This window comes from Garra rufa, chromosome 22 (genome assembly GCF_049309525.1).
Source record: "Garra rufa chromosome 22, GarRuf1.0, whole genome shotgun sequence".
In the NCBI taxonomy this organism is placed as follows: Eukaryota; Metazoa; Chordata; class Actinopteri; order Cypriniformes; family Cyprinidae; genus Garra; species Garra rufa.
The window spans coordinates 20,772,419-20,912,049 of record NC_133382.1 but is presented as its reverse complement, the minus strand read 5'-3'; the positions used below and the strand labels follow the sequence as shown (position 1 = coordinate 20,912,049).

The window sequence follows — 139,631 nt, the reverse complement described above, 5'->3', positions numbered from 1 at the left end:
CCAGCCATCACACGTGTTGTCGACTTTGCCAAAAAACTGCCCATGTTTTCGGAGGTGAGTGTGTTGCTATTAGGTTTTGTTTGCATTGTTTTACACCTTGTTTGAAGTGTTTGCGTTCTTGTCAAATTAAGCCTTGTAATTACAGTATGTTAGTGTACGTTGGCCTAATTAGCAGAAAATATGCTGCCGTCCTTCTCAAATTTGTGTTATTTTTAATAGTTTTCCAAATGATTCAGTTCAAAATGTTAGGAATATGTCAGTGTGGGTGGGTTTGTATGTATGTGCTATCTATCATGTTAGGATGAATTGTACAGTTGTGGCTTTGGTGAACGTGTGTGTGATATTGCCACATTACATCAGTCATAGCTATTGTGGCATTCTCTCCATATTCAGCATTCACCAACTCTCCTTTAACCGCAAGTGTAAACATTCTTGCATAGTAGACTACACAGCACCCTTATGGCAACGGATTTATTATTGTCTACACCATAAATTTACCCTGACATTCACAAGTATCTCAGTCTCTTTTCTGAGCTGAGCGCTATGCCTACTGTATTTTCCACATAAGCACCTAGACAGACTGTAAAACAAAACATAATGCTGAACATTATTGGATTTTTGTTTCTTTTGTAATTGATGTGAAATGTTTTATATCAGTGTAAATATTGCTTTAGTTCAGTATTCTGCCGTTTATTCTCCTTTTTTTTCACTCCTCACTTCCTTTCAGTGTTTGAATCATCATTCTTTGACAGTATATAATTAAAACTGTCACAGTTAACACATTAATGCATGCGTTTAAGTAAAACACTGACATTTTAAAAAAATGCATTTATTCAATTTGACATTATAAGTACTTCATTCTGTGCTGTGTGAATATTAAAGACTAGTCAGTTAAATAAATGAAAAAGCTTAGTCTTTGCAAGATTATATACACACAACAGTCTATATTTTTAATAGAAAATATATGTGTAATTTAATTCAAGGCAAAATTTATAATTAATTAAATTATTTTATATGACATTATTTGATATATTTGTGTTTTCCCAATTAAAAAGGAGAAGAATTCATGCAAAATATACACGTATGCACTACCAGTCAAAAGTTTTTGTTCTGCTCACCAAGCCTGCATTTATTTTTTCCAAAGTACAGCAAAAGCAGTAATATTGTGAAATAGGTTTACTATTTAAAATAACTCCTTTCTATTTTAATATATTTTAAAATGTAATTATTAATATTATTATCAATATTATATAATATTATAATATATAACAGTTGAGTACATTTTTTAGGAATATTCAAGAATAGAAAGATCCCAAGATTAGCATTATTCTGAAATAAAAAGCGTTTGTAGCATTTTATACTATACTATTCAAAAGCTTAAAGTCAGCATTTCTTTCATTGTAGAAATTAATACTTTTATTTAGCAAGGATGCTTTAAATTAATCAAAAGTGATGATAAAGACATTTCTAAGGGTACTATTTCAGATAAATACTGTTTTTCTGAACTTTCTATTCATGAAAGAAATCTGAAAAAATTCTACTCAGCTATTTTCAACATAATAATAATAATAATGTTTTTTGAGCAGCAAATCAGAATTTTAGAATGATTTCTAAAGGGTAACGTGAAGTAATGATGCTAAAAATTCAGCTTTAAAATCACACGAGTAAATGTCATTTTAAAATATATATTTAAATAAAAAACAGTTACTTTAAGTAGTAAAAATATTTAAAAACTTTACTGTTTTTGCTGTACTTTGGGTCAAATAAATGCAGGCTTGGTGAGCAGAGAAGTTTTATTTGAAAAACATTAAAAATCGTACTGTTCAAAAACTTTTGAAATGCTTATAATATGTGTTTTTCAAGGGTTTAGGATGATGCCACAGTAGAAAATGTGAAATAAATCTTCATTATCGTGTGATTTCTCATTTCTGTAGCTGCCTTGTGAGGATCAGATCATCTTGCTGAAGGGCTGCTGTATGGAGATTATGTCCTTACGTGCTGCAGTTCGGTATGACCCAGAAAGCGAGACCTTGACTCTAAGCGGAGAGATGGCTGTCAAACGAGAGCAGCTAAAGAATGGAGGGCTGGGCGTAGTGTCTGATGCCATCTTTGACTTAGGCAAGAGTCTGGCGCAGTTCAACCTGGATGACACAGAGGTGGCCCTGCTGCAGGCTGTACTGCTTATGAGCTCAGGTGAGAGAGGACACATTACAGTAATTTTGTTAATAAAATAAATCAAATTTAGCCTTGTAAGAGAAATCGTAAAACTGGAATAGCAGCAAGAAACAGCTGTAGGGATTTGAGAGGTCTGTTAGGTTCTCTTCCTAAAGCTAGTGAGCTGCCTCAATGTCTGCTGTCTACAAGGCAGCTGCCTTCTATGGTACCTTGCTAACTTGAAATAGAATGTATATATAGTTAGCAACTCTGTTTAACAATAACCGCATGACATAAGCAGCACTTCTCGGATGAAGCATGCAAGAAAATCCAATAAACAACATTTAAAAAAAAAAACTTCCAATTCATATCCTTTTGAAGAAAAGGTCAAGATTGGAAAGTTATTATTAAAGTTGATATTAAAGATATTACAAAAGTGATTTAGTCAAAAGCCGTGAGAGATTTTCTCTCTTTTTTTCTTGTATGATTAACATGAATGACAGCAGGAATATTTGACTGCTGTCACTTTAAGAGCTGCCCGAATTCAATATATTGTTACACATGTTTTTTCTTTCTCAGCTGTTTGCTTTCACTTAAGACCTAAATTACTGTTTATGAGGATACTTACAAAGACGGACATTTTGAAACATATAAGTGTGTGTTTTTAATAGGGCTGGGACACGATTAATCGCGATTAATCGTGTCCCAGCCCTAGTTTTTAACCATTCAAGGCCTATCAAGCGGCAAAAATAACTCAATATTTTTTTAAACCGCAATGCTTAAAAACGTGTGTAAATTATATGTTTTTTCGTAATCACGTACCACAGCGATGTCAAGCGAGCATGTAACCACAGTAGAGACGATAGTCATGTCTACCGGTATATCGTGCCCACCCCTAATTGGAACTATTTTCATTGGTGAAAAAGCAAAAAACTTCTGACACTGAAAATATGTCACATATACATCACTTACTATTAGCTTGAACAGCCTATTTTTAAATATATTTATTTATTTAAATATATTCATTAAGGAATCTTGATTATTAAGGCAGAATACTAGGTTTTGGAACATTGTGTTTAATAAATATTGTAGTTGTTTTGTTGTCGTTCTGTCTAAATCCTAATTAGATGGTTGCTGAAATGTGACCTTGGACCACAAAAAACAGTCATAAGAGTACATTTTTTGCAACTGAGATTTATACATCATCTGAAAGCTAAGTAAATAAGCTTTACATTGATGTATGGTAGGATAGTACAATATTTGGCTGAGATACAACTATTTGAAAATCTGGAATCTGAGGATGCAAAAAAATGAAATATAGAGAAAATCGCCTTTAAAGTATTAGTTCGACCAAAAATGAAAATTCTGTCATTACTCACCCTCATGTTGTTCCAAACCCGTAAGACCTTTCATCTTCAGAACACAATTTAAGATATTTTTGATGAAATCCAAGCGCTCTCTGACCCTCCCATAGACAGCAAGGGTACTACCAGGTTCACTTCTAAGAAAAGTACCAAGAGTGCTTGGATTTAATTAAAAATATCTTAAATTGTGTTCCGAAGATGAAAGAAGGTCTTACAGGTTTGGAACAACATGAGGGTGAGTAATTAATGACATAATTTTCATTTTTGGGTTAATTAGCCCTTTAAAGTTGTTCAAATTAATTTCTTAGCAATGCATATTACTAATCAAAAATTAAGTTTTGATATATTTATGGTAGAAAATTTACAAAATATCTTCATGGAACATGATATTTGCTTAATATCCTAATGATTTTTTTAGCATCATTTTGATCCATACCATGTATTTTTTGCTTATTGCTTTATTGCTTATTGCTTAAGACTAGTTTTGTGGTCCAAGGTCACAAATCATGTATTTTTCTACAATCCTGTAATGGTCATATAGTAAGTATTGTCCTGGTTCATCTCTTCAGATCGAACAGGCTTGACATGTGTGGAGAAGATCGAGAAGTGCCAGGAGATGTACCTCCTAGCGTTCGAACACTACATCAACTATCGCAAGCACAACATTCCCCATTTCTGGCCCAAGCTGCTGATGAAGGTGACGGACCTGCGCATGATTGGAGCCTGCCACGCCAGCCGCTTCCTGCACATGAAGGTGGAATGTCCCACTGAACTCTTCCCCCCACTTTTCCTGGAGGTCTTTGAGGATCAGGACGTGTGACGTCCCAGCGAGCCGCGGCAGAAGAATCAGCGACGTTTTGTAACCCGTGTTCCTCTACCCGCCTCACCCCCTCCACGCACCAAACTCACCAGCAGCAGCTGCTTTGGCAGGGGTCATCTTGAGAAAGGCTTTCATACAGGGGGGGTTTAAGTCGACGATGTTTTTTTCTCTTTGCTTTGAGAAGACTCAGCCCTCTCTCATCCACTAAATTCCCCACGCGTGGCCCTTCTGTCTCGGCATGATGTCTTATACTGGTTTACCAACACCTTAGACACAGAATATACATCTACACACACACACTCCTGTAAGTGTGCTTACAGATGCAGTACTCATGTGACTCAGATGAGCTTAAATGCATTTGTAAATGTACAAACTGCACTACTGTCACGCCACCACTGGAGGTGCCCTCTGCTAAGACTGGATGGCAGCTGGCGTATAGAATCCTCCGGCAGGTCGTGAAGTGGTCAGTTAATTTCATTGATTGAAATCTCAGCGCTCTTGTGAGATTAACCGCCGGTATCTCAAGCTTTGCGCTAACACGGATCTTCTTTAACAGACCTCATGATTCTCTTTGATATTGAGCCTGTGTGTGGAGCGGGAGGAATTTTTTGAACCAAATCAGGTGCTATATTTAAATAAAGCTACTCAAAATGATTTGGGACTTTTTGAGAACATACCCCCCTCCCTTCTCTGTAGGACACGGACCGTTGAAAGCTCTCGGTCACCATTTTAGTGCTCATTCAGGGGTGCCGCACGGCAACTTCGTGTGCGGTTCATTCTTGCTATTGTCTGGGCTTATTTGTGGGCTCCTCGAGCCCCTCTTTGTCCCAGGAAAGTCACGCAGAGAGATGGAAATCCAGGCACCCCTACACCTCCAATCTGCACTGATTTGTGTGTTTTACAGGTGTCGGGAGGGAGCCAGTATTACCGTACTCCCAGACCCAGCACACACACACACACAAATGTACTAAAACACACCTCAAAACTCGAATGCCTCATTTTTACTGTATGCACTGCAGTGCTGTAGTTCTGGACTCCCATGCAGGGCTTTGAGAGTTCAGTCCAGCCCATCTGTGTTCCGCTCAGATGCTACTGTTGCCCGGTCTGTGCGAACACGTGCACACTCCTGACGGGCCACGGCGGACTGGCTGTCGTTGATGTTTTTTCTTTGTGTTGTTTTTGTTTTACCTCAAATGTGGGCACACCTCTGGCTGGCTGTGGCTCCAAGACTGCCTCTGTGCTGATAGGTTCTACCTCACCTCTGGACACAGGGCAGCTACCCTCAGCCACACACACACACACACACATTTACACACACTTACACACACACTCATATTCTCAAACACTGACAGCCAGGATAGAAACACTCGCAGACACAGTTTCTTCTCAGTTACATTGAAATACCACTGTAGACAGGAGGGCCTGCCATTCCTCATTGTAGCCTGTCAGATTTCTCCGAGGTCTCTTCACTCTGGACTGAGAGAAAAAACAATTCTGGATGGGCTTTTTTTGTTTCATGTTTTTCTTTTTCGTGTGGGACCAAGTGTCACTTCGATTTCCGTCAAAACGGAACAAAGACGGCGAACTAAACCGTACATGCCACTGACTACGAAGAGGAGCCGTGAAAAGAACTACAGATGAAGGGCCCGAGGTGGCCAGGCCTGAACCGAATGGGTTTTTCAATACCAAGCAGTAATTTGCAAAACTAGGAGTCGGCTGGTTTCTTGAGGGTGGGGCAGGGGACATGGGGAAGCTAGCAGTTGAATGAGAGCACTTAGCTTTGAAAGAGCCAAATCTTCAGAGACGATTCAAACCCTGGCACCTTCTAAGGAGTTTTTGCACTAAGGCATGATGGGTCCCACCCTCCAACTCCTTAGCTCAGTCGCATGTTTTCCGAGGACACGCCCCCAACCTCTCTGTCAAACAGAGGCAACACCTTCATGTGCTCCTGAGCACACTCTCAGAGTCAGTATTAAGACAAGCAATGTCCCAGTCATGTTCTTTCTCAACAAACGACGAAACGCTTCAATTCATGAACAGACCTCTGTGTCCCCGCCCCCTCGAAGCCAGAAGTGGCTTGAGACGAACACCCAACAGAAACGGGCCTGTCCTTTGTAAGACAAAGGAGCGGCTGAGCCATGCAAAGAATGGCAGCACCAAATGAATGTGAACGAGTAGCAGCAGAATGAAAGAGCCAGAGCGAGGAGTTGCTCTATAATGAGATTGCGAAGGAAGGCAGCCAATCAGAACGAGAGGAACTGTCAGCATTCCGTAAACACCCGGCATGGAATTTCACTTTGGAATAGGAGCGGTGCATCAGCGGTTCCGAACGGCTGATCGAGTGAACGCAAGGATTTCGATGCTGCTTTACCTTCTAATTTTATTTGAGAGAGAAAAAGAGAAAAAATAAGATATAATAAAAGAATTACAAACCCAGAAAACAAATAAAAAAATGACTCCAGAACAAAGAGTTCAAATCTCGGAGCTTGAGCTGTTCGTTTTTTTCTTTTTGTTTTGAACTGAAATGTGTGTGTTCGTTTTCGATGCTTAACTGCTCTATGTAAGAGAGAAAAACAACAGCCGTAGTCACTTTTTGACCATGCGTGCAGTGTAAAACTAGAGAATTTCACCTCTTTTTCACCTCACTATAGTTTGTAATGATAAGTCGACTGCTCTGTTTGTCTGTGTATCTGTCCTTCGTCTTTTTATCAAGAGGAATTTACAACAAGAAACAGGAATATTTTCTTTTTTATATTTTGTTTTCTTTTTTTATGAAAGAAGACTTAGAAAAAAACATGAGAAATAATGCAACAGAAACTGAAAAAAAAAAAAACTGAAACACAATCTACTCATACCTCACACAACACAAAGCTTAAATGAACTTGGGAGGAGTGCTTATCTGCGTGGCACTTGTGTCAAAGTGCGTCCAGTGCATGTGTTGAACTGTACGATGGGGTGTATGTGCGCATGAGCGTTCGTGCGATCGCAGAAGCACGAGGCCCCCTCCTTCAGCCTCGAAAGCCCATCTGTTTCAAATTTGCACCAGTTGCATGCATTTGCGAACGGTGTCGCCTGCGCTGATGCGACGGGCCGTAATGGGAGCGGACGGGATGTGGTGGGGCTAGAAGGCTGGAAGGCTGGAAAGGGAGTCGCGTGCATCCGTGACAGCAAAGAGCGCTTTGTGGTATTGAATGTAGCTGACAGGACTGGGCTGGAACCGAGCCCGGGAACTAGAACCTCACTTCAGGTCACCAGCAAGAGTGGACAGTGCTGTCAAAATGATGTTACACAAAACAGCTTACTAAGCGTATATTGCCCGCCTTCAAGGTGCAATACTTGTGTTTTGTTTTGTTTCGTTCTTCTTTTTTGTACTTTACTTTTTTTGGCCATAACCAAGGATGTAAATACAAAACCAAAAGATATTGGAAGATTAAATCACTATGTGTTAACCATATGCAACCGTCACATACTGGATGTCAAGGCCAGATCACAGCCCGCGTGCCGGCTGATCCCACCGTTTTTGTAAAGTAAATCTGCTTGCTCTGTAAATGCTTCACACATCTGTGTGCTTTTGTGCACTCGCAAACGTGCATGTTCAATACAAATATGAAGAAGAAGTGCCCCATGAAATTAACAGTCCAACCCTGTGCCTCCACAACCCTCTGCCCCGCACTCAAACCGCTCTTATTCCGACAGGGTAGCTAGACGTACATTTGTCCGCTAGGTCAGATTGCTGGTAGAGACGTAGGTGGGTATGGCCTGGTACCCGGAAGCACTTAGCTGGCCTCGCTACTGCCAATCAGTTTCCTCAGAGGAGAACAGTAGATACTGGTTTTGTTGCTTTGGTGGTGGTTTAGTTTTGTTTCTCGCCCTTTTTTACCAAATTTTGTGTGTTATCCTTTTATTTTATCTTTAGAGAAAGACAGAAAACGCCTAGAAGCGTTTGTAGAGAATGTCTATGCAATGCTAAACCCTCTGATAGCATGATGACTGTGTCATTGAGCCCTGATTCACAGACATGTTTCTTTCTAAACACTCCCCCTCCTAAAACCCCACCCACTGCAACTGCATGAGCCTCGGTCAGTTTGTCTGTTCATCAGTCAGTGTCATAGTCAAGGCAAGGATGGCCCTCACTGCTGCCTGAGACCTGCTTTGTCAAACCTCACGAACATTTGAGGGCGCTAGTTCAACTTTCCACTGATCTCCGATGGTGTCATCCGCTGTTTGTGTTTCTATGTATGTGTTTACGTCGAATGCTCTCATGGTTCGGTGGATTGGTACTACCTGTTCAATACAAAACCCTTTTTTCATACATTCAGAATGGAAATATCATTAATATTCTTTCCCCTCTCAGCTGTGGTACTCAAAGTCAGTCAGTCTCAAAGCTGAAGTGTCATTTTTCAACTTTTTATGTTAAAATGCACAGAGATTATTATAAGTAAGCCATTTCTAGGCTGATTTCACCAAAAAGTGTAAACACTGTGTCTTTGAGACACTCTCAAAACATTTCAGAGACCCGGCAACAGCTCAGCCAATGGTGTGCGTTTAAGGCGGGGCTATCAGTTTTATCTAGCCAATAGCAGAAAAGAGGAGTGTTTTGGAAAGCTGCAGTTCCATTTAATGACACTAGTGGCACAGGAATCACACTTCAGCTTTAATACAGTGTGCGAATCCCCAGCTGAACGAATGAAATCAAGAAGCGCACTATTTTTGAACATTTGAGTTTGATTGGCCGCCCTCAGCACTGTGATGCCACCGCCCTCATTTCCACTGTCCTTTGAAGTTGAATGTGAGTATCTTCATTTGATTAGACTGTGTTTGTGAATATGTAGAAGTGCTCATGTGCGAAATGCACCCAGCCATGAGAGTGTGAGCAGAGAGCGGGGATGATGTCCATACCACAGCTGTTTTAAATGAGTCTGGAAAGGAAAGCTATTGAAGGATTCTCTCAGGTATCAACAAAATAAAAAAAGACAAAAAAAAAGGAAATATAACAAACTTTTTTTAAATAAATGTTGAAAAATTCCAGCCATGCCTTCTTGTTAGCTCATCATTCTTTGCTCTCTGAGTTGAAGATGTGCTTTCAGTGTTCTTGTCCTGTGGTCTTCTTTTCTTTCGTCTTCATCCGTCTCTCTCTTTCTCGTTCTGCCACATACACACACATTTCTCCTGCACTCTTGGGGCTGCTTCAAAGGGGCGATCATGAAACGCCTGGTGAGAACACATCTCTGCTTAACTAAACATTAAAGCAGCAAGCCTTCATATTTCTTCAAAACATAGTTTTGATACACAAGCATGCGGTGAAACCAGACCCAGTCAAACCTGCCCTACTTAAAGGTTGTATCAGCGATTTCTAGCCTGAAACATAAAGTGTAAAATTCAGCTGATCTTTCATCACGATCCGCTCGCTGCCTGCCCCATAAATTGTCTGTGAAAAAACCGCGTCTCTCTGGTCAGCCTAGGGTCCGAGATATGCCAAAAAAACAATCGGCACTACCAACCTTTCCACAGCAAAAACAAACATTGTTCCAACCAATCAGCGTCAGGGGTTTGGTGTTGTGGACTTTCGCTCCGCCTCCCTCACATCCCTGCACCAGTAGGAAAGTCCACAACACGAACCCCCTGACGCTGATTGGTTGGAACACGGTTTGTTTATCTGTGGAATAGTTGATAGCGCTGATTGTTTTTTTGGCATATCTCGGACCCTAGGCTGACCAGAGAGACGCGGTTTTTTCACAGACAATTTATGGGGCAGGCAGCGAGCGGATCGTGAAGAAAGCTCAGCTGAATTTGACACTTTATGTTTTAGGCTAGAAATCGCTGATACAACCTTTAAAGGTGCACTCAGTATTTATACTTTTATGTAGCACTTATGTAACAACTCATACTGACACCTAGTGGTCTGGATGAAATGTCGTGCTAATATTTTAACGACTGATGCTGTTGTAGAAATGCTCTATTTGCTATCAGACATTGATTTATTCTGTGAATGAAGGTTTTTTATTACAGGTGGGATAAAGGGATAGTTCACCCTTTAATTACTCACTCTCATGTCGTTTCAAATCTTCGGAACACAAATTAAGATATTTTCGATGAAATCAGAAAAGCTTTATAGACTGTTTTGTAGGACTATTTTAACAATGTTCTTACTACCTTTCTGGGCCTTGAACATGGTAGTTACATTGCTGCCTATGCAGGGTCAGAAAGTGCTCAGATTTCATCAAAAATATCCTAATGTGTGTTCCGAAGATGAACGAAGATCTTATGAGTTTGGAACAACATGAAGGTGAGTAATTAATAGACAGAATTTCATTAATTAGTTCAGTCTTTTAACGATTAGCATTCACTTGTTCATATCATCTCAAAGCTCCATTAAGTGACCCACTCTATGTAAAATAAAACCCATTTTATAAGGCTGTACATGTACATGGATTTAAACATATTTCATATACCTATGTATTTTCAAAATGAAAGTGCACCTTTAAAATATGTGAAACATGGCAACACTTCTAAAAAAAAAAACAAATTCTCATCACCTGTTTCCATAAAAGTAAAAACATGAAAAGGAGATGTTTAATCATATGTTGACCATCATTTTTTGATCACATTTGTGTTATTGGTTTGGACTTGTGCATTGTGTTTTTTGTGTGCATGCATTTGTCCTGCGAATATGTGTCTGTTGGTGGGTGCGAGTGAGTGTTTTGTGTCTTTTGTGCTTTTTGTAATGACCATGTGGCTGAATTTTCCGACTGCCATGCTTTGAGGCTCTAATGATGCAGTATAGAATCAAATATTCGAAATTAAAATTTCCTTGAGGAACAAAGCAGTTCATGCTCAGAATATGGTGTCAGGTGGGGAAGTGGAGAATAGCAGAAAGGGAAATGAGGTCAATAATTTGTTTTTAGGTCTATCTGAAAATAGAATCACTAATGATTTACTGTCACTGTTGCTAATGGAGAACTATTCCAGCTTTTTTTGCACTCTAACTCTTTGTTCTGAACAGATTCATTAGTTGTGTCTGCTTTTTCTACATTTTTGATCTTATTGCTCATGTTTGGCACAGTATTTGAGGTGTCCTAAGTTATTATCTACGGATGTAATTATACACTAACTGTCAATTTATTTGGAATGAAAATTTGGCAGTTTATAATAGAAAAGGGTTTCTGGTTAGTTTCAATGTGGCAAGTATAAATAAGTGCACATGTGGATATTTCAGTCAGTTCTTTCTTTGGGATTTGGTTATTGTTTCATGTAGCTATTCAAGGCTGACGTGGTCATGCATCCTGTAAATTAGCTATCATCCAGATTTCCTTTTGGCGGTTTAGTTCGAACATTTTGTGTTTAGTCAGATTAAACGGGCTGCTAGTATTGTGTACAGAGATGATTCTGCCAAGCCATGAGAGAAAACTATATGCAGAGACAGAAAGGAATGTTTGCACACTAGTTGCACACAAATGCATTTAACCAATCACAGGAAAACATTTGTGATGGTAATATTATGCAAAGAAAGCTATCTCGGGATTCTTATGCAACGCTTGTCAGGTTTCACAAATGGTTCAGTCTTTCTCAGGTTTGCTTTTATGTTGAAATACTGTACATAGCATAAAATGCATCCAACAGCCAAGGCCGTACGAAAGGTTGATGTATCAAGGCCATCTCTTTCTCGCAGTAATATCGACATTAACAGACCTACACATGCAAACATCTGTTTTGCTGTCATGTTAGTGCTGTTTCCTCTCAGCAGTGCATTGACCAACTGCCAAAGCTTCCACATGTTCATTTCATTCAGCTTCTCTTATAGGATGTGCCTGATGCTTCATTAAACAGCAATAGAACCTCACTTGCATCACTATTAGACTACACAGTACTGTTAAAATAATACTAGCAACATTACTAAAAATTCCCTGTCTACAAGTAGGCAGTTCAGTAGTTTCTGTGTTTTTTAAAGATTTATTTTTGGTGTTTTTGCATTTTCTTACGACAGTATTATAGACAGGAAGTAAATTGAAGGAGAAAGGCAGACAGGGTTGCCAGGTTTTCACAACAAAATCCATGAAAATTGCTACTCAAAACTAGCCCGATCGAGTTTCGCCGGGGGTTCTCCAGTAAAATAATAAGGCTGTCACAATATTAGATTTTTAATATACAGTTATGGTCAAAAGTTTGCATACACCTTGCAGAATCTGCAAAATGGTCATTGTTTTACCAAAATAGAAGGGATCATAGAAATTCCATGTTATTTTCTATTTAGATATTTCACATAAATGACATTTACATATAGTCCACAAGAGAAAACAATAGCTTAATTTTTAAAAGTGACCCTGTTAAGACGTTTACATGCATTTGATAGTTCATAGTTCATGAGATCCTTGTTTGTCCTGAGCAGTTAAACTGTCCGCTGTTCTTCAGAAAAATCCTTCAGGTCCCACAAATTCTTTGGTTTTTCAGCATTTTTGTGTATTTGAACCCTTTCCAAAAACGAATGGATGAGTTTGAGATCCATCTTTTCACACTGAGGACAACTGAGGGACTCATATGCAACTACTACAGAAGGTTCAAACGCTCTCTGATGCTCCAGAAAGAAAAAACGATGCATTAAGAGCCGGGGGTGAAAACTTTTGAAAAATAAAAAAATTCTTATTTTGCCTAAAAATGTCATATTTTGTCATTTAGTATCGCCCTTCAGAAGATACTTACGTGTTTCCCAGAGAACAAAATAAGTTACATTTACCCTAATCTTCAAATTCAAAAAGTTTTCACCCCCGTGAATGAGCGTATGAATCTTTTGTAATAGTTGCATGTGAGTTCCTCAGTGTGAAAAGATGGATCTCAAAATCATACATTCATTGTTGGAAAGGATTCAAACACACCGAAATGCTAAAAAACAAAGAATTTGTGGGACCTAAAGGATTTTTCGGAAGAATAGTGGGCAGTTTAACTGTTCAGGACTATCACTACACACACAAAAAAACAACAACACAGCTTTGGATCATTCAGGTAACAGCAAAGTATTAAGAATCAAGTGTATGTAAACTTTTGAACGGGGTCATTTTTATAAATTCTATTAACTATTATTTTCTCTTGTGGACTATATGTAAACATCTTTCATGTAAAATATATCTTATTCAGGTCAGTACTAAATAAAAAAAAATGCATTTTGTATAATCCAATTGAACATTTTGCAGATTCTGCAAGGTGTATGTAAACTTTTGACCTCAACTGTATGATCATCGTGGCCAAAATATATTATTTGTGCGGCAGACACTGCGTTTGATGCAGTTTTATCTTATTTCCATTTAATGACGAAGGACAACCAGTGCGATACTGCCACCTACTATGCTGCAGTGTCAACTAGTGCTATAGTAGGTTATTTACAGTATCATTGTTTTATGTCTGGTAAACTCTTAAAATTCAAAGTTCTTTTGCCAGTGTGGTAACAGTTAATTTTAAACCCTGTGAGTAAGTAACCACTAACTCTTTTCCTGTCAACCAGCAGGACTATTCCATTATAAACTTTGCTTTAATGAGTAAGGCTCTCCACTTTCAGCGGCCAGCCAGCACTTACCCTGCGTACTTAGCGGAAGTTACAATTAACTGCTGTACTGCAATCAATCTAAATGGGCTTTCAGTTCACCCTGTCCTTCTTATAAGCTTTAACACAGTGTGGAGAAACCTTAGCACTGCAATAAGCGAATCAGCAGCAGTAGCAGCAAGACTGAAGGAATTGGAAGCCAGTATAATATCTTTTAATAACAAGCTAGTCAGAATCACCACAGAGAAGTTTGATTGGCCCCCTGCAGAAGATTTTAAAGAATGAAGTGTTCGCTTTCGGCTGCACTGTGGTCAAAATTGGACCACTTTTAGTACAAAAGCATTTACTGTACTTTTTCTCTAAATTGTCTCTCTTGGAGACGATATATCCTGACTTTACCATAAGCCAGTGTAGATATTGATTGCAGTAGACAGAAGCTCAGACTGCATGCTCTGTATGTTGTTTTTGCAAGTACATGTTAGTGGCTTTTGTTGCTTGATTGCTCTTCTGCCTTTATGCACCTTTTGAGGCCTGATTCAAAATGTATGCAATATTACAAAATAGATCTATACTATTAGATGGACTATAGCCAATGATATTCAGCAGCATAAGGTGGACAGGTCTTTTCTGTTCTTTTCGAACTTACTCATATTGATTTGCAGCAGCTGCAACAGTTTCCTGATGTGGTGTTGCGTTTTTTTATTTATTTCTTTATTTTGCTTGCAACCGAGAGCCTCTTGGAGTGAATTTAGCGCACTCGAGGACTCCAGAGACAATATCAAGTGTCAAAATGGCAGTTTATTGAGTGCACACAGAGATCAAACCTGCAATCAGACCTGTCTCCAGGGCTCGGCTTATTGTTTAAAGTGGGTAGGGGAGACTGAAGTGATACGGTACTTGATTTCTCAGATTTAACTCTACCCACAAAACCAAATGTCGTTCCAAGTACATTTTGCACTAGAGTTTTGCAGTATGGTCGGGTTGAGATTAGATGTTCTGGTGGTATTAGGCTTTGAGAACATTGTGTTTCTTAGAGGAAAAGGTTATGCATGGACAGCAAGGAATGTATCCTGCCAAACATAAGGACATTTAAGAAATGACCTCACATAGATTATGCAATAAAATAGCTGCATGGATGCTTATGCAATGCTTGTCAAGGCAAGTGGTTTGAGTGTGGGCTTGCTCAGGTTTGCTTGTAAGGCCTCAAAGGGTGCTTCTTGTTTCCTCCTGAACTTTATGTGAAGCTTTCCAGCATCTATGCTGTTTCTTGCAAGACATCAACCCTGCTCGCACACTGGATGATTCCAAATCTGCATGCATGATTATTCAATTACAATAAATGAGATTTACAGGAAAAAAGCCTCTCTGCCAGGATATTTCCAGTACAGTGCTTCTGGACATTTGGACATTCTGCGAAATTCGTTTGTGATCCAGGTGCAAACAAAAGGGTCCATGTCTTTTCTTTCTCTCTATTCCAGCTAGCGCTCCCATTGGGCTCTAAATTACATGTGCATGTCTGTTTTTGCTGTCATGTTTGTACTGCTTTTGCTAGTTTTCCGTCTCAGTGGTCCGCTGGCCACGTGCCAAAGTTTCCATATGTTCAGCTGCTCTTGGATGATGTATCTGATACGTAGGCCCAGACAGAACCTGCACATTTTCTCAACTAATTGGGAGGGCAGATATGCAGAATGCATTAAATTATGTGTTAAATAGAGCTGAAATTGGCAGTTGGAAGCAAAACACCCAAAATATTGAATAAATTTGGAATTTGGATTTGTGTGGGCCTGCTGGCAAGGTACGAACCAGATGTCACGTCTAAAAACAATAATCCAAATTTAAATCTGTGTTTATGCAGATCTTTTGAATTGCTGTTAACAGACACATTTTGTGTTTGTGGTTCTACAAAAAATAACAATTAGCACTCATGAATTTTCTAGCTTCACTGTGATCACAAACACAACATTACAGTCTGCAGTCACTCGGGAGTCCTAACCAATCTAACACATTATTGGCTGAGAGAGCTGGGAGTTTGTTAACCTATGACAGGGCCTTGAGGAATCTAGTCACATCACTTGGATGCAGCTAAAGATGTACGGTGAGGCCGGAGTGCAGGAAATTGATAGAATGTGAAGCAGTAGTGTTCAATACGGAGTTGAGCGGCACAGCATGTTTCAACCTTCAGCTGAGTGGACCAGGTTCAGGAAGGCTTTAGGATCAATTCCCACCTAGCACGGAGGAGCAGGAAAGCTTATGCAAGTTCTGGGCCAAATGGACATGTGTAACTCAGAATATCTCAACAGAAATACACACAAAACCTCTAAATATCTACTGTGATCTCCTCTCACTCCATCACCACCCGTTCGCCACTCCTGTTTCCCCTATCTGCACCTATCAGTCCTAGTTTTTTGGGTGGTGTGATGTCAGGTTTTCTTGTGGTGGGCTGTTTTCGACAGGTCCAGACAATCAGCGTGTTTGTCAATGTCTATGTGTGATTTTCAAACTCTTTGTTTATGGTCAGGATTTTAAAGGAAGATATTTTTATGGTAATTGTCGCTGGTCTATTTTACTATATATTTATGTAATAAATATGTGACTCAATTTACATCCCGGACTCCCTGGTCTGTTTTTGCTATTATCCTGTACAGTAGCTCCTGCTTTTCCTGTTCTGGCCGTACTGGAGTTCATCCAAGGTCGCAGGTGCAGGACTCGAGAACGCTGCCTGACGTATCGGTTATTTTGCTATCACTCAGCATAAGCTGTAACACTCCTAAAGCACTTGATGACAAATCATCCCTCTGAGGACCCGGGTTGCGATGTTCACCGCATGCCAAGAGCGAAGGGAGCCTAGCTGCCCTTGGTTGAAGGGGAATTCTGATTATTTGTCCTCAGCACAAAGGCTTGGCAACTGTTGCGGTTTGTGACTGCTTGTCAGAGAGCCAGTAGCCAGAGAGACTCTCTGTGGATGTCAATTTTTACGTAGACTCATTTAAAGTCTGCTCACTTCTCATAAGCTCATAAGCTTACTGTATAGATGGATAGCAATGACAGATCACTTATAAGATATGAGAGCAGAATTATGAACATTGTGTAAGTGTATCTAAGTTTTGTTCTGTTAGACACTTTGAATTGAGTGCGCTTTTCTACAAGGTACAGCTTTCTATTGTCCTGTCTCTCTTTTGTACTGCGAGTACAGTCTCGTACGGAAATATGTTTCTCATTTAAGTATTTTCCTAACACTGTCTGTACTTTCCAGCTTTGATGTTGTGTATCAGCCATTGGCGAAACTTTTCTTTCTCATTCTCATGTGCTCTTAGGGTGTGTTCACACTTGTAGTTTGGTTCATTTAGTCCGGACCAAAAAGGAAAATTATACATTTGGTCCTGGCACGCTTAGCGTTCACACGGGCATTTTTACAGCGAACCTAAACATACCGAACCGAAAGACATAGTAATACATTCACAACCTGATTGGTCGGGTTAAATACACAGCTTATTAATGTCACATACCATCGCATCTTGTCATTACTTCCTGTTTTTGGTTCATTTAGAATTATTTAGTCCGTGTCGTGTTTATATTTAATTCGAACTGCACCAGAATTCATTTGGAAACAGACCGAGACCGCTAAAAAGATGGAAAATGAATGTAACTCTGGTGCGGTTCGAATTAAATTACTCTTTTGGTGCCCAACAGGGTTCGGATGGCAGTGTTCACACTTACTCAAACGAACCGCACTAAGGTTAGTTTTAATCGAATCAAACATAACAAGTGTGAACACACTAGGGCTGGGCGGTACACCGGTGTCATAGTCAGCACCGGTGTGATATTGCGCCACGACATGGATTTTCTAATACCGTCAATACCGTAATAAATCATGTGCTTCGAACGGCTGCATTTACATCAATAATAGCTAATTCTAAATAATAAGGCATTCAATTTTCTTCAAACGTTCAGTTGTGGTCTGAATACCTGTCCTTATACTAAATATCTTGTTGTAAATAAAAAAGTAAAACATTCGTATCAGCTTTGCACGTGTTAGGTAAAAGGGGAGTGGCCATTAAACGACTGGCGAAACATCGTGAAGAAAGGTCGGGCCTGTAGCCTATACCAGGGGCGGAATGGCAATCGGGACGACCGGGACTTTTCCCGGCGGCCGGCCGAAGGATTTATACAGCGGATCACAAATTGAGCGGGCGCGAGGCTAACTAATATTGTATATCATTTTCGCACTTTCAATATGCAGGGTATAGAAATCGCTTTTAACTGAGTGCTCGCGCTGTTTACTTTTACTTTCGATTTTGCGATAACGCACACTCTGTGTAAAGGGAGCAGTACATCTTATAATAGATATTTGTCAGTGAGTACAAGATTGCAGCAAATCCTCCAGTCTATTTTTGTCATCTCTCTTTACTTTCGACCCGTGATCATTGAAATCTAAAGATCATTGTACACTGAGTCCGATTTTCGTATGCGTTTTTTGGTTTTCTCATATTCGCCATCCTTATCAAAATGCTTATTATGGATGCGAAAATGCAGAAAATCAAACACGATCCGAATTTTTTTTATGACGGACGAAAGTTTCAGAGGCAGTGTGTAAACTCGATTAACATAACCTGTATTTTCAAAAATCTCGGACGAAAATTTCGTACTCATGTGTGCAATGACATTAACTCCAGCAGCTCGTGATGGATGCAGGGTTGCCAAGTCCGCGTTTTCCCCACAGAATTGGTCTACTTTTAAACTGTTGCCATGGGTTGATTTCCCCCAGTTATTTAAAGGTTTTAAAAATAGCAGAAATTACATTTCAATAAAAAATAATTTTTGTTCCCTTCCGGGAACTCGAGCCGCGTCTGGAAACGCTATGGGGAACGCCATTGGCGGGCCGCACTCTGAATCATGTCTAACAACCAATGAAATGACGGGAGTGACGTCACAGGCGCGGTGACGTCATCGACCGGGAAGTATAAAGCACGTGCGTTTGAAGCCCGCGGCAGCTTTTGTCATTCAGCGAGAGCGCTCTGTGTCTGTGTCTGTCCCGGTCATGCTGCTGTTTTTTCGTGCCAGTTTGCACGGCTTTTATTTGAGCCGTATGACCACTTAAAATGCAACCAAGGGGGAAAGAAAGAAAGTTTTAATTTAGGCGGTTCAAGCAGCTAAATAGATAGTGAAACACAGTCTGTTTAGTCTGCTTGTGTGTAGAGCACACACAGTCAGCCCTCGAAAAGGCTGACTGTCCACAGTGTGAGCATAAATTTCTCCACTGCGGGTGCTCCACGGAAGGCTCTCTTCGAGGAGGGAGCTTTCGCCAGCGTTTCCCGCGGGTCTGGCTCCGCTGCCGCGATGCGGAGCGGCTGCTGCACTCGCTGGGATCGCGGCTCGATCCATTAGAAGGATGGCAGACGGGTGTTGAAAAATACCCTATCTCCTCTCCTATCTCGTGGATCGGTAAACCTTATGCTGGATAGGAAGCCCGCAATGCGGTTACTTCCCTCCAGGAAAGGTTTTCAGCGCTTTCCATATCTTCCTCCGAGGAGGTCGATGTGAAGTGCGTTGTCAAAAGTATTCAACCGCCCCCCCTGATCGCCTCAGTATGATGAGCTGGTGGTTGTGCTGACTAATGCATTAGCTAATTAAGCAACTATGAGCCGCAGAAAAGCAAACGTTTTGCTTCCTGCGGACTAAGTCAGCACTTCCAAACGGAGCTTTCTGTCCTTCTCAAGCTAGAAAGCTAAGATGATACCACGGGTTGGACAGACGCTATCTGCTATCTGTCACCCAGTCTGGCATCATCCTTGAAGGCTCCGTCTTTGCTTTCCAAGCCGCCTAAAATAAAAAATTTCAGGCTTGATCAGCAAATATACACGTCCTGGGATTCTTGACGGGAAAAATAACCCCAGTCGTGTTCCAGCTCCTCACACAGAGGCTCATAATAGGAGCATTGCAGCCCGTTTTCCTCCGGTGACACCTAGAGGGCGGGGTTAGCAATACTTCTCGACCTAACGGCCCCGACTTTCATAAAAATACATGTGTACACACATATATAGGGCCGATGAGGGCAGCCCCTCTCAGGGAGATTTGTGGTGCACCATAGAAAAAATACGGTGACCACATCTTCTAGGGCCCTCAGGAGATATGTCGGTAAAACCCGCAAGTATTGTAGGGCGCGACAATCTCCCGCGAACATCATTCTCTAGCGGTCCTAGGGAGTTCGCAACCCCCACGGGGGTCTTCAGAGAAACTAGTTCAGGATTATCCTGCCAGCACGCTGTTACAGGTCCCTGATCTAGTCCCTCAAACAAATCCAGAAGCCAGTCTCGAGAGACTGGTTCCCTAAGTAGATTTTCTGGCAGCGTGGAAACTACTGCCGAATATCTCCACATGGGTCCTGCGCACTGTAGAGAAAGGTTACTGCATTCAGTACGGCGCAAAGCCGCCACCTTTCAGCGGGGTATTCCCAACTCTAATGAGCCCCGAGCAGGGTCTGGTAATGGAACGAGAAGTAGAAACTCTCTTAAGGAAGGAGGCCATCGAGGTGGTCCCTCCTCAAGGTAGAGAATCCGGGTTCTACAGCCGGTACTTCATAGTTCCCAAAAGGATGGCGGGCTCCGGCCCATATTAGATCTCAGGCAACTGAACCGCTCAGTAAAGAAACTGAAGTTCAGAATGCTCACTATCAAGCAGATAGTGTCACAAATCAGGTCCTAGGACTGGTTTGTCACGATAGATCTAAAAGACGCATACTTTCACGTCTCCATCCTTCCTTAACACTGGAAGTTCCTTAGGTTCGCTTTTAGGGGCAAAGCTTACCAATTCAGGGTACTTCCTTTCGGCCTAGCTCTCTCTCCCCGTACTTTCACAAAGTGTGTGGATGCTGCTCTGGCTCCTTTGTGACCCCAGGACATCCGCATACTCAACTACATAGACAACTGGCTTATCCTAAAAATAGCCAGCTCAGTGCAGTTAGCGTTTCAACACCGAGGTGTCGTTCTCGCTCACATGAAAGGATTAGGGTTGAGACTCAACGCAAATTGAGACTACTTAGGCGTGGTGTGGGATTCGACCACGAGGCAGGCACGAATGTCTCCTGCTCGGACCGAGTCGATCCCCACTGCAGCGAATGCGGTCAAGCTAGGCCAGTCACTCACTGTCAAACAGTTCCAAGTACTGTTAGGCCTTATGGCAGCTGCATCCAACGTGATACCCTTTGGACTGCTGCACATGAAGCCACTACAGTGGTGGCTCAAAACCAGGGGGTTCTCCCCGAGGGGAAACCCATTTCGCAAGATCAAGGTCACGCGGCGTTGCCTACGTGCCTTGGCCATGTGGAAAAATCCCTGGTTCCTCTCTCAGGGCCCAGTTCTGGGAGCTCCGTGTCGCCGTATCACACTAGCGACGGACGCTTCCCTCACTGGATGGGGAGCGGTCATGAGTGGCCGCTCAGCCACTGAGAGCAGTCCAGTATCTCTGGACATGGGAGCAGACGTCCTGCTGAGGCAGGGGCCGAGGCCCGGGGAATACATGCTTCACCTAGAAGGTACAAGAAGCAAATCTGGAGAGTGTTTGTCCAGGTTCAGTGGACCTCCTTGCGACTCAAAAGATATCGCAATGTCCCCTCTGGTACTCTCTAATGCCTCCAGTTCCTAAAACAGCACTGGACGCTATGGTACAGATGTGGCCGAGGCCTCGTCTGTACGCCCTTTCCCCGATCGCTCTGCTCCCGGGAGTTCTGGAACAGGTGTGACCCCCGAGGGGGCACACCTCATAGAGGCCGGTATCTCAATTAAGGTTGCCGAGACCATCCCTCACTCCAGAGCTCCCCGTATGAGGAAACCCTATGACCTTAAAGGAAGTGGTCGACTGCACGGTGTAACCCACACCAGTTTGACCCAGTTTACTGCCCGCTCGGTACAGTACTGGAGTCTCTGCAGTCTCACTGTCCGCAGGACTAACCCACTCCACCTGATAAAGCAGAACCGGTTAGTGGGCAAAATCCCCTGGTCACACGTTTCCTCCACGGTCGAGAATTCTAGCGTACGGACTGGACGCCATAAGCACAGACGTGGCCATAGCTGCGTCCATACGCATTCTCCCGATCGCTGTGCACCCTGGAGCCCTGGAAAGAGCATGCCGGCATCGACTCGGCTAGTCCGACCATGGTCTCGGACCTCCCCTCTCAGGCTGGGGGCGCGGTTCGCTACCCCCACATGGAGAGATGGAAAGTCATGGCCCCCGGGGGGGCGCTACTCATAGACTCAGGTCTCCCAACCGAGGTTGTTGAGACCCTGCTCCTTTCCAGAGCTCCCTCTACGAGGAAACCTTAAGTGGAACTTGTTTGCTTCATGGTGTCACGAACACCATCCAGACCCAGTTACTGCCCTTTTGTACAGTACTAGAGTCCCCGCAAACTTTCCTGTCCACAAAACCAGCTCACTCCACCCTGAGGGTGTTCGTGGCGGCTTTGGCCTACCACGCCCCTCGTGGAGGCTTGTCGACATGGTTTCCTTGGTGGTGCACTTAGGTTGAGACCCCGAGGGGTCTCAAGCCTCTATTAGCTCCATCCTATGGAGTACGACTCATGGGAAGTATATTTGTCCAGTGTGAGCACTGGACTCATACGGCCACAAAAGAAAGCATGTGGCACGATCAGAGCTGTCAGTAGATGAAGCACGGATGCTATTCCTACTACGTCCAAGCCCTCTGGTCTCCCAACTCCATGGGGAGCCAAGACTTACTCCTACTGAGGCTGTCTGCCTCGAGAAAGCTCTCACGGCAAAGTGTCCCCATTCAGGACATTTGCAACGCTGCGGGTTGGTCCTCGCCCCTGACGTCGTCAGGAATTGACCTCGAAGCCACCAAGCGTAAGAGCTGATGGATCGAGCGTTGCCAGGCCTCCTCTCATTGTAGAGACTCTTATATGAGGCCTCCGTTCTCCAGAGGCTCCGCTTCTGTACTTACAAGCGTGGGTTTGGTCAGGTCTCCCCTCACAAAAGGGTTCATGTTTGAGACCTTCACTCCTAAGAGCTTCTCATAGGGTTGAGCGTTAGCAAGCCTCCTCTCACTGTAGAGAGTCGTTTATGAAGCCTCCGCTCCCCAGAAGCTCCGCTTCCAGTACTTCTTAGCGTGAGTGTAGCTAGGTCTCCCCTCACGGAAGGGTTATCTGAGACCTCCACTCTTAAGAGCTGTCGGATCGAGCGTTGAGATTTCCTCTCATTTAGAGAATCCCCCGTTCTCCAGAAGCTCCGCGTCTAGTACTAGAATAAGCCAAAAGAAATCAGCCATCTCCCTAGCCAGGAGGAGACTTCTCAAGGCGCATTCTTTTAATTAAAAGAAGAGAAGTCGTTAATCGCCATTGGATCCTCGTGTGCCTGAGGGCCGAGGATCACAATACCATTTGTCCTAGTCCCTCGTGTGCTGGCAAACTCCAGACAAAGGACTACTATTCCCCGTGGGCCTGAGGGCCGGGGATCATGTCACCTCTTGTCAGTAGAAAGCTAGACAAAGGTTGTTTCTCTCAAGCCCTGGCAAGATTACCAGGCCGAATTCATCTAGTCCCTCTTGCTCTGGCGTATTCGCAGACAAAGGACTAAGACTCCTTGAGTGCCTGAGGGCCGAGGAGTACCTCTCTCTTGGCTTACGACTCAGCAAGGCTAAGGTAAGTATAGTTCGGTCCCTCTTGTTCTGGCCCTTCCCAGACAACGGACTAAGACTCCTCGTGTGCCCGAGGGCCGAGGAGTGCCCCTTGCACTAACTACGTAAGCCAAGTAGAAGGTCTGCTCTTACCCTCGTTACTAGCGTGAGTGTAGTCAAGGTCTCCCCTCACGGAAGGGTTATTTGAGACCTCCACTCTTAAGAGCTGTCGGATTGAGCGTTGAGATTTCCTCCCTTTTCGGAGAATACTCTACGGAACCTCCGCTCTCCAGAAGCTCCGCTTCGAGCATCTTACAACCCTCTTGTCCGCGGAATGCTAGACAATGGTCCATTTCCCTCGCGTTCTGGCAAATTCACCAGACCGAGTGTAATTCGGTCCCTCTGGTTTCTGGCTTTCTCCAGACCACGGACTAAGACTCCTCGTCTGCCTTCAATAAGGCCGAGGAGTGCCTCATGCTCTGGCTGGCTACCAGGCAGAGGCCCATACTGTCCTCCCCGTGTGCCCGAGGGCCGGGGAGCGCAGTGTCCTGTTGTCCGCTTAGGCTAGACAAAGGCTTATCTTCTCGCGTCCTGGCGGAGCACCAGGCCGAGCCTTGAGTCCCTCTTGCTCTGGCAGTACCCCAGACAATGGACTACCCTCTCCTCGTGAGCCCGAGGGCCGAGGAGTACCTCTCGCTCTGGCTGGCGACCAGACAGAGGCGGACCACCTGGCTGAGGTCCACTTCTCCCTCTGCACTTATCAATGTCAAGCAAAGGTCGAGAACCCTATCCTCGTGAGCCTGAGGGCCGAGGATCTTGTCACCCTCTTGTCCGTAGAATACTAGACAATGGTTTATCTTCCTCGTGTTCTGGCAAGACCACCAGACCGAGTGTAGTTCGGTCCCTCTGGTTTCTGGCTTTCTCCAGACCACGGACTAAGACTCCTCGTCTGCCTTCAATAAGGCCGAGGAGTGCCTCATGCTCTGGCTGGCTACCAGGCAGAGGCCCATACTGTCCTCCCCGTGTGCCCGAGGGCCGGGGAGCGCAGTGTCCTGTTGTCCGCTTAGGCTAGACAAAGGCTTATCTTCTCGCGTCCTGGCGGAGCACCAGGCCGAGCCTTGAGTCCCTCTTGCTCTGGCAGTACCCCAGACAATGGACTACCTTCTCCTCGTGAGCTCGAGAGCCGAGGAGGACCTCTCGCTCTGGCTGGCGACCAGACAGAGGTGGACCACCTGGCTGAGGTCCATTTCTCCCTCTGCACCTATCAATGTGTAGCGAAGGTTGAGAACTTCATCCTCGTGAGCCCGAGGGCCGAGGATCCTATCACCCTCCTGTCCGTAGAACACTAGACAAGGGTTTATCTTCCCCACGTTCTGGCAAGACTACCAGACTGGGCGTAATTCGATCCCTCTGGTTCTGGCTCTTCCCAGACCAAGGATTAAGACTCCTCGTCTGCCTGAGGGCCGAGGAGTGCCTCCCACACTGGCTGGCTACCAGGCGGAGGCCCATACTGCTCTTCCCGTGTGCCTGAGGGCCGGGATGCTGCAGTGCCCTCTTGTCCGCTTAGGCTTGACAAAGGCTTATCTTCTCGCGTCCTGGCAGAGCACCAGGCCGAGCCTTGGGTCCCTCTTGTTCTGGCAGAACCCCAGACAAAGGACTACCCTTTCCTCGTGAGCCCGAGGGCCGAGGAATACTCCTGAGGTCGATCTTACTATCCTCGTGGGTCCGAGGACCGAGGATCTCTCCCACTTGTCCGTACAGACAATGGTCATTTCAGTCCCTCTCGTGCTGGCTGTTCCCAGACAACGGACTAAGACTCTGCGTGTGCCTGAGGGCCGCCGAGTACCTCTCGCTCTGGCTGGCGACCAGACAGAGGAAGACTACCTATCCTCGTGTGCCCGAGGGCCGAGGACCACAGGGCCTTCTTGTCCGCGGAATGCTAGACAAGGGCTCCTTCTCTTTCCACCTTGTTTTTCCTGACACAGCGCAAGGTGTGGAAATTATGGGGGCGTTGGTAGTCTCGTTCCCCATAGCGTTTCCAGACGCGGCTCGAGTTCCCGGAAGGGAACGTCTCGGGTTACGTATGTAACCTTAGTTCCCTGAGGGAACGAGACGCCGCGTCTCGGACCATAATTCCCGCACCCTGCGGCGCTCGCTTCATTCCTTAAAGAGCTGCCGCGGGCTTCAAACGCACGTGCTTTATACTTCCCGGTCGATGACGTCACCGCGCCTGTGACGTCACTCCCGTCATTTCATTGGTTGTTAGACATGATTCAGAGTGCGGCCCGCCAATGGCGTTCCCCATAGCGTTTCCAGACGCGGCGTCTCGTTCCCTCAGGGAACTAAGGTTACATACGTAACCCGAGACGTTTTGTTGTACACTGTTAAGTAAGATCTTTAGGTTTTTTGCAAAATAAATATGTTGAGAATGCATAATACTCTCCCATGTCTCTTTTTGATAAGGATACCTACCATTTACTTATTAAATTATAAAAATATTAACTTTATTCACATACTAAAGGGACAGGACAGGCTACTCCTCCCAAAATGTACCAAAAAAAGTAATACCGTGATATTATACCGTCACTGTTCAATAGATGAAAAATACCATGATATTAATTTTAGGTCATATCGCCCACCCCTAGAACACACCCTTAAATTAGACCAAAAGGGCCTTTAAAGGGTTAGTTCAGCCAAAAATGACAATTCTGTCATCAGTTACTCAACCTTGTGTTGTTCCAAACCCGTAAGACCTTCATTAATCTTTGGAACACAAATTAAGATATTTTTGATGAAAACCAAGAGCTTTCTGACCCTGTATAGACAGCAACGGTACTACCATGTTCAAGTTAGTAAGGATATTGTTAAAATAGTCAATGTGACATCAGTGGTTCAGCCAGAATGTTATAAAGCTACGAGAATACTTTAATTTTTGGGTGAACTATCCCTTTCAGTAAATAAATACATAAACAGTCAGATTAATTTAGTTAAAAATTAAAATCGTCTTTATTTATTCCAAACCAGAATGACTTTCTTTTCTTTGTGAACACAGAAGAAGGCTGTGAAAAATGTTTGTGGCCAATTTATTGACTACTGAGTTCCCTTTTATGGCCAAAAACCACTGAGAGATTTCTAAGAATATATTTTTTATGTTCCACAGTAAAAGGAAATCATACAGGTGAGAACTATCCGTTTCTTTCTTCCTCATATCCCACCTGAAACCATGAGAACTTTTAAATAAAGGTCTTTGTAGGATGCTGCCACCTGAAACACTAGGTGTTACTCATTGAGAAAAGTGCTGGCTGACTGGACACACAGCTTGATTCCCATTGTGGGTGGAAGCTGTTGTGGAGGCAGTGACCTCACAAAGGCTGCTTTCTGCTCAGCCAATCACAATCTTGCTCTGTACACTGTGGCTCTGCCTCTCATCCCAGTTCTTTGCTGCTCTTAGATTTTTCTCTCATTCTTTCTTCCTCTCTAATTCTTTCTCATATTCCACTTCAGTGGGATTTTTCCACTCAGCAATAGGCAAGTGTCCCATAAAAAGAAAATATCTCAATTGTTTCTCCTAGAGAGGAATGGTACTAAATGGAGATTGAAATAAAACTTAAGCTTAAGTCTTCTTATCAGATTTTCCCAAGTGATCTCACATGCCTTGTGGGGATTCAGAAGAGGTGTTGACAGTGTGTCATTAGTTGGACATTAATTTTATAGCGCTGTACTTGCCATATGTCCTTGCCTGTCTTGTTTTATTTGTCATTTGTGTCTTTTAAGTTTAGAAGAAACATCTGAGACAAAGTTTATTACTAAACATATCTGAGATCTCTGTTAAGTCTTAAATCAATAAAACATCCCTCTGGTGCCACAGTCAGGTGCTGTCCAGGTAAACTGTCTTTTTTATTTATTTTTTTATTTTTTGTAAGAGAATTTAAGAGAGAGAATTTAAGAGAATTTATTTATATATATATAATATGATGAATTGATGCTCCATTATTATCAGTTATTATTGGTACTTGAGCACATTTCTTCAATACCACCATACTACCAACTTTAATTTATTTTAGTCTTTAAAGGGGTAGCTCTCCAAAAAATGAAAATTCTGTCATTATTTACTCACCTTCATGTTGTTCCAAACCTGTAAGACCTTCGTTTATTTTTGGAACACAAATTAAGGTATTTTCTCTGAAATCCGACAGCTTTCTGTCCCAGCATAGACAGCAACGCAATTACCACGTTCAAGGCCCAGAAAGGTAGTACAGGGTTTCCGCGGGGTCTTAAAAAGTCTTAAAAAGTCTAAAATTTAAAAATCAAAATTTTAGGCCTTAAAAAGTCTTAAATTCGCTGTTCTAGGTCTTAAATAATTTCACACAGGTCTTATTTTTCCGATGTCCATGTAACGCTACCTCTAAAGCTCATTTAAATTCTCTTTTTGTTGTTTCCGTGGTGTTGTAGTTCTTTATTTCACTATTCCAAATATAATTTGCTGTATTTAAACTACAAATGAGACCAGCATGCAATAGCCAATCAGCTTTCTGTTATTGGCGCGAGTCTCTCTCGGATTGTACCACAGAAGTAAAATTGATTTAACTTTTTAGCTTTGGGGAAGTGCAAGTTTAGCGATACTTAGCTTGAAAAAACTGAATATAGGGCTTGGCTAAGGCCAGTTGCTAACAACTGTAGATTTTTTTCTCCCCCTGCGGAAGTTACTGCGTCTTCAGACAGAATCGCAGTAGCAGAATACAGGTCAAACTACCTTTTTCTGTATATAATGTTCTCAATTACTTGCCCGACCGAACAAACCGCCTGATTAAAACTGAAGTGACAAAACAACTAGCGAAGCATCGAAAGGCAAGAAAGATTCATATTTTAATACATTCAACGTAAACAGAAATTGATAATGGATAGTGTATTTCTGGTCTATTTGTGACATACTTTAAAACAAATGAATGTAACAGCATTCTAAAGAAACACACTGAGGTAAAAATTTTAAATGTATAGTTTATTTATAACATGATATAGTTCAGTAATATACCAAGTGAGCTTTTTGCTGAATATTCTCACAATTACAAATGTTACATTAATTTTAGCTCAATAAACAAGTAGTTAGTCAAGTAGTTACTTACATATTAGACAAAATATTTTCACTGTTCTGTTCTGTTTCACCAACGAAAATAGTTCCAAACAAGGATCGCAGCAGAAGCATTCTCCTAGCAACATTTTGCTATGATTCAGCATTTTGCTCGAATCAGTTGAAATAACTCGCTCATGAAGTGACTTACCGCCACCTGCTGGTAGTTTAGTGTGTTTAAAAGTATGCCTCCACACCCAACATTTCTAATTTATATATTTATAAATCAATAAATGTATTTAAAACAATAATCTCACTTTAAATTTTGCAGTGTAAATTGTGTAATCTCACTGCTAACAGCCATTTAGAATTTGATAAATTCATAAAATAAATTTCAAAGGTAATGCATACATTTCAAAAGTAAAAAAAAAAAGGCCATTATAAAGGTAAATCAAATATGCAGATTTAAGATGTAAAAGCTAATAGAGCACTGATGAAAATATTGCTTCAGAATTTTTTTTTTTTACATCAGATATTTCTAGTAGTACTTTTATGGGGATATTTTGTGTGGAATAGTATCTGCTGATATGAAAAGTTCACTGTATATCGTAGTAATAAATGTAATTTATGACAGCCATGAAATTGTGTTTACTTTTTACATTAAACACATTAAATATTACATATATGCATGTAATATAATATCTATTTCCATTACAGGTTTCGGTCTTAAATTTCATATAAGGTGGTATTAAAAAGGTCTTAAAAAGTCTTAAATTTCACTTGTTCATATCTGCAGAAACCCTGTAGTAAGGACATCAATAAAATAGTCCATGTGACATCAGTGGTTCAACCATAATGTTATGAATTTACGAGAATACTTTAAGTGCACAAAGAAAACAAAAATTATTGTCGTATTGTTCTTTCTGGATAACAATCTGCCATCAAAATGATACATTTATTTATTCCAGCTGCTGTGAGAAAAGGCTATTAATGATCTGCGACTGCAGCATCCTCATGTGCGATATAGCCTACTAGCCAGTGGCCTGTTGCGTGAAGCTAGCTGAACAAACTCTGAGTTTTAGAGTAGGTTTAGAGTTGACAAAACCAAACAAATCCAACCTAGTTTAGATCAGGTTCAGCGTGCTCACAAAGCTCGATATAAATGTTCTCCGTCAGCTCGAGAGTTTAAACCAGAGTTTGTAATTAACTCCTGAAAAGTGTGACACATGCAGCAAACAGCCAATCACACGGAAAGTGGAGTGCGTCACCAAAGCGTCAGTTGGATTCATTTCTTGCGAGAGTCAGCGGAATTCAGTTTTCTGCTGAATTAAGAGATGACGCTATTAAAAATGTTAAAAATTAAAAAAGAAATTGAAATGCATTTACTAGACAGGAATAAACACTTTTGCTGCAGCAAAGGCAGCAGAAAGACTCTCTGGACTCTTTCTTTATATTTACAAACGTGCTTAATGACACAAAGTCGAACAGCGGCATGCTTGCATTTCCCCCGAAAGCCTACCAGTACGAAAACATCATTACAAGCTTAACGTTGTGAATCGGGCTAAGGTAAGGAGATAGCTTTGAACACTGGCTGGTTATGTACTTGCTCAAATATTGATTTCAATCAATAATACTCTTTTTATTGTATTTTTGATCAAATAAATGCAGTCTTGGTTAAGCATAGACATTTTTCAAAATGGTTTAAAAATTATTCCAGACTTTAAATTAATACGCAATAAATATTACGTATATATGTAGCCACCTTATTTTTCAACGCAGAAGTCGTTCTCTGTGACTGTGCGAGACATCCAGTTCATTAGACACTAGAGGGAAATAATGAGAAGAATAACAAAGTGCAGTAAAATGTAAAACTGCTAAAAATAGCTGGCAGCGAATGACACCGGAAGTCAGACACATTAAATTTACAAAGGGCCAAGTATATAAAAATAAGGTAAATATACAGTACATGACGTTTAAAAATGTTTAAAATTATTCCAAACTTTAAATTATGAAATAAATATTAGGTATATACAGTCAGGCCCAAAATTATTCATACCCCTGGCAAATTCTGACTTAAAGTTACTTTTATTCAACCAACAAGTTTTTTTTTTTTTTTTTTTTGACCGGAAAGGACACATGCTTCTCCCAAAAGATAATAAGACGATGTACAAGAGGCATCATTGTGGAAAAAAAAAAAATATTTCTCAGCTTTTATTTACATTTAAACAAAAAGTGGCATGTCCAAAATTATTCATACCCCTTGCAAACTGTCACAGTCTATGGGAAAATCCAAAGTTCTATACCATTCCAAATAGTCCAAGCTATTCTAAAGCATCTTAATTACCCTGATTCATTAGCAACAGCTGTTTTAATCAACTCAACAGGTGAAAAACAGAAGCTCTCTGCTGTTGGTTTGTGGACAGTCATGGCTAAGACAAAGGAGCTCACTGAAGACCTGCGGCTGTGCATTGTGGCTGCTCACAAGTCAGGAAAGGGCTATAAGACCATATCTAAATGTTTTGAAGTTCCAGTGGCTACAGTGCAAAGTATTATTAAAAAATACAAGACGTTCCGCACTGTGAAAAATCTCAGAGGACGTGGTCGGAAGCCAAAAGTGACACCTGTGCTGGCCAGGAGGATAGTGAGAGAGGTAAAAAAGAACCCAAGGATCACCACCAAGGCCATCCTGATGAATCTGGGCTCTGCTGGTGGCAACATCTCAAGGCAGACATCTCAATGGACACTGCACACGGCTGGGTTCCATGGACGCAGACCAAGGAGGACACCACTTCTCCAGATAAGGCACACAAAAGCCCACTTGGCCTTTGCAAATGCTCATCTGGACAAAAAAGACTTCTGGTCTTCTGTTTTATGGTCAGATGAAACAAAAATTTAATTGTTTGGCCACAATGATGTAGCCTTCATTTGGCATAAAAAAGGAGAAGCCTTCAACCCTAAGAACACCATCCCCCCACTGTCAAACATGGTGGTGGGAACCTAATGTTTTGGGGGTGATTTTCAGCCGATGGACCAGGGAACCTAATCACAGTAAATGGCACCATGAAAAAGGAGCAATGCATTAAAATTCTCAACAACAACATCAGGCAGTCTGCAGAGAAACTTGGCCTTGGGCAGCAGTGGACATTTCAGCATGACAACGACCCAAAACACACAGCAAAAGTGGTGAAGAAATGGTTAGCAGACAAAAACATTAATGTTTTGCAGTGGCCCAGCCAAAGTCCTGACTTAAATCCAATTGAGAATCTGTGGAGGGAGCTAAAAATCAGGGTGATGGCAAGGAGACCCTCCAACCTGAAAGAGTTGGAGCTCATCGCTAAAGATGAATGGGCAAAAATACCAGTGGAGACATGCAAAAAGCTGGTCAGCAATTAAAGGAAGCATTTGATTGCTGTAATAGCCAATAAAGGCTTTTCTATTGATTATTGAGAAGGGTATGAATAATTTTGGACATGCCACTTTTTGTTCAAATGTAAATAAAATATTAGATAATTTCCAGTCCAAATTAAAAAACTTGCTGGTTGAATAAAAGTAACTTTTAAGTCAGAATTTGCAAGGGGTATGAATAATTTTGGGCTTGACTGTATGTACGCACCTTATTTTTCAACGCGGATGTAAGCCGTTCTCTGTGAATGTGCGAGAGTTCATTAGCCGCTAAAGGAAAATAACAAGAATAATAACAAAGTGCAGTAAACTGTAAAACTGTTTGCACTACAAACCAGTGTGTTCATAATTAAGATAATACATTAAAATAATATGGTTTTGTACAGCTAAAAATAGCTGGAAGCGAATGACACCGAAAGCCAGACGTATTAAATTTACAAAGAGCCACATCCACTCTTACAGGAAAAATAAGGTGAATATACAGTACATTACTTATGACGTTTTTTTATATTAACATTTTTTTATATAGTGTACATAAATTCGAATACATTTTGAGTTTATAAAAAAGTAAAAAGCATCCCACAGATGATCACATTCTAGATGTCCTGTCCTTGCAATGAAAAACAGACAAGTATCTCTGCCATGACCTCTCAGCTTTCATGCTGCCTCGCTCGTAACACACAGAAACTGACTGTGACACATCCCCACTGTCTGTCTGTCTGTCTCTCTCCCTCCCACACACACACACACACACACACACACACACACACGTGTTTATAACTGAACACGTATAAACCCATTATGTAAGAACCTCCCTCTCTCTCCCCACATTTCCTCAGCTCCACTCACAAGGGTCAAGTAAGGACATGCACAGAGAGGGAGAGTGAAAGAAAGAGGGAAATGGGGCCTCCAGATCCTTCCATCTTCTACTTACCTCTACACCACAAAAATCTATAAGTAATTTTGCCTCGTTTCCAAGAACAATATTCAAACATCCTCTAAATCGCAATGCATGGCAAGAAGAATTGGCTATTAGTAATAATAGCTTTATTTTTAGAATATAAGGTACATTTCATAAGCAAAATCAAACTTAGTGAGGCTTATGCTTTTTTTAATTGAGTATTTTGTCATTTTTACTGGAAAACACGACATAGATACTCAAGACCAGATTTTTTTTCTTCATCCTAACAAGCAAAGGGAACATAATGTACCATATTTAGAGAGTAAAATGTTTTCCAGAGGTGGGCTTTCAGTTGGGGATTTCAAATGTGGATGAAAACAAGAGGCCAAGTAAAGTTTAGACTGTTGGAGAGGTAAAGCTTTTCTGTTCTCTCAATAGAAATACAAACCTAATTTGAACAAAATATGACTAAAACTGCCTGACCACACTGAAAAACCTATAAAACCAGCCCGTCTCCACTTTTAGAAGCACTAAGGCAGAGTGTTTATGAATGGCTGTATGGGAATATTGCGAACAATAAGTAGCTTAGGCGCAATAGGGGCCCGAGGCAAGGGGGGGGAAACATGTAAGGATGTTGAGGCAGACGGACTGCGGGAGGCAGGAGGTCTTGGGACTGGGTCAAGCCTTTGGGGATGCAAAGGCTGTTTACACGAGGAAGGGCAGACTGCGGACTGTGTCAGGTTACGTCATGCCTGCATGCGCTGGGTTATGCTTCTTATATAATATGAAGGGAAAGAGAGAACAGAGACTTTGTATAGAGTGTTCTCTTACTGATGCTCATTCTTAAATCTGCTTAGTGTGTTGCGTTTAATGTGCATTCACATTTACCCTAAAGCACTCGTGCTGATTTATTTTACAAGTAAACCAGATTCTATAGGCCGCATGCATTATTAAGAAGCATTAAAACAGAGAGCATCCACATGGCTTCCTGGACACTTGACCATGATACTTCTTTTGGGATAAACCAGTATTTGAGTTCAAAAATAGGTTTCAGGGAAGGCACACGACCAGGTCTTCTGATGCTTACTGTAATAGTCTGCTCTAAAAGTGGATGTGAGGACATACCAGCCTTATAAACCCCTTAAGCTGAGAAAACCCTTTCGTAATAATTGTACGGGTATTAGCTCTAAGGGTTTTCTTAGCTCAAGCGGGTTGTTGCAACTGGCTGATGATCTTAGGAAGAGTCTGAAATCGGGACTTGGAAGGTAAAGCCTGTTTGTGCATCCCAGAATATTAGTTTGATGCTAGGTCCATCTAGTGGTTGCATCAGAGATCTTCTGTGGTGAAAATATATAAACCTCAAGAAAAGGTTAGTATTTAATTGGTCTTTGACTTGTTTTCCATTCAAAATATCTCATATTTTTTTTCAAAACCAAGATTAATTTACATTGTCATTAATAGACACATTTACATGTCAAACAATATTGAAAGACATGTTTCACCCAAAAATGTATTCTTTCTTCTGTGGAACATGAAATAAGATATTCTGAGAAATGTCTCAGAGGCTTTGTCTATACAGTGAAAGTCAGTGGTAACCAAACCTGTTTGATTCAAACTATCTTCTGTTGTTTTTGGCAGAAGGACGAACTAGACTAGATTTTCAATTTTTGGATATCTCTTTGATAACTGTCTTAAGGATTTTGTTTCACTTAAAGGGTTAGTTCACCCAAAAATGAAAATTCTTTCATTAATTACTCACCCCCATGATGTTCCAGACCTGTTTGTTCATCTTTGGAACACAAATTACGATAGTTTGATGAAATCTAAGAACTTTCTGACCCTGCATAGACAGCAATGCAACTACCACATTCAAGACCCTGAAAGGTAGTAAGGACATTGTTAAAATGGTCCATTTGACATCAGTGGTTCAACTGTAATTTTATGAAGCTATGAGAATACTTTTTGTGTGCAAAGAAAACTTTATTCAACTATTTATTTTCTTCTGTGTCAGTCTTCAACACGCATTCACGAAAGTACCTGGAGGATCAGAAAGCTCTCGGATTTTATCAAAAATATCTTAATTTGTGTTCTGAAGATGAATAAAGGTCTTATAGGTTTGGAACAACATAAGGGTAAGTAATTAATGACAGAATTTTTAATTTTGGATGAACTTTCTTTTTAAATGTAGCCTACATATTCAGCAAGTTTCATTTGCTCAAATTCACAAAATGGATTAATCTTGCTAATTTCTACTAACCATTCTACTAATTTCTAAGATATTTTAAACGAAAAATACTAATATTCTGATGTTTAAGCCACAGTTTGGATGGCCGTGTCATTTTATTGGCAAAAAAAACAACAGATTCATTAATATACAACAAGATGACTGATTGTGGTAAAAATCAAAGGGAAACAAACATCTCTACATGGAAAGCGGCACCAAAGCACCAATCAAGAGGTAGAAATGCAATTTACAAAATCTAAAGCGGTTGTGACTAACACTGTGCATTCACTGTGTCAAAAAATAAAAACGAAGAGCAAAATTATTATTCATATTTAAAAGGATAGTTCAACCAAAAATGAAAACTCACAAGTACTCACCCTCATGTCATTCCAAACCCATAAGACCTCCGTTCATCTTTGTTCATCAACACAAATTAAGATTTTTTAATTAAATCCAAGAGCTTTCTGACCCAGCTAAGACAGCAACACAACTACCGCATTCAAGGCTCAGAAAGGTAGCAAGGACATCAATAAAATAGTCCATTTGACATCTGTGATTCAATCGTATTTGTATGAAGCTATAACAATACTTTTTGTGTGCAAAGAAAACAAAATAACAACTTTGTTCAACAATTTCTTCTTTACCGTGTCAGTCTTCGACACCCCTTGAAAGTTTCAGTTGCATTGCTGTATATGAAAGGTCAGAAAGTTCTCAGATTTCATCTAATATATCTTAATTTGTGTTCTGAAGATAAACGAAGGTCTTACAGGTTTGGATCGACATGAGGGTAAGTAATTAATGACAGAATTTTCATTTTTGTGTGAACTATCCCTTTTAATATATAATAATGCCGTATTTGAAACTCTTATTCAGTGTGCCATGCTTGTCTCTTAATCGGCATGCCGTCACATACATTTTCCCGGTCTCTGTCTTCACTCCGTGGTCTCGCTGGCAAGACCACAGTACTGTGAGATCCAGGTAACCTCTGAGCAGTGTCAGCAGAATGACAGGTGACTGAATTCCAGGCTCTGCGTCTTGAGACACCCCATTTTCTCAGATTTGGGCTGTTCATCCTTCCATCCAATGCAGAAAGTATTCTCTTACCTAACTGAGCGGCAGGCCCCATCAGGGAGGACTCTGAGCGTGTAGCATGGCGATGGGGAAGGGTATTAATGACACCTTGGACAAAGGCTGGAGTGGGGTTACAGTCAAAAACAGAGGTAGATGGATGTCGAGGGAGCGGTGGCGGCTTTGGTGTTGGATCACGTCCCTCGAAGGTCACCTGCTGAAGCTGACACTTTCTTCTCTGGGAAATTCGGCTCTGGATCTGCTGAAGTTGGAGCTCAAAGTTATAGACTTCTTCGGTCAGCTGGTTGACGCGGTCGAAACCAGCCAGGAGGCTGTCAACACAGGGCACCAGGCGGTCCACATAATGGTGGAAGTCAAAATTGCCTGAAATGACAGATGAATCAGAGGCCAAAGAAGAGGCGGATGATACCTGGCGAGGAGCAATGGGACTGAGCGGGACGGAGCAGTTAGAGGCTTCAGAGCCCTGGGAGGATCTGGAGGGTGGAAGAACCATTCCCTCAAACTTGACTCTGTGCCGAAACTACGAAGGGAATACAAAGGAATATGTATATATATGTGTATATACATACATACACATACATACAATGCCTTGCAAAGCTAAGAATTTCCAAAAGGACAATAAACTAATACGTTTGCCTTGCAAAAGTATTCATACCCCTTCATTTTTTTGTTGCAGCTTTGTTAAACTGCATTAAATTACTTTTTTCCACATCAATCTACACTCCATACACCATAATGACAAAGCACAAAATTGATTTGTGACAACTTAACAAATTAATTTAAAATAAAACACTGAAATAAGTACATTGCATAAGTATTCATACCCTTAACTCAGTACTTAGTTGAAGCACCTTTACATTCTTAAGTGTTTTTGGGTATGACGTAAAAAGCTTTGCACATCTGCATTTGCCAATTATCTGCTATTCTTCTTCTCACCTCTTCACCTCTCAAGCTCTGTCAGTTTAGATGGGGCTGGCAGATATTTTCAGGTTTCTCCAGAAATGTTTGATTGGGTTTAAGCCCAGGCTGTACCCTGCTGAAAAAAAAGCATATGATGGTTAGGTAGGTTTTGGTGCTGGGATGCTGGTTTTAGCTAGTTTATGCTGGTTAATGCTGGTCCTTTGCTGGTTTATGCTGGTCATTTGCTGGTTTATGCTGGTCCTTTGCTGGTTTATGCTGGTCCTTGACCAGCAACATGACCAGCAGAAACCAGCAAAGGACCAGCATTAACCAGCTAAGGACCAGCATAAACCAGCAAAGGACCAGCATAAACCAGCTAAAACCAGCATCCCAGCACCAAAACCTACCTAACCAGCATATGCTGTTTTTTTTCAGCAGGGTAGCTGGGCCACTCAGACATTCACAGAGTTGTATATAAGCCACTCTTGCTAAGGGTCATTGTTCTGTTAACCTTCTACCCAGTCTGAGGTTCTCAATGCTCTGGGCGAGTCCCCTAAGTCTCTGCCACTGAAAAATAGCCCCACAGCAAGAGGCTGCTACCAGCAGACTTTACTGTTGGGATGCTACTGTGCAGGTGATGAGCAGTACCTGGTTTCCTGCAGACATGATGCTTGGAATTGAGGTTTACCAGACCAGAGAAACTTGTTTTCTCACAATCTGAAAGTTCTTTAGTTCTTTCAAATTCCAAGTGGGTTTTTTTCATGTGTCTTCACTGAGGAGAGGATTGAGTTTGGCCACACCGCCATAAAGACCGGATTAGTGGAGTGTTGCAGTAATGTTTGTCCCTCTGTAAATTTCTCCCATCTGCATATATGATCATGGAGTACAACTAGAGTGACCAATAGCTTCTTGGTCACCAGTATAACCAAAGCTTTTCTCCATCAATTGCTCAGTTTGGCCAAGAGGCCAGTTCTAGGAAGAGTCCTAGCTGTTCCAAACTTCTTTCATTATGGATAATGGAGGTTCCATGCTTCTGTGAACCTTCAGTGCAGATTATTTTTCCTGAACTCTTCCCCAGATCTGTGCCTTGACGCAATGACACTTGACACTGTTTCTGAGCTCTACATGCAGTAATTTTGACCTCAGGGCTTGGTTTTTGGTCTGTTGGTTTTCTGTCATCTGTTAGACGTTTTATTGAGAGGTCTGTGCCTTTCCAAATCATATTCATTCAATTGAATTTGCACAGGTTAACTCCACTCAAAGTTTAGTAACATCTACAAGCAATAGGAATTCTCCTGAACTTAACTTCCAGCATCCCAGAAAAGGGTATGAATACTTATACAATGGAATCATTCCAGTTTTTTATTTCTAATAAATTTACAGTTGTTACAAACCTGTTGTGTGCTTTGACATTATGGTGTATGGAGTGTAGATTGATGTGAGAAAGAAGTAATTTAAATCAGTTTAACATAAACCTTCAACATAACAAAACATGAAAAAAATGAAGGGGTATGAATACTTTCGCAAGGCACTCTATTTAATACTGTATGGTATTTTTACCTCTTTGGTCTTGCTGAGCCCCATCCATAACTTGAGCCGTTTAATGAGGAACTGTACCATCTCATAGTCCTGCGGCTCCATGGATGGTCTGTAAATGTCTGCTTGTACCATTCGGTATGTTCGAATCAATACAGCAGCACACAGGCGCCCCAGTACCCAGAATCCAATCCCCACAACAGACAGGCAGTAGAGAGTTCCCACCACTGGATGATGCTCACAAAGTCGACGCAACCCCATGTGCCCCCTTAATAAACACAGTATAGAGGAACTCGCCTGCCCTAATGTCCTAAAGCCCTCCACTGAACCCGAGAAGAGCTGAAAAATACAGACAGTACAATGTGGGCCTGGTTTGAGGTGCAAAAATGATTTAGAGCAAAAATACAATGGAAAGAAAGGCATTGTACCATGATGCCTGTGTGAGAGAACAGAAGCAACAGAAGGAGCAGCAGGAATACCACGCCACAGATCTGAGGGAATACCTGTCGAATAACCCGTCCTATCACCAACCATCGCCTAACAAACTGCAGGATCCCCACCATCTGTAAAAAACATAACTCTCAATACCTGCATCACACTTTGACTGACAAAATTAAACAGATTGTTTGATAATAGAGCTTGACGATAAATTTCATTGCAGTGCTTGCAAAGCAATTTAAAGAGATAGTTCACCCAAAAATTAAAATTACCCCATGATTTACTCACCCTCAAGCATTACGCTATGCCTACGTTTACCATCATCTACTGGAACACCACTTTCTAAAGAACGCGTGAATGACAGTTAGCGCTAGCTAGCCGTTATGGTTTATAACATTTTAAAAGTTGATATTTTTTATACAAAAACGCATTGATTTGCGTCAGAAAGCCTTCATTAACCCTCTGGAGTAATTTTTATGATGGATGGACGTACTTTATTGGACTTCAAAATCTCAACAGCCATTTACTGCCATTATAAAGCTGGGAAGAGCCAAGACATTTTTAAATACAACTATGATTGTATTTATCTGAAAGAAGACCTAGGATGGCTTGAGGTTAAGTAAATCATGGGGTAATTTTAATTTTTTAGTGAACTGTCACTTTAAATCCCAAAGTATAAAAGTTCTGCAATTAACTCAAATTTAAAAATAGATAATTTCTAAAACAATAAATCATGTTCCTTTGCTTTAGAATCATTACCTTTAGAACCAATAGGGTTAATAAAATTGCTGAAAGCTGACTGGATTTTCTGGCCAGTGTGGCAGCACTATGGAAGTCTGCAAAGGAGGAGGGCTGGGAACGATGTCTGGAAAAGTAGGCTATAGTTGTGTAGAGGAAATACAAACGAAGAACAGCTGCTGCTAGCGTCAGGAGGGCTAGCGACAGCTGAAACCAGCACCAGGCTTGCCTTAGGTATTGACTTGGCTTCCTGATCAAGGCCCATACTTCAGCACCCACAAAGCACAGGGCAAAGAGCAGTAGCAGAACCTAGTGAGAAGACAGCTTTTAGCTTCATTTTAACTTTGTAAGATTCTGTTCAAACTGTGAAATTACTCTCTGTTGTAATTTAGTCTTGTAGTAGAGCCAGTACCGTCAGTGTGACGTGTAAGTCTGGACCAAATAATGGAGAGATGTGAAAAGGCTGGATGGAGATGAAAGACAGGATTCTGCCTGTCTGTGTTTGATCCAGGAGAATAGAGACCGGTGCCAAGATGCCCGTCTGTTTATGATAGTGAGTGAACTCAATCAGTAGTGCCTGTGTCCTGTCACAGAGAACATAAGAATCATTGAGATGATGAGCATGCTAGTTCTCTAGTACTAAAAAGCTCTATACTTACAGAGTGTGTAGATGCAGAGAACAAGGTATTTTATGCTATAGTGATATTTTGTGAATAGCGGTGTGATATCATACCCTGTTGTCATCCACTTTGCTCTCTGTAGGTCCGACAGGATCAGACGTGTGGATTCACTGTTGTTCCCAAGCACTACTTCCTCTGTCTGACTCAATGCACATGATGAACCCTTAGTCCTCGGCCTTGAGAGAGGACATTGTGATAATTTGCCAGAAGACAAACTAACTGGAAAATGTTATATTTAAGCTGCTCAGGCTGCATAACAACTTATTCACACACTGACAGTCTTTCTCTTTGTGTCCTGTTATATCTCACCATGTTGAAAGCGCTGCAGTGTTCTTGCTGTGTGTTGAGGAGCTCTGGTGTCCAGGCTTGGCATGTGATGAAACATGGGCCGTCAGCATCAAAGGAACTCGACCAGATTGAAATTTATCTCTGATGTTTTGACTGCAGACTTTGGGGGGACAAAATAGTTATATTACATTATTATATTTTTTTTAACAAAACATTTTTTGACCTAAAGAAGTAAGTCCTTACAGTCTTGAAAATGAACTTTCTGTAGTCTTGCAGGGCCAGTTAAAGAAACTGAAGGGTTTTCATATAGGTGTGATATTAATCTCTCATCGACCCACTTTTCAGCATTCATCCATCTATGATAGAAACATATGATAAATAAAATTACTTTCATGACAGTGTTAACAGAACTCCAACTGTTTCACCATTTGTATCAATCCACTTTTTTCACATACTTCTCACAGCTGACTTCTCATGGCTGATGCCCTAATCCACTGTATTTTTTAGAAATAATACTGTTTTTGTGTCACAGAATGTAGTTTTAAGAGCGTTTTATGTGAGAATGTACTTATGTTATAGTTCTAATATGCAGTTTTTTTAATAAAGATAATGTCTATTTGAAAATTTACTTCAACGTTTTCTCTCATGTCAGCTCCAGGGCATAAGCAGCCATTCAGCGCTCATGAACCACAGAGAGCAGCCTCACCTCTGCTAGTTCTTCTGGAATTTAGCGCTGGCTCTGATGTCTCTATAGTGGTTAAACATGACATATAATTTGTTTTGGGTAAATCTAATGGCCAGTCTTTGCTCTCATTAATCTATTATTTGTTCCAGAGCAAATAGTTTTGGCTGAGAGAAAAATCTCATAACATTATATCAACTTTTATGATGGCTGTTGTTGTTTATTAAATATTATTATTCAATAAATAATATTTATATAAATAATAGTAGTATTTAATAATAGTATTCAGTATTGAGAAATGGTATGTGTGTTCGTGATGGTGATTTTAATTACATTAGTCTGAAACTTTCTTTATGAGTGGGTCAGCAGTAAAGACTTTTATATTGAAAGAGACTGAAACAGGGTTGTAAACTAGGAAGTTGTTTTTACTTGTTGTTTTTAGACGCAGCCGACAAATGCAGTGAGAAGCGCTGTCACCGGAAATCACCCTTAACAGATTAAAGAATAGTTCGACAAAGATATCGCTTTCCTTAGCGGACATTCAAACTAATGTTTTATTGTGAATATGAGACTGAGTTGAAGAATGCTCAGTCCATCTCTCTCTCACAATACTCTTCTCTACATAATACAGTAAGCTTTAAATACAGTAATACAATTAGCTTTTAACTAAACAACTTAATGTTCCTTTGTTACTAGTTTTAAAGTAACGTTTTCGAATTACGGAGACTTGGGATCAGCTGTTAAAATGTCAACTTAAGAGTTGAATCCCTCTAGAAAGGAAGTAGTTTTTTTAAAGACACTCCGTTGTTGTTTCTTATATACTTACACATTTGTGCCATCGAACTGTTGTATAAATGCAATATCACATTCGTAGCCATGTGATATGACTATATATCGGCACGCTGTGATTACCTACGCCACTATATTTATTGTTGTTCCTTAATGGATGTTTTGTGCTGTATTTGTTTATCCTTTTTTGGAGTTATCTTGTATGTTTGTTGTGTTTAGAATGAACATCTCAAAACAGTGCATCTCTGTTTTAAATCAGTTTTCTATCCATTTATAAGGTCTCTCAGACCTCAAAATTAAACAGCACTACTATACTGAAGTCACATTTTATTATATGACGAAGGGTTAAAGTTTTGATTAGGTCAGAGGAACATATTAAAAAAAGGTTGACTTCAAATTCCTATTATTATTTTTATACAAATCACTGAGATCTCTGGGACCTCAAAAAGAAAACAAGTCAGTTTCAGCAGAACATGTATAATGCAGAGAGTCTGCCTTACCCTGATAATGCAGTGAGATTGGGCTGGCCTGGTGAAGCTGTGATCAGCATTTGTTTAAATGCTGAGTGAAGCTGTCTGCTGTTCACCTCATGCACATGTTCCTGGTAGTTCACCATCAGAACCACCAGCAGGAAGAGCATATAGACTAAGCAGCTCTGATTATTATGAAACAAAAGACCATTAAAATGAATATTAATATGCATTAGAGTCAGAATGCAGGAGGAATCCAGCTGTTATAGGTCTCTGAGGACTAAATGAGTGCTGAATGGATTCATCTGTGGGTCTGAGCTCACCCTCATTAAGGCTCTAAGCGCTCTCAGCTTCCGTGCTTCCTCTTTAGCCTGCAGCAGGCCATATCCACAGAGAGGATGCACCTTATCCCCAAGATCTTCTTCTGTCCTTCTGACTTCTGTCTCCTGAGCCAAACGGTCCTCCACCTCTGGGTCCACCGGTCTCACCACAGCAGCCAGATATAGTGCCTGAATACAGATCTACAGAAAAATACAGGTACATAAACCCTGTTGTAAAAACCAGCATATGCTGGTTAGGTATGTTTTGAAGCATGGTAGCTTGTTTAAGCTGGTTTAAGCTGGCCATGTGCTGGTCCCAGGCTGATCCTATGCAACTAGCTCCTGCTCAGGACCAGGTCATAGCCAGCTTAAGCCAGCTGCCATGCTTCCAAACATACCTAACCAGCACATGCTGCTTTCAAAAGGGAAATGCATATCTGTATGCATATCTGTTTCTTTTTATCTAACGAAGTGCAAAATAGGTTTATAACTTACCGCAAATGGTTCCAACAGCAAGGCAGAAGTGAGGAATGCTGACAGGGTGGACACAAGCCACATGAGAACCACAGAGCTGGAAAACCTGCTCCCATACAGTCCCACCAGAGATAGGCATGTTCCCAGCAAAACAGCCACCAGCAGGTGAATCACACGCAAAACCCATGATGGAAGAAACAAGCCAGGTAGACCGCGAACAACACCTAAACAGCAGCCCATATAGAGGTAAAAATAAATTATATTTCACCAAATTTTGACTGTATTTTATCAAATAAATACAGCATTGGTACATGTAAGAGACCTTAATAAACAATAATATATATATATATATATATATATATATATATATATATATATATATATATATATCTTACTGACCCCAAACTTTTGGTATTGTGATCAAGAAATGTTCACAAGAATTCACCCACACTTTTAAAAATAAAGGTTCCAAAGGGGTGTTTTTGCAGTATTGCCATAGATGAACTATTTTTGTTGCCTCAAACCTCTAAGTGAACATTTCTTAAAATAAGCATTTTGAATAACATTTTTAAAATCTAAAGAAACTTTTTCCACCATAAAGAACCTTTTCTGCATTTGAAAGGTTCCATGGATGTTCAAGGTTCTTTATGGAACCATTAGTGCCAATAAAGAACCTTTATTTTTTAGGAGTTAGGAGTTTAGGAGTTTATTTTTTAGGAGTCTACTCAGAGATCTCAATTTCTCAATTGAAAATATCAAATTTCTCCCTGTGGATAATGCGGGCTCACCAATGCGTGTGTTGGAAATGGTGCTTATAGAGTCGGGTGGGAGACTAGGGAGAAATGTGCTGGCATCACTGAGCACTGAGAGTGAGGAGGAGGACTTGTGAAAGCCAGGTTCAGATGTAGGCGTATCCATGCTCAGATCAGACCACTCACTACACAAGCTGTCCTGGCTGAAAAACAAAAGTATGTGACCATGTATCCTGGTAAACTGTGCGTGGGTCAGTGTGAAACGTTCAGTGCAGAACTCACATGTCAGACAGGAGGGTGTCGTTGGGTGTGAAATGGCCACTGTCAGATGCTTCGGGCTCAAGGGAAAGCGTGTTTGTGGGATCCAGGTCTGCAGATATAGTCCTAAGATCTTCCTCTAAAAAAGAGCAAATGATTCCATATTAGAAATACTCATCCACATGTAGCTCCAAATCTATATGATTTTCTTTCTGAAAACGTGAAAACAACTAGTTGTATCGATGACTTTTATGGTGTCCTTTTGGATTTGGAACAATGTGTGGGAAAATGATGACAGAATTTTTCATTTTGAATTCCAGAGAGTGCATGTGTTTCTTCAAACCTGAAGACTTCATTGGTTCTAAGGTGTCGTGGTCAGAGGTCGGAGTTGACAAATGTAATTGTAGAATGGCTTTTTTTCTCTTTAGAAGGTGACTGGTTCCTGTCAGCTCAGGCAGGCCAAATATACTGTCACATGATGGCCACTGATCAATTCTGTAAAATGTTTAAAACACCACTGTATTTTTATGTAAACTTTTTAAAGGCACGTAGTACTGCAATTCCACGTAGAATAGACTTGGTACCGTTCATTCCCAGGATCTGGAGTATTCCAAAACTCTGAGTCTAGTTTCTGCAGGGAATTCTTTGAGGGGAAAGATAAGAAACAGAGAGAATATACTGTAAATGTATTCAATTAGTAAATTATGCTTGATGACTCTATAAAATCAATTCATTAACCATGGGAATAGACTTTCTCTCACAGTGAAAGGAGACGGTCCATCATAGATGGAAGAGTCAGGGCCTGTCGGCAGTGACAGAAAAGATGAACAGGAGAGATCTGGGTGACTGAGGAAAACATCCATCTCCACGGTATGAGACACAGGAGAGGGAGGCAGCGATATCTCCAATGTCACCTACAACACAATCCATCAGCATTGTACTACAAGGGTGGAATTTTCACCAATGTACTCTACTGAGTTCGCGTCTCTCTCACATCCCTACAGCCCATTGAGAATAGTGGGGGGTAATTGAGAACGTCATGTAAGAGGAGGCAATGCCTCCATTGCAATATGATTGGATATGATTGGTTATGTTCAGCTGTGATTGGTTCATGCGATAAATCCTGCCTCTTGTGTTCGTGCGCATTCCGCGCTTGAATGAACATTATAATGGCGTTAATAGGAACACTAATCAAAGGACCAATTTAAAGTAAACAACTCACACACTTAGATATAACCACTTTTTTTTGTCAAAATAAGACTTAAAAAGGCATGAAAACACGTTTTAGTGAGTAATCGTCGAAGAAAATCTCTGTGTCTGTGACCAATATTTGATACTGATGATTTGAAAAATTCAAAACGTTGTTAATGAAATTAAGTGAAATAAAAAATAGATTTTTCCCCCTAGATATTGTAAGTAATGTTTATTTAACCAAGAAAATGTGACTGGGACATTAATTTACATTAGCGTATTTGGATGATTTCTGAAGGATCATGTAACACTGAAGACTGGAGTAATAATTAAAAAAATACATGTAAAAACATAAAAAGTTATTTTATATTCAATACAGTAATATTTCACAATATTAATGTTTTACTGTATTTTTTTATCAATATGAATGCCACCTTGGTGAACATATTGTAAGCATACAGATCTTTCATATCAGTCTTTCAAAATCATTTTAAAAATCTTACCAACCCCAAACTTCTGAAAGATTGTGCAGATGAGAAGTCAAAATATGATATCTACAGTACGGTTTCAGAAGGGATTATGTAGACTGACATGTATACCTTGCTCTTGGTTTTTTGAAAGAGAAATCTGAGAATGGTTTGGAGAGGGAACATCAAAGCTGCAACTGTTATTCCAACCAGAATGTTCTCTGCATTCATCACCATCTGGGTAGAGACCGGACCGCTGCAGTCAGAACAGTAACAAATGTGAAGAATAACCCATTTGTTTCCAGAGGAAATTCATTAATTTCATTAGTGATGAATATTATTCTTCTGTGCCATTAATCAATAACAAAGACTTCCGTAGCTCAGAGAAAAACAGAAATTGCTTTGTTTTACAAGATGTAATTACCTGCACCTACAGTGTCAACTATACAAGCTCAATCTGTTATCCATGCCCTTTGAAGGTCAAGCCCATTACCTGCTGCCCTTTCTGCCCACTGCTCCATACCATACTGCCCCAGCTGCCAGATAGAGATGTAATAAGAGGGCGCAGCAGGTAACCCTCTGGGCTCGGCTAAAGCGGCTGTGGGACGGCCGTTCCCATAATGAAATCCACAGATGGTGCTCTCGAAGGCCAAACAGTAACTGGGAATGTAAGATCCTCTTAAACTGCTGGAGCTCCTGAGGACCTACAAGGATCACAAGGTTAGGAAAAGCACATATGTGACCCTGGACCCTGGTCTTAAGTCGCTGGGGTATACTTGTAGCAATAGCCAAAAATACATTGTATGGGTCAAAATTATTGATTTTTCTTTTATGCCAAAAATCATTAGGAAATTAAGTAAAGATCATGTTCCATGAAGATTTTTTGTAAAATTCCTACTGTAAACCTATCAAAATGTAATTTTTGATTAGTAATATGCATTGTTAAGAACTTAATTTGGAGAACTTTAAAGGTGATTTTCTCAGTATTTTCATTTTTTTGCACCCTTAGATTCCAGATTTTCCAATAGATGTATCTCGGCCAAATATTGTCCTATCCTAACAAACCATATATCAATAGAAAGCTTATTTATTGAGCTTTCATGTGATGTATATATCTCAGTTTTGTAAAATTTTACCTTATGACTGGTTTTGTGGTCCAGGGTCACATATGATGTATGCTGTACTGCATGTGTTTACTTACAAGATGCTAAAATAACTTTCTCCACCCTTCCAGAGTTCTTCTCATTCTCCACAGATAGCCAGTCTTCAACCAAGAAGAAGAACATGTTTTCTGTCTGTATGTCCCAGACGATCACATGTTTTAGGTACCAGGATGGGTCTAGACCTGGAAAACACAGCAGTTGTTTGTGAGTATTTGTTATTTTAGTAAGAAAGAAAAAAAGAAAGAAGGAAGCTATTCACAGCCACTGACCTGTGTTGTCATGCCAGATGCGTATTTTCCAGATCTCTCCGAGATTGGCATCTGTTTCAACTTGAAAGTCATCCAGGCTATTCCTCTGGAAAGCTCCTTCTCTTTGAAGGTGACGTGAGCCACTTTTATTTAGGCCATACAGGCTAATGCCAACATGTGCAGTAGTACCTGGTGAAATCGTATGTCTTATAACTTGGTAAGATTTTGTTTGTTAAGTTTTATGAGGTTGATGAATAATTTGATCATACTACTCACCAGACCCTCTTTTCCAGCCTGTTTTGACAAGAACTCGGTACTGGTAACGACCTTTCTGACCACACAGAGGAACCCAACTCAGACGATAACTTTCGAGGTGATCCAGTTTGTGAGCGATAAGACCAACCAGCAGATGAATTAACAATAAGACTCCACAAACTATTCCCACCACCACATTTCTCACTGGCTCCTCTGACTGGTGACACAGATCATTTTAATCACTGATGTGTTATGTTACATTTCATTAAGATCTTAAAGGGATAGTTCACCCAAAACTTCAGTCTTAGAATAACATTTGTAAAATGTTCTTTTGATGTTATTTGTACACGATTGAGGTTTTCACAATGTAAGAGAAAATGTTCTTAGAATAACATTTGTGAAACGTTCTTTTGATGTTATTTGTACACGATTGAGGTTCTCATAATGGTAAGAGAAAATGCTCTTAGAACAACATTCTCTGTATGTTTTTTTGATGTTATTTGTAGACGACTGAGGTTTTCGCAATGGTAAGAGAAAACGTTCTTAGAATAACATTTGTGAAATGTTCTTTTGATGTTATTTGTACACGATTGAGGTTCTCATAATGGTAAGATAAAACGCTCTTAGAACAACATTCTTTTGATGTTATTTGTACACGATTGAGGTTCTCATAATGGTAAGATAAAACGCTCTTAGAAAAACATTCTCAGTATGGTTTTTGGATGTTATTTGTACACGACTGAAGTTTTCGCAATGGTAAGAGAAAATGCTCTTAGAACAACATTCTTTTGATGTTATTTGTACACGACTGAGGTTCTCCGAATGGTAAGAGAAACGGTCTTAGAACAACATTCTCTGTACGTTCTTTTGATGTTATTTGTACATGATTGAGGTTCTCATATGGTAAGAGAAAACGCTCTTAGAACAACATTCTCAGAATGTTCTTTTGATGTTATTTGTACATGACTGAGGTTTTCACAATGTAAGAGAAAATGTTCTTAGAATAACATTTGTGAAACGTTCTTTTGATGTTATTTGTACACGATTGAGGTTCTCATAATGGTAAGAGAAAATGCTCTTAGAACAACATTCTCTGTATGTTTTTTTGATGTTGTTTGTATACGACTGAAGTTCTCGTAATCGTAAGAGAAAACACTCTTAGAACAACATTCTCAGAATGTTCTTTTGATGTTATTTGTAGACGACTGAGGTTTTCGCAATGATAAGAGAAAACATTCTTAGAATTACATTTGTGAAATGTTCTTTTGATGTTATTTGTACACAATTGAGGTTCTCTTAATGGTAAGAGAAAACGCTCTTAGAACAACATTCTCGGTATGTTTTTTTGATGTTATTTGTACACGACTGAGGTTTTCGCAATGGTAAGAGAAAATGCTCTTAGAACAACATTCTTTTGATGTTACTTGTACACGACTGAGGTTTTCGCAATGGTAAGAGAAAATGCTCTTAGAACAACATTCTTTTGATGTTATTTGTACACGACTGAGGTTCTCCGAATGGTAAGAGAAAATGCTCTTAGAACAACATTCTTTTGATGTTATTTGTACACGACTGAGGTTCTCCGAATGGTAAGAGAAACGGTCTTAGAACTACATTCTCTGTACGTTCTTTTGATGTTATTTGTACATGATTGAGGTTCTCATATGGTAAGAGAAAACGCTCTTAGGACAACATTTTTGGAACGTTCTTTTGATGTTATTTGCACACGATTGAGGTTCTCCGAATGGTAAGAGAAACGGTCTTAGAACAACATTCTCTACGTTCTTTTGATGTTATTTGTACATGATTGAGGTTCTCATATGATAAGAGAAAACGCTCTTAGAACAACATTCTCGGAATGTTCTTTTGATGTTATTTGTACATGATTGAGGTTTTTGCAATGGTAAGTGAAACGGTCTTAGGACAACATTTTTGGAACGTTCTTTTCATGTTATTTGCACACGATTGAGGTTCTCATAATGGTAAGAGAAAGCAGTCTTAGAACAACATTATCAGAACATTCTTTTGATGTTATTTGTAGACGACTGAGGTTTTCGCAATGTAAGAGAAAATGTTCTTAGAATAACATTTGTGAAACGTTCTTTTGATGTTATTTGCACACGATTGAGGTTCTCATAATGGTAAGAGAAAATGCTCTTAGAACAACATTCTCAGAATGTTCTTTTGATGTTATTTGTAGACGACTGAGGTTTTCGCAATGTAAGAGAAAATGTTCTTAGAATAACATTTGTGAAACGTTCTTTTGATGTTGTTTGTACACGATTGAGGTTCTCGTAATCGTAAGAGAAAACACTCTTAGAACAACATTCTCAGAATGTTCTTTTGATGTTATTTGTAGACGACTGAGGTTTTCGCAATGGTAAGAGAAAACGTTCTTAGAATAACATTTGTGACATGTTCTTTTGATGTTATTTGCACACAATTGAGGTTCTCTTAATGGTAAGAGAAAACGCTCTTAGAACAACATTCTCGGTATGTTTTTTTGATGTTATTTGTACACGACTGAGGTTTTCGCAATGGTAAGAGAAAATGCTCATAGAACAACATTCTTTTGATGTTATTTGTACATGACTGAGGTTTTCGCAATGGTAAGAGAAAATGCTCATAGAACAACATTCTTTTGATGTTATTTGTACATGACTGAGGTTTTCGCAATGGTAAGAGAAAATGCTCTTAGAACAACATTCTTTTGATGTTATTTGTATACACGACTGAGGTTCTCCGAATGGTAAGAGAAACGGTCTTAGAACTACATTCTCTGTACATTCTTTTGATGTTATTTGTACATGATTTAGGTTCTCATATGGTAAGAGAAAACGCTCTTAGGACAACATTTTTGGAACGTTCTTTTGATGTTATTTGCACACGATTGAGGTTCTCATAATGGTAAGAGAAAACACTCTTAGAACAACATTATCAGAACATTCTTTTGATGTTATTTGTAGACGACTGAGGTTTTCACAATGTAAGAGAAAATGTTCTTAGAATAACATTTGTGAAACGTTCTTTTGATGTTATTTGTACACGATTCTCTTAATGTTAAAAGAAAGCGTTCTTAGAACAACATTCTCGGAACGTTCTTTTGATTCTTTTATTTGTACACAATTTAGGTTCTCGTAATACTAAGAGAAAACATTCTTAGAATAACTTTTTCGGAACATTCTATATGTTTTCATTACTTAGTAGGAATATTAACAAAAGGTTCTTGGAACACATTTTTTTTTTTTAGCTGGGTACCACGTTCAAAGCCCAGAAAGGTAGTTAGGACATCGTTAAAATAGTCAGAAAGCTCTCAGATTTCATCAAAAATAGATGAACATAGGTTATGGGTTTTGAACAACGTAAGGGTGAATTTAAATTTTTGGGTGAACTATCCCTTTAATTTCTTTTGAGCGGTAATGTATATTTCCTTTAATGGTGAAATTATGTTATATGTTTAAACAAAATGCCTTACAGGTGGCAGTAGAAGAAGTGCTTCAGGATGGATGAAGAGGCTGGCTCCAAACATGGTGAGGTGATGTGTGAGGCAGTGGGCAGTGTGGGGGCTGCTGCCACTCAGAGGACTCAAGCCGTCACTGCTCCAGCGCCTCTCATCTACACTGAAGAACTGGCACAGCATGCTGAACACACACACCGAGACGGACACGTCCACACCACTGATGCTACTGTTCAGCTTCACGAACAGGTCTTTGGCAGAGCCATTCAAACTGCCGAATTTACAGACACAATGAAAAACAGATAGTTTTGTTTAGACTAACACAATATTGATAATTATTGTTTTCAATTAAGGAACAGGAAGAACATACAGTGGTGTAAGGAAGATGGTGTGCTCGAGTGATGGAGTCCCAGCTGAGAGAGAGAGGGTAAACTCTTCAAAATGAGTGTGTTCAGACAGTGGATGAACTGGTTGGTCATCTACAGAGATCCATACTAGTCCAGAGGCTTCCTCACCTGCTCCTGCTCGACAATACAAAACACAGACATATTGTTAATACATTATGTATTTTTCTCTAAATACCTCTTTTAATAACACTGAGACCCACTGACCATTACAATAATTTCATATAATTTAATATGCACTTTCAAAAGATGTTTTAAAAGTCTTCTGAAGTATATGCTAACAAAGCCTGTATTTTATTTGATCCAAAATACAGTAAAACAGTAATAGTGTGTAATATTATTACAATTACAATACCTATTTTCTATTTGAATATATTTTAAAATGTAATTTATGCATGTGATGCCACAGCTGAATTTTTAACAGCCATTACAGTTTTCAGTGTCACATGATCTTTCAGAAATCATTCTAATATGCTGATTTGGTGCTCAGCATGTCTTATCTTATTATAAATTATATCATATATTATATTTATAATTATTATATATTTTTGTGTAAGCAAAATAATATTTTTCAGGATTTTTGATAAGTAAAGACAAAATATCTTTTGTAATATTACAGCTGTCTTTATTGTTACGTTTGGTGATTTTAATGCATATTTGCTAAATAAAAGTAATGGTAATACATCTAATCTAATCTAATTAATATAATGAACATTGCATTAAAGGTTTAAATATTATATTATATTATTGTTACTTTTGATGATTTTAATGCATCTTTGCTAAATAGAGTTTTTTTATTTTAATATTATATTATATTATATTATATTATATTATAAAACGGTTAGTTCCATTCCTCAATTCTGATTGGTCAGCAGCTGTGTCGTATTCATGATACGGCACTGCTATGACCGCTTCACTCAACGGTTTTGTGTATCATTGAACCCCCTTAGCAACCACCCTTAGCAACGTAAACACAGCTGCAGCAGTTAGGGACTACTTTTTACAGCGGAAGGCAGTTAATGATTTTACTTTATGAAAACGTACAACTTAATATATATAAATTAATATATATTTTTTAATATATTTTAATATATATTTTTGATTTTAATATTTTTATTGTGTGGTAACCGTTTTATAAAAGCAATAAGGTACTCCGCTTCGCGTCGTGCCTAACAACGCCCTTCAGCCGTGATTTATTCATGATACAGCACGGCCTCTCGTACCTTATTGCTTAATTATATTATATTATATTATATTATATTATATTATATTATATTATATTATATTATATTATATTATATTATATTATATTATATTATATTATTGTCTTTAGTTTAGTTGATTTTAATGCATCCTGGCTAAATAGAATGTTTTTTTTCTTCAAAATTATAATATAATATATTATAATATAATATATTATTATGAACATTGCATTAAGGTTTACATATATTACATTATATTTTATTATCTTGACTGTATTGTTACTTTTGATCATTTTAATGCATCCTTGCTAAACAGAAGTACTTTTTAAAATTAAATATAATATAATAAACATTGCATTAAGGTTTACATATTATTTGATATTATATTATATCATTTTCTTATCTGTTACTTTTGATGATTGTAATGCATCCTTGCTAAATAGAAGTTTTTTGTTTTTCAAAATTATAATATAATACATAATATAATAAAATACAGTAAAACAGTAATATGGTGTAATATTATTGCAATTACAATATCTAGTTTCTATTTTAATATATTTTCAAATGTAATTTATATTATATTATTGTCTTTTTTGTTACTTTTGATTATTTAAATGCATCCTTGCTAAATATAAGTGTTTTTTAATAATATAATTTAATTTAATAATAAACATTGCATTAATGGTTTACGTATTATATTATATTTAAATCTAATAAGATGCATTGGCTGGTGTACATTACCTGGAATGAGGCTGAAGTTTAGGGCAACATAGAGGCCAGTCTGATGATCCATATCCATTGCTTTGACTGTGAAATTTACACTTCCCTTGGGTGGTAAAGTAAAATGTTTCCACAGCAGCCTCTCATCTTCCATCTCTTGTAATTTTTTGTGTAAAGTAAATTGTATCGCAGTGTCTAGTGTCAGGTTAGCAATCGAAATAGGCTGCCCCTGTGGGGTAGCAAACTCCATAGCTGCGAGCGTGGTCGATATAGGAGGTTCTGCAGCTGGAATGAATGGGTTTTCTTCACCCTCCATTTGCAGAAGAATCTGCAGGACCTCTTGCTTTCCCTCCTTTAGTTGAGAGCTCAGTGCTGATGGGATGTGAAACTGGCAGTGGCTAAGGGGATCTGTGCACAAAAGGTCTTTAGTAGGGTCACCCCGCACGCCCACCGCAGTGATCTTTGGAACAGCGAGGGAAAGAGCTTCTTCCCCACTCATCCGCAACAGCATTAATGAACGCATGAGCTCGAAAATCTGGCCCAGTGCTGATACAGCTGTCTCTGATGTATCCACATGCTTGAGGCCTGAATTGTTCCTCTGCCTCTGATCAGCAGTCAGTGTGCTGCCTGCAGTGAAAATGGAAGCATGGTTAAGCCACGGTTCATTTACGACTTCAGAGTGAACCTCTATAATAACGCTGAATATGAATTCTGCTGAGCGTAGTTACTTAAAACAGCCAGAATGTTCCTGCCGGTGTCTGTGGGGTCGATGTCACCCTGTCCTGTTTGTTCTCTCATCACTTTGATCATCTTCTCTGTGACCTTAAGCACCTTTGCACGGCAGCCGTTGCACTGCACTTCAGAGGGAACCACCTGCAGACAGGAAAGTAGATTTTACAGTACAGTGCATTTGTAACATCACATATATGACAATAATTTGTTCTTAGGAAGCACTCCTCATCATGCACAGCAGGCAATCTGTATTCACTGACAGGCCTCTGCTTCTTAAAATGCTGACATGCTTTGTGTCAGTCTATGATTAATGCTGATTAAAGCTATATTTTCCATAAGCTTTAATAGTAGAAAGGCTTACAGTAGACTGGGCTAAAGCTGAGCTGATCAGAGCCACATCCTGGTAGGAGGAGACCGGCAGAAACGCCAGAGCCTGAATGACATTTCCACGTATCTGAATCTTGTCCTCCAGCTCTTGAGCATTTATGGATGCTAGCTGTGGAAGTGGTTGATTTTGGTTTAGAAACATTTCTTAGAAACAACAAAATAGGTAGAGAATCACAGAAACTCAAGGTCATTTTATGGCAGTTGTTTTAAACTAACACCTAGGTATGGATGCAACTTCACAAAAAGCAAATATTGTCAATTGCTGTTGACCTGTCCCTTTAAATTTAGAAGTTCACTCAAAAAAAGAAAATTCTGTTATTAATTACTCACCCTCGTGTTGTTCCAAACCCGTAAGACCTCATTATCGGAAAACAAATTAAGATATTTTTGATGAAATCCGAGAGCTTTCTGACAGCAACAAAACTACCACGTTCAAGGCCCAGAAACGTAGAAAGTATGTGTCATCAGTGGTTCAACCGTAATTTTATGAAGCTTCACGAGAATACTTTTTGTGTGCAAAGAAAACAAAAATTACGACTTTATTCAAAAGTGATTCAAAAAGTATTCTCGTAGCTTTATAAAACTAAGGTTGAACCACTTATGTCACATAGACTATATTTTAATGATGTCCTTACTACCTTTCTGGGACTTGAACATGCATGGTAGTTGAGTTGCTGTCTATGCAGGGTCAGAAAGCTCTCGGATTTCATCAAAAATATCTTTTAATTTGTGTTACAAAGATGAACGAAGGTCTTACTGGTTTGGAATGACATGAGGCTGAGTAATTAATGACAGAATTTTTGTTTTTGGGTGACCTATCCTTTTAATATGACAGTTCACCTAAAATTCAGTCATCATTTACTCATGCATTCCAAACCTTTATGACTTCCTTTCTTCTGTGGAACACAAAAGAAGATATTATGAGGAATTTTGGGAACCAAACAACACTGACCCCTGTGACTTCCAATGTATACAAAAAAAAAAAAAACATTTCTAAAAATATCTTCTTTTGTATTTGTTTTGTTTTTTTGAATGTGTAAATGATGACAAATTTTATTTTTTTTTGTTCATGAGTTGGAATTTTTTTCATATACATATCATATATACATGAATAAATCATGTAAACAGCAGTGACATTTTAAATATATCTGTTTGGCTCTCTAAAAAATTTCCAAACTTTTTTGAATCTCTATTTAAAAATTATACTTAATATGATTATATGAGTTTATTTGAATTTTACTTTTTTTTTTTTTGAAAGGATTAGTTCACTCCAGAATTAAAATTTCCTGATAATTTACTCACCCCCATGTCATCCAAGATGTTCATATCCTTCTTTCTTCAGTCAAAAAGAAATTAAGGTTTTGAGGAAAGCAATCCAGGATTTTTATCATATAGTAGACTTCATTTGTGGCCAGTGGGTTGAAGGTTCAAATTACAGTTTCAGTGCAGCTTCAAAGGGCTCTACACGACCCCAGCCCAGGAATAAGGGTCTTATCTAGCTAAACGATTGTTAAAAAAAAAAAAAAAAAAAACTTATATACGTTTTAGCCACAAATGCTCGTCTTGCACTAGCTTTGCATCCACAGCTTCATGCATGACTTGTAGACATGCATCACAGAGCTAGTGCAAGACAAGCATTTGTGCTTAAAAAGTATATACATTTTTATTTTTTTAGAAAACAACTGATTATTTTGTTAGATAAGACCCTTATTTCTCGCCTTGGATCATGTAAAATCCTTTGAAGCTGCATTGAAATGCCAATTTGGACCTTTGACCCCTGATCCCCATTGAAGTCCACTATATAGAGAAAAATCCTGGAATGTGAAATCAGGTCAGTAAATCAGGACATTTTAATTCTGGATTTAACTAATCTTTTATTGCTACCACAAATAAAATTCACCACTAAATTGGAGTTTAAAAAGCATTCTCATTGAAGTTATGAGTTTTTTTTAATTAATTTTATCCATCCATTATAATAGTCTTTTTAATTAGGATGATAATGACTACACCTTTCATAAATATCCAGACAACTGGTTTGTCAGGGCTGTCTCGCTTACCTGGTTAAGTTGGCTGCTCAGGGCAATCGAATATTGAATAATGTCCTGAGGGTTGCCTTGTTGGCGCAAGGCCCATAACTCTGACTGGCTCTTATTCCTCAACCACTCCATTGTGCATTGGTCAGTCAACAGCACAGTCAGGTTCCTGCAGAATATATCAATTGTATTTTTGGAGCTGTGATGTTTTGTCCAATTTTATCTGACTATATAATTGCCAAGCAGAATGACTAACTTTCTCTCTGCGATTACTGATGCCCCCATACTGTCCTCTACCAGGACCAGCACATGAATAACAGATACGTTTTCCGCTGTGCTCAGACTACCCAGTGGCACCAGGGAGCTGAACGTGCTCTGAGTGCCTCTGTAAAGGGTAATCAAGGGACATAATGGTCCAAAATCTTCACACTGTGCCACCTGCAGTGAAAATATCAGCTGAGCTGAGTCACCGTCATCATCCATCCACCCTGCCATTGAGAAAAAAATAGCAAAGAATGCGTCAGTCCGCAGAGCCATTACTTGGGTGAGAAATAAGAGGAGAAGAGAAATGACACTACCTGAGCAACTGTAAGAGACCATGGTTTCCAGGAAATGAAGCGAGTCGTTGGGTGACAGAGTGCAAACACCCCCGTAGGGAGGATGGTTGGGGACTAAGGTGATGCTTGCCGACCCCCAAAGCCCAGAGGCTGGATCAGACACGTTGAGAGTAAAGGTGTATTTTTGGACCTCCATTAGCACCCCTGGTTTAATGACTATTTCTCTCCCGAGTCTTCCTGTTGAGGTAGTGACCTCATTCAGTGTTAGAGCTTCACCTTTCTGATTCTTTGCAGTCCACCTGTACTGTAGTTGAAGTGTTGTAAAACATTATTAAGGTGTGTGTGAGAGAGAGACTTATGAAGGCATACTCAGATATTTTACGCTACATTGGGAATTGAATACCTGTACGGTGTCTTGACATGAAGAACAATGACCAGCCAATCTAACATAATGACCGTGACTCACATGGAAAGACAGCAGGGAATTACAGGAGACACACTTTACAGTCACAGGTAGCAATGAGGTACTGCACACTGTAACCTGCACAAATAAAAACAGGAGTTAAAGACATTTGAAACATAGTTTTCTCTTCTCTGTTGATGTCATTTTGTGGATTATTGCTGCAGTGCAAAGCAAGTACAGGAACCTGACACTGCTATTACATACGCCGATATGGTGCTGTGAGTATTTAAGACATACTGCTGCTGCACAAATAGCATATATAATAAACCGTAGCAGATCTATACAGGTGGAGCTAGGGAGGTGGAGGGTTTCAAAAGAACTCTGAAAGCATGCTGCGAAATGCCCTAGTGAATGCTAACCAGCCACTTAAATGTTAAGCAGTAAGCTCATTGGCTTCATATGCAACATGAAGTGAAGTAGTTTAATTCTGTAAGTATATATAAAAAAAAAAAAATAATAATAATAATATATATATATATATCATTTTCTCACCCTCATGTCATTCCAAACCCATAAGACTTCCATTCCTCTTTGAAACACTAATAAATATATCTTATTATTCCATTTTTTTTAAACCATATTTGATGTGTTCATTGTGTGTTGATCAATGTCTCTTTGTGCTTTTTGATGTCTCAATATTTTGGTTGAGTAGACTTTCAATGGATGGACAAAAATGATGAGCGAATATTAAAAATATATTTTTTGTGTTCCAAAGATAAATGAATACGACAGCGTTTTAGTGCCACAGTAAAAAAAAAAAAAAAAAAGTAAGATTATGAGATTAAAGTCGTAATATTGTGAGAATAGCGTTGAAATATTACGAGAATAAAGTTGAAATATGTCAAGAATAAAGTCAAAGTGTTTCAAGAATAAAGACAAAATATGTAGAGAATAAAGTCGAAATTACGAGAATAAAGTTGAAGTGTTTCGAGAATAAAGTCAAAATATTTCGAGAAAAAATTTGAAATATGTTGAGAATAAAGTCAAAATTACAAGAAAGTCCAAGTGTTTCAAGAATAAAGTCTTAATATTTAGAGAATAAAGTTGAAATATGTCGAGATTAAAGTCAAAATTATGAGAATAAAGTCAAAGTGTTTCGAATAAGTCAAAATATGTTGATAATAAAGTCAAAATTACAAGAAATGATTTGTAGCAATTACGAGATTAAAGTTACAATATTTAGAGAGTATATTCTAGACTATTGCACATACAAATGACCCAGATTGGGAGCACTGGGAGATATTCCAAAGTTTCAGCTTTCAAAATCTGTCAGTTTAATAGCGAAATACAAACAATATGTCTACTACAATCATGTGTTTTTTACACTCTTTAATGTGGTGTGACAGATCACTCTATTCGCCTCAGTTTCACTCAATTCCATTCAATTCAATTCCACTTTATTGTTTTTAATTAAATACATGTGAGGAATGAAAGATTGGACGCCACCGATATTTTTGCAGAGTAGGTGGTGGAATTTTCACAAAGAAAACACTATAATTTAATGAAACGAATGTCTACTACGAATTGTAGTCAAAAAGATAATCTGTCACGCCACATTAAAGAGTGTAAAAAACACATTATTGCAAGACACGTTGTATTTCGTTATAAAACTGACAGAAAACATTTAGAGTATAAACTATTTCTTTAACAGAATGTCCCATAAGAATGAAGATTTCCATAATTTTAAGTAAAATGTTCTCATAAAGCAGTAAATATTGTACATTATTTCTAATATGGGCTGGAATGAACTCTAACATTACAAATCATTTTTTCACTGTAATTTGAAATTATAGAGAGTGCCAATCTGAATAGAGACAAAAAAGATTTTTCAAGAATATTTCAACTGCTTTTGTCCATACAACAAAAGGTCAGTGGGGTCCAAAACAACATTACACCCCAGTGAATTTCATTAAATGAAAAAAGGACAATTTAAAAAATATTATTCTTATGTTTCACAAAAGAAAGAAAGTCATACAGGTTTAACACTAAATGAGTGTAAGAAATCTATGACAGAATGTTAATGACAAAGCAGGTGGCACAACGTCATAAGATGTTGATCTTTGGTTAAATTTCGTTTGCGACTTCGGGTTTGTTGTTTTTAGATTGTGTAACCAAAATCCAATGTTAAGCAACATTAAAATGACATCATTACTAACATCAACCTGATTTTCAGTTTTAACCAAAATGCCACGTCTGTCCAACATTTGGGTCCAACGTCAACCTGACGTTACATTGACGTCTGGTGCCGGCTGGATATGTTCATGTTGCTGACAGCAAAGTGAGGTAAGGTAAGTTAACACTCACCAACTGTGATACAGAGACAGGCTGTCGTCCACTTTTGTAAAGAGTGAGAGTAAAGTGGTACATTCTGTCTGGCAGCAGTTCACTTCTGGGAAGAATCAGTAGACTTCCATTTCCTGGAATATGTTGATGACGGGTGGAAACAGCTGAAGACAATTCTGTTGTGTTCTGGAAACACACAATACACCATCAATTGAATGTTTATGTCAGTGAATCAAGTATTTACTGCATTTGTGATTTCCCATACCTCTATAGTGTAAGCCCACTGGAACAGAAACAACTCGATATCATTCTTCTCAGAATCTGGATCAAAAGACTCACTTGCATCCAAAATCAGATCATACTGACTTGACCAGAACCTGTGAGAACCGCCTTTAATCACAGGCACCAATTCACTGTGGACCACAGAAAGCTGCATTGTCCTGTTCTGCTGTAAAGGAGTTCCTAGAAGTCTGGCAGTAAATGTCAGACAGTAGTGTCCAACTTTGAGAGCATGCTTCGGCAGAGAAAGAAGCGGTGTTGTGACATCCACTGAATCATTCAAGGACACCTTGTCCATTTCTGAGCAATCTAGTCCTCTGAAGATCTCCCAGGAATAATATGCTTTGTGTGTAACACAACCGTTAAAGTCCACTCTTGCTTCAAAAGAACTTGGTCTGGATTTTAATATTTTATAATGTTCTTTTACAACGTAGATGTGCGGCTGAGTACACTCCAGCTTTTGCACTTCAACTGTCATTTCAGTAGAGACCTCACTTATGTTATTGAAAGCTGTTAATTTCACAACAAACTCACCAGTAACGTTGTATTTGTGGACTTGTCTATTGGATTCCGTAACCAGGTCTCCATCATTGCCATCACCAAAATCCCAAAGGAATTTAAGATTGCTGCCTCCATCTGTGATAGCTACAAAAATGATCGGATAATCAATAAAAGCTCCATCATTTGAGGTAAAAAGCTTTACTTTCTTCACATGTTTCTGTATTGTTGCTGTACTGGTCAGGGACTGTGAGCAGAAGCCATTATCAGCTTCCACTGTAACAGACAGGGATCCATTAGTGAAAGGTGTGAAGTGAACATTTTGCCCGATTTCCCAAGAGGACCGGACTCCATTTAATAGGAAAGTCCAGCGGTAATTGGCTTGTGAACCACTGGACGCTTGAAAACTGATGTTTTTGGATGCCTCCAGAACAGCAGAGCAACATCCAATCAAATGCAGGCCTTTAATTCTTTCCACAACTCTGACAATCACTGTTGCACTTTGGTAACTGACATGATTTGTTGCTGTTGCTCTTATGAGGTGGTTTCCAACTGAAAGAGAAGAGGTGGTAAAATTCTGCCAAATGTCCACGGAATAACTCGCATTAACAAACTCCAAAGAAAAGGAAACTTCGCTTCCTTGGAAGACAGATGGTGTGAAAGTAACCGGATCGTTCTCACATACAACATCGCTACTAGCAATAAGTAAAAGTCCCTGGATGGCATCCTGAACCGTAATAGTATATGAAACAGTTTGCCAGCTAATGTCATTTGAGGCGTTAAGGGAGATACAGTGATCTCCAACATCTGCAAATGAACAGCTAACAGTTTGATTGTCTGCAAGAGCCATAACAGTTCTATTGTGAAACATTAAAACCCATTCCCAATGCAGGACATTTCCTGTCCCTCTAGAGCCATTAATCAACAGCAGGTTATTTGATGCTACAAAAAATGGTCTGAATTGTCCATTTATCTGAAAGTCCACTTTAGAGATGTTTTCCTGAATTATTAGTTGCTTAGTTGCATCTTCAGACCCAAACATATTCGAAACTGACACTTTGATCTTGACCACACCAACGACTTTAAATACATGCAGAACAAAAGGCACATCTGATATTACAGGACTGCGCTCAGATTCCAAGAACCATGAATAGCTAAGGTCTGTTCCAGATGTCACACTTGCAGATATCGTCACTGGCTTTCCTTTGGCTACGGCATTCGTTGGTGATGAAATACTCAGGCCAGACACAAGCTCTACTGCTCTCAGTGAAAGGTCGGTATCTACTGATCCAAAAACATTGGATACTACCAGCTTGATGTCTATGTCACCAGGGCTGTTTGTAAAGAGTGGAAATTGTTTGCTATTACTTGCCATTCTTTGGTTTGCAGTCCACTCATACGTCAAGTTAGAACCACACGTCACTGATGCTGTCAAGAGCACAGTCTGATTTGTCAAGAAATATCTTGCATTCTGTAGCCCCTGAGATTGAATTCGAACCTTGTGTATTCTCTGTACAACCTCAATGTGTGTTACGGATTCTACTCGACTGATAAGATTTTGTGCTGTGACTTTAATCTGAAACACCCCTGGTTTAGGAAACACATGCATGAATCTGGATGTCCCAAGTTTTGGAGGTGATGAAAGATTCACAGTCCAATAAAACACAACATTTTCATTAACATCGGTCTGAGCTGTTAGCAGTATCTCTTTTCCAGCCTCAGCAAACGGCTGACTGGTATTAACCACTATGTATGACAATGGTGCCTGCACTTCAATCTCTACAAACACCGAATCTGAACTTATCTCATTAGATGCCATGACTGTCACACGAAATCTTCCAGGAAAACAGAATACGTGTGATTGATTCTGACCCTCCTTTTTGAAGCCATCGCCAAAGTCCCATTGAAAAGAAGCTATTTTACCAGGAAGCTCAGCCCAAAAGTAATAGGACTGATTCACAGTCATTGCATCATGGTTGCCTTCATATTTTATGCATAGATTAGATACAGGCCTTTGAACTGAAATGGTTGCTTTTGCTGTTCCACTGCTGACTTTGTTATGGACCTGCACTGAAATTTCATACAAACCCTCCTCTTGAAAAACAAAGCAATGGTGTGACAGGCCTTTGACTGGGAGTAAATCACTTGAAAGATTGTTATACCACCAAAATTGATAATCTGCTACTTTGGGAAGCACAGCAACTTCAAAGCACATTTCCTCATTCACAGCTACAGCACTCTTGGCTGAATGGAGAGTAACATATGTTATTTGAGTCTCAACACATATGCTGGTTTCGTAATGGGATGAAGCCACCAGGCTACGAACATTTACACCAACTGTGTACATTCCTGAAGTTAGAAAAGTGTGAGTAATCGTTCTAGCTCCTTTGACAACAGACAACGGTGTGCCATCTCCAAAATCCCAGTCAAAAGTCAAAAATGCAACATGTCCTTTGACGAACACTTCAAAATTGGTCTCTGTTTTACTCACAATGCAGTCTGTTGGAATAATTTTACTAATCAGCAAATGAAAAACTTCCACACTGACTAACTGGTGTTCTTTACTTACAGAATTATACACAGTTACCTGAACAGTGTAATTTCCGAAAGACCTATAAATGTGAGAAGCTGAGCTTCCGGTGTTGTCTTTAACTTCTGAACCATCTCCAAAATCAAAGGTCCATTTTAAATGTGTGCCTGCAGATACTCTGCCACTGATTTCAAAAGTGGAGTTCAGTTCAGTGGAGCTGTTGTAATATAGCTGGAGACCTGAGACTGCCTCAACTACCTCCACTGTTGTAGAATTAGTCAAGACCGACAGGGAGTTGTTGGCACATATGGTGACGTTGTATGTGCCGGGTCTTTTAAAAACATGACTGACTTTACTAATATATTCCTTTACTTGATCAGAGTCATCGCCAAAATTCCACAAATAAATCACACCGTATGAAGAGGGACATAGTGAGACCTCAAAGAGGATGGTGTGATTGACTTGACATGCGATAGGAGATGATGACACCAACAGTCTTGATATAGGAGTCCTTATTTTAACAGCTACAAACGTTTCAATTTGGTCATATTGGTTGTAAGCCTTGATTTTCAGTGTGAAGTCACCTAAAAAATAAAAATAAGATCAAATTCAGGTTGTGCTAGGAGATTTGGCAGTTATCATGTTGTTTTGTACAGTAGCATCAAGTAAAAGAAAATGGATTCAGTTACTGATGTTACTGCAATGAGTCTTGATTAATTTATTCAATGATTAAAAATGTGAAGGAAAATTAATATGAATTATTATTATTATTTTAAAGGGATAGTTTGTCCAAAAATGAAAATTACCCCATGATTTACTCACCCTCAAGTCTACTTATGTCACAGTTTTGTTAGTTATCCGCATGTGCGGCCATATTGGAGATACTCTGTTGTAAACATCAGCACTGATTGCAAGGTTAATGTATAACTTAATACGTTGTTTTGCTAATTTATGCTGTCTAAAACCATGGAAAAAAACGTGGAAGCTACTTAATCATATAGAGAAAGATAATATATACAGTTCAGACCAAAAGTTTGGACACACCTTCTCATTCAAATGAATGAGAAGGTGTGGGTCTTCTCATTCAAATGAATGAGAAATGTGGGTCTTTTATAAAGTGAATTTTACATAAAAAGCAGTTTTTGTATAAAAACCCATTTAAAAAATATTTATTTATTAATTTAGATATATTTAAAAAATATCACTAACCCACTGAAAACTGCACAAATGTAGAGTAAAAACTTTAATAAACAGAAAAATATACAGTACAGACCAAAAGTTGGAACACACCTTCTCATTCATTTGTTGTATATCACAACAAACTAAAGTTAATAGGTGGTAAAGATATGTACGAGCAGTATTAATTAACATATTAGCCTAATATTTCACCTACCTAAAAGGAAATAAGAACAAACACAAATGTTGTCAAGATTCTTGCCCTGGAAAACTTGGTTCAGTTTGGCCAACCACAAATGGCCTTTTGTTCCTCAAACAATTTTTGCACTCTTCTACTTGATTTGTTACAACTTTTGACAGTCTATAGTACTCCAAATGTTTTTCCCAGTCTGACCAATTTGTACAGCCCAAAATATGACAATAATTGACTATTTTCAGAAGCAATAATCAGCAAAATATGCAAGTTTCATTCAGTTCAGTGCCTCCAATATGGCCAATTAATAATGCATTGTAAAAACACTCTATATGGCTTTCTTCTTTCAGACGATTTGGTTTATATACATTCATCCATAACAAGCTCCACACAGTGCCCAGAGTTTAATAAAGGTCTCCTGAAGCAAATTGATGCGTTTGTGTGGATAGTATGGATAGTTTTCTTTCAAAAACGCATTGATTCACTTCAGAAGGCCATTATTAACCCCCAGGATGGATGCCCATGGATGGATGCACTTTATTGGGCTTCAAAATCTCAACACCCATTCATTGCCATTATAAAGCTTGGAAGAGCCAGGACATTTTTAAATATATCTTCAATTGTATTCGCCTGAAAGAAGAAAGTCATATACACCTAGAATGTCTTGAGGGTAAGTAAATCATGGGGTAATTTAAATTAGTAGTACTATTAATGGAATAAAACTTTTTGAACAATTTGTATTTATACTCATTTATAGTACCTGGAAAAGGAAATGTATGATCAATGGAGTCTTGCAAATAAACATGTTTGGCACGTTGGTGAAGATAGCTCTCTTCCATCTCTAAAGGAGCAGAAACTGGGTGACTGACAGATGCTGTATTATCACCAAAATCCCATCTGGAGAGATAAATCATTTCATAATGGAGCATTATACATTCAGAAGAGGTCAAACTTAATTTCATCATTTTAACTCAATTATAATTCAGAGACATTAACCTGATTGTAACGCCTATAGAGATGTCAGCTTTTACTCGTATTGTGTAGCGAGTTGAGGTGTTTACAGCAATGGCCTCTGGCATGGAAATTACTGCTAGGTCAGCTAATGGGGTCATTACATCAGCTGTGAGCTTCACCTCAATTAACTCAGAGCTCACTGGGTTATTTGCCATTACCTAGAGCAGAGAAAGCAGTAAAGATTTGAAGAAATTATAAACATGAAATCATTCATAACAAAACGTAAAGCAATGATTCTCAATTGGTGGGTCGTGACTTTCAAATAGGTCACATGGCCAATGGTGGCAGCCAAACAATAACAACAAAATGTTAAATGCAAATAGTAAAATCTAGATAATGCATATGATAAATAATCATGCATAAGTAGTTTAACAAAATAAATAGGCTTCTAGAAAGAGAGGAGAAAATGCTTTATATATCTATTGTTATTGACATCAAAGGTTGTGCTTCCAAATGACCTACCAGCAAATATGGATTGTGCCGTTACCAAAAAATAATTTGATTCGAAAAACTAAGAATTTTGTCTTTGGTTTGGAAGCAAAACCAGCTGAGAACAACTAAGCTCTGAAGACCTGGATCACTGTATAATTGCTTTAGGCTCAGTTTCACAAAGATGTTTAAACTTGTACTTGGAAATATTATATTGTTATATTAACATGTTTACCTTCAGCTTGTATTCTGCCGGCTTCTTAAAAACCACACTGTAAGACTCTCCTGTGTGTGGAAAGTGGACCAGGTCATCAATAACCCATGTATACTTCACTGATGAGCCTGTGACTACTGAAGCTGTAAACAACTGTAGAAAAAACAGAGTAAGCATCTCATTTAAAGTCTAGTTATGACATTCTAGAAACCTTTTCTTCAAATACCATGTAAATACCATTAGCACATCAAATTCTAAAAGGCTGCTGGTGAACTTTTGAGGTAATATTTTCTTTCACAATGACACACATGAGAAATTGATACCTGTGGTATGTCTACTAGAATTCTTCTGAAGCCCTGAGGCTGGATTCTCAGCCCAGTTACAGGAATATGAGACACAACTCTCATACTCAGAGTCTGGGAGTTCACGCTGTTTGAAGCCGTGATGTTCAGTATATGTTCTCCTTGACTAGAAAGCTTCATGTACACATGAGAGAACCACATGTCAAGAGATGCCCTAACACATCCTTCTTCACTCTCAGGCATCTCAGCGGGGCACGAAGATACAAAAGGGACTCCGTTCTTAGACACAGGGTCTGACCAGAAACTAGTTGTGTTTTCTCCTGAAATGATCTGGATGACAATGAGAGTTGGGACATTGACAGCAACATGCATTTGGTTGTCCTTGTCAAGCTTTGGATATAAAACTTGCAACCCAGTGACAGGACTCTTTACTTTGATTGGACTGTTGCTCTGTGAGGTGCTGGGTACAGGTGAAACTCCAAAGTGTGGCATTGTGTCCTCGTAAATCACCCGAAGGTCACAGACCTGTTCATCTAGCCATTGGCCCTGTCCTGGTTGGGCAGACAGAGCCCCCTCTAACCAGCCGCCCCACTCAGGCCCATGCAGAGAGAGGTAACTCTGGCGCCAGGATGAGTTGGTACCGCCAACACAATGTAGAAATTTGCCTGCTCTTCTAGTGTGCTGCAATGCCAGAATGTCATCAGGATAGACAGTGATTTGTTTGTCTTGTACTATAACCTGCACAAACACAAAAATAAGTGTCATGATTTTAACTCATTGTCAAACTTTGTATCTTTTTTTTAAACCTAGTGAGCTGCCTAGAAAAGGATTTTATTAAATAAGTTAAATAAGTTACAATCCAAATAAAATCCAATCAGACTGATTATAACACACCTAACCTAATTATGTCTTAAAGGAATAGTTTACCCATAAATGAAAATGACCCCCTTGTTTACTCACCCTCAAGCCATCCTACAAGTATAAGACTTTTTTCTTTCAGACGAATACAATCGAGTTATATTGAAAAAAGTCCTGGCTTTTCCAAGATTTATAATGGTAGTGAACAGGTGTTGAGATTTTGAAGCCCAATAAAGTGCATCCATCCATCATAAAAAGTACTGAACATGGCTCCGGGGGTTAATAAAGGCCACCTTCTTGTGAATATGCATATAACAGTTAGTTTGAGTTAGAGATTATATAGGTTAATAAAGTTTTAAATATGGATATTTTTCCCACACAAATGCATTGATTTGCTTCAGAAGGCCTTTGTTAACCCCCAGAGCCGTGTGGAGTACTTTTTATGATGGATGGGTACACTTTATTGGACTTCAAAATCTAAACAGCCATTCATTGTCATTATAAAACATGAAAGAGCAAAGATATTTTTTAATATAACTTTGACTGTATTCATGGGGTAATTTTCATTTTTGGTTGAACTATCCCTTTAAATTCTTCACTTTCCAAATGTTCAAACCCTTAAAGGAGTGGCTCATTTCCAAAACAAAAATTTACAGATAATGTACTAACCCCCTTGTCATCTAAGATGTTCATGTCTTATTTTCTTTAGTCGTAAAGAAATTATGTTTTTTTTTTTTGAGGAAAACATTTTAGGATTTTTCTCCATGTAGTGGACTTCTATGGTGCCCTCGAGTTTGAACTTTTCAAAAATGCAGTTTAAATGCAGCTTTAAAGGGCTCTAAATGATCCCAGTGGAGGAAAAGGGTCTTATCTAGCGAAACAATTGTTTATTTTAAAAAAAAGTACAATTTATATACTTTTTAACCTCAAACACTCATCTTGTCTAACTCTGTGTGAACTCTGTGTATTCCGGTTCATGCCAGTTAGGGAATGTCAACAAAATCCCTTTTCGAAAGCTAATTTTCTTCTCCAACTTCAAAATCATCCTACATCGCTGCAGAAGTACTGACCCAGTGTTTACTAAGTGAACATGTAAAGAAGGTCAATCAAGATCAAGAAACGATTTTGGAGAAAATGAGATGGGAGTTTTTCGACATTCCCTAACTGTCATGAACCGGAATACACAGACTTCACACAGAGCTAGACAAGACAAGCGCTTGAGTTTAAAAAGTATATAAATTGTAAAAAAAAAAAATGTTAGAAAATAACAGATCGTTTCACTAGATAAGACCCTTTTTCCTCAGCTGGGATCATTAGAGGCCCTTGAAGTTGCATTTAAACTGCATTTTGGAAGCTCAAACTCAGGGGCACCATAGAAGTCCATTATATGGAGAGAAATCCTGAAATGTTTTCCTCAAAAAACATAAACATCTTGTATGACAAGGGGGTGAGTACATTATCTGTGAAGTTTTGTTCTGGAAGTGAACTACCCCTTTAAGCTTTTAACATTTCAAAGCCTCAAGCTTTTATTTTAGTAAAATACTGGCGAAACACCGAAAACTTCAGTCCACAAAATTTTGGAAATTATGCAAATTTATCATAAAGCGGAACTAGCACAAATTACGTTACTCAAATTGCTTTTAAACTAATGTAAATATAAAGATGGAGTTTGCTGCTTGACTGTAAACCGAGTTGCTGTGAGATGCTGAAAACACTGGATCATGAGCTGCTTGTGTGTAAAGAACACAGTGTCACTATTTACTCAGCATTTAGTGCTATTTTTTTCAGTATTAATATTACTGTATTACTGTTGCAGTGCTCTAGCCTATTGTTTAGTACAGTCTAATGTGTTATTTTACTTTGTGGACATGTTAAGATAATATATGCGTTAAAATGTTAAAATTCTTATTATAAATCAGTTATTAATTAATTACGAGAAATCATTCATATAAAACTTTCATTGTTTATTTTGCCTAGTTATGCTTATGTTATTTTAGGTTTTATGTTAACAAGTTAAGTGTTGCCACCTACACTGATATGTGTGTGTTCAGTGCTTGGGGTCAGTGTCAGTGACATGTCTGCCATCAAGTGGAAGAACGGTGGTGTCGCAGGGTAGCGGGGAGGCAACGGGAACACATGACCCCCGTTAATGGAGTGGTAAGGGCTACATGGACTGGTGATGGGCAGACAGGTCTCCAGAAGATGACACCAATACTGCCCAGTTGCACAGCCACCAGTAGTGTTGCACATGGGCGTCAGTAAACAGCAGCTGAAAGGGTTCAGGAGAGAACTACAGCCTAAAAGAGAGAGATGTTTTATAAATTGCTCTTCTGAACTGATCAGCCGTTAAAGATGTGCTTATTATCATTAGTGCTTAATTTGCTCACCAGGTGGTACTAGGTGATGACTTGGGCTGCAGTACGGACGTAAGATTTGTACTCTAGCAAAGGTCAGCTGATCACTTGGCTGCATCACCAAATCTAATGATACGACTCGACCCTCATGACTGAACCAAAGACCTGGGAACAACATAATCTGTGCATACACATTTGATTAAAAAATGTATTAATTTTCACATTATAAAATAAACGTGTGTGTGTGTGTGTGTGTGTGTGTGTGTGTGTGTGTGTGTGTGTGTGTGTGTGTGTGTGTGTTTTAAAGGGATAGCTCACCCAAAAGTGAAAATTCTGTCATTAATTACTCACCCTCATGTCGTTACAAACCCCTAAGACCTTTGTTCATCTTTGGAACACAAATTAAGGTATTTTTGATTAAATCTGAAAGCTTTCTGACCCTGCATAGACAGCAACACAACTACAATGTTCAAGGCCCAAAAAGGTAGTAAGGACATCATAAAATAGTCCATGTGGCATCAGTGGTTCAACCGTAATGTTATGAAGCTTGTGGTACTCTGGTGAACACGAGGCAGAGAGTTGTTATTTTTGTTTTCTTTGTGCACAAAAAGTATTCTCGTAGCTTCATAACATTATGGTTGAACCACTGATATCACATAGACTATTAAAACAATATTCTTACTACCTTTTTGGGCCTTGAACATTGTAGTTGTGTTGCTGTCTATGCAGGGTCAGAAATCCCTCAGATTTCTCAAAAATACCTTCATTTGTGTTCTGAAGATGAACGAAGGTCTTACAGGTTTGGAACAACATAAAGGTGAGTAAATTAATGACAGAAATGTAATTTCTGGGTGAACTATACCTTTAAATATGACTTATCAACAAACATTAACATGCATTAACAAATTTTTAATAAATACATAGGGAGAAAAATGAGCATATTCTGCATATTCTGTCTGAAATTATTAATTTTAAGGCTTTTCAGTAATTTCTGTAAAGACTGATTAACTTTACTGCATGAAAGCAAGGAAAGATTTTTGAAAACATCTATATAAAACTGACATTTGTAGACTCTAAGAATTGATGTACATTTATAGTACCATTTAAAAGTTTGGTATGAGTTTATCATAATAATAATAATAATAATAATAATAATAATCATTAATTTATCATAATAATTTTATTATTAAATTGATCAGATAACTGAGGACTTTTCTAATGTATTAAAGGGTTTCTATTTCCAACAAATTTGGTTATTTTGAACTTTATATTCATCAAAATATATCATGGTTTTCACAATAATGTAATAATAGAAAGGTTTCTTGTCCACAAAATCACCAAACTAGAATGATTTTTGAGGGATTGCAGACACTGAAGACTGGAAAAATGGCTGCTGGAAACTCAGATTTGCATCACAGGTATTTATATGTGACCCTGGACCACAAAACTAGTCTTAAGTAGCATGGATATATCTGCAGCGGTAGCCAAAAATACGTTGTATGGGTCAAAATGATAAATATTAATTTTATGTCAAAAATCATTAGGATATAAAGTAAAGATCATGTTCCATGAAAATATTTTGTCAATTTATATCAAATGTTTTTGATTAGTAATTTGCATTTTTAAGAACTTAATTTGGAAAGCGATTTTCAAGGCGACACCCTCAGATTTCAGATTTTCAAATGATGTATCTCAGCCAAATATTGTCCTATTATAACAAACCATGCATCAATGCAATGCAAAGCTTATTTATTCAGTTTTCAGATTATGTATAAATCTCAATTTCAAAAAAAATAACCCTTATGACTGGTTTTGTGGGCCAGGGTCACATATTTTACGTAATACTGTATTTTTGCTTTTGCTGTATTTTTGATTAAATAAATGCAGCCTTGGTTAGAATAACAGTTATAATCACTTAAAATCATACCGACCCTGAACTTCTAAAAAGATAGTGTAGGCCCATTTTCATTAACTTAAAAACTATATAATTTATTGCTTTAAACTACAGAACTCGATTAACAACTCAGTAAGCTTATGTATTTATTTTTACCTCGACCATTTGTGTTCCTGGGTCTGGTGGAGAGGGTAGCAGTTGTATCTGGGACACTGTGTACACGCCTGACATTAGTGGGACGCCTGTCACGTAGCTCTCCAGCGATGGCAAAGACACTTTAAAGAAAAAATGAATGATGCTGCTGTCAACTCTGACAAAGGATTTGTAACATAGCTAATATTAACTGAATGTGAGCTGTAAATACCTCAAACGTAAACAAATATATGAAGCGCTTTGTCACCCCCTAGCTGCTAAAATTAAACTACACGCAATCTATAGCATTGAAATGCTAGTAGTTTATTTCCATAAATAAAGTTATAATGCTGATTTTGGTAATTATAAATAATTAAACTACTTTTTTTTTTGACTTGGTTGTGCAAAACTCAGCACCACAATGGTAGTGAAGATGAAGGTTAATGCTAGTGTGTTGTTTAAAGGTGTAGGTGATTATTTGCCCACTGTTTAGTCTTTATGATGATGATCATTTGGTTAATCTCACTTTATCAGTGAGGTAAAAACAGTTTCATTGGCTTACCTGATATCTTTTTCTCACAGATAATGAAATTTCCCTTATTACATTGTTCATTCATCCACTGTCCGGAGGCCAAAGCCATTGAAGTACATTCCTTCATCTCACTGTCCTCTGAATCTAAATCATCGAATGGATCCTGTGCCATTCCATTTCTCAACCAGACCCCTTCTCTGGAAGAAAAAGCAAATACAGGATCAGTCATTAAAGAAGTTACAATACTCTGTTTTTATATTTCCTTTCAAATATTTCTGTTGTGAAAAAAGCCCTGCAACCGCATAAAATCTTGTGATCTCTTACAGTTGGAATGAATTTTGTATGAAGGTCTGTACAGTCACACTGTCCACCATAGCAAGGTCTCCTCTCACATCTCTCTGACAGATGCCTTTTGCTTCTAGCCATGTTGATTTAAAAGTGGGCATCCAGTAGCACCGTAAACCATCACGGTCAATTTTTGCCCCCTTTGGGCAATAATGTTCTAGTGGAAAGCACATAATATTCCGAAAACATCAGATGCATGTACAAATAGCGAACACAAGTCACGTAATGTAATGCTTCAAAAAAAAAAAAAAAAAATGATTGAAAACAATTAGCAAAAATAATATCCATTACTGAGCAAGGCAGATAAATCATCTCACCACTGAAGCAGCTTGTAAAAACACAGAGAATCCAAATGAGAGGCAGGTGCATAATATTTGCCATTTTATCTATTCCCCAGGTAGAACATAATAAATGTTAGTAATAATGAATCATACATGAGAGAGACCGCAAGAGGGTCCATTTCATGCTCAGACTGTGTCCATCCATTAAGACCCTGCTTTAACTTTTCCTTCTGCCTCTTCTCACTCTCTCTCTCTCTCTCTCTCTGGCCTCTATCCTTTTGTCTTTCTCTCTTACTTGTCCTTTTATTGCTTGGTGACTTATTAGCATTGTGCGTTTCAACACATAGTTTCACCCCCCCCCCCCCCCCCCACCTTTAACATTCACATGACTTTTGGTTCGTCTCACAGCAACAGCCCCAGAAGAGAGAGAGTGGACGGAGCCCTCATTAACATGCTGTAAAATCCCGCCTGATGAATAGGCAGTTAAAACTGCTCATCCAGGTTAAATGCGTCACCACCTCCATTATTACACTAAAGATTTATATCTATATAAAATTAAAAGATGAAAAAGAGTGCTCTGAGCATCCAGTGGTATTGGAATAGAACATCTTTTGTGCAACTTTACTTAAGCTTCTGCCCAAACCCTTGAAAATGTAGTTTGACCTTGCAGCAACTGTTTATTTTTCTCCTTCAGGACACACCGTCATTCTCCACTCCAATTCAAATGTACAGAAAATAAGCGAGGAAACGCAGAAAAAAGAAAAGATTGAGCTCTTCTCGGAAGACGCACCAGCCGTTGCTAAGCAACAGAGTAGATAGAGCAGGGGTTGACAGTCATTCTTTTCAAAGCAAAGCAGACAGACGTAACAAGGCTTCCTTGGCTGAATACTGGGTCGTAGCTTTCAGGGGTGAACAATGGAACAGCATCTAATAGTTTTCAGCAAAAAGGCCAATGAGAATCAGATTGGATTCCAGTGACCTTTCTCCAAACGTCAGCGGATCTAGATTTTACATTGAGAATTGTAACTGTATGATTCTTGGTCATGTCATTCTAAACTCTATGACTATCTTTCTTAGGCGGAACACAAAAAAAAAAATGCTTTGGAGAATTTTATAGGGGCCTAACATTATTTCCCACTGACTTTATGTGACATTATTTCCATTTTTGGGTGAACTACTGTATCCCTTTAACTTATCATATTGTTACTAATTTTCTATATTGTGTTGTATTTGATGTTGGTTACCAGTGTTGGGAAAGTTACTTTTAAAAGTAATGCATTACAATATTGAGTTACTCTCTAAAAAGTAACTAATTACATTACTTAGTTACTTTTTATGGAAAGTAATGTGTTATGTTACTTTTGCGTCACTTTTTAAATCTGGGCAGTGTTTGCTTGCTTGTTTTTAATATAAAAAAATTATATTTTTGGCAAATGTAAAGGCCCTTTCACACCAAAAGCCTCAGGCTGAAGAAAAAAATTAATTCACGTCTGTAAAGTAGACCGAAGAAGAAGAAAGTTCAACACTCTTGGCAATAAAAAAAGAAAAACAAATGTTAGTTTTATTTTGAGTAATTTTTGCTTATTAGTATGGTTGCATTGGATCATTAAAGGTCAGAAGCAAAGACACTGGTTAATAAAATGGGATTAAATATATAAAATATATTTGTATTACTTCACTACTTCATCAATTATTGCAGGTTTGAGTCATATTCTGAGTTGCATTTCACTGTTTTTATTCATTTTAAGGAATGCTAAATCTGTTTGTTTTTTTGTGAGTGAGATGAATTAATGCATGTTCACATTATTCTAGAACTAAAGTAACATATTACTCCCGATTTCTCTCAACATGGGGACAGAAGAACTTTCAATCAATAACTCGGGAAAAAGTAATGGCGTTACATATTTGGAAAAGTAACTCAGATATTTTCTTGTAAATTAAAAAGCAATGCGTTACTTTATTAGTTACTTGAAAAAAGTAATCTGATTACGTAACTCAAGTTATTTGTAATGCGTTAAACCCAGCACTGTGGTTACAGCTGTTTTAGCATGAGCGTAGACTGCCTTGGTCAGGATCTTAAAAAAATAAAGAAATGAAAAACGGAATGCGCGATCGGGTTTTTACCGCTCATGTGCATGGCATGTCAATATGTCACTATGAGGTGACACAATAAAATTTGGGTTTTCCAAAAATATATTTTTAGCTATCCTTCAATGTAAACAGTCTGAATTCAATACAGTTTATAATCAAAAAGTGCATGACAAAAATATTGTTGACTCTGAACCACCTTATCGAGTCGGACCAACAAGTGTCTCCTAAATACAACCTCTAAGTATGATTAATACGTTATGTGTACATTTTCCATTGAGTGCACAAAATATCAAGTTCTTTGTGCTTATATTCGATGTATACCTATTGCAGCTTTAGTTTATCAGGTAAACCACAATATTACTGTCATACTGAAATAGTTCTGATAATTCATTGTAGAACGTCATTGTCCTAATTATTGTTTTGTGAAGTGTTTACAGTTTAGCAGCTAAACTTAAGCTGTGGGCACGATTCACTTGCATTGTATACAGAAAGACCAATGATAACAGACTTGGCCAGCTGACTAATCAGAGCAGAGGCTTATGGAAGGAGGGGTTTACAGACAGCTTCGAACTGCTTTGAGCGAATCGTTTCAACAAATTCATTGCAAAGTAATTCTAATATTAAATGTGCATTTTCCATGAAAATTACAATGTTTTCTGACCTTAGTTGCATTTAAACCTGTTGTAAGGGACTCCAACACAATATGAGGACACTTTAAAATACCTTACGACCTGCTCTTTAAAAGTGCAGTGTGTAAAATTTAGTGGCATCTAGGTTGCGAGGAGGTTGCAATTTGCACATATAAGCTACAGTGGCCGATGCAGGTCAAAGATGTCATTGTCTGAGACAGTAGAGAGTAGCCAGTGGTAGCCAGAGCTATATTTACTTAATTATTCAGTAAACCAATATGTTATTGCAAATATCATGGTTACTTGTTCATCGTGTCAGTGTTTTATTCACAAGTACAATATAGTGACGAAACGCAATCTGTAGAGCAGTTTGTCCGTTTAGGGCTACTGTACAAACATGGTGGCGCAAAATAGCGATTTCCGTGTAAGGGGACCAATGGTGTACAGTAGTCAACATTTGAAGTGGATCAAAACCTTTCATCAAAGTTTTCCTAAAACCAAAACAATACCCGTTCTTGTCTTTAGACAACTTTGATTAACTTTTTTGATCCACTTAAAATGTTGACTACTGTATGTAAATAGAAATTGCTTTAAAGTAATAAAAACATAACAGTTCATTATGTAAGGCAGGGGTCCCCAAACTTTTTTCTGAGAGGGCCACATAATTTTCTTTTCTTTAATGGGGGCCGGGTCGGTTTATAAAAGAAAATACCATGGGCCAGACTGACTACTAGTATTAGTATTATTTTTTATTTTGATTTTACCTGTATTTATTCTATCTGACAGTTGTCCAGAAGACAATCATTGACACTCTTCACAAGGAGGGTTAGCCACAAACATTCATTGCCAAAGAAGTTGGCTGTTCACAGAGTGCTGCATCCAAGCATGTTAACAAAAAGTTGAGTTGAAGGAAAAAAATAGTAGAAGAAAAAGATGCACAACCAACCAAGAGAACCGCAGCCTTGAGAGGCTTGTCAAGCAAAATCGATTCAAGAATCCACTGTGTTTTTTTAATCACATGTCAAACTCTGACTTCATCATTTTCAGCGCTTCCACAGACTTTTCAACTGGGAAAGAAGCCACTGGTTTCTGGCTTTTGCACCTGTCCCACAAGCAGTGCTAGTTTCACCTCAAATGCTATTGAGTCGTTTTGTCACATTATGTTGAATGTACCATTCTGTTGGCGAATTTAACAAATAATTAGACTATGTTAATAATTAAGGGAAATTTTAGTTTGAAAGCCAACCTTTATAATCAAATACTGATATGATATAAGTAAAACATATATTTAAAATTTTTCATTTTCATTTTTCTGGCATTGTTCAGAGGGCCGGTCCAAATGTGGGGGCGGGCCGCATTCGGCCCGCGGGCCTTAGTTTGGGGACCCCTGAAGTAAGGTCTTTATATACCTCTGAAAACATATTGTGTATATTGTATTTCTGTCAACAGATCGCCTAAATATTACACACTGCACCTTTAATAAAACTCTGGTGCAGGGTGGCCAGGTTTTTACAAATTGTTCTATACATTGCTACTCAAAAGTAGCCTAATCACATTTTTGGAAGGGTCCCCTGGTAAAAATTGCCTTCTAGGGGGTAAAATACCAGAGTTCCCCTAGTAAAATTTCCATTAAAGGGCTAAATATCATGGTATTGGGGTCGTTCCAACCCGCGGACATGTAAAAAATCCACCGCAACAGTGTTAGAGCAGCCCAATTCCGCAGGAAAAAATGCTGACTTGGCAACACTACCCTGGCGAGGATTTATCTAAACGCCTCTGATTGGGCATTGCATCCATAAACTCAACGGAATTGCGAAAAAAAAAATCATCAAATAGAATGTTTTCACGACGTGTCATCAATCGGCCATATTGGCAGCACAGAGTGTGAACAATGAAACTGAACCAAACAGAACTAGTAAATTTTGCTGATTATTGCTGCTGAAAAAGGTCAATTATTGTCACGTTTTGGGCTGTACTAATTGGTTGGACTGGGAAAAAACAGTACTAGTACTAGTACTATAGACAGCCAAAAGTTATAACAAATAACTTGGCTGAACTGAACCAGGATTTCCAGGGCAAGAATCTTAACATTAGTGTTTGTTCTTATCATTTCAGGTCAGGTAGGTGAAATATTAGGCTAATATCTTAATTAATACTGCTCATATGTATCTTTACCACCTATTAACTTGTGATGAATCCCAATTAAACAGCTTTGTCTTCATAAGCATTTAAATGAAAAAAGGGAATACTGTTGTGCAAATATGACATTAACCCATTTAAACGGTTTTTATCCAAGTAAAATGGAACCATGTTTTCTTTAAACTCTGTATCAAAGTCATTAGATAAAGTTACACTGATGTTAAATATTTATTTGTAAATCAGATTTCAAAATTATTCATGATGTATGTGATTATACAGTTTATACTAAATTTTGCTCCGACACAACATTTGCATCTCGCTTCTCCTGAAATATAGTGTGGCAGGCTGTTGTTTGGGGCTGAATAACAATTATCTGCCAGATAGATTATTACACGGAGTATGGCTCAGAACTTCTGATTACTTTCTAAATCAATTCCCCATCCTTTTTCATTAGCATTGAATCTCATCATCTCTTTATTCTTCAATGTACAGAAGAGTTCCCAAAGAATGAGGATTTCTTGAACATACATCTGCGTCGTAAAAAGGATTTTGAACTTGAAGCTTATGAAGTGGCACCTACTCAAGTGGCTGTCCTTGGAAAGTGTCAGCACACTCCATATTTAATCCTGCCATAGTAAAGGTGAAAGAGTGGAGCTACGTGGTGGAACAACAACTCATTTGGCACTGTTTCCTTCCCAGTACTGGTAAAATCCTTCTTATTTCTCCTTGGCTAGCTCCAACCTGAGGATACTCTCAGGCTTCACTTCCCCTAATCCTGCTAATACACATGAACAACAGCCTGAGCCCAAAGGGAAATGCTACAAAGACAGTCCTTGTCTATTTTATAGAGGAGAGAGACAGTCTAAATCCTTCAATGCTAAAGCTGTGGGAAACAGTTTTAGGAAACATGAATGGTTGAAGTCAATGAAGGAGATTAAAACACCTCTGCAACAGGACAATGTTTGCGCTGTTTAATGCTCCATGAAAAGTTGATCTTAAAAGCTGCAAGTGCTTGTAACTTCATATCGATCTGCTGAAAGATTGAGCCATCCTTTTTGTCTTTAAAACTTGAAAGCAAAACGGCCTCTATTTGTTTTAACAATCCTGGTTTTAATGTGAACAATTAATCTTTGCACATATTATTACAAGTAAAAAATGTTATTGTCTATATTTTAACAAAATGTGTTCATCTAAACTTTTTTCTTCTAATTTTCATGATTCAATTTGTAATGGATAAAATAAAGTCCTTTCAATGTTTCTTCCCTCAGAAATGTCAGATTATGAAAGTAAAATGCAGTACAAACAGCATTTAAGACCGTTTCTTGTAGCTTTCCACAAATGCTGATTTTATAACAGAGATTCCAATATAAATTAATTTGTATTTAATGATGTAGTGTATTATATCAAGTCACAAAGTCACATTGTGTTAGGTAAACATGTTTATTAGAATATAACATGACTGTACAAATAAAAAGAAATTAAATATTTTACTGCTTAATTTTCAGACACATTTGAAAGGAGACCATCAAAATATTCTATTAGTCCAAAGAATCCAGATCAAACTGATGTTGAAGGAAGTTTTTTTTTTTTTTTTTTTCATACCATGTCCACTAGTTTAAATTTATTCTCCTGTTTTGTAGGAATGACATTGATAAAGGTCTTGTACAGAATGGCACCTTTGGGAAGTTTTGGGATCACATCCCTGGCTTCGGCACTTCGTGGTAAAGGAATGTACACCTCCTTGGTGAATCTGACAATACCATCCTCTAGAGCATAAATTGTTTTGTTTGTTCCAATACCGACCTGTGAAGACAGACAATGAGAGATTGATTTCACGTAAGTGGAATATTTACATACACCTTGAAGAATCTGCAAAATGCTAATTAGTTTATCAAAATAAGAGGGATCATACAAAATGCATGTTATATTTTATTTAGTACTTTAGTATTTCACATAAAAGACATTTACATATAGTCCACAATAGAAAATAATAGTTGAATTTATAAATTACCCAGTTCAAAAGTTTACATACACTTGATTTTTGATACTGTGTTGTTACCTAAATTATCCACAGCTATGTTTTTTTTGTTTTGTTTTGTTTAGTGATAGTTGCTCATGAGTCCCTTATTTGTCCTGAACAATAAAACTGCTGTTGTTCTTTAGAAAAATACTGCAGGTCTCACAAATTCTTTGGTTTTTCAGCATTTGTGTATTTGAACCCTTTCCAACAATGACTATGATTTTGAGATCCATCTTTTCACACTGAGGACAACTGGGGGACTCATATGCAACTCTTACAAAAGGTTCAAACACTCACTGATGCTTCAGAAGGAAACAAAATGCACTGAGAGCCGGGTGTTAAAAACTTTTTGAATTTGAAGATCAGGGTAAATTTAACTTATTTTGTCTTCTGGAAAACATGTATCTTATGTAGGGCAGTACTAAATGAGAAAATAGGATATTTAAGGCGGGCGTACACGGTGCGATTTTTGAGGTCGTACGAGCTCGCATGCGATTTTTTTGGTTATCTGAGGTAATCGTCTCTTCTCGTATGGTCGGGGCTCGTATGGTGTGTGAGAAATTACGAGACGAGCAGAGTGCCTTACGAGCACTTCCCGACCTCACGATCATTTTTAAACATGTCAAAAAAACTTTGGCAGCTGTTGGATGGAAGGCGTGACGTGTGTGCTGTTGAACGAGCCGATTTGTTGATCAAACTGGAAATGACCAATCAGAAGCTAAAGAAAAGAAAACCACAGAAGATGAACATGACAGCGCCACGGTGACTTGGACAGTCGAGAAAGAGGATTATAAACTCGCTGAACTTTGGCAAGAACAGCGAGCGGTATCGATCAGTGATCGTTCACCTATTGTTTGCTACAGCTATTGCTAGCTATAGTGGTGGCCAACAAGCCCCCATCGACGTGCATAATACTACGTTAAAACATACATTACAATGCTGTACAGTGCTGTAGCATTGCAGTTTCAATGTCTTTAATGCATATGTTAGCACTGCTGTAGAGGGGAAGTTTTGTCAAGTTTGCAACGAGTTTACACACGCAAGGGTGATCAGACGGTTCCTGCATTTGTAGCAAAGTGTCACAGTTCATATTTTTTATGCAGTTATAAGATAGACAGAGAGCCGTTGTATTTAACAGTACATACACAGTATATTATACACAGCCTTCCCCTCAGAATGTGATTGCCTCGGAAATCGGCAGGTTTTAAATTTGTGCCGTGTACCACTGCGTCCGTAAAAAAAGTCACTCGTGAAGCGTGCGTGGCCATACGGTCTTCCGACCATCCGAATTCGCACCGTGTACAGCCGCCTTTGGGGGAAAAAAAATCATTCTGTTTAAAGGTTTACACCCCTGGCTCCTAAGGCATTTTTTTTCTGGAGCATCACTGAACGTTTGAACCTTCTGTAATAGTTGCACATGAGTCCCTCATTTGTCCTCAGTGTAAAAAGATTGATCTATGAAATCATACAATCAATGTTGAAAAACGATTCAAATATACAAAAATTCGGAAAAACCAAAGAATTTGAGGGACCTGAAGGATTTTTCTGAAGAACAGCGGGCAGTTTAACTGTTCAGGACAAACAAGGGACTCATGAACTAAACAAACAAAAAAACACAGCTGTCTTTCATGTCAAATAACTTTTTCAGTAATAAATAAAAAAATAACATGCATTTTTTATGATCCCTCTTATTTTGGTAAAATAACATTTCGCGGACTCTGCAAAGTGTATGAAAACTTTTGACATCAACTGTGTGTATGTGTGTGTGTGTGTGTGTGTTTATATTTTATACATAATATCATTTAGAAAATCAAATTTTATAATTTAGATATATATTTTCATTTAGAAAAATAGAAAAAAAAGATTCAAATTTCAATTACTACATTAAGAAAATGTTCAAATAAAACATGATATTTGTATTGAACAAACATATCAAAGCATGGTTTTGATGACCAGAAATTGTAATTAATAAGTTGTATAAAATTACAATGTATAAAACACAAGATTATTGGCCCTGGCCAGGCACAACTATGTAGAGCTACTCATAGGAAAATATTTAATTCCAAACATCTTACATGAGCTCCAGGCTGCCAGCGCATTAGACCCCTGCGTTGTGTTGCGAGGATGTTGCCTGCATGTACGAAGTTCCCTTAAAAGTAGGAAAGACAAAACATTAGTTATAATTTAAGTTCATGAAATATAAAAAAAGACTAGCCCAAGTAACAGTACACAAAATCTCGACATGTTTCTCATATGAGATCAAGGTCAACAGTCCCAATTGTTACCGTCGAGTTTTTTGCAACCATATCTGCGGCCAGCACTATTCCCTCCTAGATTTTTGCTGCTTCCTCCTGCTTTCTTTGAAGCAAATCTTGTCAGTACAACTGTGGGTGTCTGACTGAACAGAATACCTGCAAAAAGCATATGAACACTGAAATCATTGCCTTCAACATAGCAGCATCAGTTTGATATATCTGTTTGCTTCACATTAAATTAGCATAATCCTTAACGATCTGCATTACCATTTACAAATCGTAACTGTAAGCCAAATCAATCTGTTTATTAATTTAAATAATGTTGATGCTGCTGTCAACACTTAACACATGCTCTCTGTGTTGTCAGGGAATGGTGGCTTAGCCCGCTACTACCAACTCACAGTCATTACAAAACGCTGTATGGGCTTAATTATTCCATAACAGCAACTATTATTCCTACCTGACTTGCACTGTACATGATACAATTTACACAACTCATAAAAACGGACATTCTACTTACACGCTCTGGATTGCAGCTTCAAGGACGCGAGCGTCGCCATCTTGAATGACGTGGTGTGACGTATTAGGCGCGCTCCCGTGATCCTTCAGAACCCGCGAACTACAGAATTTGACTAGCGTGAGCCGTGAGTAGAAAGAAAAATATATTTAATGAATATTGCATATGTACCGCTGCAATAGAAGAGTTGAGAGGATGCTGAGTTGCACGAGCAGTTGTATCTAGATATTTAATGTGTTCAGGAAACTGGAAACGTCTGTTCTTTTCTGTCTTTCCGTGTTTGTGTTTGTGTGTGTGTGTGTGTGTGTACGAATGAAAATAATGTGTTTAACAAAGTTACACGCGACGGTTCTGTTTGTGGTTGTGACTAAATATTCCGATCAGCACTGTCTCTCTTAACCGAACATTAGTTGGTCATATTTCAACTTGTTTTATAAAAATGGAACTTAACCATATTTCCTTCATACCGCAGTTACTAACTACAGTGATCGTACAATGTTGTACCACAACTGTGGTAGCTTTAACAGCGGCTTTTTAAACTTGCGATAAATTTATGATTTTACAGTGGTAACGTATATTTAGATATATGGATAGATAACGTTAGCACTTTTAAAGTTTTTTTTAATCCAAAGTTTGCATGTCTGTAACTCAAGAAGTATTAAAGATCCTCTGCCAGTCAAAAGTTTTTGAACAGTAAGATTTGTAATGGTTTTTAAAGAAGTCTCTTCTGCTCACTAAGCCTGCATTTATTTGATTCAAAATACAACAGAAGCAGTAATATTTTGAAATATTTTAACTGCTTTCTGTTTGAATATATATTTAAAAATGTAATTTAATCCTGTGATTTCAAAACTGAATTTTTAGCATCATTAATCCAGTCATCAGTGTCACATGATCCTTCAGAAATTATTCTAATATGCTGATTTGCTCTTAAAGAAACATTTATTATTATTAGTAATAAATGAGTTATTTTTTTGGTAATATTATACACTATAGGGTACGTGTCGTGTACCCATTAAGACCATGTACCTTTTAAGCCCACTTTCAACTTCAACTTCACTTTCAAATTAAAAAAAAGGAAATGTCATATTTTGCGCTAATCGTTATTTTTATTAATCCAGTGATTTGTTCATTCCCTGACATTTTTATTGCATACCAATCACATTTGGCAATGTTGAGCTAGCCCCACTCAAGTGCATGCTGTCTCAGGGTACCACATGCAAAGACAACCAAAAACTTTGGTGTTTTAGGGGCCCTTCAGAAATCAACACCTTTCTGCAATTTGCAGCCATTATATAATGGGTGTCTGCTGATGTTTGATAATACAACAATCGTAGAGGCATGTCACCTTTACCATGATCTATTTGTTGTAACAAAACAGTTTGGAGTGGACAGAAAATCTTTTTTGAGTGAGTGAAGGTCAAGATCAGAGTTGATGCTCATCAGGGACGGAAGACCTTAAATTTGTTTTTCAGTAGACTGTAAACAAGAAGCTAGATTATGTTATATAAGCTAAGTGTAAAAATGTGTGGTGAGGTGATCTCAATGTGGTTTAGACTAGTGTGTCTTGTTATGGTCCTTACAGGTCGTGGCTGGGGTTAAATGTTGTTAGTACAGGTGATGAACGTTTTTGTGAATAAATCATGAGGTGGGCTTATTTGGAACACATGCGGGATTAAATGCTTAAAAGTACCAATAGGGGTTATGCCCAACAGGCTTCCGTTTTCTGCTAAACAGGTCTCGTTGCTTCCGGTTCACGCGTTTTGCATATCCCTCTTTAAATATGAACATGATTTACTCAAGATTCATTCAAAGTAGACACTAAAAATGATCATAACCAATGTCCATCACATATGTGGATTGATATATAAAAGTTTTAAATTTGTATTCTTTTCACTAACATTTATATATAAATATCGAATGAAACGTCCACAATAAACAGCTGGCTTGTTTAACTGATTACCTTAAAAGTCCGTCGATATCGCCATTATTTATTACGGCTATTAACACGTTCTCCGACAAGCGGAAGCAATGAGACCTGTTTTCCGGGGTTGGTCAGGTGACGTTCGACATATAGCCTATTAAGCCCATACCAGACTTTATTCATAAAATATCTTAATTTTACATTCTAAAGTGTACATCAACTAATTAATAATTTTTTTAAATGAGAGCTAAAATCTTGCATTTTAACAATTGATTTTTCTTATAAACCATGTCAATATCTATGAAAAACACATCAAATTAGATTTTGGTGGGCTTACCCTATCATTTAAAAGCTTGGAGTATATACAGTATGTCACAAAAGTGAGTACACCCCTCACATTTCAGCAACCATTTTAGTATATCTTCTCAAGGGACAATACTATAGAAATGAAGTAGAGTAGTCAATGTGCAGATTGTATAGCAGTATAGATTTTTTGTCCCCTGAAAATTACTCAACATACAGCCATTATTGTCAAAATAGTATTGTCCCTTGAGAAGATATACTAGAATGGTTGAAATGTGAGTGGTGTACTCACTTTTGTGAGATACTGTATATTTTCATTTTTTCTGCTGGGAAAGAAATTATAGAAATGAATACTTTTATTTAGCAAGGATGCTAAATAAAGTGATGATTTATAATGTTACAAAAGATTTTTATTTCAAAGAAATGCTGTTCTTCTGAGCTTTCTATTCATCAGTGAAACCTGAAAAATTCTACTGTTTTCAACGTGATAGTAAATGTTTTTTTTGAGCAGCAAATCAGAATATTAGAATGATTTCTAAAGGATCATGAGATTGGAGTAGTCACAGGAATTAATTAAATAGTAAAAATTATTTCAACTGTTTATTTGCATTTTTGACTGTTTTTGCTGTACTTTGGATCAAACAAATGCAGGCTTGGTGAGCAGAAGAGACCTATTTAAAAAAAAAACATTTAAAATCATACTTTTCACAAACCTTGTTTTGGTAGTGTGTTTAAATGTCCTTGGGTTTTAACAAACTTTTCAGTGATACTAAAATCTCTATATAGCTCCAAAATACAAAACAATGCATTACTTATTAAATATACATCCATGACATTTCATATTTTGGCTTTCGTTGTTCTACATGTTTGAGTTGATTTAATAAATATAATAAACATCAGCAGGGCATTAAACCCTGCGTGTTTAATTGTGTTTTAATTTGAACTCTCTTTCAGCCCGCAGAACTTTAGATGACAGCTCAGCATGACCTGCATCAGTAGACCTGGATTCCTCCTAAGTGACAGTGACTCCAGTGATTCAGAGGAACTCCCTGTGTTTGATTTCTCACAGTCTAAATCCAGACAGCCCAACTTGGTTGTTTTAGACAGTTCAGATTCAGAAATGGCTCCTGTTGCTGATCCAATTTCATCTCTGGAGGTCCACGCCTCTGCTAGAGCTGCTAGAAGTGACGTGTTGATGGTCAGTAGTGACAGCGAAGAAGAGGAGGAGGCTATGATTCCCTTAGCTGTACGACTAAAACAGAAACAGCTTGGTCTGGGTACAGCAGCCATCAGTGCAGAGGAGACACGGGCTTCCAATGCGGTTTCCAATGGATGTTCACGACTCTTAGATGTTCCAGCACATCATATCAACCCTGAGGCCCAGTCGGTTGAACGTAACAAGATCTGTAGCAATACAACAAGGCAGTGCAGCTCAAACAACGATGCACCATACCTCACAAAAGCACCTCCACCTGAAGCGGAGAATGATACTTACCTGGCCAAACGCAAGAAAACCCCAGCAGAAGTGGAGGCTGCCAGACAGGAAGCCCTGAGGAAAAGAGCAATGCGAGAGCATCAGCAGGAAGAGAAGGATAGATTGAGAATGGAGAAGAAAGCTCTGGCTGATGCTGTGAAAGCCCTAAGGCCAGAGGAGTGCATCAAACACATGGTGGTGACGGTCGACCCAGGTAGGTGGCAGTGTGTGCCTGCAGTGCTCATCTTTGCTGTCACAGTTGCTTTCAGTGTTCTGAGTGCTTTGATACTTTTCCCGAGTTGTTAAAAAGCACTGGCATGAGGTATTAAGCTGCATTTGCTCAATGGATTAGTATTGATTAGCTGTCTCTCCCCCATAGGCCTACTGCAGCTGGAAGGTGGCGGCGCTCTCCTGACTTCCCTGCATGCCATGGGCTGCAACTGTGCCATAGAGAAGCAGTCTCTTCCTCGAAGTGTCACCTGGGCTAGACGCTCACCCTGCCCTCAGGCATGACAGCACTCTACACATACAAATGCACAAAAGAAAACATTTGATATTCTTTTTAATTTGCGTTTTATTACTTTTCATGCTATAGTCAATGTTACATTTAAAATTCCATCTTTTTTCATTATAAAATAAATATTATTAGTATAAATAATAATAAAACACTATTATAACACTAATTTTAGTCAATAAATCCTTTACATTTTGTCATCACAACATAAAATAGTGTACAGTAGTGTAGTGAAAGTACTAATTCATTATGAGATTTGCTAAAATTACATTTAACAGTTATTAATGTTTTAGAGTGAGGTTACATGATGGCAGAGGTAATCTACCAGTAAATGTAACAAGAGGGGAAATTAACATGAACAATTAAATATCCAATTAATTCTGTTCATTCTTGTTTGGGGGATGTAATTGACAGAGTATTGCTGTTCTGCAATATTTCACCCAAGAGATTCCTGTTGAATGTCATGGATACAGATGCTGAATGTGTGACATTTCGATTTCAAATACATAAATATAACATTATAAGATCTGTATCTAATGTTTGTAGATAAAGAAGATGCTTAAATATCTGTGTGATATTTCTTATCTAGATAGAAGTTACAAACATCTAAACCAGTGGTTCTCACAGGCAGCCTGGGACCCACTAGGGGGCCTTGAACAAACTTTTACGGGGGCCCAATAAATCCCAAACTTGTTTATATGTAGTTTTGGTAACATAAATGCAGTTACCATAACCATAATCTTAATTAATATGAATATAAAACAAAAAATGGTAACACTTTACAATAAGGTTCCATTAGTTAAAGGATTACTCCACTTTGAAAATAAAAATCGCCTGATAATTTACTCACCCCCATGTCATTCAAGATATTAATGTTCAGTGCAGCTTCAAAGGGCTCCAAACGATCCCAGCCGAGGAATAAGGGTCTTATCTGGTGAAATAATCAGTTATTTTCTAAAAAAAAATGTACAATTTATATACTTTTTAACCTCAAATGCTCATTTGTCTAGCTCTGCAATGCGCATACATACTCTGTGCACAAGACGAGGTAGACGGAGGTAGACAAAACGAGCATTTGAGGTAAAAAAAAAAAAAAAAATAGTTTTTTTGTTTCGCCAGATAAGACCCTTAATCCTTGGCTGGGATCGTGTAAAAAATGCACAGAAACTGCATTTTTAACCTTCAATCTGTTGAGCACCATTGTAGCCCACTATATGGAGAAAAATCCTCGAAAGTTTTCCTCAAAAAATGCATTTCTTTGCGACTGAAGAAAGAAAGAAATATCTTGGATTACATGGGGGTGAGTAAATTATCAGGAATTTTTTATTCTGGAAGTGGAGTAATCCTTTAATGTTAGTTAATGTATCACTAACATAAATTAACAGTGGGCAATATATTTATTAAAGTATTTATTCATCTTTTTTTAATATTAGTTAAGTTAGTTAGAAAATACAGTTGTTCATGTTAGTTCGCAGTGCATAAAGTAATGTTACCAAGCACAACTTTTGATTTTAATAATGCATTAGTAAATGTTGAAATAAACATTTACTAAAAATAATACATTCTGTAGAAGTGTTGTTTGTTCTTAGTTCATGTTAACTAAATTACTTAACTAGTGTTAACTAATGAACCTTATTGTAAAGTGTTACCCCAAAAATAAACATGTATCACGTTAATCTGATCTTTTTTTCAGTTGTTTTAGTACAACAGATGTGGTTAGCTTAGAAGATATTTTGAAAAAATTGGGGGGCCTTGTGGTTAAAAGGGGTTGTGAACCTCTGATCTAAATCTTTTTAAACATATTTTTTATAGTTCATTTGACTGTTTTTTTTTTCAGACTGGTGAGATGATGTCCATTTCAGAATCAAATACTGTAGTCCAAGTTCCTGTGGATGACTTTGTAACCATGATTAATAACTACTGCAAGGTAGGCACATTATGTTCTGGTATGGTGTAATTTTCTATTGGACCATTACAATTACCTAATTAACCATTAATAGGATAATTGCTTGATGTGCCCTTTTTGCATGATGTAGCAACTAAAATTAAATTAAGAGTTTTGTGTCCGAAAGGGCAACAGAAAAGCTAGCAGTTATGACCTTTCCAACAAGAGTCAGAGCAATTAAGGGTAATGAATATAATTACAGGATCACCTCTGAATTATGAATTATAAAAAAAAAAAAAGATCCAGAAGCTCTTTAAAATATGCTTTCGCTCAATCTTTGAGAAATACATGTCTTTAGAATTTTGACAGCCTCTGAATTTCTCTTCTGATTAGTCTCTGTGTGGGGCTTTTTTGTTTTTACTGTAGAGGCAATGCAACGGTGTGTTGACGGAAAGTGGCATATCTCTGACTGCCTGGATCCAAGGACTTATAAGCAGGAATCCAGGCAGAACCCTCAGTCTGGTTGTGATTGACATAGAGAAGTACTTCAAGTGAGTGACTTACTTTATTATTACATTTTTCTGTTTTTACGCACAGAGTGATATATGAGAATTAAAATCATTTTTTTTTTTTAAATACTCTGTCAAGATGTTTAGTTTTTTTTTTTTGAGCAGTAGTCATAAAACAAACATTTGCATTAGCATATGTACAGTATGTTAATTTAAAATGACAGATTACTGAAGAGTTTAGAACTGCTTAATTTAGCATTAAATGTTCGTTTACAGATCCCAGAATTCAAAATGTCAGAAGAAATACCGTGAGGCAGTGCTAGGCGAGGAGAAAAATGTGGGACTACAGGGAGGGCAGAAAAAGAGAAGAAAGAAAGACGATATCAATCAGCTTCCTGAGGTCTCGCGAGTGCAGGTGGAGGAGGTAAGCTGAACCACCTCATTGGCAGTCGATATAAATTCATGGTTATATTTGAGGTCCTCTGCTTCAACTCAGTCTTTTTTCCCCTCACCTGTCCATCAGGCTTTGGTAGACCTGCAGTTGCAAACCGGGGTGCAGGTTCGCTTCCTCTCTACCTGGAAAGACTTCACTGATTATATTACCATGTTAACCAAAGCAGTAGCCGAGGCACCGTTCAAGTGAGTGGGAAGCCAGTTTCCATATTTATCGCTCTCCAACCAGCTGCATCTTTAGCAACAGTAGTTTATTTTTTTACTTGAGTATGTTTATTCTTTCCAGGCTGGAGCGAGAGAAGACGGGATTCACGTTTTGTTTAGAGAGTGAGTGGGCAGGGGGTCATAAGGTGGACCGCTCAGGGAACGGCCTTCTGCAGGTTTGGAAGAGACAAATACAGCAATTGAACCGCGTCAGCCCTGATATGGCCAGTGCTATACTTAGTGCCTACCCCTCTCCTCGGCTTCTTGCTCAGGTTAAATCAGTTTTCAATTATGAGATGTCTAACAACAAATCATTTTATGTATGACATTTAGTGTTTTTGGGTGCGAGATCTTGTTTTGAATGTATATTTGTTTTTTGTAGGCATATGCACGGTGCAAATCGGAACATGAAAAAGTCGGTCTGCTGGCAGACATACTCATTCGCCGCGGAGAGGGTGTGACATCTACAACTCGTAGAGTTGGTCCGGAGCTTTCCAAACGGCTGTTTCTTTTGATGACGTCATGTGATGCCAATCAACCGCTTGATTCTGCTGTATAGGTTCTTTAGTCTCGTACACATGAGAACAATGTCAAAAATGTTGTGTTATAGATATTTATTACAGGTGAGATACGTTGTAAACCTCAAGTTTGATTTTGCCGGATTTTCAGTTATATTTTTGTTTGTTCTTACTATAAATTGTTGCTATTAAATGTTTCTTACAAGTCCCTGAAAACCATTTTACTTCACCTCCATCAGAATTAGATTTCCTAAAATGACCTCGGTCCAAACCTTTCTATACCTCTTTATACCAAAGGGGGAGCCTTGAAAGTTTCACTTTTTCTAAAATGCTCTTTGAGTTTTTTGTTCTCTTCATCCCAGTGGCAAATAACCTTGGACGGCTGAAGCCGTATGCAGTAAACTCAGAAATGCTACACACGCACAGTATTTCCTGAGCACACTGAAGACCCATAGGTCATACCCAAGCTGTTTCATTTCGAATTCATTCACTTTATGTTATCCTTACATATTTTAGCAGCACTAAAGAGGGCATTGCTAATTGCAAAAGCAACAGTTTCAGTTTGGCGTTTTTCCTGTTTAAGGCACTACTGCGCTCCTTTCGGTACCAAAATGGCCCCTTGAGCACACCATACTCACTGTCTAAGGACTGTAGAGACTCATGGCTCATTTCCAGCACATTAGAGAATGGCACCTGACCAAGGAGTGTCGCGTTGCCTGAAACGAGCGGTGGGGTAACGAGCCGTTAAATGTGCTTAAGAGATGAGCTGCATGCTTCATCCCTGTCCCTGAAGGCAGTATTTCCTCTACAGTTTAAGGGATGGCATAACAAACTATGGCTAGTAGGTGTGCGCTTGTGCCAAAGGGAATTATACGAGCAGAATTACGGCAGCTTGAAAAGGGATCACCTTGGAGTGATTGTTTAGCTGAATAGTATGAAATCCAATTTTCGTGTACTTTGAACGCAGACTATAATAGCTTTTATGACCTAGAGTCTGCGGTGCTAACATCTTCAGTGGCTTGTGAATGGTTGAATGGGATTTTAATTTCAAAAAGCAGTTGTAGGATATTACGCCTTACAAAGTACAATGTAACTCATCTAACCTAAATGTTTTGGAGGGAGAATAGTTTCCATTTGCATCTGCGTAAGTGCAAGGGGTCTGTATATCTTCAGCTGCTGTATCTGCAATGTGCATATATGAGTCATGACTGCTCCACATGATAGATTGCATCCTGTAAAGTATTTCTGTTCAGCAGAGTAGCAGTTTCTCATTTCTGGCGCACGCGGGATTCTTCCCGCTTCTTGTTGGAGATTAATAAGGATCGGGAGTGGCGGTAGGTCAACGTCGGCCACCTTCACTCACAGTCAATAGAGTGGGAAGCAAAGCAGGGTTGTTAGTCACTGTCTTTCCCTGGATATTCTCAACTCGGCTCATCTCTTGGAAAAATGTGCCTTCTTATCGGCCGCCACACAAGATGGAGTGCCACAGGCAGCGCTGTTTATGGTTTTGTGAGTTCGTTTTGTTCCAGTTCCAGTTTCGTATTCTTCTTGGCAGAGTGGGTGCACTTGCACTTCCTTGGGTTGTGCCACAGTAATGCCACCTGTAGTGTGCTGGCCCTCTGTTGACAGTGGCATAATAATAACATTTCCTCAGGCAAGTGATATGGCAACAAGACAAAGCCTCTGATATTATCCTTCTATTGCATTCTCGGTGTGTTTTGCCTTGGCGCTGGGTGAATCACGATCCACTCAGAGCCACTTGCTAAAACGACAAGAGAGAATGTCAAAGTCTCCAACAATCTATTTCAGAGCGTGAGTAGGCCGGCCACTGTGGTATTGGTTTCTTTGCCACCAGCGTTCAATCAATGTTTCCTGCTTCTCTTTAAAAATAAATCATTATATGGCTCTGCTTCTGCCTTTCTTTTGTTCATTTGCAAATCAGACGCAAGCGATTTGAGTGTTCAGATCCAGCTCTTCTGGGAAAAGAGATGCAAAACCCTCAAGAAAACAACTTTGGATGCCAGAGCTAGAGGCTTTTTAACTTCAGAAGGAAAACATTGCATTGTTATTGCAGGATTTTGTTTTCTACCTTGCCCTCTCCTACCAGCCTTTTTTTAGACTGCACATACGTACACAGTTTTCTTCTCTCGCAGTGGATTTTTGTTGTTTTTTGTTCCAGTCGGTTGGCTGAATTTTTGATTGCCACATGAGGGCAGAATTGCTTCACACTGACTGTACACTAACTAGACCTAAGATTCCACACTGGTGTTGCTGCTCTCAACTTGATGTTTTATTAAACGCCACATTGCGATCCCACACAGTAGCAAGATTGTTCTTAAAATCGAATATATATATTAATATTACTGCATAGACCCAACAACATGTAAAATTGTTATCATGACAGGCATCTATATGGTTTGAGTTTTTCTTTCTCTTTAGCAGCCAGTAATTCACTGCACAAGTGAAAGTTTTGGTTCCACAAAGAACCATTTAATCAAAAGTTCTTTAAAGAACCATCTCTTTCTTACTTTTTTATAATCTGATGAACCTTCTTTCACCACAAAGAACCTTTTGTGAAACAAAAAGGTTCAGATATTAAAGGTTCTTTATGAACAAAAAAGGTTCTTCTATGGCAATTGTGAAGCACCTTTATTTTTAAGAGTGTAGCTACAACTGAAATGTAGTCTGGATTGATTTTATGTTATTTAATTTTTTTATTTTACGTAGAATCATTTTGTTTGTCACAACATTTTCATGTTGGCATCTGACTTATTTGGCTAGATCAACTTTATGAGATTTTACTTTAATATTTCATTAATTTAAAACAATATTCACCTTCACAGCTATGACATATCAGTTAATATTCACATGATCTGCAGGTAAACAAAATACTTCAGTCTTTTTAAATCTATCTTTTATGTTTTTTATTTTAAAATCATTTAATTTTCAAATCTCTTTGCTTTTTTTATCTCCTTGCAGATTGCCTCATGAACCCCTGTGAACCCCATTTTGTAAAAACATGGGCTAGACTGCTAGAGTGAGAGATGAGTTTGCTTTAAAAAGTTTGATTAGACACATCCTTTTGACTTTTGTTGTCCAGGCGAATGCATGATATATATGTGCCACTGCAATGCGTTACTAGCTTGCCTTCCAGCTAGCACTATCAAGACTTTACATGCCATCCAGAATGCAGCAGCACGTTTGGTCTTCAATCAGTCAAAGAGGAGCCATGTCACAACCCTCTTTGGTTGCCCGCATTAAAATAGGTAGGTAGTGTATACTGTAGGGCAATCTACCGGTCTGCACGCTCATACCTAAACAATCTCCTTCAAATTTATGCTCTTCCTTATTTCCTGCAGTCAGTCAAAATATGCCTGGTAGCTACATCAAAACACAGTATAGTGTTTTCTTGCACTCCCATGATGGTGGAACACATTCTTCTACCCAAATAACAGTGTTGGGTAGTGTAATACATTACAGTTATAACATTACTTTCCCTGGTAACTAGTAGTGTAACAAATTACTAATAAAATTTAAGTAATAATATTACAGTTACCATCCAAAAATGGCTAGTTACTACTTTTTTAACCTACTTACCAGTGTTTGGGGTAATGCAATACAAGTAATGTGAGTTATGTAATCAGATTACTTTTTTTTAAATAACTAGTAGTAATACATTATTACAGTAAAGTAATGGATTACGTTTTAATTTACAGGAAAATATCTTTTTACTTTTTTAAATAAGTACTGTTGCTGCTGACCTTCGATGATTCAATTTAACCATACTAATAGGAAAAACTATTTTAGATAAACAAATGTGCTTTTTAGGGGCCAAGCAACGAAGGTGCGTAGGGACCTATTGTATCCGTTAACGTTCTTATTCCTCTTCTTCCGTTTCTTCTTCCGCTGTTGAAGTCTATGGCAGCCCATAGAACCGCTTGCGGAAAAGTTGTATAATTTGGCACACTGACAGAGGGCAGTCTGAAATGTCACCATAGCCAATTTGGAGTCTCTAACTTAAACTCTCTAGCACCACCAATTGTCCAAAGTTTCACTTTCTTTTTGCTAATAACTTTTGAACCGTAAGCCACAATCCTTGGGTCATGCCGAGTTGAATGAACACCAAAATTCAAAAATTGTAAGGTTTCGTTTTTTTTATATATATAATTAATTGTTTGTAAAACATACTTTTTTACTTAATAGTTTGTAAAACCTACTTTTCAAACTCTTCCTAGACGGTTTGTCTGATTTTCACCAAAATTGGCTCAGATCATATTCAGACCATGCTTGCAAAAAGTTATGGAATTCAAGTTGATTGGACAAACCGTTCTCGAATAACGCGCAAATAAATCTACAAAAAGCGTAAAAAATGGATGAGGCTATATCTCAGCAACAGTTTGTCGTTTTGAGACCAAACTAGGTGTGTGTTATAACAAGCATGACCTGAGGCTATCTGCAGTGTTACGTCACAGTGCCACCTAGAGGTCAGGAGATATGAAAATTGGCTATTTTTGCTTATAACTTCTCAATGGTTTGGCCAAAAATCTCAAAAGTGGTCCCGTTAGATTCGGAGGAGCATGCCAAGTCGAACCATATCCAAATTTCCCCATGTCAGCAATTTTGAATTTTGTTATAAAATGCTATATTTTACAAACGCATTAACGTATCGTTACGAAACTCGTCATGTATCTTCATCACCATGCCCTGGCAGTACTGAAAAAGTTTGGTGGCAGCGCCACCTTGTGGTCAAAAGTTATAAGGAAATTTAGAAAAATGCTAATGACTGAAAAATGGCTTATTGTAATGAAAGTGATCTCAAAATATTCCTTGGGTCAGGCCGAGAACATTGGTACCAATTTTGCCAAAATTGGCCGAACTTCCTGTTCGCCATTCTGATTATTGTAGAAAACCTACTTTTTCGAACTCCTAGACCGTTCCCCAAATTTGACTCAAACCATCATCAGACCATGCTGACAAAAAGTTATGGATTTCGTGTTGATATTTGAAACCTTTCTCATTTAACGCATCAACGAATTTGCTTAAAAGATGCCAAAGCGCATCTGAAGCTGTATCTCTGCAAAGCTTTGAGATATTTGCACCAAATTTTGTATGTGTCACCGCACAGTGTTTACACCACTTCAATTTGGTAACAGCGCCACCTATTGGTCAAGAGTAATAAACTATTCATTAACTATCAATTATAAAATGTCCAAAAATGCTAATAACTGTTGATAGCATAAGCCTATTGTAATGAAATTAGTCTCAAAATATTCCTTGGGTCATGCCGACTACATAGATACCAATTATGCCACAGTTGGTCAAACTTTCTGTCCGCCATTTTGATTTATGTTGAAAACCTACTTTTCCGAACTAGTCCTAGACCGTTCGTCCGATTTTCACCAAAATCAAGTCAGATCATCTTCAGACTGTGCTGACAAAAAGTTATGGATTTCAAGTTGATAGATGAAACCGTTTTCGTACAGCGCCTCTACAAATATTAGGCTTGATGCCAAAATGACTGTGAGGCTTTATCTCTGCAAAGCTTTGACATAATGACACCTATTTTTTTTATTGTGCCTTTGTCTCCTCACACTAAACACACCACATCGATTTGATAACAGCGCCACCTGTTGGTTAAACGTAGTAAGCCATTAAATCATATCAGTAGGCGTTCTACATAATTTTTTGGTCATTTTGGCAAAAATCATCTTAAAATGGCTTCCTTTTACTTAGTGTTGCAGTTGGTGTGTTGTTCCTGCCATCCTTAGCTACTCATTTTCCCTTTGGAATGCTTGGCCCCGTAATTGCTGCTTGCAGCTATATTTATTATTATTATTATTATTGCTGAAGTGTTAAACTTTCTTCTCCTGCATTCTATACAGATGTAAATTTACTTTTCCTTCAGTATGAGGTGTATTAATTTCACTTTTGGTGTGAAAAAGCTTTTACATTTGCCAAAAGTAGAACTTTTTATTTTTTAAGTGAGCCCTGCCCAGATTTAAAACTTTTTTTTTTAAACTTTTACTATTGCTATTGTAATGCATTACTTTTAAAAGTAACTTTCCCCAACACTGCTAATAAGCAAAAAATGACTTTATTTTAAGATAAACTAGCATTTGTGCTTCATTTTATATTGCGGAAGAGTGTTGAACTTTCTTCTCCTGCGTTCTACTACACAGACATGAATTTACTTTTTCTTCAGCCTGAGTTGTATCCCTTTCACTTTTGGTGTGAAAGGGCTTTTACATTTGCCAAAAATAGAACTTTTTATATTAAAAACAAATTAAGCAAGCCCTGGCCAGATTTAAAAAGTAACGCAAAAGTAATGTAACACATTACTTTCCATAAAAAGCAACTTAAGTTACTTTTTTAGGGAGTAACTCAATATTGTAATGCATTACTTTTAAAAGTAGTTTTAAAATCTTAATTTGTGTTCTGAAGATGACCAAAGGTCTGGTTCGTAATGACATATGGGTGAGTAATTACTGACAGAATTTTCATTTTTGGGTGAACTATCCCTTTAGGGTATCCTCAAAGAACGTCCACTTTCCAAAAGGCCATCAAAAACTGATAGAGAATCTCATTGATGGTCCTTATAAAACTGGATCATTATCTCTCTGTTTTCCGCTCACTTTCTCCTCACAATCTAAGTTTCACCGTGGGAGGCTGTGCTCTCCAAAGGGTGCTTGAGAGTTTGAGGCTGCTGTGTGGAATCAGGCCAGGGCTCTATTTACTTTAGATCCCAGGCCTCAGCCCTGCGGGGACCCCTAATCAATGCCCGCCTCTCGCCCTCCTCATGATCCCTCTCCCGTAGCGACCTGATGCGATCGCTAATTGGGCTATTTGTGTGGAGCTGAGCGAGCCTGACGTTCTTCCTGCTTGTCAGTGTGTGTGTTTTATGATGTATCCGGGCCGTTTACTTATTTATTTGAAGCATGCACCTTCTGGAGTCTGTAAGGTGGTTTGATGGACTGCATCCCGAAGGAGTCTCCCGAGGCCCGTGTGTCTGCGAGCGCGTGTCAATGTGCGTGAGACGCCACGGCGGTGTCCTGCCCGCCACCGCTCAGCATTCATTATACACCGTCACCCTCTGGGGCGTTTTTATTAACATTCCAATCAGTGCCGAGCCAGATTGCTCGATCTGCAGAAACAAATTGGGAATAGACTTTGATATAAGGTTGAAAACACTCTGACAAGAGGAGGCACACAAATATGAATTCATGTGCACGGCACATATTGAGATTTGGTCAATGAGCCAAGTCAGGGCCATTACTCCTCTGTTTGTTATTTAAATGGCTTTGCACAACACCAGCACCTGGAGTATCGCCTTCACAAGCTAGGAGATCTTGTTCCACAAAAAACGGCCAGTGGGAAGCTGCCGATTCCTTCTGAAGTGATAGGCACTTTTCCGGTTCTCTCCCGTGATCCATTGTTGTCTGTATTTCCTTTTTCCCTGCAGCTGACTGATTCTCAGAATGGAGGTGCTTGACAGTCACCATCGTCTGCAAAAGACACACTTTATTCTCACAGGAAGGCGGCGGTGAGATGGAAAGATGAAGGTAAGACAGAGGGTGTCATTCATCGTGTCTCTCAATTCACAGGTCTGTCACACTCCCCTCAATCCGCTGAAGGCTTCGCAAGGCTTAGTGCTCGAGATTCTTTGGTCAATAGCTGTACTTGACCTTTTACACCCAAAAAAAAGTTTGTACGTGTTGGTGCGCTTTTCCACAGCGTGTGTCATGTATGAGTATCGCTTCTGCCTGACAGGTCTCGGGATCAATCCGAATTCATGTCAGTAATATCTTCTCACAGTGGCTGTCCTTAACCTGGTGCTCAGTTCCTGTCTGAATGACGTTAGTGGTGTCTGAGCTCCACAGGAGATGACCTAGAATGATGGTGATGAAGCATCTTTGCAATGAAAAGGTATGACGAGAAGTAAATCCGGTGATTTTATACTCAATTTCCTTGAGTGTGCTGTCTGTCCAAGGTTACAGGCTACTTCTGTTTTTTTTTTTTTTAATTCATCTTGAAATTGTATTAAAAGTGCAAAAAGTGAAAGTATAAAAATACATATATAGCCTGAGAATCAATTCTGATGCACCCATATTAATGGTTGATATTCAAGGGATAGTTCACCCAAAAAAGAAAATTCTGCCATTAATGACTCAACCTCATGTCGTTCCAAACCTGTAAGACCTTTATTCATTTTCAGAACACAAATTATGCTATTTTTGATGCTTTCTGATCCTGCATAGAGCCATTTTCTGAAGCTATGAAAATGCAAAGAAAACAAAAATAACAAATTCTTCTCTTCCGTCTCAGTGTTCAACGTGCGTTCACAAAAATACCATGACGCGTATGTGGTGCTGCTGGCAGGACACCTATTGATGTGCTCTAGAAATGGCTGTTAAACTAATTTCTAAACATTTCCTCTCAGAAGGGATTTTTTTTGCACCATCTTTGGTTAGTAAATTACATATTTCTATTCACAAATCAACATGATCTAATATAGTTTTACTGTAAAATGAGAAAATATCAATGTTTCCATTTGGCAACACTGTACCACTATGGAAAAATAGGTATGTTTCCATATGCCAACGCTGTACCACAGTGGAATTGTATTTAATTGTAAGTAACGTATTGCCCCATTGGGATTTTTCATAGATAGTAACATCAATAATTTTATTGCAGTTATTTATTTATTTGAAGTGTTTGTTGTAGTGTAGTTGTATTTATGTATGAATAATACAATTATTTATTATTTTCAGTAAATGGATACAGCAATATTTCATGGAAAGAACAATAGGCAGAGTGCAGAGTTGGATCTCCCATGTAATGTCAGTGAAGATGAGTTAGCCTTCAGTGACCATATCGATGAGTGCGTTTGTGCATGTGTATATGTGTCTGCATGTATGTGTGACAGATTTTAATGGAAATTAATTTAATAGAAAAACAATTTTTTGGCCATTTTCCATTGTGGCACACTGTTGCCATATGGCAACATTTTCCTAAATCTTTTATTCTTTAAAACCACCAATAAATGCTGCTTGGAAATGCTTAAAAGCGTCTGTCAACTCTCTACTGCAATCTTGGCCCATTCCTCGCCTCAAAAAGCTTTCAGATCATTGATAATCTTTGGTTTTCACTTTGCCACAGCTTTCTTTAAATTCAACCAAATATTTTCAATGAGAATTAAATCTGGAGACTGAACAGGCCACTCAAGAACATTCTATGACTGAATCCTGAACCAAGAATAAGTAGATTTGGATGTATACTTTGGCGTGAATGTCCTGGAGGAAAGTCCTTTGATCACTAGCTTCAGTCTTTGGAACAAAGGCATCACAATTCTTGTCAAAATGACCTGATACTTCAAACAATCCATGATGTCCTTTATACATGATTTTCACTTCCTGCTACAGTAAAACAACCCCATAACAGGACTGGCCCACCTACAAGTTTGACGATGCAGATAGTGTTCTGCTCATAAGTTTTGCCATTTTTGCACCAGACGTATGCTGATCCATCCACCCAAAAAGTTTCAGTTTGGTCACATCACTCCATTAAAACATTCTTCCAGATCTCCACAGGTCTATCCAAATTAATTTTAGCACGTTCAAGTCGGCCTTTTTGTTCTTCTTGGCCAAAAGTGGTATTTGGCAAGATGCCTTAACATGAGACTATACTTGTCTAGTGTTCTTCTTATACACTGCATTGAAATGTTTTTCCTCCTTTCGTCGGGTCATCTTGCAAGTCTTTGGCTGTACATTGCAGGTTTTTCTCAGTTGCTCTGATCAAACATTTTATGATATTGTGCGTTTTTGTTCAACTTAAAGGTTTTCTGGTACAACACACTTTAAACTAGGGAATAAGGCTGCCAGCTGTGTCTCTTTGAACTTGTAATGTCTTAGAAATGTTCATGTAGCCTTAGACTTTCTAATATAGCTCTCACAAAAGCTATAGAGAAGAAATAATTGTAACTTCAGCACATGCATGGGCTAAATGTATGTGTAACAGCCCAAGCTAATTCTGTTTTTTTTTTAGTAGAACAGAATTTTGTTCCCTACCATAAAAACAAGTCACTTAAAACGACAATATTGAATAGGGGTTGAATAATCAATAAAATCGAGGCTGAACCACTGATGTCACATGGAATATTTTACCAATGTCCTTAATACTTTTCTAGACCTTGAACGTGCCAGTTGCCTCTCATATTTCATCAAAAATATCTTAAAGGTCCCATATTGTCAAAAACGAAACTTCCTGGCTTTTTTCATGATAACTGAGGTCTAGGGGCTATGTAACTACCATATAATAGGGCTGGACAATATATCAAACGATATTGTGAGGTGCGTTTAGTCAGTGAAGCCGGTGCTTTGATTAGTAGTAAATCTCCATCACGTGCGTTCCGCTCAGGTTCCGCTGGAGTGGCAATTAATACACAGAGACGTAAATCTCTGACAAGCTACGCCATCGCGCTCAATATCGCATTCGGGCCATCGGGCAGTCCTTATTGTCGAGCCCTGCATTAATGATCATTCTGAAATATCCTGTTGAGTATCAGCAGGCTAGGCTCTCTCTATGGCTCTGGGCTAGGCTACAGCATACATGACCGTAGTTACTTGTGGTTGGCCTGGCTGTGCGTCACTCAGAAAACAACAGGCCAATCAGAAGAGGGGCTCATGATGAATATTAATTAGACGGGCCAAAATCGACCTGTTCTTGACAGAGCTCCTAAAAAAAGGAGCTGTAAAAATATATTGAGATGGATTTTGGCACTTATACCGCAAATATATATTCTTAAGGACATCAACAACTGAAATAAACCTCCAGAAATGTGTACAATATGGGACCTTTAATTTTTGTTCCAAAGATGAACAAAGGCCTTACAGGTTTAGAACGACATGAGGGTAATAATGACAGAATTTTCATTTTTTAGGTTAACTATCCCATTAAAATTCTGTTTTGCATAAATTAAAAATAGTTAAAAATAGAGTACATTTTAGTACATGAAGACAGTTAGACATCACAGCATTTTGATGTACAGGATGGAAGATGAATATTTACTTTGAGATTTGCTAAAGATGACATCAAATGTTATTTAATTAGTAGTACTTTTGAAGATAATGTTTGAGTGAGCATTATTTATTTGTTGCACAAAATTACCATTTAAGCATTATGTTTTTTATCTTATGATTAGTTGATAAACAATATACAGAATTTTACTTCTTTTAAATCGATGCATTGCACAAAACCTGTTCTATCACAAATTCAGTTTTACCACATTTTTAAGATACTCTTAAACGTTTAAGCTTTAGCATCTCTTAAAGTTCACTGAACAAAAACAAAGCCTTTTTTCTGCTTGTGGGATATCAACTTCATTATTCGCATGAACAAAACATGAAGGTCAGTAAATACGCGCATTGGCTTATTGCAATGGGGTCCTTCCGCTTTCAAGTAGTTTTTCTTTTCAAATCTCTGACTATTTGAAGTGATTAACCTTGGGATAAATGCTAAAACACTCAGCATATGAGAAAAAGCCTGTATACAGTACTTCACCTCCATTCCCATTAAAACCACAAAAAGCGCTCACTGTGATCTGTAAATCCTTTTTTTATTTTTTTATTCTGTGTGAAGGTGAGGCAGGTAAGCATTGCGAAAAAATGAAAAATGCATCCTTTTTATCACCAAAAAAGAAAGCCTCATACAGTGCATCTCTTTCTACAAAAAAAGTTCTTAGCTGTAGAAACCATAAACATGATGAAGTGAGGCTGGCTTTTTCATCATGCATCAAGCTTCAGTGTTATTCAAATGCTCAAGCTGGTAAATAATTCAGGGAAGGTGATGTACTTCATATTTCCTGAGCTTTGGGATTTATGTAATTTTCCCAACACCAAATGGTGATTGATAGACAGATAATGATGTAATTATCTTAGCGAGACTTGGTGCTCTCCCATTAAAGAGGATAATGTTGCTGTTGTCCTTCCGGAATTCAGTTGCTAATTTTACCCTTTAGAACTATTACGAAACGACAGCCGACATCCTGGAATGAAGGGATCGTTTAAGGTGCACGCTCTGATGGCGTGATACAAAGGTTAAACTCTTCTTCTCTGAGCCAGCTTGTAAAAGTTGGATGTGCGTACTTGCTCAGAGCTTTTGAAGGATTACATCCACACTTTGTTTTATGAAAGGACTAAAAGGTCACATGGCTTAATAGAGAAACCAATTACTTCAGCTCCACTTGATAATGAGATTGTTGATCAGCTGAGTCCTCGCATTCATGTATCAGATTTTCTCACAGCATTTATTATTTATTATTTCCAATTTAAGGTCTATTAGAAACATCCATTCTGCTTGATTGGCAAGAATCTATAGAGCATCTCGCTATTTGTATTTGCAGCTATCAAGGTTATGAGAATTCTAGGATCATTTAGACAAGCATTTCATAATCTTCTTAAAGGGATAGTTCACCCAAAAATAAAAATTCTCTAATTAATTGCTTACTCTCATGTCATTCCAAACCTGTAAGAGCTTTGTTCATCTTTGGAACACAAATTAAGACATTTTTAATCAACTCAACTACCACATTCAAGGCCAAGAAAGGTAGTAAAGACATTGTTAAAATAGTCATGACATTAGTGGTTCAACTGTAATTTTATGAAGCTACGAGAATACTTTTTGTGTGCAAAGAAAACGCAAGAGCTGTGAGGATTTGCAGTTGCCAAGTCATTCATTTTCAATGAGAGTAATTTCTGTTGACATGAGAGACATTGACTGTTGGCAGTGCATTGTGGGCATGTTCAGTGATGCAATGCGGTCTAAGAAAACTTTATGCAAATGAGTAGTGATACAATGCAGCAACTCTCAATATGAGTTAAGACACTTGAGCACATGTTATCCATCTTATGAAAGATACTTTAATTAAGTGTGGGCTAGAAGTTGTTAATGGTACTGTGAAAGATGTCACTGTATCTCATCTAGTAAACTATCTGAGAGTTTGATTTATGCATTGACAATTATTCTTGTTCATCATATGATGCATTACGCACTTCTGCAATTTGTATTAAAACCTCACCTCTTAGAATGTTAATTTTTAGCAGCACGGAAACATATCATTTATCCTTTGTTTTAAATCTCCACTTATGACTTCAGGCCATCCACAGGTAGAAACTCTGAACATCCCATTATGCTGTACACTCTTGCCCTTTTTTTCTTTTTTTCCTTCTTCCTAGTAGCCTAGTGGATACATTTCAAGTTCATTAACATCTAATTTATAAGTTAAAATATTCAGAAAGTGGGTAGACTGAGTTTAGACTCCTTAACAGATGTTTTCCTTTCATCAAGCTCTTAATGATCGAAATACATCCAACTCGTGGAATTTCTGAAGGCAATCAGTCTCAGAGTTTTCAACCTTTATGGACCCCAACCAATGCTTAAAAGTACAAAATGTACCACATTGAGAATGCATTTGTATGTTTATATTTTAAAAATTATGTTTTATATATATCCACAGTCATGCTGCAGGACCTTTGTGGAGCTCCAGGGATCCCAAGACTGATGACTTGATCCATAATTCATGAAGGTCCGAGCTTTAAAGCCTTTACTATGTATTTGCCCTGGTGAATGTTTAGTTCTTGCACAGTATATCCATAGTTTAACTGTAGTATTTATTAGATTTTGCAGCATTTAAAGTACCCAAGGCTTGTATAAACATAAATACTCTTCAGAATGTAATCATAGAACTATAAATTGTTAATTGTTAGTTACTTATGTCATTCCAAACCTGTAAGACCTTCGTATTTTTGATGAAATTCGAGAGCTTTCTGAGGCACAGATGTTTCTTCTAATATCAGTGGTTCAACCGTAATGTTATGAAAATATGAGAATACTTTTTGTGCGCAAAGAAAACAAAAATAACAACTATATTCAACCATGTCTTTTCTCCTGTGTCAGTTTTCGATGCTCGTTCACAAGATTACCATGACGCCACTGACATGGAGGAAAAGAAATTGTTGAATAAAGTCATTATTTTTGTTTCCTTTGTGCACAAAAAGTATTCTTACAGCTTCATAAAATTAAGGTTGAACCACTAATGTCGTACCTTTTTAATGATGTACTTACAACCGTTCTAGGCCTTGAATGTGGTAGTTGCATTGCTCTCTATGCAGGGTCAGAAAGCTCTCAGATTTCATTAAAAATCTTAAATCTTAATTTGTGTTCTGAAGATGAACAAAGGTCTTATGGGTTTGGAACAGCATGAAGGTGATTAATTAATGACATAGTTTTTATTTTTGGGTGAACTAACCCTTTAAGCATAGAAAATATGGCATATTGAATATTTTAAATTCCATTTAACTAACAGTTTCTCTGAAGGTTATGTTTAGGTGTGTTGAAGTATAGTTTAGAGCATAGAAAATATCATTAGCTCAGTATAAAACAATGGAAGTCTCCTCCATGATGTGTGTGTTTGTGTGTCAGGCTTATATAAGTGTCTAGGTCATCTCAGTGCTAGCTGGTGACACTGTTCCCAGTCACAATTAGATGTGTCTGCAGTAAACAATTCTACAGTTCACTCTCTGATCCTTGTTTGCTGTTGAAAGTCTTATACTTTTATAAATATATGGGCTATCAAATCCAAACCATGACAAAAAAATTACCCTCCGGTGATAGACAAAGATGTAATATGACATTTTCTAATAATGCCTCACAAGTTACTTCGCTAGCAAAGCTTTACGAGTGCCATGTTTGTTTCAGTGGATACATCCTTCAACTAGAGTACACTTGCTTTTTATTTGGTAGCTTTGTGAAGAGCAAGTTTGTTTGAGGGCCACTTAGTTTGGTTTGAAGTTTGACAACATTTTTATGACCGCACAAGCAGGCTATTTCTAAGTACACTCTTGTTTTCGAATACAAATAAGTTGTCCCTAGTTGTCCCTGATAAATGTCACTTGAAATCCTGTTTTTAACTCATGTAATTCTAGGTTGTCATACGATTTTTCAGCCACAGTTCTGCGCAAAAGATTGTATTTTAAAGAAGTTTACCTCCAGAACTCCAAAACGAAAATTTACAGATAATTTACTCCCCTCTTTGTAATCCAAAATGTTCATGTCTTTCTTTCTTCAGTCGTAAAAAAAATTGTTTTCTGAGGAAAACATTTCGAGATTTTTCTCCATACAGTGGACTTCTATGGTGCCTCTGAGTTTGAACTTCCAAAATGCAGTCCTACATTTGCTGTTTTTTTTTTTTTTCATAAAGGACGTTTGATATTCTTTGCATGTTGTAAACACTGGGTCGGTAATTCTTCAGCGATGTAGGACGATTTTAATGTTTGAAGAGAAAATGAGATGGGAGTTTTTCTACATACCCTAACTGTCTTAAACCAGAATACACAGAGTTCACACAGAGCTAGACAAGACGAGCATTTGAGGTTAAAAAGTATATGAATTGTCTTTTTTTTTTTTTTTTAGAAAATAACCAATTGTTTCTTCTTCAGCTGGGATTGTTTAGAGACCTTTAAAGCTACATTTAAACTGCATTTTGAAAGTTCAGACTCGGGGGCACCATAGAAGTCTCTATGTGAAGAGAAATCTCAAAATGTTTTCTTCAAAAAACTATTTCTTTACGACTGAGGGAAGAAAGACATGAACATTTTTGGTGGCAAGGGGTGAGTTATCTGTAAATGTTTGTTCTGGAAGTAAACTTCTCCTTTAAAATACAATCTTTTGCACAGAACTGTGGCTGAAAAATCTTATGACCACTTAGAATTACATGACTTAAAAACAGCAATTTAAGTGATATTTATCAGGGACAACTAGGGACAACTTATATTTGTTCTGGAAGTGAACTTCTTCTTTAAGCAAAGAAGAAGGCATTTCACATATTTGGGAGTTTTGTAAAGAGATATTTCGCTAAACTGACATTCGTTTGCTCAAAATACTTTATTCTTCTGAGACAAACACTAAGACTTGACACTTGTGGCACAAATATAACCCCTGAGAAGCTGCCATTGAGATGAATGAGAATGCTTAATGGACAGCTCTCTCCAGGTGTTATAGACCTCCCCAGGTTAAACCGTTGCAATGTGTGGCTCAAGATAATAAGAGAATCCTCAGGCAGTAAATTATCTGATTGCTGAAACATTATAAATTGCTGATTTGTGCTTGAATGTTTGACAGTGGGAAGACAAAATTCATCTAATAGATTCAAATTTGTTTTTCAATAGACTAATAATGCCATTTATGTCTTTTTACCTTTCCTTTTAAACAATCAGCAGTCTAGACACACATGATGAAATGTCACAGACTGCATCAGAGATGTCTGGAACACAAATAGTGGGATATAACAACACTATCAACAAGAAGAACTGTTGGATGATCTCACCTTTCGGTCATAAGAGGCAGTGTGACCAGTCATTACCGGTGTCATTCAGCTCTTGGTGATGTGTACCTGTTAGCAGTATCAGTGATGTACTACAGATCAGTTGTTACCATGGTCACCACGATGGAAGTGTCTTCCCAGTTATATTTTGTGAAATCTCAAAGTTTTTTCACCGTGTACCAAACAGTATGTGCACTGAGAAATACTTCTTGGTGCATGCACAGTCTCTGTGTAGTTTCCTCCAGTTCGAATCCTGCATAGACAGTGACGCTACTACCACAGTGACGCTACTACCACGTTCAAGGCCCAGAAAGGTAGTAAGGATATCGATAAAATAGTCTGTGACATCAGTTCAACCGTAATGTTATAAACAGGGCCTAAAATTAACACTTGCCAAGCGCCAAATGCAAGTAAAAATCAGGGTTGGTGAGTATATGTAACCGTGTCAGTTGCCGATGTAGTGAAACCAACAGTCAGTTTTTAAACAGATCTACTGTTTCTGATGGAAGCGAATAAAATAATCTTTCCAGAAGACAAGATCATTGTGATTAGCTGTTCTGTCATAAGCGACATAAGCAAATTAAATAATAGGATACAAACAGGCTGATAAGTTCGAAGCAGTGTGATGGCCATCCTGTCCTTAGACACGGTTCTAATAACTTTCACCTGAGAAGATATTGCTGCTTTATTTTGGAAGACTGACTTTTCCCTTCTCTATTTTTTATAACCCGAAAATGTGGCAACACGTACCTGGGGTTAAGCCGCCTAAACAGTGCCGTGAAGTAAAGTTTGAAAGGTGCGCGTTCGGTTGTAACGTTATGCATACGCATAAGCCACTTCAGGCAGCGCACCATTAACTTAGCGCTTCAATAGACGAAATCACACACAGTTATGTCAAAATGCGTGGTTTTGCTGAGTTGCCTTGTTAACGTAGTTTTAAATGAGTTATAAAGTCTTAAATGACCGTAAACAGTTTCGAGAAAATCGCATAGGTGTCAGATCCGCGTCATGTGCATCAGATTTTAAAGAGACCGTGCTGATTTTAAAGTGAAACTTGCTGAAGTCTGTCATTCATGAAAATCAAAGAACAAAAAAAAAAAAGAGAAATCATCACTGGACTTCTCTAGTCGCTGATTAATTTGTACAGTTTATGCATATACAGCTTATAGTTTATGTGAAGATTGTTTTAAAATCACTTAAAGGGATAGTTCACCCAAAAATGAAAATTTAATGTTTATCTGTATACCCCCAGGGCATCCAAGATATAGGTGATTTTGTTTCTTCAGTAGAACACAAACTAAGATTTTTAACTCAAACCGTTACAGTCTGTTAGTCATATAATGGCAGTGGATGGGCACCAAACCTTTGAAAGTAAAAAAAAAAAAAAACATGTACAGACAAATCCAAATTACACCCTGCTGCTCATGACAATACATTGATGTCCTAAGACATGAAATGATCATTTTTTGTGAGAAACTGAACAGTATTTATGTAATTTTTTACTTCTGATATGTCCAACTGTCCTGGGCGCGTGCTCAGCATCCGGGACGTTACCTGTGTACGCGCTCTGGTGTAGTATACGCAAACGCCGGAAGGGGAAAAATGATCGCTGCAGAACCTCCACACTTTTACTAAGTGTATGAGTGTGTTGATATCCAGCCGAAGAGCAAGCAACCATAGCTTCATGTGATCAGGCTCAGAAGTTGGGAATTGGTGAGCAGTCCCAGATGAGTTTGCGCAAGCAAATGTAATCTTTTAGCCTTAAATCGGTTTGAACAATCAGGATAAGCTCTAATGACGGTCAAACATTACTGTATATCAGAACTGTTCAGTTTCTCACAGTTTCTCGTCTTAGGACATCAGTGTATCGTTACGAGCCACAGGGTTTAATTTGGATTTGTCTGTTTTTTTACTTTCAAAGGTTTGGTGCCCATTCACTGCCATTATATGACTGACTGCAACACTTTGAGTTAAAAATCTTTGTTTGTGTTCTGCTGAAGAAACAAAGTCACCTACAGTCGTGGCCAAAAGTTTTGAGAATTACATAAATATTGGAAATTGGAAAAGTTGCTGCTTAAGTTTTTATAATAGCAATTTGCATATACTCCAGAATGTTATGAAGAGTGATCAGATGAATTGCATAGTCTTTCTTTGCCATGAAAATGAACTTAATCCCCCCAAAAAACTTTCCACTGCATTTCATTGCTGTCATTTATGGACCTGCTGAGATCATTTTAGTAATCGAGCACAAGGCTGGAGATCATTATGTCAGGCTGATTGGGTTAGAATGGCAGACTTGACATGTTAAAAGGAGGGTAATGCTTGAAACCATTGTTCTTCCATTGTTAACCATGGTGACCTGCAAAGAAACGCGTGCAGCCATCATTGCGTTGCATAAAAAATGGCTTCACAGGCAAGGATATTGTGGCTACTAAGATTGCACCTAAATCAACAATTTATAGGATCATCAAGAACTTCAAGGAAAGAGGTTCAATTCTTGTTAAGAAGGCTTCAGGGCGTCCAAGAAAGTCCAGCAAGTGCCAGGATCGTCTCCTAAAGAGGATTCAGCTGCGGGATCGGAGTGCCACCAGTGCAGAGCTTGCTCAGGAATGGCAGCAGGCAGGTGTGAGCGCATCTGCACGCACAGTGAGGCCAAGACTTTTGGAAGATGGCCTGGTGTCAAGAAGGGCAGCAAAGAAGCCACTTCTCTCCAAAAAAAAAAAAAAACATCAGGGACAGATTGATCTTCTGCAAAAAGTATGGCGAATGGACTGCTGAAGACTGGGGCAAAGTCATATTCTCAGATGAAGCCTCTTTCCGATTGTTTGGGGCATCTGGAAAAAGGCTTGTCCGGAGAAGAAAAGGTGAGCGCTACCATCAGTCCTGTGTCATGCCAACAGTAAAGCATCCTGAGACCATTCATGTGTGGGGTTGCTTCTCATCCAAGGGAGTGGGCTCACTCACAATTTTGCCCAAAAACACAGCCATGAATAAAGAATGGTACCAAAACACCCTTCAACAGCAACTTCTTCCAACAATCCAACAACAGTTTGGTGAAGAACAATGCATTTTCCAGCACGATGGAGCACCGTGCCATAAGGCAAAAGTGATAACTAAGTGGCTCAGGGACCAAAACGTTGAAATTTTGGGTCCATGGCCTGGAAACTCCCCAGATCTTAATCCCATTGAGAACTTGTGGTCAATCCTCAAGAGGTGGGTGGACAAACAAAAACCCACTATTTCTGACAAACTCCAAGAAGTGATTATGAAAGAATGGGTTGCTATCAGTCAGGATTTGGCCCAGAAGTTGATTGAGAGCATGCCCAGTCGAATTGCAGAGGTCCTGAAAAAGAAGGGCCAACACTACAAATACTGACTCTTTGCATAAATGTCATGTAATTGTCGATAAAAGCCTTTGAAACGTATGAAGTGCTTGTAATTATATTTCAGTACATCACAGAAACAACTGAAACAAAGATCTAAAAGCAGTTTAGCAGCAAACTTTGTGAAAACTAATATTTGTGTTATTCTCAAAACTTTTGGCCACGACTGTAGATCTTGGATGCCCTGGGGGTAAGTAGATAAACATCAAATTTTCATTTTTGGGTGAACTATCCCTTTAAAATTAAATTGTTAGACTAAAATAAGAAATAATAGCTTTCAGTTATACTGTAATGTTGAATAGCTATAATTAATAGGTACAGTTGAGTGGAAATTAATTTAATAGAGACACAAGTAGCAGGACAAATTAAAAACATTGTAAATATGTTATTTACATTGTAAATAGTCATTGTAGTAGTAATAACTGGCTGTTTTTTGCAAAAAGAGTTTCATGACCGGTAATAAAAAAAATGTGGCCAGTAAATTTGAGCATGTCACCGGCCATTGGCAGGTGTGGCAAAAAGTTCATTTTAGGCCCTGGTTATAAAACTACAATAATATGTTTTGCGCACAAAGGAAACAAAAATAATGACTTTATTTAACAATTTCTTCTTTTCTGTCAGACTCTGCAAAATGTTCACAAGAGTATCACAAAGAGTATGTTTTACTGTATATAGTATAATTGTGTGTAGTATGAATTTAGTCTGGACATACTGCACTCTAAAAAAAGATGGTTCTTGAACAGAGCTGATTACGTAATCAGTTTTCAGAAATGAAGTACTTGTAATTAGAGTAAGTTACATTATAAAATACTCATTATCATACTACAGTTACTTTTTTATGGATTACACGATTACATATTATTTACACAATAGCTATAAATTATTTATAATTCATTGATTCTCCCTAATTTTTTTTTTTCATCTTTTAAATTTTCCTTTCTAAAATAGCCAACCGATAATATATGTGCACCCAGAAAGTCCAGTTTTGTGTACATTCACACCTAGACTAGTCATTAGTCAGTTGGTGACAGAATTTGACCACTGGATTTACAAAAATCATTTCAGGTTTAAGAAGGGTTTCAACATTGCATCAGCTACTGATAAACACATTCTTTTTTATTTGGATTATCACTCTGTAGGTTATTTAACCATGTATTTCTCTTTGGAAGGCTTTTGTCTTTCAAACTCATTAAAATGCATATATTCACATTATTTCTTATTTGCATGAAATGCAGACACTACAAAACATTTTGTCATCTAAACCTTATTCACCAAATATACTTTAAATATACTTCACAAATATATTTTAATTACCCCTGAGATTTTAAAATAAATATTTCAATAATTAAGAGAAGACACTACAGGCAAAAACTGTTTTTTCATGTACTTGTCAAGTTTGAGATTTTGCGCTTTTTGGTGTTTCATAATATGTTTTTTCAGACTAGTGGAAAGAAAACACCCAAAAGACACTGTTAAGTGTTTCTTTTATAGCACTTTATCTATTTGTGTCAATAGATTTCAATTACAATCTATATTTTTAAAGGCTGTTTTCTCAAAATTATTTTTTTTTCTACATTGAGCCACAAATCTTCATCTTAGTAACACTTACACCAAACTTTACATTTTTATTCCAATCTATATTCTGAAGGTTTTTACAGAGGGATTTGTTCATATATAATTTGCTTGATTTTATACAACATTTTATTCCCCCTAAAATGGTAAAAAAAAAAATACATTGTTTTCTGTCTGTTCTACATTTTTTCTGAATTATGGAGTGACAATATGAGATGTAAGTAAGTGTTAACAGCTCACTGTGTAAATAACAGTGATATTGAATTTCTGATCCACATGGTTAGAGTTTTAAATTATTCTTTAGGTTTATGCTAAAACATGAAAAATGGCATGACTTTTTAATCACCTGTTGCTTTTACCATTGTGAAGGGCTCACACTACTTGTCTTAGAGCCTTCATAAACAACTGGAAGAGACACAATTTAACTGTAAACTCTTTTGTGTATTTCTACCTAGACGCTTTCACACTCCACAACCTCATCATCTGCAGAAAGAAACTGCCACTCAAAATATACACATAATGACAGACCTAAAGGCATTAAAGGGACTTAAATGAGATTGTGAAGATATTTCACTGGAACTTGCAGCATCATCCTCATTGCATCTATTTTGGTGTTTCTATTTTGTTTTATTTCTTTATGTATTTATTCATGTTTAACAAAGTTATGTATTAATGTATTCAGCTAACTGTTGTTAGAGCACTGTCATTTTTGCTACAATATTTCATGTTAACAAAGAAATAAAAGTACCTAATTGATATGGCTTGTCTCTTTTAATGACAAACCCTAGAAGATATTGAAGATAATACAAGGCCCATGTTGTCTATAATTTCCCATGTTGTCGTTTGCATATTAGCGTCAGCTGCATTACTTCGCTGTCATTCACAAATCCTCTCCCGTGGCTTCATCGGATAGTTTCCAACAATTTAACAACTCCTCTCATCCATGTCACCCACCCATTTTGGAGAGTACCAGTGTTGTTTACATGCAGATCAAAGCATGTGCATGCATTGTGGTACTCTCCAAAATGGCTCTGGGGAGAAGAATTGTTGAATAAAGTTGTGATTTTAGTTTTCTTGTAGCTTCATAACATTATGGTTGAACCACTGATGTCACATGGACTATTTTGTCGATGTTCTTGGTACCTTTCTGGACCTTGAACATGTCTATGGAGGTTGAGAGAGCTCTCGGATTTCATCAAAAATATCTTAATTTGTGTTCCGAAGACGAACGAAGGTCTTACGGGTTTGGACCGACATCAGGGTGAGTAATTAATGACAGAATTTTCATTCTCTTTAAACATCAGGTTTACCACATTAAGTTATACTGAAGCCACAGTTTGATTTAAGTTTTTCAGATCATAATCTGAGTGAGGAAAGGAAAATGAGAGACTTTGAAATTTGTACCTGAACCAATTATCCATTTTTATGTGACCATATTACCCTGTGTCTATCAGCTGTAATGCAATTCATATAAGCTGCAGTGTAATTCATCCCTTTTACACAGCTTTAAAAAGACAAAGTTTCATCTAAATGGCTTTTTTGAGGGTCTGTACTTTTTTTATGGAATAACATCTGTTCTGCTTCATCGCTTCATCTTTTCATTTCAGTCAGCCAGAGTATGAATAAAGATTAAAGGGATACACTCTTAAAAATAAAGGTTCTATGAAGAACTTTGAACATCCATGGAACCTTTCAAATGCAGAAAAGGTACTTTATGGTGAAAAAAAGATCTAAAAGGTTTTTCAAAATGGTCCTTTTAAGAACTGTTCACTGAAAGGTTCTTTTGGGAACCAAAAATGGTTCTTCTATGCATCACTGCAAAAGCAACCTTTTGGATCCTTTATTTTTAAGAGTGTAGTTCACCCAAAAATGAAAATTCTGTTATGAATTACTCTTCCTCATGTCGCTCCAAACCTGTACGATTTTTGCTTATCTTCGGAACACAAATTAAGATATTTTAGATGAAATCCAAGAGCTTTCTTACCCTGCATGACAGCAACTACCATGTTCAAGACCCAGAAAGGTAATAAGGACATCATTAAAATAGTTCATGTGACATCTGTGGTTCAACCTTGATTTTATGAAGCTACAAGAATACTTTTTGTGTGCAAAGAAAACAAAACTAACAAATTAAATAATTTTTTAGCAATTTTTTTCTCTTGTTTCAGTCTCTGCCGGTACTCACGTCAGAGAAGAAATTATTAAATAAAGTCATTATTTTTTTCTTCTTTGCACACAAAAAGTACTACTTTAAAGGGATGGTTCGGAGTAGAATTGACTTCATTGCTATGCACTCCGAAGCCCATCTAAATACCCCATCCAAAGTTTTTTTTACCTTAGTCAAACATTTATGGAGATATTAGAGTTTTTCGAATTGCTTGTTACAGGAGTGAATGGTACATGTAATGTATCTCGTAAATTGCACCACTAAACGTGCAAGTAATCTTACCAAACTTGTACAGTAGTGTAAATAGGTTATGTACTCACAAAACACTGCATCAGAACATTTGTAAGTCCACCATGAGTGATTTAAAAACACGTTTTACCCGAGAACTACTAGTCTCAGAAACTACAAGTCGACGTCACTTCCCTGGTTTGAAAAAAGCACGTAAAAGTCCTCCTACTACATCTGTGTGCATGTCAACTTGTAGGAGGACTTTTACGTGCTTTTTTCAAACCAGGGAAGTGACGTCGACTTGTAGTTTCTGAGACTAGTAGTTCTCGGGTAAAACGTGTTTTTAAATCACTCATGGTGGACTTACAAATGTTCTGATGCAGTGTTTTGTGAGTACATAACCTATTTACACTACTGTACAAGTTTGGTAAGATTACTTGCACGTTTAGTGGTGCAATTTACGAGATACATTACATGTACCATTCACTCCTGTAACAAGCAATTCGAAAAACTCTAATATCTCCATAAATGTTTGACTAAGGTAAAAAAAACTTCGGATGGGGTATTTAGATGGGCTTCGGAGTGCATAGCAATGAAGTCAATTCTACTCCGAACCATCCCTTTAACAATGTTCTTACTACCTTTCTGGGCCTTGAACGTGGTAGTTGCGTTACTGTCCATGCAGAGTCAGAAAGCCCTCGGATTGCATCAAAAATATCTTAATTTGTGTACTGTTTTGTGTGGTGGTCCGGCCACTGATGGAATCCACTGTGCTTTAAAAATGTTCAAAAGGAGAAGACATTCAAAAGGAACCATTGTTTAACAATCACACATATCAATGACTGAATGCTTTCACTTGTCCGTACAACAGTGTTACTGGAGACTTTGAGGGAGGCACAAATGTCGTTTTTGAAGACAACTGAGAATGCATTGACATGCTGATAGGAAATATCTAGCCAGGGGACAAATGTGTTGGCTGCTGATGCATTAATTGGGAAGATGGCTGTGGTGCTCACAGCTCCTGCTGGGAGCTCTGCCTCTCCTCAGACTTATTCAAAACACATCCAGACAAGCACCCGCGGCTGCTTCGCACACATTGTGCGGAAACCAACACGAGGAATCTGGCGGCTTTGCCACATTGTTGGCCAGTGTTGTCTGGGCAGGCTGACAGAAAGCAAGACAGATGAGTGTAGTCATTTTTTCTCTTATTCGCATCTCTCGACAGGGAGCAGTTTCAAAATACTAGCCCTTTTTGAGAAATGGCGACCTGACAAGGGTGAGGAAAAGGAGCGGTGATGAGGAGTGTGGATCTGTCAGTCTACCCTAGATCTAACTATACACACCACATGCAGGTAAATGTCACCTTTTCACATTGACATTGAGTCAGTTCTCTTTTAGAAACATTAAAGCTGGTCTCTGACCAGTGAAGAAAAGGACAACCACAGCTAGGAGCCTTTAGTGTGACGTACAGTCTAGAACTCGGCAGGTTAAACACTCTGACTGATCCAGCGAGCGGAAAAAGAAAATATCTATCGCTCTGGTTTGTGTTGAGAGGTTTTCTTAACTGTCCTGTAGTCTGACAGATGGGTGCTTTCAGCCTGCTTTATTCAGTAAACTGCTGACTGAGATAGAAGAATAAGCATATACAACTGAATAGACAGGCTCTTGGGCTCCACGCAGGGGCCTGCGTCTGCCAAATGCTTTTCGGTAATGTAATGACTTCAGTTCATTCACAGTGACTGAGCACCTTTGTGTAAAGACAGAATATATGATGAGACTGATGTGTTAGAAGGAAATGCAAGTTGATGCACTGACAAGCCTGGGATTGAATCTGAAAAACGGCGCATGTTTAATGCGATGCTGAATGATTGAATTTCTCACATACTGTAGTGGGCTATACACTGGTGCAGAACAACTGTGAGAAATAAAGTCATGCACATTACAATTTAAAAGTCAGAACTGTCAAAACTAGTACAATTCCGATATATAAAGGAAAAATTATGAAAAAAATTGCAATTATGAGAATAATGTCAAAATCAAAATAGGTAAAAATTGAGAAATATATTGTAAATGTTAGATGCAGTCAGGATTATGAAAAATAATTTTGCAATTGTCAAAAATAGTAATTTAAAAAGAGATTAAGTTGAAAGCGAGTGAAAGTAAAAATTAAAAGAATAAAGCAGTTGTCAAAAATAATAACAATTGAGAGAGCTGCAGTTGTGCGATACAGTCAGAATTGCGAAAAATAGTGTAATTATCAAAAATATAACTAGTTGAGAGAAATAAATTTGCATTTGTGAGATACAGTCAAAATTACAAGAAATAATATCACAATTGTATAAAATGGTAACAATTTAGAGTTGCAATCGTGATAGTCAAAATTACAATAAATAATATCGCAATTGTCTAAAATGGTAACAATTTAGAGTTGGGACTTCCGGTTATGGCGTGCAGCTGATAAGTCGTGTGAATCGGGCTCGCTACTAAATGTTCGTTTAAATTCTCAAAAAGGCTAGAACTGATATAATAAGCGTTTGGAAAACCACTTTAAAGTTCGTCGGGACAAAATGCCACCCAAAACCATCAAACCTGCACAACATTCGAAGCCATCTGGACAGATGGAAGAGGAAGGCAAGGTGTTAGCTAGCAAGAAGCTAGCCGAGCTGCAAAGTGAAGATAAAGCGGCCACAAACGACGATATCCTACGTGCGGTTCAGTCCTTGAGAGACGATTGCTCAAAACAATTCACTGACACGATGGACGCCATAAACGGCATAAAATCGGACTTACTGTCACAAGCGCAACGAATTGGAGCGGCTGAGGAGAGGATCTCGCAAGCTGAAGAGGACGTAACAGACCTTCAACACAAAGTTAATAAACTCGAAGAAACAACTGAATTTCTACGAAACAAGGTGCAGGATTTGGAGGACAGAGGAAGGCGTTCTAATCTGAGACTAATTGGCCTGCCAGAAAAAACAGAAGGATCCAATATGTGCGCCTTCATTGAGAATTTTTTTCCTAAGATTCTGAGGGATGAGTTCGGATCGCCACCTGTCATTGAACGAGCGCACCGCGTAGGACAAGTTAACCCGAACCGCCCGTCAGCTCCAAGAGCGATCGTGATGAAGTTCCTGAATTACCAGGACAAGGAGAAGGCTTTGAGAGCGGCTAGGAAAATGAAGGAGTTAAGATACGAAGGGCAACGGATCAGCTTGTTTCCAGATTTATCAGCTGAGACCCGTCAGCGGCAGCGTCAGTTCGACGGAGTAAAGTCACAACTTCGAGGCATGGAAATTCGTTATGGGATGCTTTACCCTGCGCATCTGATAGTCACGCACGCCGGCCAGCGTCATGTCTTTAAAACTGTTGCGGAGGCAGAGGATTTTGTTCGGTCAGTACGTACCAATAGTTAAACGTTGCAACACAAGTGTTGACTCATCAGGACTTGAACTCTGTGTCTAGTTATTAAGGATACACTCTTATTTCATTTTCTTTCAAGTGGTTAAGATGTTTACATTTACGTGGAATTGAAAGTGATTATATTCCAGCAGAACTAATATAACTCGGCAAAGTACATTGCCAGCTTAAATTAATTTTTTCTTTCTCTACTATGTTCATCAGTATGAGTAAACAAGTTCATGTATAGAGGTATACGAGTCAGTCTAAACTGGCCCGATGTTCTATAGGGTGGGACTTATATAATTCAGAGCCCAGCTATGTTCTTCTTTAGCGAGCCCAGGGCTGATAGTAATGAGAGTAGGCTTGCCAAATGTTGCTCCATATTATATGGATCTAACATGTTTCATAACCAAGGTTCATTGTAAGGGGTATTGTTATGCTTTCCAGTTGGGGGATTGCAGGTGGGGTGGGATGGCAGGGGTTGTTTATGTAAGCGTTTGTGTTATTTTGTTTATTTTTTATCGTTCTCACTCTTTTGGTTTCACTTTCTATATGGACGCCCATGCACAGTTGTATTTACATGGTTATATAAGTAGGTAAGTGATTAATAATTCGGAGATAAACATTTGTAGCTGGAATGTAAGAGGACTAAATAATTTGGTAAAACTTAAACAAGTACTAGGTCGATTAAAACAAATGAAAGCAAGCATAATCTTTTTACAAGAAACTCATTTAATAAAAGATGATGTTAGTAGAGTCACTAAGAGATGGCCAGGGCAAGTTTTCAATGCATCTTTCACCTCTCGAGCCAGAGGAGTCATGATTCTTATACATAAGTCCATACCATTTCAGTTAAAACAGCAATATATAGATCCGTTAGGGAGATACATAATTCTTAATGGTACAATTTTGACATCACATATTAATTTAATAAGCATATACGCTCCTAATGTAGATGACCCTTCCTTTTTTCAGAATTTCTTTTTCACAATCTCAGCCTATGCCGGAAATTATGTAATTCGAGGAGATTTTAATTGTGTACTAAACCCCGAGAATGATCGCTCTTCAGGAGTAGATACCCATCAACAGTCTAAGAAAATGATCTTGAAGTATATGACTGACTTAAATTTAGTTGAGATTTGGAGGTATCTCAATCCAAGCAAGAAAGAATATTCATGCTTTTCGAATACATATAAAACATTTTCAAGAATAGATTATTTTTTAATTTCCAATGGTTTAGTTGCGAAGGTTGGTAAAACTTGGTATGATAGTATCTTACTGTCCGACCATGCCCCTGTTTTGTTTACAATCCAATTAGACAATCTTGTTCTCCCACCTCCCAGATTTCGATTTCAAGCAAGTTGGCTTCTTGATCATGATTTTGTGAAATTCTTAGATAATAAAATTGATATATATTTTGTAGTTAATACAAATCAGACAAGCGCCTCAGTTAAATGGGAGGCATTCAAGGCATATATTAGAGGGGAGATATTAAGTTATACAAGATACAGATCCAAAATTTATCAGGCAGAATTAGAAGACCTGGGAAAAGAAATTAAACTACTAGAACAGCATCTCTTTAGTAATAATGACCCTTCAAAGCAGAAAGAACTTCTTGTACTGAAAGCCAAATATAATGAAATAACTAGTAGTAAAATATCTAAGAACTTAATGTGGCTAAAGCAGTCTTATTATGATCAGGGGGAAAAATCAGGAAAACTTCTAGCATGGAGAATCAAGAAAATACAAACAGATAGAGCCATCAATTCAGTTTTTTTAGAGAATGGGGAAAAGACGGTAGACCCATTGGAAATAAATAATATTTTTAAACTGTACTATGAAAATTTGTATAACTCGGAAATTGCCAGTAATTCAGAGGGGCAAAATAATTTTCTTGATAAAATTAAATTTCCAAAATTATCAGAAGAGACAAGAAGTAATTTAGAAAAGAATCTAAGTATAGAAGAGCTCTCAGAGGCTCTACAGGACATGAGTAACGGCAAGGCTCCTGGACCGGATGGCCTCCCTATGGAAATTTACAAAACATTTGCAGGGAAAATTTTACCACACTTACTTGAAATGTTTAATGAATCTTTAGGAAAAGGAATATTACCCCCCTCTCTGAGATCAGCTCTAATTACTCTTATATTAAAACCAGGTAAACTTCCCAATGAAAAATCATCCTATAGGCCCATATCGTTAATGTCCTGTGATACTAAGATTCTCTGTAAGGCCCTATCTAAAAGAATTGAAACGTTCATACCGAACCTTATCATGAACGATCAAAATGGGTTTGTGCTTGGAAGGCAAGCCTTTCATAACATACGAAGGGTCTTAAATATAGTATATAAAAAACAAAAGGCCAAGGACCATGCAATTCTGTCGTTGGACGCGGAAAAAGCCTTCGACAGGATTGAATGGAGGTATCTTTTCGAGGTGCTTGAGAGATTTGGGTTGGGTGATGGGTATATTAGATGGATCAAATTACTTTACAATGGTCCTCGAGCAGAAATAATAACAAATAACCAAATATCAAAGCCCTTTAATTTAAGTAGAGGAACCCGTCAAGGGTGCCCACTGTCCCCTTTGTTGTTTTTATTTGCAGTAGAACCCCTTGCAATAGCAATTCGGAGTAGTCCTGAAATTAAAGGCATAATAATAGGTGAGAGAGAACACCGTTTATCTCTGTTTGCAGATGATATTGTTGTTTTTCTTAGTAATCTAGAACTTTCAATTCAAGCTCTTAACACTTTATTAAAAGTATTCGGAGAGTTTTCAGGGTATAAAGTTAACAATAATAAAAGTGCCTTGCTATTATTAAACAAGGATGAAAGGAGAAACTATACAAACAATAGGCAATTTTTCAGTGTACAAGAAGAGTTTACATACTTAGGAATTAAGATAGTCACAAATATAAAAGAGATTATTTCAATTAATTATGACCCATTGTTAAAAAAAGTCATGGACTCGCTCGAGAGATGGAATGCAATGCCAATCTCAATGATTGGACGTATAAATATTATAAAGATGTCAATTCTACCTAAGTTCTTGTATCTCTTTCAGTCAATTCCTCTTCCACTTCCAGCTACATTCTTTGTAACACTCAAGAAAATGTTCACAAGGTTTATATGGAATAACAAACGTCCACGGTTACGTCTGTCCCTACTCTATTTACCGTATGAGCGGGGAGGGCTTAAACTACCAAATATAAAACTCTATTATTGGGCAGCTCAATTATGTTCCACTATGTATTATTTCATAGAAACAGACCCTCCTGCATGGATAGATATAGAAAAAAATGGAATAACAACTCCATTACAGATGTATCTTTATTCTTCCCCAGTTAAAGTACTAAAAAAATCTACAAATAATCCTTTCCTTAGAAACTCTATTTGTGTATGGTATGAAGCTCATGACTTTTTAGGTGAAACAATTAAACTTTCAAGACTGACGCCAATTTGGGGTAATACAATGTTTGTGCCAGGGAGAAATGATGGGGGATTTAAAAATTGGACGTACAAGGGTGCAAAACAAGTAAAAGATTTATATAAGGATGGTATAATGATGTCGTTCCAACAATTGATGAAAAAATACGATATTCATCAGAAGCACTTCTTCAAATATCTACAGATAAGAAGTTTTATACACTCTGAAATTAAAACCTATTTAGAGCCTTCTTTGTCAACTATAGAAGAACATACTTTAAAACATTTAAGGGATAAAGGCAATCTGTCTTTTTTTTATAATACACTTTTAGAGGGTTCAAAAGAAAGTTCAATGTCCTATTTAACTGCATGGAAAAATGACCTTCAGGAAGATATTTCTAAAGATGAATGGATGGACTCTTGTTTGTTTGCGCAAACATATAGTGTAAATACTAGATGCAGATTGCTGCAATATAAATGGCTCATGCGCACATATATTACCCCGGTTAAACTACATAAGTTTAACCCAAATATTCCTGACAGCTGTTTAAAATGTAAACAAGATATTGGAACCCTTTACCATTGTATGTGGGAGTGTATTGAGATTCAAACATTTTGGAAGAGTATTCTGGTTATGATTGGTAAACTGACTGAAGAAAATGTTCCTTGCGATCCCAAACTCTGTTTATTTCATATATATCCAGTAAATTTTGTGGTGAACACCAATAAACGCAAGCTAATTGACTTTAGCTTGCTTCAGGCCAAACGGGCTATTGCTTTAAAATGGAAGGAGTTACAAGGTCCTTCCTCTATCCTTTGGATTAAAGAAATGACTAACAACCTCGCCATGGAAAAACTGACTTATGCAGTTAAAGGGAAGCTTAAAGACTTTTACAATATTTGGACTCCATTTTTATGCTATTGTAACCAAGAGGACTTGACAGCGGTGGACGACTAATATTCAACATTCATCTCTTTGTATTGGCTATCTCCATTACATAATGTGATCTCTCCTAAAAAATAACTAAATACTCAGAAAAGGTAAAGTTAAACTGTAAAATGGATGGCTGTGAATGCTGGTGTATGGAAACTAGTGAGAATTGTTTGTTTATTTGTTGAATAATTTATTTTATTTATTTATTATTGTTTATTTATTTTACTTTCTCTCTTGGGGTGGGTGGTTTTTGAAGCTCTGTAAGGTTCTCCTTCTTTTGTATGTGTTTTTTTTTTTCTTTTATTTAAATGTATTATATGTTTAAAACAAATGCAAATAAATATATTTTGAAAAAAAAAAAAAAAAAAAAAAAACAATTTAGAGTTGCAATCGTGATAGTCAAAAATTACAATAAATAATATTGCAATTGTCAAAAATAACAGGTGAGAGATATAAAGTTGCAATTGTGAGATACAGTCAGAATTACAAGAAATAATATCGCAATTGTCAAAAATAGTAACAGTTGAGAGATATAAAGTTGCATTTGTGAGATACAGTCAGAATTGCAAGAAATGTCGGCGCCGATATGCAGCGCATCGACATATAGCGCCGTTGCGCTCCGGGCGTCCCGTGTTGGAATCCCGACTCGAGGACCTTTCCCGATCCCGTCCCCCATCTCTCTCCCACTTCGCTTCCTGTCATGTCTGATCTGTCCTATCATAATAAAAAGGCAAAAATGCCAAAAAATAAATCTTAAAAAAAAAAGAATTACAAGAAATAATATCGCAATTGTCAAAAATAGTAACAGTTGAGAGATATAAAGTTGCATTTGTGAGATACAGTCAGAATTCCAAAAAATAATATCACAGTTGCCAAAGATAATAACTGTTGAGAGATATAAAGTTGCAATTGTGAGATGCAGTCAGAATTACAAGAAATATTACAATTATCAAAAATAGTAACAAATGAGAGATTTTTGAGATACATGTATTTGTGAGATACAGTCAGAATTATGAGAAATAATATTGCAGTTGTCAAAAACAGTAACAATTGAGAGAGTTGCAATTGTGAGGTACAGTCAGAATTACAAGAAATAATATCTCAATTGTCAAAAATAGTAACAATTAATAGATATAAAACTGACATTGTGAGATAGTCAAAAATATGAGAAATAATATTACAATTGTCCAAAATAGTAAAAGCTGAGAGATATAAATTTTCACTTGTGAGATACAGTCAGAATTATATGAAATAATATTGCAGTTGTCTAAAAAAGTTGCAATTGTGAGATACAGTCAGAATTATGAGAAATATTATTGCAATTGTCAAAAACACTAAATATGAGAGTTGCAATTGTGAGATACAGTCAGAATTATATGAAATAATATTGCAAGTGTCTAAAATAGTAACAACTGAGAGAGTTGCAATTGTGAGATATAGTCATAATTACAAGAAATAATATCGCAGTTGTCAAAAATAGTAACAGTTGAGATATCAATTTTCAATTGTGATATACAGCCAGAATTATGAGAATTAATATTACAATTGTCAAAAAAGTTGAGAGATATAAAGCTGCAATTGTAAGATGTAAGAAATAATATTGTAATTTTCCAAAATAGCAACAAATGAGCGATATAAAGGATTATGAGAAATTGTGAGATATGAAATCACAATAATGAGAAAAACACAATTGTAAGAAATAAAGTTACAGTTGTAAGATATAATTCTTCAAAAAAAGTATCAAGTACCTTTTGTTTTTTATCCCATTTTTCAATTATTCATAATTTATAAAAAATATTGACTTTTTCACCTAGTGTGGTATAAGATGGAACACCAAAAAAATCAAGTTTCCTCAAACAGAAGTATTATTGCATTCCAAAAATTTACATAAAAATTGTGAGAAATTAGGTCACACTGTGACTTTTGAGATAAGAACTCACAATACTGAGAAAAAATCTAATTGAGGTACAAAATGACAAGAAGAAATAATGTGACAAAAAAGTCACAGTTGTGAGATATAAAATATAAAGCTGCAATTGTCAAAAAAAAGTCTCTTTTCTCAATGGCTCATAATTCTTAGGAATATTGACTTTCTCACATAGTGTGGTATAACCTCAAGAAGGAACACCACAAAAGTGTGCTTCCTCAAACAATAGCACTATTGAATAAAAGAACTTTACATAACAGCAGGCAAATTCCAACACCAAAAGGCTAAAGGGTATTAAAAGCACCGCAAAGAAATTCAATAATGTATCGACTGCCCTTTTTGCACATTGATTGTTCATTAGTAGTCACAACGCTATCATAATTTATATGATGCCAACAAATTAGTTTTGTATACTATTGCATAACCCCCTCAGACTTTATATCCTTAAAGGTTACAATAATCAGACTCTGTAGCAGGGCCGTGCAGAGACCTTTAAAGGGGCAGGTGCTCAAAGTATAAAAAGGGCATCTGAAAGAAGGCATTAAAGAGCCCCTCGGGTCCATCACCTCATTGTAGGCATCCAGTTACTTATGTAACAAGTAACAATGTCATTAATAAGACAAATTATGCATTATTTGAAGTTTTAATTGCGTTTCAGGACTCAAACAACAGAATCAGTAATATTTTTTTCACTATAAAAGGGGCTCCATAAATAGGGCTGTGCTCAAAACATCAGTACAGCAATACTGTACTGTATATTGTGACACATTCCTTGCTGATGTGTGACCATAGACCACAAAACCAGTCATAAGTGTATTTTTTTTTTTTTCAAAATTGAGTAAATAAGCTTTTCATTGATGTATGATTTGTTATAGGACAATGTTTGTCTGTGATACAACTATTTGAAAACCTGGAAGCTGAGGGTGCAAAACAATCTAAATATTGAGAAAATCGCCTTAAAAGTTGTCCAAATGAAGTTCTCAGCAATACATATTACTAGTTTATGGTATATTTATGGTAGGAAATTTTTAAAAAAATATCTTCATGGAACATGATCTTTACTTAATATCCTAATGATTTTTGGCATAAAAGAAAAATATATAATTTTGACCCATACAATGTATTTTTGGCTATTGCTACAAATATTCCTGTGCTACTTAAGACTGGTTTTGTGGACCAGGGTCACATAAATGTATTATTACAGTGGCCTCTAGCAGCCAATGCTGTGAAGCAGTTTTGAGAAAGAAACTGAACATAAAAGACCATTGTAATGTTTAAAAGATAAAAAATATTTTCCTTGGATCTATTCATTTTGATTAGAAATTGTTGTGTATTAAATTGTCAAACCTAAAGATTTTCTTCTCTCTGTTAAACACAATAATAAAGAACAGCTGTTATATTAAACTCTGAGTGGTCACTATTGAAACTATATGTGGCCCCTGATGTATTGTATTGTAAGATTGTAGATAACAGGCTTTACTACAGAGTATAGAAATAAAACAAACATATTAAGGAAGGAATTTTATTTCACTATTTAAAATATTTTAAATATCAATTTAAGGCAATTTGTGACCCCTTTTAAGAGCCGCAGAAGTAAAATGAACAGTATGAGTAGGATTTGACAATGTACGGTAGAATATTAAGGCATAAAATGGCATGATTTATAATTCAGATAAAGCTTTACACAAAACAAAACAAAATATCTTATACAATGGAATTTCAGCTTTCATACCATTACAAGGGATAAATCGAGTATATCATTTATTATATTTATTTAAAACATAAATATTACTGTCTTATTTGTTTAGATTTTTAGAAGGCATATTAACTTCTTTCACACAACTCTGTGTTTGTTGCATAACAACGTAGGTCGATAATTGCAATAATTTGACCATAAAGAGCTGAAAAAATGTGGAAAAGAAAAAGTCATTCTCTGTCACAAGGGGGCGCTTTAAGAGCGCTGAAATATTAACGTTTCCCTAGTAACGGCTGTATACAAACAAAGTCCCTTTAAGGCAAGTCATGTCACTCGGCGGCCATCTTTGAAACGCCTCTCGGGCATACAAGTGCAGCTCCTATCTGTTTGAATGGGGAAACATCAAAGTCTCCAAAACTGTTCACCAAGCTTACGATTAAATTTCATATTTGAAATCTCCAAAGAAATCCAACAAGAACTGCCTCATAAATATAGTTCCTTGTGCTTGAATAGCGTTAAAAAAACGCTTATTTTTCCGGCTAGATGAGCCAGTGCGCATGCGCAGTACTGAACGCACGTCTTAGAGCGCCGGCTGTTTCTATAGCAACCGGAACTTCTAACAGCAGCTGCAGTGACGCGCTGACTTTACTGATCAACGATTGGCTCTTTCACTAAGAAGGCGGAGCTTTGCGGCCATGATGACCGTTTCATTGTTCCCCATTCAAAACTACACGAGTGACATGTAGGGCTGTTCGATTCCGAAAATTTTGGAATCGATTCCGATTCCGATTCCTGGTTCTGGAATCGATTCCTCACTGTTGTTTCGATTCTTTTTCGATTCTTGTTTTTTAGATTGGAGGAAACTAATTTCGCAATAAATGCAGGATGTAATTAGGTCGTATAAAGTTACCTTCTCATAATATGAAGCTTCATTTGTAGCTCTGACTGATTTCAAATTGTAATTCATTGCCCAGGAAGTTAGTCATAACCCACAGCTCAGCAGTGGACATGCATTTATTGCATGAATAAAACAAGACGTGACGTATATAAAATGACAAAATTAGCAAACTATACACTGAAACAAAATAAACAGAATTTTAACAACAACACTGATATAAGAGCTATAATTTCGTAATTAATGCAGGATGATATAAGAGCTCGTGGATATAAGAGCTCGAGGCGTAGCTGTCAATCAGATGCGCTCTCGGCCACTGATACGTGCTCTCTGCATTTTCTTTCAGAGTTATCAATGGCTGATAGAAAGATTAAAAATAGCATTTATTTAAGATGTAAATAAGATCAAGACACGTAATGATCTATTCTGTCGTGCAGCGCTCAAAATTGTGGACATCATGAGCCAGTTCTCCCGTAAAATAACATCTGAATCGTTTTTTGAACTGGTTCATTTAAATGATCTATCCGAACGAATCTTTTCGTGGAAATGTATCTGACTATAATAACTATTAGCGAGCAAGAGGCAAATTAATGAGTGCTTCTCAAGCTGAAGGCTGCATCCTTAAACTCAGACGAGTTTAGTAATGAGTCGTTTTTATTACGTTTATTTTCGTCAATCGACGTTTGATGACTTGCACCCGAAATATAGCCTTCATGGAATGCAGCCTTCCGTTTAAGAGGTAAGTTTTGTTGAACTGAAAACGGCTCTGAATGAGGAGTCGATTCCACTTGAGAGGATCGATTCCAAACGTTGGAATCGACTCTCGATTCCCAATGCCTCGGAATCGAGGAATCGATTCTTTTTGGAATCGATTCCCAGCCCTAGTGACATGTCTTTGGTATTCTATAGTCTTTGATACAAATCAGCATTAATGCTGTTTTATCAGGCAATAAAGGAAAATGACAACGAAATGTTTCTGAGGACAGTCGGTTCCCTTCAGAAACATTCATATAAAGACATCAGTGCCGCGTTTTGACTTTGAAACCTACATTGTGCATATTTATTCAATGGCATCATTGCCTTTTGAAGTTTAATCCAGCCCTATCGCGATTCTCGTCTTTCCGTCCCCAAATGTACGACCTCCTAAATTATAATTAAGTATTTTCTTATACTATTTAACATATTTAAAACCTTTTATGGCCTTAAATTTGATACAACTAAATTGAGGAGTTTTTAAGGACCTGCAGGTGCCCTCTACTTTACGATAGCCCGTCGGGCAGCCGGTGAAACATTCTGGTAACTTAGCCCGACTGGAAAACACTATAGCCCCGGGCAGGGCCAGATTAACACTTTGTTGTACCCTGGGCAACAATATTCAAGGGCCCCATCATCACGACCCCAGGATCACCATAATATGGTTATATATAGAATATATTACTGTAATATACAGTAAATATACTCAATACTTCAAATCCTAACTGTCATCATATTTTGATTTACAAATATTTAAATGCTCATAGAACTACAAATGCACTACTATGTCCCCTATCAAAGACATTCACTCACGTATGATGCTATGAAAACAAAACACATCAGCATCTGTACAGTATAATCTGGTAAAATTGACCCACTACATTGAGAGGGAGGGAAGTATCCTCCATTTTCACAAAAAATGAATAGATAAGCAACCACTTTCAAACCATTTGCCAGTAGCCAATGTTACTTTTTTTCCCGGTACTTTAGCCTACTTTGTGTAAAAAAAACGAAAACATTTATTTCAGTGAAAAATAAGTCCAAAACTCTCTATTTTAACATTTTGAACAATCTTTTGCTTTTTTTTTTTTTTTTTGCTTTTTTTTTTTTAAATTCTTATGTGTTTTAATTTTTCTGATAATCAAATGAAAGCATAAACATTTATTTATTTTTAATCAAATGAAAAATAAACCCTTTTAATTTTTGGCAAACAAACAGAGGTTTACTGTTAAAATCAATACATGGAAGAAAAATTATATTCAGTTTAAAACGTTTAAATAATAATTTTAGTATTTTTTTCTACAATTAAGTGGTTAATCTTGTTGTAATATTTATTTTTTATCATATATATTGTTTTATGTAAATTATTTAAATAGGAATATATAAACACCTACATTATACTGTACAAAAGGAATACAAGACTAATATTGTTGTTACATGTTGAACCGTACTTTTATTTTGACAGGTTGCCGTGAAGTTTCTGTGTGTACAGTATGATATGATGCTAGTTTTCTTAAATGAAACGGTAAAAGTGACACTCACAGCAGTTATGGAGATTGAGTTTATCTGTTCATGTGAGGTGCAAATGCAAAAAATTACCGTGAGCGTCACGCGTGCTTCAGTACGCGCGTAATAAAAAAAACCGCGTCTCCACCATTCATATTAAAACGGTCTTTTTGCATTTAAGTTTTCACAGACACTAGTCCATATCGCGATTTGAATTAAGTGACAGACCAACTTTTGATTTATTAATCCAAAAATCGACGAATTCCGTGGTATTCCGCGCTATAGTAAATTCCGTTTTTATGAATGGAGCGCGCGATCCCGTCCGTGTTTTCGCGGAGGAGACATTGTAAACGCGCGACTATGTAGAGACAGAAATGACATGCCTTCGTGTAAATAAGATAAATAACATAAGGCAATTTATTTTGCTCGTGCCCTTGCTGTCCTGGGCCCTTTAGATGTCGTGGGCCCCTGGGCAATTGCCCAGTTGCCCGTATGGTTAATCCGGGCTTGGCCCCGGGACGTCGGGCTAGCAATTTTGCGAGCCCTGCATTACATAAAAAAAAAAAAAAAAATAGGAGACCTTTGACAGAAGGGCACTTTTGGCATCTGAGCAAAAAGATGATTCCCCCCCCCCCCCCCCTGCACGTGCCTGGAAAAGCCTTTCAGGAACAAAATGCTTTTAACATATTGTTTGGAGTCCTAGGAGACGAGAGGAACAAAGAAAAAAAAATTGAAATTAGACGAAGACAAATAGTCGTGTCCATGAGGTGGACTTTGGATTTGCCAACAATATTGGAGAAAGATGAGAGTGTCAAGGCTCTCTCCAACAAGCCCACAGTGCCCTAGATGCAAAACAAAGCAAAAGCAAACAATAATAGACCAGTGTCTTTTGAAATGTGCATTGCCACTTCAATTTGTCTGCAGCTGGGTCACATCTCCCGCCCTTATTATATGTGTGACTCTATTAGAACCAATGCTTGGGAATCACAGACTCTGCTCTTCAGTAAAAAGTTCATATATATATACATCGTATGGACAAAAATGTTCTTCAAAACATCTTTTGTGTTTTGTACAAAGAAAGAACAGAATTCTAATTTTAGGCAAGGAGCTATTCCTTTAACAAATACCTAATAGGGATAAAATATTTACCAATTCATTTCAGCCCGTTAGATTTGAATTATATCTCATGTTTAACCACTATAGAGACATCAGAGCCAGCAGCAAATTACAAAAAATCTAGCCGAAGTAAGGCTGCACTCGGCGGGTTCATAAGAACGGCTCTGGATCTCACATCTCTGAAAACATAGAAGCTAATTTTTAAATAGACATTATATTTATTAACAAACCGCATATTTGAAGTCTAAATAAGTACATTCTTGTCTAAAAATACACTCTATTTTATTATTTTATTCTTTTTTGACACAAAAAAAGTATAATTTATAAAATTATAGTAGATTTGGGTGTCCGCCATGACACTCCCTGCGAGAAATCCTACCGCAAAATGTGTGTGTGATTCCAGCGGATTTGTGATACACTGTAAAAAAAAAAAAAAGATGTTTTAATTTAAAAAAAAACAATTGTTCGTGCTGCCTTAAAATGTGAAGTTTACTCAACTCAAATATCCATCTTTTTATGTAGTACAACTTAACATTTAATGTTGACTAAACTTAAAATTTTAAGGCAGCATGAACACTTACTTTTTTTTTTTTTTTTAGTGTATCACTAAAATATCGCACTTCTCTCAGCCAATCATATTCAAGGACCGGATAGAATCCGCAAAATATTAATTATTTTACTAAAATAATAGGGATTATACAAAATGCAGGTTATTTTTTATTTATTACTGACCTGAATAAGACATTTCACAAAAGACATTTCACATTTCATTAAAAAAGTTTACACATAGAATTGAATTGAATTCATAAAAATTACCCCATTCAAAAGTATTCTTAATACTGTATTGTTACCTGAATGATCCACAGCTGTTTTTCTTTTCTTTTTAAAATTTGTTTAGTGATAGTTGTTGGTGAGTTCTTTGTTTGTCCTGAACAGTTAAACTGCCCGCTGTTCTTCCTCGCTGATCCTTCAGTTCCTACATTCTTTGGTTTTCAGCATTTTTGTATATTTTTGAACCCTTTCCAACAATGACTATGATTTTAAGATCCATCTTTTCACACTGAGGACAACTGAGGGACTCAGATGCAATTATTACAGAAGGTTCGAACTCTCACTCATGCTTCAGATGGAAACACTAAAGCAGGGACTGAAAACTTTTTGAAATTGAATATCAGGGTAAATTTAACTTATTTTGTCTTCTGAGAAACATGTAAGTATCTTCTGTAGCTTCTAAAGGGTTAGTACTAAATTTAAAAAAAAAGTGATATATAGGCAAAATAAGAAAAACGTACACATTTTCATTCTGTTCAAAAGTTTACACCCCTGGCTCTTAATGCATCATTTTTTTTTCTGGAACATCAGTGAGCATTTGAACCTTCTGTAATAGTTGTATATGAATCCCTCAGTTGTCCTCAGTGTGAAAAGATGGATCTCAAAATCATACAGTCATTAATGGAAAAGGTTCGAATACACACACACAAAAAAAAAAAACTAAGAATTTGTGCAACCTGAAGGACTTTTCTGAAGAACAGCAGGCAGTTGAACTGTTCAGGACGAACAAGCGACTCATGAACAACTATCACAAAAAAACAAAACACACACACAAAAAAAGCTGTGGATCATTTAGGTAACAACACATTATTAAGAATTAAGTGTATGTAAACTTTTGAACAGAGTAATTTTTTTGACAATTTAACTATTATTTTCTCTTGTGGACTATATGTAAACGTCTTTTTATTCAAATTTCTTATTCAGCTCAGTACTTAATAACAAATAACATGCATTTTGTATGATCCCTCTTATTTTAGTAAAATATAGGGGTGGGCATAGGTTAATTTTTTTAATCTAGATTAATCTAGATTAAATCTTGGAATTAATCTAGATTAATCTATATTAAAATGGCTAATTTGAATTCTGCTGAAGGCATTCAGAATATGTGTGCTACCCAAATAATGACTAAAAGTAAGTCTTTGAGAATGGATCATAAAGCTCATAAAGCTGTTCTATGATAATTTGTTGATGAAAATAAATTATGTTCAATAAGATGTACTGTTTACTAACTAACTAACAATGAAATTATTTTTTCTACCTATTAGATTGTGTTTTTTTTTAACGTCAACACCTACCCAAACCTAAATTTAGCCCTTACTGTAATAAAAAAAAAAAAAACAGTATTATTGTTGTACAGTGTGATAAAAATTTACATCTACGTAATGTATATCTATGGTAGCCAGTGTTTCCCCTACGTTTCCAGCTTTGGGGGGGGGGGGTTACATGTTACACCGTACTTTTATTTTGACAGGTTGCCGTGAAGTTTCTGTGTATACAGTATGATAATGCCAAAAATTACCGGGAGCGTCACGTGTGTTTCAGTATGCGTGTAGTAAAAGCTCATCTCCATTATTCATACATACAGCTAGGCAAACGGAACATACCGGATTCATATTAAAACGGTCTTTTTGCATTTCAGTTTTCACATACACTAGTCCATATCGCGATTTGAATTAAGTGACAGACCAACATTTGATTTATGAATCCAAAAAACGACGAATTTACGTGGCATTTCGCTATAGTAGATTCGGTTTTTATGAATGGAGGACTACGCGACCCCGTCTGTGTTTTGGCGGAGGAGACTTAAACGCGCGACCATATTCTATAGTCTTCGGTATACATCCGCGTTAAACTATCAAGGTGAAAGTCATCATAGCTTGCGTAGTTTAGACCCAGCTCCCAACCCAAATTTGAGAATAGATTAACGGCGATATTTTTTTTATCGCACGATAAGAGTCTCACGTTAACGCAGCACGTTAACGCCGATAACGGCCCACCACTAGTAAAATAATTAACATTTTGCAGATTCTGCAAGGTGTATGTAAACTTTTGACCTCATCTGTAGATAGATAGATATATAGAAAGATAGAGTGTATATTGTTATATTATGCTATATATTATTAGCCTGGAAAAAATCCAGACCCTAATCTATTAAGATTAAGGGTCTGGCATCGAGCAATGAAAAGGGCCTAACTCGAGGGGCGGCACCAAGCATGCATTTGAAACTCTCACTGCACGCAATTGGATAACGCCACGACCAATTACAACAATACACCGTGTGAGCCCCATACACTTAGCTACCAGCGGAGCTAACTGATAGATTAAACTCTTGCCGTATCCAGTCGGCAAAACAGCAAAAACGTCCTTCTTGCAAAGGAACGAATCGAGCAGGGTTTTCTGTTCCTCTTTTATATGAAAAGCCAAGTCTAACTCGTTCATTGTAGCGGCCAAAGCCGTTTCAAACAACTGCCGTTCATCTGTAGCCATCTTTCAATGTTTACTAAATGATTCCGGATGTCGCAGCGCTGTCGTCATCAGCTTAGCTCGCCTCTGGCCCGCCTACATCAGATACACCAATTTGATTGGTTCCCAGAACTGCTTACGTAATGCAGTAACGTGCATCATTGCTCAATGCCAGAGTGTCTTGCAGAGACAATTCAAATTGTGCTCTCGCGAGACCTCTGGATTTCCAGGGTAATATATTATAATATAAACATTTATATTTGGCATCATATCTTAAAATGTCGTATTGTTTTTCTTTTTTGTTAACTTTTGATGCTCAAAGTTGCACGTATTAAGTATAGTCTTGTGTGTCCACATGATTTAAAATTATTTGGAGCAATGATTGTTAAAACACAAATAAAGATTTTTTAATAAAATGTCCCTTTATTTAAAATCATGTAACCAAAACAGAAGATCAAAAGTTATAAAGGGGCTTTGAAATGAATCCATATGAATCAAGCTATTTAATCTAAACTTTGTGAGGAGATAAAATCACTTTATATGAACAGATTGAATTTAGGTTTTTATCATCACATTTTTTAAATATGGAAGCTTAAATGTGTGTGTGTGTGTGTGTGTGTGTGTGTGTGTGTGTGTGTGTGTGTGTGTGTGTGTGTGTGTGTGTGTGTTATGCATGACAACCAATGAGGTCTGTTCTAGTATGCAACACACACACTGCTGATAAAGCGATTGAATCTCTTCACAAGATTTGGATTCAACCAATCGATCCATTTTATGACCCCTTTATAATCTTTTTGCATCATCTAAGGTTTGGTTGCTAGAATTTCAATAGAGGGACAAAAATTCAACCATAAATGATGACAGAATTTTCATTTTTGGATGAACTATCCGTTTAACACCTGTAAATGGAAGCATTACAGCATTTATCATTTTTATGGATAACATAAAAATAAAACCATAAAGCAGCCACTGCATGCTTTCAGTGTTTAAGCTTCCACTAATCTTTAACAGCAGGTCTACCTCACCAGCTTTATGGGAGTTCATGCCAAGGTCATGGAAGGCCCGAGGATGCTTATAACACGTGAGCACATCACTTTAATTTTAAATGTAACTGATGATGACAAGGGTAGCTGTAAATATATCAAATCATGTTTTAAGAGCAGACGGGTTGGAGAAGCGAGAGAGTAGGGCTGGCATGTTGGACGCGGCACGACTTCTTTATCTGCTCTTCAAATGATTGGAGTGGAGGGTAGCCCATTACGTTGGCGGTGCTCTGAGTTGAGGTTGATGCTAATCACAGCAGCTGTGATCTTTTCGCTCCGTCCAGGACCATAAGGCTCTGAATGTGATACAATCTTTACTTACCCCACCTTTTCTCTTTTAATGTTCAGAGAGCATATAGAACAGTAAAGGTGTGTTAACCTAGAGCTGATTGCGGTAACAGATATGACTGCTGATAAGATGTTAAGGAGCTGTTTGTGGAAACTGCACTGCACCAGGCGCTTGGAAGTGTCTTGTGGGAAGTGGGCACGCTTCCCACTGTGAGGCTGATTATGCCAGCCCAGGCCCTTCACAATAAACAGATGGCTATGGCAATCATGATCACTTTATTTATTTATTTTGCCTTCCAGCAACTGGTTAGAGTTGGGAAATATTGTTTTCTTATTATATGTTAGCATAACATCCAACTAATTATTTGTCAACGGAATGGTTCCCTCTTAAAATTAAAAGTTTTATTCACCCTCATGACATTTCAAACCTGTATGACTTTTTTATTTAGTGGAGCACAACTATCTATCTATGTATCTATGTATGCATGTATGCATGTATGCATGTATGCATGTATGCATGTATGCATGTATGTGTCCGTCCGTCTACGGTATCTATCTATCTGTCTGACTGTCTGTCTGACACCCCTCACATTTCAGCAACCATTTTAGTATATCTTCTCAAGGGACAATACAATAGAATTGAAACTTGGATATATTTTGGAGTAGTCAATGTGTAGCTTGTATAGCATTATAGATATGTTGTTCCTTGAAAATTACTCAACATACAGCCATTATTGTCAAAATAGCTGGCAACTAAAGTGAGTACACCCTTGTCCAAAGTGTCAATATATTGTGTTAGCACCATTGTTATCTGGCACTGCCTTAATCATCCTGGGCATGGTTGCACAGGTTGTTGCTGAGATCCTCTTCCACTCCTCATGGAGCTGCTGGACGTTAGACACATGGTGCTTCTCCACCTTATGCTTGAGGATGCCCCACAGGTGCTTAATAGGGTTCAGTAAGGGGCCGTTCACATGTAGCGTCTTTTGCACGCTCAAATTCGTTATTTCAAATGTAGACACGCGGCTTGCGCGCGCATAATGGAAGCAACACGGTCGCGACGCGTACGCGGTGCGACGCGCTCGTTTTTTCCAGGCGCGTCCGTGCCGCATCGAGATAAAAACATCTCAACTTTTCAGAATGCGGCAAGCGCACCACAGGTCATGTGACATGAACCAACCAATCAGCTTCCTCACGTTTTTCCGTTACATTGAAACCTCTGTAGAAACATGGAGGAGCAGCTCATCATTTGGCGCTTTTCCACTACACAGTACCAGCTCGCCTCAGCTCGCCTCGGCTCGACTCGACTCGACTCGGCTCTGTTTGGTTTTCCACTGTGTAAAAGTTGTACCTGTACCGGCTTCCAGGTACTTTTTTTCGTACCACCTCCGGCGAGGTTCCAAGCGAGCTGAGGCGAGCTGAGGCGATACTAAATGTGACGTGAAAACACAGCAGACTGCTGATTGGTCAGAGAGAATCGTCACTATTCACTGCGTCATCATTGCACGCGACAGCAATAGTATCCAGAATAACCCCACCATTTTTAAAAAGCTTGGCCAGAGATTGCGTGACATATCCAATCCATTACATATTATGGCAACTCGGAAGAATACGCCGTGGTCAAACGAGGAGGTGCAGACAGCGGGTGTGTGTCGCGTAGAAGATTACATCACGGCAGTTTCCTGCAGCGTCGCTATGACAAACCAGGTACTATTGTAGAGGTACAGGTACAACTTTTACACAGTGGAAAACCAAACAGAGCCGAGTCGAGTCGAGCCGAGCCGAGGCGAGTCGAGCCGAGGCGAGCTGGTACTGTGTAGTGGAAAAGCGCCAATTGTGGTCCAGGGATTTCCTGAACTTTATGATTTGTCAAGCCCCCATTATTTTGAATAATAGAAGAAATAGAAGAAACAATGCATGGAGACGCATAGGCTTGGAGCTAGAGCGCAGCTGATGGTTGCTTAGAAACGGCAGACGCTTCCGGAGCGCAAGCGCCCGAGCGCTTTGTTGATAAGGAAGAAAGCGGCGTGCCTAGCGTTTTCCACATGTTTTTAGGCGCGACATGTGAACGGCCCCTAAGGCAGTTGTCATCTTGGTGCTGTGTTTGGGATCGTTATCGTGTTGGAAAACTGCCATTCGGCGTAGTTTCTGGAGGGAAGGCATCATGTTCTGCTTCAGAATGTACAGTACATAATGGAATCCATGTTTTCCTCAATGAACTACAGCTCCCGCGGACCAGCAGCACTTGTGCAGCCCCAGACCATGATGCTACCACCACCATGCTTGACTATAGGCAAGACACAATTTTTTTGGTACTCCTCACCAGGGCTTTGCCACACATGCTGGACACCATGGCTGGAGCCAAACAAGTTTATCTTATAGTCTCATCAGATCACAGGACATGGTTCCAGTAATTCATGCTCTTGGACAAGTTGTCTTCAGCAAACTGTTTGCGGGATTTCTTGTGAGCCAGCTTCAGATGAAGCTTCCTTCTGGGACACGCCTATGCAAACCGACTTGTTGCAGTGTGCGGCAAATGGTTTGAGCACTGATAAGCTGACCTTCTACTTCTGCAACCTTTAAAGCAATGCTGGCAGCACTCATGCATCTGTTTTTTAAGCCAGGTTCTGCACCTGACGCACAGAACGAGTGCTCAACTTTGTTGATCGACCATTGCAAGGCCTGTTCCAAATGGAACCGATCTTGGAAAACCTGTATGACCCTGTCCACTGTAGTGTAACTCGGTTTTAGGGTGTTACTGAACCTATCTATCTATCTATCGACCCATCTGTCTATCTATCTGTCAGTCTGTCCGACTGCCTATCTATCTGTTTGTCTATCATCTATCCATCCATCCATAAAAAGTAACATAAAAACGTATACAACTTTATGGCTTCTTATATTTTATTTTTATTTTATTATTTTACATTTATTTGTTCATTGATTTAATACAATATAAATTGGAGCATTTTTAAATTATATATACACCACAATGCCTCTCTGGCATATTGCACTGTTAACCATTAGTGAATCTAATAAATAATAAATATTAATTAATTAGGGGAATAAGTAAATGCATGTACATATTGTTCAGAATCAAGATTGTAGTAGCAGCAACGACTCATACAGCTCCACCTCAATTATTATGTCTAATCATTGGTTATTGGTCAAAACACAAATAGACATTTGCACAAGGACTCTGCGTATGGGGTTGTGTGCTGATAATTACAGGTTTATGTTTTTTTCACAGCGAAGGTTGCAATTAGTCAAGGTGAGAAAGTTGAATGAAGCCATGGCAACATGCCAAACATTTTTTTCTTTAATCTTCTCAATGCTGTGTTGCTTTCAGAATTTTAATCTGAATGCTTGTATGTAAGCTACAACAAAAACAAAATTAAAAGCTCATTATAAATTAGAAGGGAAAAAACAAATATAAGCGAGTACTTTTCATTCATTTCAACGACAGCTGATTATGATGAATGCTTGGACTTTTTTGTTTTATAAACTGATCTTGTGCATTCATACATTTACATAATTTTTCTCTGCAATTTCTCCCGAGTGGACCCCTTTTTTAAAACACACAAATTAGAATATTTTTTATAAAATCCAAGAGCTTTCTGACCCTGCATAGACAGCAATGCAACTGACAACGCATACATATGAAAGAGAAGAAATTGTTGAATAAAGCCTTTATTTTAGTTTTCTTTGCACACAAAAAAGTATTCTCGTAGCTTCATAACATTACGTTTAAACCACTCATGTCACATGGACGGTTCTATGCAGGGTCCCTGCAAATCGGGTGCTGTCAATTAAATGTGCGAGACTTTACAATGACTATACAAACTGATTTACCACGTAAAACTGAAACCATAAGTCGTAGAGACTTAAAACTTGGAGGAATGGTAGTACTCACACCGCTGACAGCGTCACCAAGGCTTGCCCCAATCAGCCTGAAATGACTCATAACTCCTAAACCGTTGCAGGCTCAAGTGTCTTATGTCGTTGGAATCCTTGGCTCATGTTGGACAAAACCTGCTTTTGCAAACTAGTCCTAGATTTTTTCAGCCAGTCAGAACCAACCAATGCAGAAAGATTCTCTGGAGAGTGAATATCAATAATAATAAAAAAAGTTGAATTTTCGACTTACCGTCGCAATAGGACGCCAAAGTGTTTGAAAGAGGAGGGGCCACTTTTAGTGAAATGCCTATAACTCCTGAACGGAATGAAATATCTTTGCCAAACTCAGAACACTTATTTAAGAGCTCAATCTGAGGTCATGGGGAAAAAAATAATGAAGCTTGGCCACTTGGTGGCGCTATAAGAGGGAAAAAACATTAAAAATGCCTGCCTATTGACATGAAAGTCACTGTGCACGGTCTTGGTCCAAAGTGCCACAAGTGTCTGTAAGGATATTTGCGTATCTCAAAAAAGCATGGTTGCCATTATGATTTGTGTCATATGACATCCTCATTCCAAATAAATTTTTCGCTCAATCTGGATGAAAAAAACCCACTGCATTTGGAAAGCTATAATAATGGGTCGTTTAAAAAAAGGGGCCTGTCTGCATTTACCCAAAATCCTATAAAGCCTAAAGGAAAACTCAAAACTTCACAAAACCTAGTGAGCACATGCGACAGGTGATTCTAAACAAGCATGTAACGTTTTAAGATCGGACACAGCTGGTGTTATAACAGCCATAACCATTAAAAAAAAACATATTTCTATGGTAAATTACCTGGATTTGCCAAAAATGCTTTTTAAATCATTGATTTCAGTGGTTACACGCTTGCTAAATAGTGTTGTTTTTTTATATGTGCATAAAGGCCTTTCCACACTGAACACGAGGTGAATTGCTGATGAATGGTGCTTTCACAGCAAGCGCAAACCGAATGTGGATTTAAAGGAGAACTCCGGTGTGATTTTGACCTAAAGTGTATTGAATCATGATACCGAGTGTAAACGTACCTTGCATATCTCATCTCGTCTTGTCCACTGCTGTCCGAAATCTGGGGTCAGTTAGCCGATGCTCACAACAGCTTGTCAATGAAAGTCAATCGGGCATCGAAGGAGCCATGTAAATAAATCACTGTTTTACGCCA

General features: G+C 38.1%; 4 protein-coding genes across 4 annotated transcripts in view; 2 read left to right on the top strand and 2 right to left on the bottom strand.

Annotated features, from left to right (window-relative positions):
* The window catches only part of thrab (thyroid hormone receptor alpha b), a 32,182-nt gene extending 24,390 nt beyond the window's left edge, over positions 1-7,792 (top strand). The window contains exons 6-7 of the mRNA XM_073828989.1: positions 1,935-2,193; positions 4,088-7,792. Of these exons, the coding sequence (XP_073685090.1) occupies positions 1,935-2,193; positions 4,088-4,338 (510 nt within the window). The 3' untranslated portion in view covers positions 4,339-7,792. The remainder of the gene's footprint in view (positions 1-1,934; positions 2,194-4,087) is intronic.
* A 28,162-nt stretch (positions 7,793-35,954) lies between these two features.
* On the bottom strand, positions 35,955-73,196 carry pkd1b (polycystic kidney disease 1b). The gene is made up of 42 exons (XM_073828759.1): positions 73,133-73,196; positions 72,795-72,972; positions 72,501-72,667; positions 71,963-72,081; positions 69,946-70,093; positions 69,590-69,855; positions 66,722-67,438; positions 66,420-66,551; positions 65,738-65,913; positions 65,502-65,638; positions 60,331-63,956; positions 60,087-60,251; positions 57,723-57,860; positions 57,341-57,623; positions 57,019-57,250; positions 56,787-56,931; positions 54,704-54,838; positions 54,339-54,483; positions 53,632-54,237; positions 51,655-51,805; positions 51,303-51,555; positions 47,849-48,044; positions 47,594-47,761; positions 47,363-47,506; positions 46,655-46,865; positions 46,294-46,417; positions 45,265-45,417; positions 45,088-45,146; positions 44,847-44,998; positions 44,528-44,642; positions 44,282-44,448; positions 43,515-43,717; positions 43,023-43,220; positions 42,730-42,884; positions 41,002-41,114; positions 40,780-40,918; positions 40,524-40,640; positions 40,203-40,374; positions 39,812-40,099; positions 39,043-39,177; positions 38,639-38,953; positions 35,955-36,698 (listed from the first exon to the last, which is right to left on the bottom strand). The coding sequence occupies exons 1-42, from the start codon at positions 73,194-73,196 to the stop codon at positions 35,955-35,957; spliced, it is 12,051 nt and encodes a 4,016-aa protein (XP_073684860.1).
* Positions 73,197-79,376: 6,180 nt separating this feature from the next.
* mrpl27 (mitochondrial ribosomal protein L27) lies at positions 79,377-82,795 on the bottom strand. The gene is made up of 4 exons (XM_073828769.1): positions 82,751-82,795; positions 82,261-82,386; positions 82,051-82,124; positions 79,377-79,758 (listed from the first exon to the last, which is right to left on the bottom strand). Exons 1-4 carry the CDS (start codon positions 82,788-82,790, stop codon positions 79,552-79,554), a joined length of 447 nt encoding a protein of 148 aa, XP_073684870.1. The 5' UTR covers positions 82,791-82,795; the 3' UTR covers positions 79,377-79,551.
* A 3,142-nt stretch (positions 82,796-85,937) lies between these two features.
* Positions 85,938-90,924, top strand: eme1 (essential meiotic structure-specific endonuclease 1). The gene is made up of 8 exons (XM_073828986.1): positions 85,938-86,662; positions 86,828-86,955; positions 88,800-88,889; positions 89,274-89,398; positions 89,633-89,780; positions 89,880-89,995; positions 90,096-90,285; positions 90,396-90,924. Exons 1-8 carry the CDS (start codon positions 85,957-85,959, stop codon positions 90,570-90,572), a joined length of 1,680 nt encoding a protein of 559 aa, XP_073685087.1. The 5' UTR covers positions 85,938-85,956; the 3' UTR covers positions 90,573-90,924.
* The last annotated feature ends 48,707 nt before the right edge of the window (positions 90,925-139,631 follow it).

Excerpts from the sequence above, each read along its gene's own strand:
- pkd1b (XM_073828759.1), bottom strand. The coding sequence starts at position 73,196 with ATGGCAAATATTATGCACCTGCCTCTCATTTGGATTCTCTGTGTTTTT. Across the intron at positions 57,624-57,722 it reads CATGTCAAGACACCGTACAG|TACAGGTGGACTGCAAAGAA; the intron begins GTATTCAATTCC and ends CTTCAACTACAG. Across the intron at positions 44,999-45,087 it reads CCAGATCCTGGGAATGAACG|AATTGATCAGTGGCCATCAT; the intron begins GTACCAAGTCTA and ends AACATTTTACAG.
- mrpl27 (XM_073828769.1), bottom strand. The coding sequence starts at position 82,790 with ATGGCGACGCTCGCGTCCTTGAAGCTGCAATCCAGAGCGT. Across the intron at positions 82,387-82,750 it reads GAAGCTGCAATCCAGAGCGT|GTATTCTGTTCAGTCAGACA; the intron begins GTAAGTAGAATG and ends TGCTTTTTGCAG. Across the intron at positions 79,759-82,050 it reads GCTGGCAGCCTGGAGCTCAT|GTCGGTATTGGAACAAACAA; the intron begins GTAAGATGTTTG and ends CTGTCTTCACAG.
- eme1 (XM_073828986.1), top strand. The coding sequence starts at position 85,957 with ATGACCTGCATCAGTAGACCTGGATTCCTCCTAAGTGACAGTGACTCC. Across the intron at positions 89,781-89,879 it reads CGCGAGTGCAGGTGGAGGAG|GCTTTGGTAGACCTGCAGTT; the intron begins GTAAGCTGAACC and ends CCTGTCCATCAG. Across the intron at positions 89,996-90,095 it reads GTAGCCGAGGCACCGTTCAA|GCTGGAGCGAGAGAAGACGG; the intron begins GTGAGTGGGAAG and ends TATTCTTTCCAG.